The sequence below is a fragment of the Solea senegalensis genome, linkage group LG17 (genome assembly GCF_019176455.1).
Source record: "Solea senegalensis isolate Sse05_10M linkage group LG17, IFAPA_SoseM_1, whole genome shotgun sequence".
NCBI lineage: Eukaryota > Metazoa > Chordata > Actinopteri > Pleuronectiformes > Soleidae > Solea > Solea senegalensis.
The window spans coordinates 17,021,912-17,156,521 of record NC_058037.1 but is presented as its reverse complement, the minus strand read 5'-3'; the positions used below and the strand labels follow the sequence as shown (position 1 = coordinate 17,156,521).

Genomic DNA, 134,610 nt, shown 5'->3' with positions numbered 1-134,610 from the left:
TCATGGATATTAGTTCTGGTGAGTTATGTGGCTGATATGAGCACATGGGGAGAAGATGATGAAAAGGGAAAGTCATTAGTAGGAGCCAATTGCTGGTAATTGTGAGGGACTTTCTCATTCTGTCCATTTTTTTTATCATTCTTAGGGCCGGAGTACTGGAAAGGCCCCATTGTTATGACTTGGATTATTATTTAATGATTTACGGCTTGGAGATAGTGACACTGTCTGAAAGACAGGTGGCAGAGCTGAATATGCTGAGGTTTTAGTTGGGCCTGGATGGACAGGATTAGAAATGAGCATATTCAAGGGTTGGCTCAGGTTGGACGGTTTATATTGGACAAAGTATGTTAACGATGGAGGGCCAGAGGAAGTGAAGGTTCACGGATGTTGGGAAGGAGGACGTGAGGATAATTGGTGTAACACAAGAGGACACAAGGGAGAGGATGGAGGCAGATGATCTGCTGGGTTGAAAGAAGATTATTACTTTACTGGGGCTTGATCAAGCATAAAAAATTTATGGGCAACAAGAACATGGGCCTCACGAAATGATTCAACAGTGCCCCCAAAATTCAGCCTCTGGAATCATTGAGGTACCAAAATTTGGAGGCATATGTCAGTACGAGCAAAAATGTTTCTTGGAACCCAAGTCTAAGTCATCCATTTAAATTCCCTACCACAGTAGCCATGGCAACCCTTGTCCGTCCAAATTCCTGTCTCGTGTAGAGCATGAACTCCCGCCACAAAGCGGGTGTTAGTCCTAGACATACCAAATACAGTTGGCCATTTTGAATTATATGGTCATTTTTTGGCAATTTTACGATAAAGTTCCCTACCACTGTAGCCACAGTAATCATGACTATGGTCTTCCCCCTTCATCCAGTTTTCTCAATTAGCATTTACACACAGCAGCCTTAGCCACCTTCAATTCAGAACCCAGTCCATGCTGCGTTTTCTGGGCGGGTATTTTTGTATTGGATTTGTAGCCATGTTTCTACGAAGTGAAACGGTTTGGTACGTAATTTTTTGGGAATAGTACGAAAGTAACTGCAACTCCAACTGTTCCAGTTTTGGTACTCTTCCCTTGGGGAACCAGAATAAAATAGTGCGGTATGGTCTGTCAGCACACCTCGACTAACAAGTAAATGTATTGTTTTCAATCGAAGCTCAAGCCTGACCCAGGACTTTACCGTTCTAAAATGTAACATACTGTATCAAACCGAACTGTACCATGATGGAAACACGACATATTGTGTCACTGAAAGTCTCAACAGCTCAATCGAATGTCAGCCCCTGGAATCTGTAAGTCTTAAGGCCCTAGTGTACACCCTGACCTTCCTGCCCGAAGGGCCTTTCATCTGTGGACCAGACGTGTCAGAGGCTGCTTTAGCATTGTACTCTTCTTCTTTGGTAGGAATGCGTCCTATTCCCTGCATCCAGACTTATACCGCCACCCGATGGTGAAGTGAGATACTACAGGACCTTGACACGCGAGTAGACCAGGGCCTTTAGACGAAGTTGATAGGACACAAGTATATGGTCAATACAAGAACAGAATAATTCAAAAGCCATTTGGAGCGATTTTCTGAAGCCAACAGGAAGTTGCCCATTTTACATTTTGTGTTCATTCTCTGCAATTTTACTCCTCAGATGAAATTGCCCTACCATTATAACATCATGGCAACCCAGTTTGAAAATAGATGAGGAGTAAATGTCCTCCTGATCTGTCCAGTTTCCTGAGTTAGCGGCAGTGCAGAGCAGCATTGGCCACCTCCCAGCATGCACCCTCGACGGGAAGTCAGCCACTTTTAATTTGTGGTCCATTTTTGGCCATTTTTATATCCCAGATGAAAATCCCTGCTACGGCAACGCCATGGCAACCCACATTAAAGGCAGACAAGGAGAAAATTATTATGTCTTCCTCATCCGTCCAGTCTCCCGAGTTAGCGGCAGAGCACAGCTGTGGTGGCCGGCGTCCAGTGTTCACCCCTTGACAGGATGTCAGCCATTTTGAGTTTTGTGGTCATTTCTGGCACAATTTTTTTCCACTTCAGAGTAAATTCCCCGCACGTTGCGGCCACAGTGACTGCGTAACGTCTTCCTCGTCTGTCCAGTTTTCCTGAGTTAGCAGCAGCACACAGATGCTTTGGCGTGAGGACCGTGCAAACACTGCTTACAGCTCTAATTTCGACTCTTCTCACTTGTGCTTTTGTCATTTTCACGAGGACAAACACATTCCCTCGTCTATCTTCTCTTGTCTGCTCGCAATGTTTCTCATTATCGCCTGTCTCCACACATATTGTCATACTGGGCAGTCAACCATGATGATTATCATAAGGTACTGGTGGGACATTGTGTGTGTGTGTGTGTGTGTTCCTGTGTGTGGGAGAGTGTGTTCCAGTAGTTTTGAAGCACTGACTTTTCTCATATGTGTTTTCCCACACACTGACACAGAAGTCAGGAAGTCCGATTTGCTTCCCGAGTCCTTATTTCTTCCTGGTGGGCGTCGAGAGTCTCCCATTGTCGTGAATTGAATGGGACCTGTCTCTGGACGTACGAATCCTATTATGAAGGAAGTGAAAAGAGGGCAAGAAGGAAGACGGCCGGATTTAAAAATGGAGACGAAACATGTGTCAAACCACCGGACTGGTCATTTGTCAACTGACAAAGAAATACAATGTCATATTTAAACAACGTGGAGTGTGTCATTATTTTTAAATTTTGTACATGTTTTTTTGTGTGTTTGAATTGCCACATATTATGATTGTATGCTGTTGTTTCCTGAAAAGCCTTGTGCTATTCCTTTAGTGCTACACAAATAACGTTTTATTACTATATTATTAGGATGGTGTTCTGTGCTACAGAACGGTACTTTCAATACAGAACATTTGCATTTTATTTTTTTTAAATATGCAACAAAAACATTATTATTCTTATGACTTCAGTGTTTTGAATCTACTAAACCCGAACTGTTGTGTTGTTTTACTAACACACAACATGTTCTTTTATTTTTTTTAAAAGTTCTATGTGAATATTTTTCTTTATTCTCTCCCCAAAAACAATATTATGTTATTCATATATAGTTTCTAAACTTTGTGATACTTCGGACACCAAAGCCACACTGTTTAATTATTCAAGACTCACAAAAAAACACCTCTGTGTTGAATATTTATATTTAAAATAAAGACTGGAAATATTCAAAGATAAAATTTATAAGGAACAATCTACATATTGTTTCTCTTAAAAATGTCAAGGTTAATGGATCTGTTTAGTTCAGGTAAACATACCATCCATCCAGCTTTAATCTGATCCTTAACCCAATTCTAACCCTAAAGGTCCTCACTTTCCTAAAATGTCCTCACTCTATATGTTAGTTTGTTTTTTCAATTGTTGGTCCTCACAAAGCTACACATGCAAGAACACACACACACAGAGAGACGGAGGTCAGATTGTTTCAGTGGTGTTGATTTGTTCGACTTCTTTCAGAATCCAACTTCCTCTGCTCCCGATCCAGATCTCATTTCCTGAAACTTAACCCCCGAGGAACATGGTCTATATATGAGTGTGTGTGTTTGTTTGTTTGTTTGAGCGTGTGTGTGTGTGTGTGTGTGTGTGTGCGTGTCTGTGTATAGGCAACAAACAAGTGTAAATTAAATGACGTGCACACTTAGTAATTGCTTCCTAACATTGTAATAGTACCATTCCCGTGACTGTGGGAGTGAAACGCACTGACTGACAAAAAATAAATAAAAATGTTTTTTCTTCATTTTAGATTGTTAATACCGTGCAGTAACGTGCAGTAAATTGTAATTACCTGCCAGATTTTGAAAGTTATTCCGGAAAAATGGGCAAAAGCATTTCATTTTTTGATAATAATAATCGCCGTCATCGCCGTCCACTGAGGACAGTCTGACGCGTCTCGACATGAATCCTCATTAGAAACAGATCGACTGCAGAAAAAAAGCTGGTTTTAGTGGGTGTTAGCTTCAATTCCCGCTCTCCGAGTTTGACGAGTAGCTCTCCGGTGACAGTCAGCTGACAGCGACCGTGTAAAAAACACTTCTGTTTGTAATAAACCAGATATCCACAGGCTTACAGTTTATTCATGTTTGTGAATTTTTCACTTTCACTCTACAATCCACCAAATAACAGAGTCGAAGAAATTCTCTGTTTATCTCAGGTTTGTGAAGGTTTTCAAAAGGTTTTGAGATGGCAGGGGATCAGTGGAGTAGACTTTGGAAGGACCATTTTTAATGACATACATTCTTGGAACTTTGTCCTTTCTGTCGTCCATTGTTTTCCTTTCACCCCAACCTGTCTAGGCAGATGGCTCCACATCTTTGAGTCTGGTTCTGTCAGAGATTTCTTCCCTTCACTGATGCCTAGATAGTGTTTGCTCGTTGTGTGAACTGCTGGGTTTCTCTGCTCTCGATGATGCAGTGCCTTGAGATTTTGTATGTTGTGATTTGGCGCTATACAAATCAAATTGAATTGAATTGAAATTTGGAAATATGTCACAGTTCAAAGTTCACTTGGCTCGTTTCTATGAACAAAAAGAGAAGAAAGACAGTCTATTTTATGACTTCTGCACAATTATAGCTACTTTACATCACGACTGAAAATGCGATTTAAATTAATCATAAATTTGACTGAACAACACATAAGAAAGACAGGAAAAAATTTGCATTTTTTAAAGCCTGAATATGTGACCTATAAACTCGGGATGGGAATCAGTATCGGTATCGGTCCGATATTGGTCAAAATAACTGGATCAGATATCGGACCCATTAAAAAAGTAAAATCCAATACAATCGAAAAAATCTTATATATCGCACACTTCACTCTGCACATATAGTAAAAATGTAAATAAAAATCAGCAAAATAATTTTAGCTGAGTCATGTTTGGGCTTTTCTAAGTATTTGTTACACACTTGGAGAATTATGTCTTTGAAATGACTCAGCAAAAATGTGTCGTTAACAGCTTCATACGTTCATAAATGGTCTAAAATAACTATACCGGAAAATATTATCGGTATTGTAGATACTGCAGTTTTTGACATCGGTATCGGACACAAACACACACACCCAGGATGTCCATATAAGGAGTTGTGTATTATTCCCCACTGCAAATTAAGGGTCTCATCTGGTCTGTGAAAGCACGTTGTAAAAAAAAAAGAAAGGTGCTATATAAATAGAAATAAAAGTTATCATTACGTAACGTCTGAGACAAATATAAAAACTCTGACTTGGCAGATTTTTCCTGTCACGCAGAGGAAAAAGCAGCTTTCTGTCTGCGAGTAAAACTCCAATCTGTCACAGAGAGAGAGACGGAAAAGAGACGAAGCAGGGATGATAAATACGTCTCTTGCGGGGAAATTTGTCTTAAATGTCCCCTGTCTTTTGTCGTTGTTTGGAAACTTGTGCACCGTGGAGCAGAGAGAAAGAGCGAGGCAGCAGAGAAGCGACAGAACAAAAGATAAGAGTCATTGTCGGGTTTTTTTGACAAAATAAAGCTACTTAAACTTCAGAGAGAGAGAGGAGCCTCCTTTTTATCTGGGATTTCCTTGATCTGCCAGGAAAATATTCACTCTCAGTTAAGTTGTTTACTGTTTTCAGATATTATTTTGTACAGCACTGTGGTCATTATGGCTTCATCACAGTCTTTTTTTTTTAAAAGTGCTAACTGACTGATGCAACTTTCTTTGAAAAAAGGAAAACAATTTTTTTTTTTTAGAAATATAAAACCCTAAGAATTTGAAAGAAGTTGTGAGGTTCATTATTTAAGTTTCTAGAGTAAAAACCCAGTGGAAGATTCTCTGACACCTGAACAGCTTTTTTTTTTTTTTAAAAAAAAGAAAGAAAGAAAGTTCATACTTGACCTTAGAAACAGTAGCTGTCATTTTATTATCTATTTTTTGCTGCTTTCCCATTTCCTTATCTAATGTCTATTTAAACTCCATGGTAACGGCATCATCAGCAGACTGTGGCTGAATGTTATGAAACCCTGTCTGCTGCCAAAGATCGGTTATTGTTTAACTTTATATATAAACTATAGGACTTTTAGACGTGAAAACTTGACTTGTTATTCAGAGGACATTTCAGTGTAAAAAAAAAAGCTAATTTATAGCATAAAATTGCAAACGATTGCATATTTGTAGTGTTATTTGTTTTGAATGAACTTATACACTTGTTAATTAAAGGTGAATTATTTTTATTTTATTGTATGATGACGATTGATTTGATAAAGTCGACATTTATCTGAAATTATTTTTTTATTACAAGTCATCGTAAATGTACAGTACTTTTAAGGTAAAATAGATTGATGTAGTTGTTTTTGTTTCAATTTGATGTATGATTTTGACTTGTTTTTATGTTTATTTTGTGAAATGATGATAATTTATTGCTTTTAAAGTCAGTTTATTGTGTTGAATTTATCAAATTGACTCTTATTAATACAAGTCAGGTCATATACGTTATATAGGTGTTATTATTATTATTTATATTATTTTATAAAGGTGAATAAATCGTATGTTTGATTTTGACTTTTTTATGTTTATTTTTTATTAAAATGACAATATATGATAAAGATGGAATTTAACTATAAAATAATGATCATATACAGTTTTTCTGTCACATTTCACTGTTTTTAATGGTGAAAAATGCTTTGTTATATTTTACATTATTTTCAAGAAAAAATAAAACGTTTCTTAGTCAGCCCATAAACTTTACTTGTGAAGGTTATAGTCACTTCTGCTTCCACCTGTGGCTCCTGTGTGTGTGTGTGTGTGTGTGTGTGTGTGTGTGAAAAGCATAAAAACAAAAAAACGATACGTGAATGAAATATGAACATGACAAGAAATGAAACACTGGTATTTAAACAGAGGCTGATACACAATTAATTCACACACACACAGAAGATACATGGTGTGTGACAACAAGAAGCAACAGGAGAATTTAATCAGCATTTAAATTGAAAAGAATTGGACTGTCATGACAGTATGATGTGCATGTAAACTGTGTTTGTTTAAGTGTGTGACTGTGGTAACAGTGTAGTCTCTCCACTGTTGTGCCGCAGTCTTCAATTTGAGGGTCATTTGTTTGCATTATCCGCTCTGTGACAGGTGAGGGAAGGAGGGAGGGAGGGAGGACGCTACCGTTGTATCTGATTCTAATTATTTAGCAGCTGTAAAACACTTGTCGCTGCCTCTCCTGTTTGCCTCCACCTCATTTGTCTCCTGTCGTGTCCTTTTTCTGCCCCCCCTCCCACACACACACACACACACACCTTATTTTCTCAGCAGCGGTGGACAGCAGTCATTTAAAAGGGTGTTGCAGTTTACATATGACTGACGCAGAATTTGGAGCAGGAACATTTATGTAAACATCCGGGCGGTGGGACGGCACTCGCTCACTGGGTGTCAAACATAGGGCCCGCGGCCCAGAACTGTGGGCACCAGTGAGTCCAATCCGGCCCCCAAATTTTTGTTCAAATGTACACGACACAAACTATGATATTTTTCAGTTCCTCATACCTGTGACTAAATGGTTTGTGCCTATAAATCCACTGTGACGTGTAAGTTGAAATTGCACTTGTTTTTAAAAAAATCAGGTTGTTTATTTGATTAGTTTTGTAAAAAGGTACATCATTGAAATGCAAAACAAAGGGAAAAACTTGGGGTTCCTGTTATTTATAGGTAATTATGCTATTATACCAAGTACCACCTGAGAAAATATAGAGTTGTTGAAGTTAACACCATTATCACCAACAACCAAGAAGGCAAATTTATTCCCAAAAAGATAATTAGCTCTCTCATCATCCTCCTCTTCCTCACATATACTTCCCACACAGGTATAGTGAAATTAAAGTGGCAATTCTGATACCACATACCCAAGTATATAGAGTAGAACTGTATTTCTGATTGTCCTCCAAGTACCACAAGAGGAAGCTTGCGTACCTCCAGTGGTACACGTACCACAGTTTGAGAACCATGAGTCTAGACTAGATTAAACAAAGTGAAAAATTCTTATTGCATTACTTTTTACAAAATAGCCTCCTTTAATGTCAGTGCACGTGGTCCACAAACGTCCGCAGTCCCTTCCTGGAAGAAGGTCACATCCTGCGTGTCCAGATTCTGCTTCGAGAGCATGACTCAGCATTATTGTAGGAAAATGGCGAGCTCACAAGTTCAGAGTTCAGTTTTTAGAAACGGAGGGCGGCAGCAGGTCGTGTGAGTGAGGGTTCATGGGGCGACAGTTCAGAGCCACATTTGGCTGCTTCTGCTCTACTGTCACCTCCTTGTCCATTATTTGGTTTCCTTCCCACCAAGAGAGCAAACACCGGAGTTTTTGTGCACAGTGATAAGATGTGAGCTACGCCTGTAATTAAGTTCTACTTTTTAAAGGAAGAACCTCTTTGTGGATCAGAGGTGTGGAGGTGTGGAGGTGTTCATTAGCCACATTGAGTCACACTTTTGCTGACGATGGACAGTTGTTCATGTACATTTTTGAAGCTGTTGACTACAACAGTTTAAAGGTGACATTGAATGCTTGTCTCGCACATATATGTTAGTTATGGAGGTCTACTTACATATATTAACTTGTTTTCATGGTTAAAAACCTCCTAATCGCTGCAAACGAGCCGATCAAAATATCTCCTCACTGACGCTCTCGTCAGCCGTGCTGTTTCAGACCAAAACCACACCCCCAGAACGTGGACTGTGTTGTGATTGGCCAGCCAACGAGAGCTTTCCTACTGTCCTGTGATTGGCCAGGTACCTGGAAGTGACGTAATAGATAGGCCAGCTCTCAGATACACAGCTCCCCCTCTGGCACGGTGGATGCTCTGCATCTCAGCAGCTACAATGAGAGTAGTTCTTCTTCTTCTGCGGTTGAATGTACGCAACCGGATGTGCCCGGACTAGTGCCCGCACCGGGAGGCGCTACGGTGGTGAGAGGAGTGGTGAGGATTTCTGATGACATCATCAAATTAAGGAAGTGCCGATCCACTTCGCAGAGCCCAGGAAAACAATTCAACACTATTTTCTCAGCAGTGGCTGAACTGTTTGTTCTGAAACTTTAGGGTTTCATAAACGAGGTAATGACGCAGATACACACACAAACGCAGCGTTAATTGGAGCTTCCGGTCTATGTGGCCTTTAAGTGAAAGCTATGAGTGCATTCATGTTTAGAACTCAATCACGTACTTGTACGTTGGGGGAACTGCTTTCTGGTCGCGACGTCGCTTCTTCGCCCTTTTGCAGATGACGCGCTGTTGTTGATCTCGCTTCATTGTACTTTGTGAACGCAGTGCTTTGATTACAAAGTGGTTGGTGTGCGATTCTGCAGTTCTAATTATCCCTCGGAAGACTGTGAATTATTACTATCACAAAAAAGCGGTGGTTCAACAACTTTAAGACATAAAAACTTTAGAAATGATGATGGAAACTGGATAAAAATGCAACAACTGCACCTTCCTGTGGAGTTCAGAGACTCCTGGAATCAATTTGAAGGTGAATGTAAAGTATTGTGATGGCACTTGTTGGCCCAATACCTTACTAAAACACTAAAAAATACTGTTTAATTTGTCACTCATCTGTGTCAAGAAACCAGTAACTATTTGATGTCCTGTGAATGGTTTCTTGGAGACAACAGATTCCTAGACTGATGAAGAATTCATATTGGTACAGCTCATTAGGTCTGGAATGACCCCGGCTTTGCAGAGTTGGAGCAGGAGGAAGCTGACAAAGCAGAAGCTTGTCGTGGATTGTATCATGTCGCTGGCACTTGTGTGGTTTTATCTCCACGGACAGGTTCGGCCACCTTGATCCATCCCTGGGACACAACCACGTCACCGTCACTTCATGCCAGAGTACGACCTCCGACAGATTTCCAGGACAGATGGCGTGTCTCTCTCTCTCTCTCTGTCTGTCTCGCCATCTCTCGTCTCTCTCTCCCCTGCTTTTCCCCCCTTTTCAGAAATTAATCAGGCGACGTGTTCTTGGGAAATGAGGTGACATTTTCCCATAATGAGAGCGATGGGTGGACGGGAAGGAATCACCGCGTTTGCAGGGTCTGCCATCGACAGAGATTGACATTTTCCATTACAGAGTCAAAATGTACATGTGTTCCTCTTTCTGTGTGTGTGTGTGTGTGTGTGTGTGTGTTTGGGTTCATTTTGGCAGCATGCAGCACGGAGGTTATCCATCTTGTTTCAGCCATATCCCAAAGTCCATGCGGGTACCCGTCTGTGTGTACAGGTGTGTGCGTTGCGAGTGTGTGTGTGTGTGTGAGCGCGTGCACGTGTGCGTGTGTGTGATGATTTATGGAAGGGAGTGGTGCTGGAAAGCTCTGGGTACAGCAACTCCTGTAAATCCTGATAAAAAACCTGGATAGAAGCAATTTAATGCCATCAATCTTCCTACCTAGGGGCTGTGATATATTGGCAGGTAGAAAGGAGTGTGCGTGTGTGTGTGTGTGTGTGTGTGCACATGTGTATGAAGGAATTAAATTGTTGAGCTAAAGACAAATATGGTTTTAATTAGTTCAAATGTTGCCAGCTTTGAGGATTTCGTTTCCACCGAGCGAGGCCGTAATGATATGAACGTACACACAGTTTTAAATCAAGAGAATTTTTTGTTTTGTTTTATAGCAAAGTAGACGTTTGCCTCAAGGCCCCAAACAATATGCTAAGCTTTAAAACATCATCTTTTCCTCAGACTTGGATACGTACAAAAGTTCTTCTCCTTGCAGCAAACCTCAGGGAGAGGAACAGAGGAGAGCATCCGTCATCCGAGATGGATCGACATGCAACAGATGCCGGAGAAGATTAATGGAAGGCCAATCAGTATGAAAATATGATTTTGTAGGATAATCAGGAACATGATCTGGGAGGATGTCGAGCAACATCCAGATGTCGTCGGCATACACAACCTGAGCCAAAACGTCCGGGATGATTGAACGGAAGGAAAAGAGAAATAATTACAGAGTCTCTAAGCTGTTTCACAAAGCTCTTCTCAACTGTCTGAAGTTTATGGTTTTGAATATTTAGCCTAAACTAAACTAAACTAAACTGAACAGTATTTTCAGGATGTTAATGCTGCATTCAGACAGACGTAAATGGCTAGTTCTACTCTCTCAGGTTGCACAATTTATAAATCAATGCTTTAATGCAGATTCAGGGTCCAGACACTGATAAACAATTGTCTTTTTTTATCATTTTTGGCAATAAAATCTAGATTCGATTGAAGTAAAATTCTCAAATTTAACGCTGAATTCTGAAGATTGGAAAATTACTCCTTCTGATAATTTCCAGCACGCTGTACACACTTAGAGGTTTATATATATATGTATATACATATATATATATATACATATATATATATAATAGGTCGCCTGTCTGTGTCCATAAATCAATATCGTATTGTGATTATTAGACACAATGTACAGAATTTATAAGCACTAAAAACATGCTACGTTCTTGTTTAATCTCCATGGATCACGACCATAAAAACGAGAATCATTGTTGTCCAGACTGGATTGTTTTGGGTCCATGTGGGAATTATGGGCTATAATATAAGCAGCAGCTGTATATTTTATCGTTATGGCCTGGTGATATCGTAAAAAACAAATTGCTCATATTTGCATAAATGTATAAAAACAGTTTTTTATACACGCACACGCAAACACTGTAGGTCCAAGGCTGATTCTGTCCACGACGGCAGACTGAAGGCTAAAAGAAAACAAGCCAAGTATAAACAGCCTGGTGTTGCAGGTTCCCCAGAGGCTGATGTGACTTTACATTCACTTGCCCAAGGGTTAATAAGAGTATGATTTATAGCACGACAGGGCTCCATCCATCTCAGCGCCGCCGGCATCAGCGCCCGCTCGGCTCCGCTCTTCTCCAAATGCTGCTAAACACTTCAGCAGCATCTCAAATAAAACGCCCCGTACAGAGTTATGGTGTTAGTGTTAGTGCGGCAGGTGAACAACAGCACAAATGAAGCGTTTCATCACTGTGAACATCAGCCGGACGGATCGTCTCTGGATTCGTTCATTAATAATTGTTGTACATGTGCATGGATTTATTCTTTTTTTGTGGAAACGACTCGGGAAACACTAAAAGTGAATTGTTGATAGAAATTTGTCGTCCGATGTCCATATTTTGGTGTCTCATCTTTTACCTCTTTTAAACAATGTAGCTGTCAGTTGTGTGAATCATCTTTGGATTCATTCGTTACAATTAGGTTCCGAGCACAAGGTGCGTAGGACCCTGTTAAAATGAAGTCATTTTTTAAATGTTTCACAGGGTGGTCCAAAAAGTCAATAAGGACTTTGCTGTAAGTCCTACAGGAAGGCCGCCATCTTGAGTTGAACAGCAATTTTATTGGGCGATTTTGTCGATTTCGCACCAATGATATTTGAACAAACTTTTCCTAGCGCTTTAGTGCGATCACCTTCAAACTAGCTTTATATTTATTACTTTTATCCTTGGACTGGATTTAGATTTTTGACATGGAAAAAAAATGGATTATAAATGAATAGTTACACAAATAAAATACATGCTATACCATAAACAATACCTGGACCTAATGTACGCATAAATTAGTCAAGCTACTAATTAGTGACTTTTTCCATCTGGCATCTGGATACAAATAACAACATTTTTGTGTCTGATACCAAATACTAAAATCATAACCAATATTTAATTCCAGTTTATAGCCATATCAGTTTGATAGCATTTTATATATTTTTTAATAAATAGCATTTTCGGCCTCCAAACACCCCAGTTCCATGTGGACAAAAAGCCGATACAATACCAAACTTTTGCAAACTTGTTCTTGTGTATGTGACATGAATATGTCTGGTTTTGTTTCAGTTTATTTCTGAACATAATTTGGTTCTTAAAATCAGATTTCCTCTGCAGTTACACTCTTATTGCTAATTTGCTACATGCAAAATGTTCAATCTTGCATTTTATCTGAGGTTCTGCTTGACAAACACCAAACTACAAATCAGAAACATTTTATAAAGGATGTGTGATAGTAATATATAACTCGAGAAATATTAAACCTGACTAAGCTCCAACTGAATTATTTACACATTGTGTTGAATTATTATTTTTCATTTCATTTTTTAAATGTCAGACTGGTTTATTCTTCCCCGCTCTGTGGTGACGATGAGTTTTTTTGTGTGACAGACTTGAGTGGAGAAGCCTTGGGGGAATGATTGAATTTGCCCCTGCAGGCCTTAAATCACATCCAGCATCCACTACTTCACACACATATAAGTCGATTTAGACACACACACACACACAAGAAATCAAGCGCACCCACAGGTGAACTTTCCACGCTATCATAAACACCTGACACACACCCCATGACAAGACAGTCCATCAAAAGTAGCAGCGTCTCCTACTTTCACTCCAACTTTCTTTTTCTCTCACATCAGATTTTGTAACACGTGTAAACGTCTTAAAATAAAGTGACAATGTCAAGTTGGACGAATGTCACACATGCGCGACTGAGCGACTGCTGCTCCAGCCTGTGATTTAAAACACACCAGTTCCACGCAGAGGTTTGATTGATTTGAAAATCACCAGCAGCGAGTTTGGTGGAAATTTTGTCTCACTGTTGGCGACAGAGAAAACTCTGTGTTCACGTCTTGCTGGAGTCATGGCAACTGGCTTTTGTTCTTATCAACATCATGACTATTACTTTTTTTTTCTATCACTGACTCTGTGTCGGATTATGGAGGAGGATTAGGGCCACATGTGAAAGTGTTTTCAGAAACAAAATTCAAAAATATATGAAAAAATGCCAGAATTTTGAGATTAGTATTGAGGTTGAGTTTCTTTCCAAAAAATTCTGACTTCAATATGAGAAAAAAGCCAAGCACTACATGGAATAAACTTGGAACTGTGTTAAAGAAGCTTAGTCCTACGTTGAAGGAACTTTGAACCGTGTGAATGAATTTGGGACTACATCGAAGGAACTTGAAACTGCGTTGAAGGAACTTGAAACTACGTTGAAGGAATTTGGGACTACAGTGAAGGAACTTGGAACTGCATTGAAGGAACTTTGAACTTTGTGAAGGAACTTGAAACTACTTTGAAGGAACTTGGGACCACATTGAAGGAACTTGGAACTGCAATGAAGGAACTTTGAACCTTGTGAAGGAACTTGGGACTACATTGAAGGAACTTGAAACTGCAGTGAAGGATCTTGGGACTACATTGAAGGAACTTGAAACTGCATTTAAGGAACTTGATACTGCATAGAAGGAACTTGGAGCTGCGTTGAAGGAACTTGAGACTATGTTCAAGGAACTTGAAGTGCATTGAAGGAACTTGGGACTACATTGAAGGAACTTGGAACTGCATTGAAGGAACTGTGAACCTTTTGAAGGAACTTGAAACTATTTTGAAGGAACTTGAGACCACATTGAAGGAACTTGGAACTGCAATAAAGGAACTTTGAACCTTGTGAAGGAACTTGGGACTACATTGAAGGAACTTGAAACTGCATTGAAGGATCTTGGGACTACATTGAAGGAACTTGAAACTGCATTGAAGGAACTTGGGACAACATTGAAGGAACTTGAAACTGCATTGAAGGAACTTGGGACTGCATTGAAGGAACTTGGGACTGCATTGAAGGAACTTGGGATTACATTGAAGGAACTTGAAACTGCATTGAAGGAACTTGGGACTGCATTGAAGGAACTTGGGACTGCATTGAAGGAACTTGGGACTACATTGGAAGAATTTGGAACTATGTTGAAGAAACGTGGAACTGCTTTGAAGGAACTTGAAAAAAATATAAACAATATTCACACATCTGTAACTAATACTGTATAACAGCGAAGAGCCTATCAAATGTGAACATGCAACCAATACATAGTTGTCAGTGCATGATATCTTTAATCTGTTACCTTATAGTTTGAAGTCATTAAAGAAGTTAGCTACATTTTTCTTTGAGGATAAATCAAGCAATTTAGTATCATACCCATAATCACTGTCACTCTTTGAGAATTTGAAGTATTTGATTCATTCTGTTTAATGGTCCATTTGCACAGTTACCCCAGGTAAAATTACATCATATCTGTGTTCACCAATGCATTAACAGACATTTCCTCTCTGATCGATGAAGCTGAGAAGAAAGTGTCAGCTGGAAATGTCTTGTGATGGACACCGGTTGTCCACATACGACATCGGTCCAACTTTAAGCCCAGCGTCCACACACCTCATGACAGATAGATTAACTTTTTGACAGCCTTAAGCCTTCAAAGCTCACGACTCGACACATTCGTCTTTGAACTTTTTACTTTTCTGCTCTCTCTCTCTCTCTCTCTCCCTCCCAACCACTGCTCGCTGTCTCACTGACAGTGACAGACGTGTGTGGCGAGGGAGTGACAGTCAGATAGACACGACATGGTGAAATGATTCAATTGCATCACAGTGATAAAATATTATGTCCATAGTGTTGCATGAGTGGGTTGTGAATTGTATATGGACATTTTAGTCTTGAGGGTTTTTGTGGGTCAGGATTCACAGATTGGTCAGATGAGAGAATGTTTTTTGGATTGACAAATACCGGATATTTAATGAACACATGCATAATATTAAGACCTATTGGAAATTCAAAATAATACTAGGTGTTACAGAAATGGCTGTACAAGTTACTCAGGGATGTTTCACAAATTTTCTTTTTTCGTCATGATTTATGTTGTGAAGTGGTTTGCAATGTTTTGTTATGTTTAAAAAGTAGTAAGAACCAAGTAGTAGTAGTAGTTTGGGAAACACTGCTATATTGGACTTTCTTGGATCCATGTGTTGAAGGAACTTGGTACTACGTTGAAGGGACTGCGTTGAATGAACTTGGGACTACATTGAAGGGACTTGGGACTACCTTGAAGGGACTGAGTTGAAGGAACTTGAAATTACGTTTAAGGAACATGGAACTGCGTTGAAGGAACTTGGGACTACATTGAAGGAACTTGGAACTGCATTGAAGGAACTTTGGACTACATTGAAGGACCTTGACTCTTATAGTGTCCATCAACTCCAGAGAAGGAGACAAGTATCATCATGTTTCCAACAATAATTAAGTTTCCCCTTGTGTGTCTCAGGAACGTTTCCTCTCCTCTCCTCCACAGTAAAAGAGGGCAAACAGCCTTGTGATAACCTTGCCCTGTCATTGCGTCTTTAGAACAAATCTGCTCTTATCGGGATCTTGTAGCAGCCACCAAATGCAATTTCCCCGGCTACACTGGTAGGCGCCTGCCTCAAATCCCTCCACGGGCAATCTGCCTGTGTGATCTGACGTCTTTAAGAGGGACTTGAACTCAGGTAGCATTAACCCATCTGACAACGAGCTCTTTCTCTGACAGAGTGTCACCCTCGCCCGCTGCGCTTCCCTCACTCCCGCTCTTGTGTTGTCACGCCGATTGCCTTCTATCTCTTTCATGCTTGCTGAGTATTAGCATCTCTCCTCCTCTGCCTCTACTGACTGTTATTTTCTCTGCGAAGCCACAGATCACAGTGATGTAGCAGCGGCTTCTCTCATCTGTCTCTCGCTCTCTTCACACCGGGTCGCAGACCACTACTTTATCCTCGCATGGAGTCCCATTTTTCCACAACTTCTGTCTGAGTGCAGCTAGTTTCATGGTGTGCGACATTTACTTAAAATAAACTACCTGTATATCTACTCACAGATGAGATGTGAACATGTTGCTGCGTTGTTTGTATGTGCAAAATATTGTGAAAAATGCAATATGGTCATAGTTCTCAGACCTGTGCAGGGGCCCAGGGCTTTATAGCGCACCTAAGGTCAAACGCAGACAGAGCAAGCCAAAACTAAGTTGCACAGAATTTCATAAAACTTGGTGGGAACATGTTACAGCCCAAGACGAACAAAAAAGTCAATTGGAACCATGACTTCAACGCAACAGGGCGTCATCCATTTTTAAATGTTGCATCCATCTTAGTGATTTGCGCGCTTCGTAAATGAACAGACCCGGCTGAGTGCGTTTATATAAAAAAAAAAGAAACACGTCAATTTGTACATGTCAAGGCACATCAAATATGAAAAGTTATCAATAGGTTGTGTGGCTTCGAATGGGTGCGGCCATGGCAACCATCGGAATTTCCCTCGAAACTTCATACACGAGACAAGAAACTGACCCTGGTCTACAAACATGATCTCAACCCAACAGGAAGTCTAGAAACATGAACTTAACCCAACAGGAAGTCTACGAACACAAACATAACCCAACAGGAAGTCTACAAACACAAACATAACCCAGGAAACAGGACAGGAAGTCGGTCATTTTGCCACAAAACAGAAAGTGCCCTGTAACTTGTCCGTATTTTAACCGATCTGCTCGAAACATATTATGCGAGTCCAGGGACCTGCCCCAGGAAGGTTGTGTACCACTGGTACACACATGTACCACAATTTGAGAACCATGGCTCCACACAAAATGAAGATGAATTTTTTTGGCAGAGAATTATGACACATTATTGCAAGCTTCATATCACTGTTGGAGATTTATTGTACTGTACGTACAAACCACTAAAGCGTGATGTGAAGACACGTGATTCAGTCCACGGGAACAAAAGCAAACTAATCATGTCTTAACTCTCTGGTTGTGGCAGTGGTATCACTGCAGGAGCCCGACAGCAGCCAGATGAAAGTGTGTGTGTGTGTGTGTGTGTGATTCTCAGTCAGAGAAATCATGCGGCGCTTTTGATGAGGTGCCACTCCATCACTGTTTCTCCCTCGGTGGTAAAAAAATGCATACTCTGAAATGGAGCCAAGAAAAGAAAACTGCAAAATAAGAGTTACATTTATGTGTTTTATGTTTGTCCAGTTTTTCCACTTCACTACACAACTGGTTGTTCTTGGAAAACGAGTCTTTGTGTGAGTTAATTAAGCGCTTTAAAGGTACAGTGTGTAAACTTTAGTGGTGGAGTTGTATGTTGCAGCTAAATGTTCCTCATTCTGCTTGACGTTTCATAATTTACTGTTAAATCGACAGATACACACACCTCAAAAAACCTTAAATAAAACAACACATTATAACACAATATCATGTCATGATATCGCAATAAAGATATTTGTGATGATATTACACAGATTTTCAAAGTAAAAGTGCTTGTTTGGATATGGAATGTTGTATCCTTCACAATAAACTCAAAGAGATGATGCAAAAAAAACTATTAAAACAGAAAACAGAGAAATAAAAGACATGTATATATATTGGTATCAGTTATCGGCCCTAGCATTAATGATATATCGGCATATCAGAACCATGTGTCGGACAAAAAGTCCAATATCCCTAATATTCTGTCCATATTCTATTATCTTGCTGTGTCTCTGCCACACACGCTGTGTTGAAAGGCCATCGTTTCATTATTACATGAGATTAAGTGGTGGGGGGCCCGCATGTAATCCATCAGGGGGGGCCTCATGTCAGTTTGACACCTCTGCTTACAAAGTTTACGATCACTCTCCTTGTACTATAGTGAAACGTCTGGACAAATGTCTAATGTTAGGGTTGGAGGACTTTAGTTAGAATAACTTCATTTCACCCCCGTGTATATTTCAGCCATAGGGATCAGTTGTGGCACTCAGTAAATTAACTGCTATTGTCCATACAATGGTTCAGCCCGTGTGTGTGCGTGTGTGTGTGTGTGAATGTACTGTATATGGAGCTGATGGTAGGGGGAAAATGTGTAGAGCTAATTGGTACAAATGTGCGCTGATTGGCTGAAATGATTAAAAGTGTCTGGTCTCTTGCAGCTGCAGTCACGACTGACTGTGAGCCTCCCGTTGTGAGACAAAGCTGGTAATGAGGGGAAAAAAGAGAGAATTATTAAAATTTGGGGAGTCCGTGTATCGGCATGTGTTGACGAGCGCTCTCTGCGAATACAGTCACAGGTAAGGTTTTGTGACCAAATGTGCAAATGAAAGGTGTTCGAGAAACTGCTATCAGCGCAGCCGCTTCGTGTTTCGTGTCGCACCATCGAAAATAGGCTAGAAGACAAGAACATGTGGACAAAGTTCCCTCAGTAGTACAATATCATGCCTGAAATGTATCGTTTGATTATCAGAAAGGGTAAAAAAAAATTGATTCAATCAAGAGGATAGAGCAAATTTAATAAGAAATTTGAAATTTCAAATAAACAGAGAAAATCTTCCTTAGAATTCCTTTGCAATTTTACCACATGAATGAGCTCAAAGTTGAATTATTGTGTGGACAAATGTACATTTTGTACTTTGTATCCTATTAAATAGTCTTAAATAATCACACGTTTTCGTTATATATAAGCCGGGTTTTTAAATGTTACCACATGAGCATCAAATCCAAGACATAAAAGGTTTTCACGATGGAAAAAAAAACAACTACCAATCCCTGACTTAACAAACTTGATATTTGAGTTTGAAGCTTCCTTGATGAATATCATGGATTAAATATGATGTCATAATTTATGGTTTCTCAGTCTTTAAACGGATTTCTAGTTGAATTTGCTGGGCCTCATTCTCAAAGTTTGTATCATTAAGGCAGGACACGACACACTTTCTGTCACATCTGTACCAGGTTCATCTCGGATTCTGATTCCCGGCCACGCCCATTGATTACACCTGCTTCTAATTGTCTCATCAGCTCAGCTGTATAAAGGCTCAGCCCAGTGTTGTCTCCCTGCCACATGGTCGTGGTAGTTTTCCTGCAATGTTCCCTGTTGTTGTCGCTAGTGTTTGACTCTTTTTAAAGGAGAGACTTTCAACACACTGTTTTTCCATCTTTTAAGTCAATGTAGCATTGAAATGTTTTCAAATATGTTATTTTTAAGGTTATAAAGTAAATCCTTAAACTGATTTGTGGCTGTCGTTTCTTTTTACCGTTTACTTAAACAGTTTTGGACCAAAGTGATTAGTTTGCTGTCTGCCTGATGAAAATGTCCCATATTCATTCTCTTTCTGCTCTGTTTTTTTTGTCTACAGCAACGTTATACGTCCTTTTGAGGCTTTAATTTTAAAGTGTTGACAGTACTGGATCTTCGCGAGGACAATGTCCAAGATATTTCAGTCTGGACCAAAAAGATTGTCCAAATTTTAACCAGAATAGAACTTTTAAACACACAATAAAACACCTGTGCTGAGTAAACCTGAGGATTCCACAAGTAAAATGACCTTTCCACTCATGAATACATTTGAGTGAACTGGGTTTTTTTTTCCTCCGTCATGTTTTTAAATTTGTTCTTGCGACCTCTCGTCGCCTCTGTTTTCAGGTTGTGGGTATTTTTGAGTCAACTGGACAAAAACACACGCTTCCCAAAATTGACAAATTAACAAAATAAATAACCACTTGCACCTGTGACACCTCAGCGGTGATTTGTGTGGTTTCAGGTCACAAGGAAACTTGTTAATTTCAAGTCTTTTTAAACATGTTCTCTGCCGCATGTGAAGGAAAAAAACCCAGCAATGTTCAGAAACTGCTCTCGACTCTCACAACTGTTGCAGTCAAACGATCAATTCATTCCTAATTATGAAAGTTATTTTGGCCCCGGAGAGCGGAGAGAGGACATTTACCCGTCCTGTCATTTTAATTAGATCCAGATTTACCTCTCGCTATCTTAAAGGGCCCCGTGGAGAACGGCACAAGTTCAAATGACTTGTGTGTCTGCATAAGCCTCAGCCACAGTTTGCTTATAGGAGAGACGGGAGGAACGCAGCTCAACGGGATTTACTCACGTATGCCTGTGAGCTTTTCTAGCGTCTGCTGTAGATTTAAATCACAGTCTATTATCAACAGTTTGTGATACCACAACGTGTTATTGTTTAAATCAGTATAGCGCTGGACAGAAGGTCTTTGCTCACTTTAACATCTTTTTTTTTTTTTATATAATTTTCCTTGATTGACTATGATAAAATCAGACGTTTTTAAAAAGTGAGAATGCAGTTCACATATTCATGTCAAGAAAGTCTTCATTTAGGGGGATTAAAATCAGAAGGATCAACATAAAAAAACCCGATAATTCACATTATAATGTTGCCAGAAAAGTTATATACGTTTACAGAATTTAACAGATGTTCCCATGTGTTTTACAGTGACTCACAACAGCATGAAACGGCTCATTACTGTCACGACAGAGGAAAATGGCCGCCGTGTAAACATGGCTAATGCTAAAGGATTGATCTCGACCAACTTTTGTGTTTTTTGGGTCTTAACTTACAAACTGTGAAATCATATTTACAACAGTTCAAGAGTCCAACAGCTAGAGGAAAATAATTCACAATGATTTTTACTCCTATTCTTTCATTTTCTTACCAAATCCTGGATGTGAACGTTGATACAGGTTAGGCTATGCTAAGCTAATCACCAGCTGAAATAGACAACTTTTAGGCTCAATTATTTCTCTATAATGTTAAAACTGACAGGGTGTAATTCTTAGTTTGTCACTGTTATGTTATTATCTTACAGTATGTTGTTATCTTTGTCATTAGGATGCAGTTTTTAACCAAAATAAATAATAATTTACAAAGGAAAGATTTAAGAGAAGCTAATCTTCTACCAGTCACATGATGCAGGGTTATAGCAGATTATTATAAACTTTTTTATAAAATAATAAATAGAATGTAAATAATCAACAACATGGACATTATTTACATGCTATCCATGCATTTACGGAGGTGTTTTTCATGAAGGGCTGCTTTTTATGACACAAAACATTGGCTTTGGAGAAAAGTATCTGTATTTATACTGGTATCTTTCGACTGTTGTGTCTTTTTCACAGTGACCAAACATCAGGAACACCAGTGTCACCTCATCATTTTGCTGCAACAAAGCTTGTACGTGTATTTCTTCTCCATTTAAAAAAAATGTCCCAAATGTATTCAGTGACGAACGTTTGGAATTGTGGGTTTGTTTTTAGTTTTTTTTTTTTAATTTCATCTACATTCTGCCGTCTTTTGCCAAACACTGTGTCGTATCAAAAGCTGGCGGTAAACACGCGCGGGGCGTCCACTGAATAGTAAGTTGTTTGAAGAATGTCGTGCAGATGGGAAAAACAGACAGATTTGTTTACTGAACCTGCTCTCCGCGTGTGTTCCAGAATCTCGATTCAAATAAACTTTGATCTATACGGAACGGAGGATCCACAACAAACAACCACGTTTTTTTATTAAATCTGGAGCTATTCACTTCACGGCAGCCTCCGTCAGAGGTTCATTATTTATCTTGTCAGGAATCAGTTTGTGTGTGTGTGTATATATGATTTTTTTGTACTACATACACACACATATATATGTATATGTGTATATATATGCGTGTATATATGTGTGTGTATATATGTGTGTGTGTGTGTGTATGTATATATATGTGTGTGTGTGTGTGTGTGTGTGTGTGTGTATATATATATATATATATATATTTGTGTATATATGTATATGTGTGTGTGTATATATATATATATATATATTTGTGTATATGTGTGTGTGTATATATATATTTGTATATATGTATGTATGTGTGTGTGTGTATATGTATGTATGTGTATATATTTGTATGTATGTATGTGTGTATATATATGTATGTATGTATGTGTATATATACGTATGTATATATATATGTTTCTATATATGTAGTGTCTCGTGTTTAAATGTAAAGCAAACGCACGTCTCAGTGTGTGGAGCCATTTTCTGGCTAATTGCAGACATTAGCTCGGTATATTACGATCCCTGCATGTGTGTATTATGCAAATATAGTTAAAAATGCAAATGTTTTCATTCAGCACACTAATTGCCGATCTCAGAAGAGCTTAGGTTTGATGAATTGTACAAGTCAAAAAAAAAAAAAAGAGATGACTGCATTAACAATAATTAGTATGGCGGGAAAGAAAAAAAAACCCACACTGTAATTCCATTACACTTATTGTTTGGCGTCCACTGTCTCATCTGTGACCACGATCTTATAGACAAGCTCATGCTGAATTATATTACATATGTAAATGACCACATTACAGGACAGATGTTGCATTCAGATATGTTTTTAATACTCCTAATTATTTAAGGTGTTAAAGTGAAAACAGTCTGACGTGTGTTTTTATGTTGGTCATTTCCCCCGAAAATCAAAGATGTAAAATATCAACCTGTTTCAATAAAACACAGCAGGAGTTTTATTCATCGGTGTGTGTTTTATGCGTGTCACTATAAACCCAAAAATAACTAAACATGAGGATCAATTAACACTAATTATGTAAATGTGACCTAATAACCAAACATTAAAAGCCATGTCTAATAATACAGCTCAATAATTAAACATAGTGACACTTTTTTTTTTTTTTAAAGACTTTAATAGTAAATTAATCATCATATTTTGTAGATGACAATTTCAACTTTCTATAAATATCTTGGGAACTGCCACTTTCACATTATTAAACTATGATTATGTTTTATAAACCATTTTAATAAAAGCGTATCCATTACAAGTAAGTAATAATAGTCAGCCCTTTAAAGGTACAGTATGTAAAGTTTGTAACACTTAATAGATGAGTAGTTTGTCCTTTTGTGGCTCTCCTGTAAAAACATGGTGGTCCAAAATGGCTGCCGTGGTCCAGGCTCATTCTGTGTTTATTAAAAAACAACAACACACACACAGTACACGTGTACATGCAACAGTATCATTTTATCGGCACTTTCTGCCAAATTAACACATTTCACCTTTTAAACACCTGTAACTTTTATGCTATGTTTACCCAGCATGAAATAACATGCAGTTAAACTGACCCGCGGGTAAACCGTGGGTTGTTTAAGTGAAATGATCTTCCTCCTCCTGGGTTTTCTTTAAAAGATATTCCGGTACATAAGACTGTAATTTCCCACAAACTGCTAGAAATGGCTGTAGAACATTTGTGCACCTCCACGGATCATTTCTGATTCTAGTTCCTGCGGCGTGAAAATTGTATTTTTTTCTATGCTCTCGGAACACCACTTTCTTTCTTTCTCCCTCTTAAATTGTCAATAAAGAAAGAAAAGAGTGGTTTAACGGCGAGAATATTGAAGCTGAGCTGAGATGTTTTTTTTACAAAAACTCAGAAACCCTTCTCAGATACACTCTTTTTGTTACCCATTCATTCACACATTGATACAGCGCGTCTATGTCTCACACCTCTCTCATCATCCATTCACACGCTGCCAACACAGCTGTCGCGAACAATGTGGGACCGAGTGTCATGTAGACGACCATTACACACGCTCAGGAATCGAACCCCCAACGTTCAGGTTGGAAGACAACTTACTCCCCCCCGACGCCCAACACCCGCCACTTTATCAGATACAACTGAACCGACTATAAACTGCACATAAAACAACGGTCAGCCACTGCAGGTTACTAACCAGTTTATAAGGGTGTTGCCCTCTCACACACACACACACACACTTGATACAGCTTGTCATAATGTAGCGGATAAAGTGCTGATATGGCGGCAGCTGACACTATTATACACCCCCACCAGGGAGACATGTATGGATGGAGAGCAGGAGAAAGCAGGGATGGGGGCGGGGGTAGGTGGGTGGGTGGGTGGATGGATGGATGAAAGGATGGATGGATGGACTGAGTGTGTGTATATAAGCAATTTGGTGCGGTATCTTTAGATGAACCTATTATTTGTCAGTGAGTGAGTGAGTGTGAGAGAAAGGGCAGTATGGATGGAAAGTGGCGGATTCGCTGGCAGCAGTCTCTTAGTCAGCAACAGAGACACAAAATATGATGAAAAATGCTGCTGCTGTGAGTGAGTGTGTGTGTGTGTGTGTGTCTGTGTGTGTTACATCTAACGCCACACACTGTGCGCTCACAGAGAGTCAAGTCTGACACCTGGAGGATGATCGCGTGTACTGTCATGTGACCCCGTCATTGCACTGCCACGTACACCTAACATGACAGCAACATAATGTCTTCATTATTTTTCAGTCATTTCAGTTCGGTATCGCACAATGACGTGTAAGTGAAAGTTGGATTTTAATTGGATTTTGTTTCTGGTTAAATAAAGATTGAATTAAAAACATAAAAAATAATTACAGTGGCTCTATTCTGTGCAAGTCGACGGTGAGCCAGCATATGCACCCTGAAACCACGGAAACCATATAAGCTCAGCTGATAAGGCCTAATCAATATTGTATGGAATCATTTCACAATAATTTGACTGTAACAGGCCTTCGTTTATGTTTAAATGATACACACTACAGCTTTAAATTCAAATATCTGTGTTTTTTTTTTATTCTAGGGGGCGCTGAGTAATATTTCCACTTGGACACTGTAATTGTGGGACTATCATCAAAGATAGCACGTTCCATTCAGACTGGACCTTCTATAGTGGAGTTAATGGGGTTTTGTGTTTTTTGCCACAAACTTCCTGCCCCCTAGCACCTATACCGTGTGACGCTAAATGAAGCTTTTAGTAACTTTTAACTCTTATGTTGTCCAGAGTGACTTGACTAAATTTGAAGTTGATCGCATTAAACCTCTTTGTTTAAATACCATGTGTGAAATTGCTAATTTCGCCACAAATTGACTTTTGTTCCAAAATGGCTGCCGTCCTGTTAAGTGTGGGTCATGGCACGCGTTGACCTTTTTTGTTCATCCTGACCTGATGCACGTGTGTACTGATCTCCGTCAATGTACGTGAAACTTTCATCTCTGTTTAGACCAGGGGTGTCAAACATACGGCCCGGGGGCCAGAACCGGCCCGCCAGAGGGTCCAATCCGGCCCACAGGATGAATTTGTTAAAATTTCACACTAATCTAAACGTAATGTCAAATGCTCCAGATACCCGTGACTAAATGTTTGTGCCTTTATAGATCCAGTGTGCTGTGTAAATAGTAAATTTAGGCATGATATTGTTGAAATTGCACTTATATTTCTCAAGAAATTTCATGTTTTGTAAAATTATCCTTCAGTAAATGTAAAACAAAGGAGTTCTTGTTGTTCATAGGTTATTATTCTATTATTTTGCTATTTTTACTGGTCCGGCCCCCTTGAGATCAAATTGTGCTGTATGTGGCCCCTGAACAAAAATGAGTTTGACACCCCAGGTTTAGACCCACAGACATGCAATTCATTAGGACAATAAAAAACTGTCCAGAGACAATCATGACAGTCCCATAGTATCTAATTTTCTCTGTTAATGTGTGAAAATGTAAGTGGGACTACATCAGATCAATTTTTTCAATGAATTGGCATCATTTTAATTCATAGGACAAAATCTTGCGTTTTTGAGCTTCATCACTAAAAACAAAGACAATCTGGTCCATGATTTTTATGTCAAGTCACTTTATTTACAAGCTCGTTTTATTAAACTGCCCGTACATTTGGTGCTGAAAACCCACCAAACTCACACTCCCTTCAATAACTGAAAGCGTACATACACACACACACACACAGACAAAGACACAAAGGAGTCAAATATTAGGACATTATATAAACAGCTGACAACGTTTGGACGACGTGTTGCGAGGCAGATCATCGACATACAAAGGTTTGTCAAACACAGAGCTGCTCCGTGGTCAACTCAATGTTTCACGTTTTCAAACATTACGAGTTTGCGTATCTCATGAACATGGCAACCAAAGATGGAGTTAGAATTTTAGGACTTTGGAGTGAGTTTGTTATGGTGAAGTTTGGCTTGTATCAAAACTGAAGATAAGCTAAGGTTGCTTGGTAACAGATAACGTCCTTGTATTTCAGTGGTGATTTCACCAAGTGTGTGAAAGGAATAAAACGCAGTCCCTCAGATGCTCTACTCTTTTTTAATTAGAACAGTCCGGTAGTGAAAAATAAACTTTTTCGTGCAACTGCTTTATGTAGAGACAAATTTCAAAAGGCTGCATTTATGAAATGTGGCTTATTTCGTTGGCAGATTTCTTAGAGGCTTGTGTTTATAATCCTGTATAATTCTGTTTTGTTTTGGCATGTGAATATTTTCTGCTTTCTTTGAAAGAACTCGTTGTGGACAAAACGACATTTGAGAAAATCGGGATACGATACGTATCACGATACAGGATCCACAATATGATTATTGCGATTTACGCGTTGATCTTTAACAAAATGTACTCGCACAGTTGCTTGGATGTGTTTGCCATGATAAACGGTGCATCATCTGACCTCTGCTGCCACCCACTGGCTTTATTCTGGTTGATGTTAGCGTCTCAAAACTACCGTCACAGCATTTGCTGCCACATCACTTTTTTCCAGTGAAATTTAAAATAAATACACGCATCGGCAAGGCGTACCTCACAACATTCAGACGTAACAATTTATTTCAGTACAGACCAAAATCCAACCTTTTTGTTTCTAGTTAACAAACGCCTCTGACTTTTACCCGTTTATGAACAGTCATATGAGCCACTTTCAAAGTAACATGTACTGCACTGCTTACAAACCAAATAAATAGCTTCAATATAAGTTTTTTATTTAAGTTTTACTTTGAACATTTTGACTAAAAATTGCAAATGTCTTAATGCTGTTTATTCCTGAGTCGGGAAAGAGACACATTGTCTCAGTAGTTGTCAAATTCATTGTACATTACGTCCCGACGTGTTATCGTTTTCTGCTTCGGTGACATTTTATGATCATTATTGTTCCTCCGAGTCTCCGCTCCGCAGTTACTGCTCCTGTCTTCATTTATTCTGTCTCGCCTTCCTCCCTTATTTACTTCCTTCCCTTGTAACAAATTACATGAAGCCCATTTTGCTTCTTTGAGCATAAATAAAAGGTTTCGGTATTAAGCGACGTTTCAGTTTTATTGTGTGGCTTTAAACAGGAACTCAGTAACTATGAAGCAACTTCAGTGGTTCGAGAAAACTGGTAACTTACGATTACTCGATTATTAATCGAGTACGAAACTAATCTGATGAGCAATGAATTGGTTTTAGTGTTTTTCTTAAAGTTCTCTTAAATGTGAATATTTTCTGGTTTCTTTGCTCTTCCGTATAACAAAGAAATCATTCAAACGAATCGCTGTGGACAAAACCAACACATTTTGAGAACATCATCATTTGGAAACACCGATTAACATTTTCAGACATAATCGACAGCTCAATCGATTATGAAAATAAGCTAATTATGAGTAACGTTGATTCAACAGAAGCATATTCCTTTGGTGTAGCTGGTAGTGCTTCAGTGTAACTAAAGCCGTGTTTTCCAATACGGTTTGGTTTGGTACAGTAGGGTACGTATTTTTTGGGGGTTCCATTAAAAATAAGCAGCCCCAACCTGTTCCATTCTTTGGCACCCTACCCCTTGACATACCAGAGTAAAATGGTACGGTCAGGGCGGAGCTAGACCTGGATGGTCCCAATCGGTGCAACTATCCCATCGAAGTCGAGGTTACTGGTACTGGTAAAGGTGCTGATCACGCAAGCCTGACGCCAGGACTTTACCATTCCAAACTGTACCAAACTGAACCGCACCATCATGGAAACACAGCACACTGCAATTTCATCTGGAGTTTGACATAAATCTGGCAAGAAATATCAAGAATTGTAAACAGAAACAAACCTAAAGCTCCGTCTGTGTCGCCCGTAGTTTTGGCAAAAGGCCCGCGACAGAGATATCAAGTTTATCTTCTTCCATTTTAACACCTTTGATCAAACTATATTAAGAAGAAGACGGAATAAAAGAGGAAACTGTGCCAAAATACTAATCACATAAAAGGTCCACACCACATTGCATTTAAACTCAATAAAGTGCTTAAAAAAAATAAAACAGTTGGGGGGGTGGGGTTAAAGGATGAGAGAGGACAAGAAAACCCACAAAGCCACACTGATTATAAGAGGATAAATTCTGTACCAAATGCATTAATGGAAAATGGCCACGATCCTGAGTGGAGATGGCACTTTCTTTTTTTCCTCGCACAAATGCAAAGGCTGGTTAGTTACTCAAAAAAAACAAAAAAAACTAAAAGCAATACAACCTCAAAGGCCTTACTCATCATCTGGTTTTATGTACGTGTATAAAAGACATTTCAATAGAAGAGTCTCAGGGAGGGGGAAAAATAAGGCATTCTGAAAAGAGAGGTGAGGAGGTGATTTGAGAAATTAAAGGAGGAAGAAAATAAAAAAGACGACGTCGAGCTGTCTCCAGATGGCTTTTGTTCACCTCTCATAGAAAAGCAGTTGGGCTAGACTTTCTTTGTGAAAAGCGGCGCCTCCTTGTACCGCAGCGCGCCGCTTATGAGCCGAGACGTCATGAGCCGAGACGTCATCGACAAGAGGATTTGACCTTCTGAGTCTCCTTTGGAATCAAAGGCGAGCGACGGCGGCTTTCTGAGTTGGAAGTTTTCCACCTGGACGATCAGACAAATGAGGGATGATCTTAAAAAAAACCAAAACCCTGCAAAGTTATTCTCCTGTGTGCGTTCATGGAGCTCTTTTCTTACCTAAAGTGTCCTCCAACGAGTTCACCATCACCTTGTTGACTTTTAAAGTTCCCTGCTGCGCTCTGAGGTTGAAAACAACAAAGTGCACCTTTACTTTCAGCCCCAAGTATTATATAAAAATTAAGAAAAACTGCTCAAATTTCAAGACTTAATGTCTGTTCAGTATTGGAGGAAATAGTTTATATTCATTATCTAAGACCATACTAATAGAATCAACAATTTAGTGCAGAATGACCATAAAAAATCATTTTCATCTTTCTAATATACTGCATCTCATGTGTGTCTGTTCAGTTCATCGATTTACCACATGGGGGCAGTGTAACGTAAGCTGCAGATAGTGTCAAGCACTCAAAACCAATATCCGATAATTCCCAGTTACTTTCAAATGTTGTATTTCTTTTTTATTTGCAGGAAAATGACCATAGTTGTTTAGTTGTTAGTTAAACCTGCAATCAGTAATGTTTTGCTAACATTTGGCTAACTTCCTGTCTATTTTTGGGTTGTTAGCATTCCCCGCCTCCAAACATCACCTCATGAACGAGTTGGAAATTCATAACTAGACATGTGATTAGTTTCACATAAAGTGCAGCTAATTCTGGTAGTTACTCTTGTAAAATAAATATATATTAAGGTTGGGATTTCTTCTCTTCTCTTGTTTTAGGACAGGAAGCAAACACAACTGACGTAAAAACAATAGCGGCAACAGGAAGTAGCCACGCTTTGTGGGATTCTCCTAAATTCACTGTCCGAACTCTCTGAGCTGAGCAAACACTGACAGCAGCTTTAGTATTTCAAAAAACAACGTCACGTACAAAATCCTTCCAAAGTCCGAGTCACTACATCATGTTTTTTGCTGCATAAATATCACTGGAGTGCCGCCGTGTTTGATCAGCGAAACGAGGGAGATCGAAACCAAACGTACCCTTTCATTTTCTGCACAGCTCCAAGTCTTAGCAGAGCAGCCAGAGCGTTCTTCTGGAGGTCAGACGACAACACCTCAGAGTATCTGAGTCGACCTTGATAAAACCACAAACACAGTACGTGTGTTTATCTCGTCTTAAAGCTGCAGTGGAGTCACGGTAAAACACGAAGAAGCAGAGCAAACCTGCGAGAAGATGTTTGATGATGAACTTCCGCACGTCAGGAATAAACTGCTTCTCTGTCAACGCCTCGCTCGCCTCCTCACACAGGAACCTGCACACCACCTAACACACACGCAGCTGTAAAGTTAATGCTGAGTTCACAGCGCCCTCTAGTGGGAATCAGCAGTTGGCACAAGCAAAAAAGAATACAGGATTTAATGAGCATAATAACACTGTGTGTTTGTTTCAATCACCTGGTATCCTTGTAAGAAGGGGTCGAGCATATTGGTGAGGAAACCCAGAGTTCTCTGTCCTCTTTCTGTCACCAGAACCTCGTGCTCTGTGACCTGCAGCTCTCCGGTCTTCATCAGCAGGAAACAGGCCTCCTCAAAGTCCTGCAGGACACATGACGACACATGAGACATTCACAATCACATTGAAGGAACATTAAAGGGTAGAAACGATGCTCCTCACCTGCACTGTGGCTCCGGGACAGAGGATGAACTCGTTGGAGAACATGTTTCGGAGGAAGCTGAAGCTGTTGAAGACTTCCTCTGGAGATATATTTAATATTTATTGTACTTATTTCATGTTTGAAGAGGTGTACATGGACGAGTGTCTGCAAGCCAAATCTTACGTTTGTGGTTGGAGGAGGCAGCGTGCAGGGCTGAGGCCAGCAGTGCCGGCCGGAGGAAGACGTGCAGTGCTTGGTTCCTGTAGGAGGCGCAGGAGAGGATGACGACTGCCCGGTTCAGGAGCTCCTCTTCTGGGGTAACAGCTGTGCGAGGCTCCCCGGGGTTCACCTGTCCTCCTGCTTCAAGACATAAACGTTCAGTAACAGTTGCTGCTGTGGTGACTTCACATTTGTTTGTTAATCATCGAAATACACCTTAGATGTCTCACAAATGGAGTGACAACAAAAGTTTGAGTGGTCAAAGTTAATATCCATGCTAATATAGAACTTATCATCATTATAAAAATCATAAAATACTGCCACTGTCTTAATTTTACAGCCTTATCTATGAATCGCTCAGTAACTATTTCTACTATATAACTATTATTTTCAGCTGAAGGTACATTTAGGAGTTTGCTTTCAATTTAATTTGAGGTTTTTGCCATTTCTAAACCTTGTTGCTGTTGGAGAAAACTTTCCTGTGACAATTACTCTTCATTCCTGTCTATGATCTCGAGTAAAAACAAGTAAAAAAAAAAAGTAATGTGCCATGTCGCTCAACTTTGTTGGATTATAACAAAATTTTGAAGGATAATATTTTTTTTTTAGAGAAACACAGGCTAGTAAACACAAACCTTGTTCTACTGCCAGCTGGATTCTTCCCTCCGACATCTTCACCAGACCTCGGTGGAGGGAGAGGCTGGAGGAGACGACCTCGGATGGAGACGCGTGGTCTGAAAGAAGAAGGAAAGAAGAGTCCGAACAGAGAGAGGTGGAGAAGAAAGAAGAAGGAGGTGAAGTTCAAGGACACAGAACCTTTTCCTGGGTGTATCGCACACAGAAAAGTGTCAGCTGTATGTTAAACAATAATATACTTGTGTCATAGCTTTATTTATCAGAGCTTTTAAAGAAACTGTTAACAAATGTCTTTATTGTGTTTAAACATCTACGTATTCTCATTCTTTTGATTCTTTCTTTTAATAAGAGACTAAACAGGAACAGAAATACATGTTTTACATCCTCTGTATTTATCCATGTTGTATTTGTGTTTGAAACGGTCATGAGATACTTTCAAGACAAAATAAAGATTAGCAGCCACATCAGTGTCCTGAAACAACACGTTTAATTTCGAAACAGGGGTCTTTTGTTCGACTACACAGAGTGTTCAGTCTGACTGTGGTGAGGGGGAGGTTTTGTCAGGGTCATACTGTACCAGGCCAGTGGAGGAAGGCTCCGTACTGTCGAGACAGATCCCTGAGCCACGCTGCTTGTTGAGTCAGCTCGTCCCGCGTGAGACCCGGTCTCTGCCCGGACGCTTGGCTCTGGTGGTGGTTCTGGAGCAGCAGCGAGGCCAGGAGAACCCACGGCTTCAGGACCATGTTCTCCTCCTGGGCTCGGACCAGCCTGTAGGCCGAGTCGTTGACAAAACCTTGGATCTCCTCAGTGGGTTTCTTGGGGATGTGTCTGAAAAATGGGAAGTTCACAGTTCCCAAATCTATACTTATTTAAAAAATAACAGCTGCTTTTTAATAATGAAATCCAAAGAACAGAACTCTTTACAAGTTAATAAATTAAATTAGTGATGGAAATAACAATGTTTTTTTTGATTAATTGATTCTGGGTTTTTTTTAATCATTATTATGATTCATTTTTAATGAGAAACCAGAAAATATTCATATTTAGGAAGCTGAATAATCCGAGAGCTTGGTTGGATGATGATCAATTCATCATAGCACCCCACAATTAAATCACAAAGTAATGTCAAAGACTGAAGTAATTCACTTTATAAACAGCAGCCAAAACAATATATTTCGAATTAATTAAGCTCCAATTCTTCCTCCTGACTCAATTTTGCCAATAATAAACATTTGACAGCTTTACTACTGAAGCACTTCAATAGCATATTCAATGTAGAGAGTTTATTGGCAAGTATGTATCGATAATTGTAAAAAACATTTATAAACAAAAATGTGTTTTTTTATATATATTCTTTAAGCTTTAATTCTTTAAAAAAAAATCTTTAAAATTCTTTCATTTCTACAGTTGCCCAAATAATAAGAAAAACAAGTTCATACACTTTTAGTTTAGTAAGAACAGACGGTGTGTGACATAGTTTTAGTATCTGGTTGAAATCTGTTAAATCTCACCTTGGAATGAGGTTGAACTGGCAACGGTCGATTTTACCCTGAGATAAACTTCTGACAGACACCGGTTGACCAAAGTAAATATGGATGCTGCCGTAGTCTTCACTGAGGACCTTTCTGGCTTTAAAAAGACCCTGTGATAGAGAGAGGACACAAATGCAATAGGCATGTTACTTACAGGCAACAAAATACTACTTTCATTTCACCACTTTTTGCTCCGATTTTCCATTCATGCTCGTTGTTTTGGTGACTCACTGAGGTGGACTCTTTGGGTTTGGGCACACCCAGCAGCTCTCTGGCATAAAGCGACTCCTCCAAGATCCTCTCATAGCTGATGCTGACCGGGACCAAGTTAACGTCAAACACTTCCCCTTTAAAGAAGGGATCCATCACTATATTCAGCAGACCTGCAGGAGGACAGAATAACAAATATTAATTTACTCAGTCTCCACAATCCCGTCATTGACTTATAATGTCTTTTGAACCAGAACCTCTTACTAACTCTTACCTAACTTTGGAGTCAAAGACTTGGCTGTTCGGCTTCTGGTCCCTTCTAAGAAAAATTCAAGGGGGGCAAATCCGTTCTGGAATATAAGAAGTAAAGAAAAACCTGTATTAATTATGTTCCTCCAGATATTGATGAGTTTTGTGTAATATATTGAGGGTTATGGGGAGCTTTTTTCTGACCTTAAGAATGGTCTTGACGTATTCTGAGAAGACGGCCCAGTACAGCTTGTCTCCACCAAACGAGCGTCGAATGAAGAAGGCCCCAGACATCCGCAGCATCTCCCCAACAACCTTCATTCCCATGAAATCTGCAGGGAAACGATCACTTTTACTCAACCTACGAATAGTACAGCATTGTAAAAATTGTAAATAAATAATAATAATGATATCGATGACAAAACTCATTAGATTTGAACAAAATTGTAAACAAAAATAAACTAACTTTTGATATGTGTATGCAGGATCAGACACGCTACCATCAGACTAAGATCTGAATCATGAATTTGGTGGCAAGTTACATTTGACATGGAAAGTCTTTTAACAAGTTCAGACTCGTATATCTACAAAACATCTTGGCAGATCAGGATGAAATTTGTCTTGATTATGCAAGATGGTAATAGATATGAGCAGGTTTAAGTCCTACACAGATCCATATACAGGTTTTTCTGGATCCAGTGTTTCAAAATGTAAAAAATCCCAGGTAACACTATGTAAAACACAGGTGATAAAGTGTTTTAAGTAGAGGTCTATACTCTCTGAGTGAATATAAATCTGTGCGGATAAACACAATGTGACTCCTATTTTCAACCTCAGCATGTACACACCTCCCCGAGTTAAAAAAAACCCCCAAACTTCTCATTAACACTGTTGTGTACAATGTTTACCCATGCCAGCAGCAATGACAGGAAGAGCCAGGTCGTATGTGTACAGGATGTATGACATCAGCAGGAAGTCCATGTAACTACGGTGACTGGGTAGCAGGACTACCGGGTGCTCCTGAATGGCCTGTTGGAGCTAACAACAACAACGCAAGTTCAAGTTTGCCATTTGTGTTGCGATTGTGTGTGTGTGTGTGTGTGGAGGGCACTCACTCTCTGGATTCCCTCTTCATTAACACAGATGCTCCTGAACAGGTTTTTGAAGACTTTGGTGAGTGTATAGGCGAAGAAGCGAATGGTGCTGAGCTGCAGGCGATGAGCCATCTCCTCCAAGATGGCCGACGCCTCCTCCTGGATGTCATCGACAGCCTTGCCCGTCTCCGTGGAAACCTTGACAATTCAAAAAATAATCCTTTCTTCAGTGTATAATAGTTTCTGCTATTAATCGAATGACATAGCAGCAGAAGACCACAGCGGACACTTTATGAGGTACAGATGCCAGTGATGGACGTTCTACCTGTTTCATGACAAAGTGCAGCTGATCGGACTGGAGCACCATGCTCTTCAGCATGCTGGCTTTGCTTGGAGTCATTCCTTTGTACAGGACAGGTGTGTAACACCTGAGAGCGTATCGCAGGTCGCTGGAGCTCCTCCTCTCCTCCAAGACGTCCTCAAAGTCATCTCTTTTCTTCAGCATGGGATTTCTGTGCAGCTGTGTAAAACCACGTTACAGCAAGATGAAATTTAAAACAACACAATGAACACATTTCAAAGGCTGCAATACAATAAAAACTCTTATATTTCGTTCACTTTTCACAGTGCTTTTCACAATTGTATTACAGTAGATAATAATTTGATGGTATATCATGTGTTACCGTTGTGTACATTTTAAATGTGAGCAAAGAATATTACACTGCAAACTGACTTAAACGTGCAGTGCAAATCATAATATTACAATTGTATTACAGTGCAATTGTAATATTACCAAAATGTACTGGAAAATTGCATTTCTTAAAGCCAACATGTGTGTCAAATTACCAGTTTTGATCACATATTCTGCAGACTGAGGAAAGCATCTGTTTCTAACATTTTAAATGTTATTCAAATGAAAATGGGAATAATGTAAACACCCCCTCATATTGCGAATTCCATGACGCAATTTCAGTCAAAAATAATCGCAATTAGATATGTATATAAATGTCATGAAAATGGGTACTCATCATTCAGCCCAACGCTGCGTTATTAAAACGCATACAACCACTATAATCTTAAAATACTGAAACTGGATGAAATATATTCTACAGTGTATGTCTAATGCTGAAAAGTTGAGATTATGCTGGTGTAAAAACAACGTGTGACCTTCCGGTTCCTTGTTGTAACACCTGCATGAACGTGTAGTAGGCTACACCTGTTTGAATGAAATGTCAAATGGTGGGAAGAGGAGCGCAGGGCTAAGTTAGCTTAGTCAACTAGCAAAATTAGAGCATACATACCGAGTAAACAGGCTTTGACGCCATAGTTTGTCACTCTTTATATGCGCACATGTACACGCTGCATCCGGTGAAGTTAAACCTACGCTGCACACAGATATATAACACTTCTTGGTTGATATCCTGAAGCAGCAGAAGTTTACATGGGCGTGTAAAGTCATGGGTGGTGCCATCTCAATGGCATTTCCGTAGCCCTATTTTGTATCTACGGTGGCCACGAAGGCTCAACCCTGGACCCTGCCTCCCATGTGCTTCCGCGGTTTGTTGTCATTCATCCCGCTGTTAGAGACCGCATTGAATGTAGTTTTTTAGCTGCGGTATTTACTTTTTTTTTGTCGTGAAGTTGCTCTTTATATTTAGCTTGAAATGAGCTCAAAGGTAAACGGTGCGAAGGACGAAGATTCGTTGTTTATTGAACAATTGCTGGACACGTTTTACGAATATGGTGAGTGTAGTGTGTGTTAGCTCGGTGGCTAGCATGCTAGCTGCTGCTCCTTCTTTCTAGTTGAATTCAACACCACTGCCTGAACTGTGTAACATTAATAGTATATTTATTGTGTTTCCTAACTTGTGTTTAGCTCAGATAAATGGCTAAACTGTTATATATTATTCACATTATTAGTTTACTAGAAGTGGGAATCACAGGGTACTCCACGATACGATACATGGTCCAGTTCAGGAGAACTCTAAGGGCTTTTCTACAAATTCATGCACAAGTGAACAAACTGCTTTGGTATGACTTTATTACTAAGTTGTGTAACACAAGTATATTATGATGTAGGTGTCCCTAATAAAAGTGTTTTCTGAATGTGTTGAATTGCTTAGAATGTATGTGCTAAATTATGTGTATAGTACAGAGGCAAACTTGTCTGAAATTTGTCACGCCACTTCTTTGGGGTCTGGAGATTTATTTTAATGCTGCTGTTGTTGACTTTTGGTGCAGATAATGGACCAGCATCAAAGTTTAAGAAGCTCAAGTCACAGAAGAGGAGAAAACGAAAACATCAAGAGGAAGAGGAGGAAGAGTTTAGTACGGTTAAGGATATTTGCAATGACACTGATGACCAGAGAGAAGAATCTACAGGCACTGAACAGCATCAACATCCAAAGACTGAGCAAACAGGTAGGCTGCATTGTAACAATGCACACGTTTGTACTCCCCACTAAACAGTTTTGCTTTTCGGAATTGTAACCAAGGTTACTGTGATATTATGACACATATTTAAGCCTCCCATCCTCCGCTGTCCTTTAATTACTTTAATTTCTCACTCAGGTTCAACCACCCAGCAGGTGAATCAGGTGGAAGTAGTGACATTTCAGGATCCCAGAAAGATACTGAAAGCCAAGCGGACTCCAGTTGCCAACACGATACCCGTAAGTTAGTGGTACTCAGGCTTAGATGAGCAAAGTCTGAGGAATCAGTTGCCACACTCGTAGTACATATATTAGATAATACTCCTTTATTATTACATGTTTTGCTCTGTCTTGCTGCACACATTTGTTACTTTTTTATCATTGTTATCATTATTATTATTATTATTGTTGTTATTTACACTTTCAATGTTAAAATGTGTACTTGGTTGTTGCCATGTCATGCGCATCAGTGTAGAGTTACCACATCTGCAAATTGTGATGATACTCAGCCGAAGGACAATCTCAAATATATCAGTTTATTTGCAGACTTGAAATGTCAAATTTGAATTTTCTGAACCTAAAACCACTCATTCATTTATCTTTTTCTTTTTGTTTTGTTTTGTTTGGTTCCTTGTGCTGTCTTCACTTCAAGGCCGCTCAGACTACAGAAACGATGAAGAATAGCGATCAGCTGGAGGGAATCAGTTTGGAAAAGGTAATTTTTAAGTACAACATTCATATTTATGATGTGTATAAGCTCATTCGATTTTACGGGTTTATTGTTGAACATGGGTTTGATGGTAATCCTTCAGTCTTGCTGTGTAAAATTGTTTTGTTTTATTATCTTTCTATATGATGTCACCATGGAGTGTTTCTCAATAATTATAGCCCACTTTACCTGTTAAAATATCTGTCAAGGGCCAATGCAACCCATCACACTTTACAAAAAGTGATTGTATCTCCTACTCTGTGACTGAAAATAAGATGTAACCTTTAAAATCCCTTGATTTTAACAGATTGCAATCCATTCAGTCTGTTTTTTTATCTATTAAAACAACTGTAAAGAGGCTGTACAACCGTTTTTTTCCACTTGTACACTGATTGTTTGTGTGTGTCTGCATCAGGCTCGTCTGGAAGTCCATCGGTTTGGAATCACAGGCTACAAGAAGGAGCAGCAGCGAGTCTTCGAGCAGGACAGAGCGATCATGCTGGGAGCCAGAGTAAGAAAAACTCATGGCTGTAATTCTACCACTCGAAGTCCATTGGTTTCATTGATTTTTTTATGGATTATTGTCTTGTTATTCAGCCTCCCAAGAAGGAATACGTCAACTACAAGATGCTGCAGCAGCAGATCAAAGAAAAGAAGCAGAAAGTAAAGGAGGAGGTTGACCCGGTGAGAATGTTAGCTCATTAGTTAACAGGTTATAGGAACTATAATGTCAAAACCATTTTGATAAATGTATGTTTTTTTCCACCCGCCCTGTAGGAGTTGAAGAAAAAGAAGAAGAAGCCAAATAATCAAAAGTGAGTGGACTTCAAATATTCCTTAGTATCAAAAAATATCAGATGATTATCATTATTTAAGTTTCTGTTAGTGTTTCATCTGCACATCCTCAACGATTCCCAGTCGATTCATTTTCATACAGTCTCTTTTTCTGTGTCTCGACGGCTGAAACCCATTTCTCCCTGTGCTTCTGTTTCCACCAGAGACAAGAAGAAGGTGTCGTCAGGTTCTGGCGCAGGCCCCTCGGGTCAGGTGGGGCGCTTCAAGAATGGCATGTTGGTCCTGAGCTCCAAGGAGATCCAAAAAATCAAAGGCAGGAGGAAATAGGTAAATATTCATGTTGACTGATTTCCCAAAACTTTAAATCTGATTCACAAGATCTAAATTCTATTTCTAAGTAAATGTGTCACTGATGCATTTATACTTGGTGCCAATTATGCTTGGATATGACTTTATAGTTTTTAAATCCAATCTGAAACCAGACATTTGCCTTCAGGTTTGCGGTGGTTTTATGTTTGCGACAGTGATGGATAAACACTAGGACACCAGAGGAAGGACCTTACAGCTCACTGCAGGACAGATTTGAAGAGGAAATGAACGATCAAGCTGATTTCCTGACCACAGTGAAATATGACGCGGTGTTAGCGGGTGACAGACTGCAGAGTCAGTATATTGATCTGCACATTGGGGTCCCCGGGCGTCCACTGCGGCAGCACACATGAAACCTGGAGACTTTGTTGAATCATATTCCATCACAATTTATTTATTTTGTCTTTTTATAAATGACCACAAAAAAGAAGACATTTTGCGTTTCTGCTGCTTTTGAAAAGTAGATACAATGCATTTCTCATATACAAACCATGTAGTCGTACAAAACATTTACAGAGAGAGAGAGGATCATAGCAAGACGGATGGAGGTATTTTTTTTTTCTTTTCTTAAAGAAATGTACACACAAGTCCTGGCAGACATTTTCATGAAGAGACACACACACACACAAAGCAGTTTTTCTTAAATAACCTTTGTTTACACAGTTTCCTGAAGCTGTGTCTTCGTTGTAAACATTAAAATCTCCACAGAAACCTTTTGTTGTTGTTGTTGTTGTTGTTGTTGTATGTATGGCGTTGACAACAAAACCAAGACCTGTGATCCGACAGTGTTGAGCGGCTGACTGAGGTCACAAATCCTCACTCCGTCTCCGTGAAGCAGCTTTGTTGTTGTTATACATTTAAAAAAAGAAAGAAGAAGAATGTGAGGAGATTCTGAGGCTCATCCGCAGCACACCACACATTAATATGTGGTCAAACCAATTTTATTTTCTAAATATGTGGTATTTAGAACCTTTTGCTGTTCTGAAATAACTAAGACGACATTGTATAAAAAGTAAAATTAATATGTAATTAAATACATTTACATACTTTTGAAGTAAGTGTGATTTCTTCTTCTGCTGTTTTGTTTTTTACACAAATTATAATGACATGCATTCCTTTTTTCAGCACCAAGTTAAATTAGTAAAATATGTCACATTCATGGGAGGTAAAGGTAAAGGGACATGCTATATAATATCACAGGAGTGACAACGGTGTAAATTTTGTGTTTCTATAGCTTTCAGAGAGGAAAACGAATACGATTTGACTTGGTAAACACTTATTTTCTTAATTAAACCTCTGCTGCAACTGTAAGATTCTCTACATACCAGTTTGATATCAACACAGTCTGCAGACACGTAGAAGCAAAACGATCCAGACTTATGGATTTCTTTTTGCTTATAGGTCTGTAAATCTATTTATGGCCACGAGGCCTGTTTCTCCTCTGGTGGGAGGACAGTCAGAGGGCAGTGCTGAGAACATCCAATAATACTCGCTGAACAACCAGAAAGCCCTCAAATGATCTAAGTGTAGCCCTCGGGATGGCACAACAAAAAAAGTCCCTTCGGCAAAAGGTCAGTCATAAAACTGTTTTATGTTTTTGACCAAAAATACACCAAGCCGATAAGTGGCGTCATTATTATATACGGGTTGTCTAATTTTTGTCAGTTTACTCTAACTTTAACTCCGTTTTTGGTCCTGAGGGACCATAAACTTGACTCTTTAGCTATTTGCTAACTGGCTAACAGTAGCAGAACGGTGTTTACTTATGGAAAAGTTGCATTCATTGTAATTTTCTAGTGTATCTCGCAAAAACAATGAGCTAAAATACGCACAAAGGCTAAAAAAACAGAAAAATGAATAACCATTTAGGATACACAACAATCCCACTTAACAAGAATGTAGCACCAGATGCTAAAAGCTAACGAGGCCTGTTGCGTATTCATAATGACATAATAATGGAATTAACATTCTGGTAAACTATGATAAACTATGATACATATTTAAATAAATATAATCCCATTCATCATCTCCTGAAAAAGGCTAATTTATTATTCTTTAGTACTTTTATTAAATAGAAGAAACCATCTGTAAAACCAAGATTTACAGATTTACCTCTCTCGAAGTTTACTAATATCTAAATTATTTTTAAAATAGGTGATTGTTGTATTGAAAAATAGATATCATTAATTCCTGTAAAAAAAAAAGAAAAGGAAAGAAAAGAAAATTTTAATTTTCTGTTGTATTTATGTTCAGTGGTATAATTACAATTAGTTTTGAATTTCACAGAAAAATGTGTGATAAGATACTATGTTGATTTTATTTAACATAAACCTATACAACAAATGCTATATTTTTGACTAAATATTTGAATGTTATGATGGCTATTTTTTGTTAGTAAGGAACAAGAGGATAGGGAGCTGTTGTTGCCACTGTTGAGCAGCAGGGGGCGGTCTGTCGCAGCAGTTGGCTTATTCAAAATGCAGTAATAATAAATAATGATAATTGTAATAATACAGTTGACTATTTACAGTCCAGCTTCAGATATGTTGTAAACATGGTCTATGTTTGATTCATGCGTCACGTTTCATGTCATAATCATGACCCACATCATCATTATTTACACTTTTTGTGAATTCACACACACACACACACACACACACACATTTTATGTGTATGATGACTCATATTCTCACACACACACTCATGACTATCAGGAATATAAATATTTCAACATTAATACGTTGTAAATTATAATTATTAGTAATAAAATCCAGGATAAAACGTCTTAAAATTTAAAAAGGAACCGTTTTTTTTCCCTCCCTCTCAGTCTCTGCTGCTTTAAGAGAAATGATAGATTATTTACAGATGGTGTGATTACAGTGGTTTGGTTGGACAGTGAAGCAGCGAATGAAGACTTTTCGACATCATTTTCAGCTCCGACTGTCTACACAGAGACTTCGAGATGAACACAGAATGAATTAAATCACAATTTTGTCTACAGAGCCGAGAAGTGAAGTGCTGCAGGAAATGTTCCTTCAGGCCACTAACGATTTTTGGTCCTTTGAATAATTCAGCGGGTGAAAAAGGTGGAAATTATTTGCATATCAGAATAACACATGAAAGTGAAATGGATAAATGTGATTTACGGGCATGATTTTAACCTCTCACGTCACTGCAGTCATCGCAGACTCATGATGTGCAACTAAACATTCAACGACGTAAAATTCGATAAATGCCAGATATATTATGTTGGATTAAGGGCTAATGTGCTGCATAAACAACAGTATTTCTGTTTATTGCAACGGAACCGCCATAAACTTCATCATACACTTTTCATGGCTACGCTTTAGGCCCTCTTCACTAAATGCAGCTTTAATCAAAAGTTAACGTACTGCGTGGACATTTTAGCAAGCGAGGTTTTTTTGTGTTAGATGTGTGGGTAGGTGAGGTTGTTCCAGGTGGCGCCACCTCTGACTTTCCGAGTTATGACTACAAATGGAACACACCTTTAGATTTAGCACCTTGAACTTACCATGATTAATGTATGACATAGTTTATGCATAGCTAAACTAACAAGCAGCATCACAGGGGCATTTCAAGAGACTTTGATGGGCCCCAGGGGCCCAACACTGACCAAAACAACTTCAGTAGATCATTCTTACAGTTTGTTTTTGCACCTTTCCACTATACAGTTTCAGCACAGCTTGCCTCGGCACGGCCTGGTACTTATTTTGGTACCTGCGCTGGCTGAAAACATGCGTTAATCTCCTACATTTAGCAAAGGAAATGTCTGAAATCTCAATATTTAACAGAGGAGTCTGGTGTATTTCTGCCTAAAGACGGCGATCGCGAGCCGAATCCCAACCCGTTCAGTCATATTTCAGCTCAGCTCATGTTGCAGGAAGTACTGAACTGATTCTAATGATTCAGTTACACCAAAAACAACTGCTTTACAAGTCACTCGTTTGTGTTTTTGTTTCGTCACGGCAGCCGTGCTATGACACCCACATTGAGGGAGTTTTCATGACGTAATGGAAAACAACGTGACTGATACCAAACTGAGTCGAGTCGAATAATGCTGTATTATGGAAAAGCGCCATTTGAGTATATGGTGGAACACTACAGCTTTAAGACGTAACTGTCAGAAAAAATGGTTTGGTCCGAGTCACTCCCAGGCTCTGTAGATCGCTCACATGCTGAAAAATGAAATGAAATGAAAGCCCAACTTTCCCTTCTTCCCTAGACCTCACCGACTCCTCTGTAGGGAGAGGTGGTTTTTTTTCCCCCTTCTTTTTAATGTCGTACATGTTCTACCCTCAGGTCAGAAATCATTTCTCCATTAAAAACTCAAACCAAGGATGAAAAAAAATCCTCCAAACAGACAGAAGGCAGCACAGCTGAGATTAAGCTGTGCGGTCAAGGGAAAGATTCTTAATATTTCATGAGGGGGAAAAAAAAAAACTACCGACAATGCTACTACAACTCCAACAGAACATCATGTAATTTGATCTTGCAGGCTGTAAACACACCCGAGAGAAATCATTTCTCTCTCGTTTTTGTCCCATGAATGCAACTTGTTGCTGTGGAGTAGAGGTTTCTTTTTGTTTGTTTTTTTAAATGACGGTGTCACTCTGATCTGATTGTATATCTGTTGTCACGGCACAGTGTAGAAGTCTATGTCGTTGTTTCGGTTGTTCATAAGTTTGGTCTCAGGCCTCGTGGAGGAACGTTTTTTTCCCCATCACGCTGACGAATACCAGCGACGGCAGCAGCTGCAACATTAACGCACGAGTAATTAGAAGTACCGTAACTCCACGGGTACTCGCAAGCGCGTCCGCAAGCTCCGCTCGTATTTACAGCCGACGATAACTCAGATTTATGCGTTTGTCCCAAATTACCAGACATAAACGTCCGACATGAAGGACACCTTGAGAAGGATGAGAGCAGAGGAGGAGGAAGTTCCGCCTCACGTTACTGGGAAACATCCACGTGGGAGGATGAAGTGAGGCTGAATAAAAATGAGTGTGTTTGTATCCAGAACACGCTCAGAGAGAGAGCATCAGAGGAGCTACTACTGTCTGATGTTCTTCGGCACCTCCAGACCGGTCAGTAAGGTCACCTGAAACACACAGACGCTCGGTGAGTAGGACGTGGTAGTTTATTTCAGGGATGACACACACACACACACACACATGCACATGATGAGCTGGATTTACGTAACATTCACTCAGCAGCCAGCTGGATTAAAGTTTTTGGAGAAAATAATCCACTGCAATGTTTGGATTAAGAAAAGAGGGACAGAAGAGATTTTAGTCACTTAACTTGAACCTCGCCCAAATAAACTCTGTGATATCCTGAGAATATCTTCATCTGTCAGCAGTTAATTCATCAAAGTATTACTTTAACTTTACTCGTAACGTTCATTTATGGTCATAATAAAGGAAAATAAACACCGACCTGAACGTTCCTGTTGAGGCTGACGGCCGGCACAAAGACCCCGTCCAGGTTGGCGAAGGCCGTCGGTCCGTGCTGCTCCTTGTTGATGAAGAAGGTCAGAGTGTGTTTGTTCAGATCCAGCAGGACGCCCACCGTCGAGCCTTTACTGATGCCGCCCTCCGCCCTGCAGAGACAGTGATAATGCAGATAAAATACAGCAAATCCAGCTCATGCCAATCATTGACCCACAGACTGGAATTTCACCTTGTGTGGGCTTTGGTCCACACTAAAGCGTATGAACATAACACACCAAAGCAGAGAGTGAACAGAGAGTTTGATACTTGTGCATTTACAGTATTATGATATTTGCAGACGTCAGTCTCCACTAACGTGTATAAACCAGTATGAGTGTGTACGTCTGTGTGTTTGTGGCAGTTTTACATGATTTAAAAACTCATTTTTGTAATCATTCAAATTTAGTAAGTAACAAAAATGAGTTAATGAGTGTCTGGTCTGGTCAAGACGGGACCGGTCTCGAGAAAAAGACCCAAAAAGTTCAATAAGACGTGTCCAATATGAGCTTATAAATGTTCCATCATGAAATGCCTATAATGATTTCACGGAAATTCAAAGTAAAGTGGGTTTTTTTATGTGGAATGATGAATAGATATTATGTGTTTAAATCCATCTCAGATTAAATCCATCTCAGATTCCACCTGTGATCGTCTGCTTCGCCCTGATTGAGTGGAATAACTTTCACCTGTGTCTCGTTCGTTAGTTTCTCTTTATCTTCCAGCTCCCCGTGGCTCATCGTCAGTGTCTCTTGTTTCCACGTTGCTGTTGTTGTCACTGTGTTTTGAACCTGGTTCAGTTTGTGGGCGTTTTGTTGCTGTTTTGGGGGATTTTCTTCCTCGTGCCACAAGTTATTTAAAGAGCGTTTGTATTATTACAGCCCTGTGTTTAGTTACTCGGCATTTCAGCTTAAATTGCCGTGCCTGAACATTTAATCAAAGGTTTTTTTTCCACCTGTGAAAGAAATGTGATGATTTGTTGCTCCTGAGGTTTTTTTCAACAGTAAAATCTGTATTTATTTATTTGTTATTTAAAAACAAGGCCCGTGAAACACAGTTCTGTGAGCACAAACAGAAAATGGCTGCCTCGGGAGGAGAAACTGGATAATCAATAGCAGTTAAATAACAGGAAACGCACACAGAGGAGATGATTAACGGCATGAAAGTAAATGCCTATAAATCTGCGGACGGATCTGTGAAGAACTGCAGGGAAATAAAGTTCACATTTTTCCCGTCAAGAGCCGACTCTTCCTCTTGTAAGAAGAGAACCATTTTCTCGTAAATAAATGTTTGATGAGAGCTTGATGGCTCCGCCGTGACACGCAGAGACGGTGCCGGGGGGGATGTTTTCATGTCTTCAGTAGCCTGCGGTCCTCTTCCACTGCTGCTCCCCGGTGGCTTTGTTAGTTGGTATTGTACGAGCCCTGCAGGTCCCCCTGCCACCCTGTGCATATATATCATCATTCTGTGTGTGTGTCTTAGCTGTGTGAGTGTGTGAGTGTGGACTGCATCAAACACGAGTGCCACCTCACAAAGTCTCCGTTTTGCAAGTCGACAGTGAATTGTTAGAGATGGCAAATGCGTAAATAAAGGTTTTCCGAAGATCTCCAAATCATAATAACGGACAAACAGATTTCTTCCAACTATTCATTCTGTATTAATTAGATGATCCTGACACACATTTTCTGTTGTTTGTCAACTTTAGGACAGTTTACGTTTTTGTCAACTAATCTATGATTTGATATTTACTCAGTCAAGAGATCTTTATTGTCCCCGGAGGGCAATTTGTAGTGCAGCCAGCAGCATAAGACAACAGTAAAAACCGAGTACAACAGTGACACAACATACGCTAATAATAGAAATAGCAATAAAATACATACACAGGACAACAGTTAACAATAGTTAATAAAATAGGTAAAATAGATAAAACATATATATATATATACATATATATATATATATATATATATATATGTATATATATATATATATATATATTATATATATTATAGTTCATTAGTCACTATCCAGTTGAATAAGTGACAACTGTTTGTTGACATGACACCAAATACCTGTTTATTAGAGAGTCAACAAAGGACTGTCAAAATAAGTTAACGTTATAAATCAAGTGAGAAGTAGAACTTCATTTTCCCGGAGACTTCCAAAGTCCACTTCAAATAGCAACAAGCAGAGTTGCCCCCTGGTGGCGAACCACTACTCATACCGCACAATTTGATCTGAAGCCTATGAACAACAAGAACTTCAAATGTACTACTATACCACATTCGATGAAGTGTGTTTTTACAACACATGACATTCCTTGAGAAAAACAAGTACAATTTCAACAATATTATGCCTAAGTTTACCATTTACGCATCACAGTGGACCTGATAAAGGCACAGACATTTAGTCACAGGTATCTGAGTGACAAAAAATAAAAAATATAGTATATTTCATGTGATAATTAGATTCTAATTCATAACAAATTCATCCTGTGGTGCCGGATTGGACCTTCAGGTGGGCCGGTTCTGGCCCGCGGGCCGTACGTCTGACACCCCTGCTTTATAGGCTCCACATTTCAAACGTGTGGACTGTGTCCATTTTTGTCAAGACTGTCAATGAGACTAACACTAAATACCATCAGCTGTTTTGAGCTGAGACCGCAGGTGCGTTTTTAAAACAGGCGCCCCCTAGTGGCAGTTAAAATAACAGCAAACTGGTACTTTTGGTGTGTCGTCATCAAGTAGCTTCGATAACTGGCAGTTCCCTGAGTGGTAAAAGCACTTTACTTTGGTGTGATCGACACGGGTTCAACTGCCACGTTAGACTTTTACACATACGACATGCTAACGTTTTTTTAGCGAGTTGAAAAATACTGGTACGCTAAAAAAGTATGTGTCGCATTCAAGGGTCGGCCAAAACGTCCCACAGTTTCACATTTCACTTGGAGGACACAGAAGTGAACACTCACCTGTTTGTGTGGGAGTTGTTGTGCATGAACCACGAGCGGTTGTTGTCCACGTACATGGCCCAGGCTTTGTCGTCCTTCCCCAGCATCATGTCCTTCATGGTGTTGATCCTCGCCACACCAAACGCCGGGTCCGGGTGGTTGTCGTAGCGATCGATGCAGACCTCCCAATAGTGGACGCCCTGGAAATTCCAATCGGGGGTGGAATGAATGAATGAATGAATGTGATTAATTCGTCCTACTTTGAAAAGAGATCCACTTCAGAAACAAGGCCAGGTGCTCACTAATGTGACCTTTTAAGTTTAAAAGTCAATGAAAAGTGTAACACACGAGACGAGGAAATCTAACGTTTACCTTCGAGAAAGCGGCCGTTCCCAGCACCACGCGGTCGTCGTAGCTGTTACAGCTCACAGTCTGGTTTTCGTTGGACAGAACCATGTCCCGATGAGCCGAGGTGGGGTCAAAGGTGAACCAGGCCACTGTAATTTAAAAAAAAAAGACATTTATTACAGGGACACGCGACAACGTTACAACAAATGAACATCTTTGTTGTTGAAAAGTAGGATTTTTTTCTGTGTGAAGCTGCACGAAAGCTGCAACCTTGGGGGAGAGGAAGAAAGGAGAATGACATAAAGAGGGACGGATGAGCAGTTATCAGACTGAAAACAGACTGTGATGCACATTGTTCCTCAGACTCAGACTCAGTGTGTTTGAGGCTGGTGGTCACTCACTCTGTCTCCTCTTCATCCCCACTGTCCCCTAATTCCTATTCTCTCCCTTCCTTCCCTTATCTGCATTCCGACCCCATCTCTTTCTTTCCTGTATCTCTTCCTCTACCAGTCTTAATTTATGCACCTGTTTCTTTTCTCTTTCCGTCCCTTCCCATTGTTTTTCCCAGACTGTTTGTCTTTTCCTTTCATTACCCACCGCTGTCCCATCTTTCATGTCCCCCTTTCCCTTTTTGTACCCTTCTCTTTGCCTCTTTATGTCCCCTTTGTCCTTTACATTCCTCGTGTCTATTCCAGTTCTTCTTTCCCAGAATATAAAGCACTCACTATAATATCTCAACGCAGAAAGAACCCTGACGAAAGACCTGTTTTATTAAAAATCATCACAAAGAGAAATATGTACTGCGGAGAAACAAGACGAGCCGAATGAGACGTGATGAAAATCAAATACTATCTTCTTGGCACTCAAGAGCAGAGACATACACACTCAACCGCAACCATCGTAACTCAACGTCTAACCCCACCCTGAACCCTAATTCTAACCCTAACCCTAAATCCAAGTCTTAACCCCTTGGAACTGAGGGGACCTGCTAAAATGTCCCCAAAATGTCAACGTGTCCTCATTACAAAGGTGTTTCATCAAAAATGTGTCCCCACAATCACAAGACAAGACACTTTGGTTTGGCTTGTTAAATATCAACAACCAAATCTCTGTTTTATCTTCTTTAAATATCATGGTTTTCACTTGACTTTTCCTCTAGATGTTATCAGTCATGTTCTGGGACATTTACTTTAACCAGTGTACACACACACTCACACACACACACACACACACACACCGTACCATCTGAGGTCTTGAGAATGACTGTCTTGCTGTACGGCCCCACACCAACGGCATTATAGGCTTTCACCCTGGCGTTGTAGGAGCTGTTAAAATGGAGGCCGTCCACTGTGCACACCGTCTCCTTCCCCACGTACACTTCCTGAAAGGACACACACACACACACACACACACACATTTTAGTATCATTTCATATGCAGGTTAAGTTCAGTGTACCATAAAATCATCTCCTGAATTCTACCATCTATATACACTGTCAAGTATCAACACTTCTAATAATAATTGCATTTATATAACGTGTTCTATGTATAAAATGCAGTATAAGTACATAGATAGATCACTACGTGTGTAGTAAAGGGAGATACTTCTGTATGGTTTTAAGGAAAACATGGGAAAATAACTATATTCCAAAGTTTTAGCTTTAAAAGCACTCCTTTCTCTGGTCTTGTTTTGGTTACTATGGGAACAGTTACAAAAAAAAGAAAAAATCAGCATGAGCAAGACCTGGAGGTTCTTTCTTTTTGTTTTCTTTAAATATTAAAATCAATTCTAAAAGAAATGGGAAGCGACTGCGGGGGGATGCTACTGACAGGAGCTGCATGTGAATTACAAATGTAGGTCGAGTCAAATACTTAAAATGTTTGACGAGGCCTGATGTTCCAGACACACACACACACACACACACACACACACACACACTCACATTCACATCACCATCTGGGCTTTTGTGAGAGTTGAGCAGCCAAGTTGGATTATTAATAACACGGAGTGCAGTACCTGTTTTTTTTGGACACATTTCTACTGATATCTCTTGCATTTCTTATTCAAACAGCATCAAAGTCGGCACTTCACACGCCGGTTCTCTAAGTAAGGCGCCTACCAAGTTTGACGCCTGTCAAGGGAACCGTTGGACAGTTACGCGATTGACAGACACACGTTCCTTGCATTTACAGATAGATAAAGTCAAAGAGATGAAGCCTGGATGCTCATCAGATCATCATCATCCTAACAGTGTTTCTGTGTACTGACCCTGTACTGTCCTCCGTTGCCGTCGTCCAACTCCAGGATGTAGCCCTCGACGGGGTTCCCGGGGAGCGCCGCCACCCTCCAGGCCAGAGTGGCGCTGTTGTTCCTGGTGCAGCACTTCTCCAGCTGCAGGAGCGGAGCCGGCGGCACTGCGGGACCCGCCTCCACTGCTGAGGACACATGGACGGATGCGAGAGACGTGAAGATTGTGACGGAGAGGGGGAATGAGAGGAGGATGACGAGACGAGGGGAGACAAAACAGAGGGATGACGTACAGAGCGGCTGGTGTTTAACTGAAAAGCCTCTGGGTTGGTTCACAGAGCAACAGCTGGGAAAGTAGGCCATGTGAGGTAGCAGTGATGATGGTGCAGTGTTTCTTTACAGACCAGTCAGTGTTTCATAATTAAAGCTTCCAGCAGCAATTATTTTGATGCCGCTTGACACGAAAACCTCTAAAAAACGGGAGATTTAAAGTACAGTGCGTTTGGTCTTCGTGGTTTGTGGCTCCCTTTATTTGGCTCTGTCAGGCAAAACTATCAGACCTGACTGAGAAAGCTTTAGCGCTGTGACACTCGCACCATTCGAGCCTCGGGATCGTGTCACGCAAATGGCGCAAATTGACAGACGTCCGCCCATTTTGGCCGCCAGGTGTCGTGCAGTTCAATGTAGATTGGTTTTCGCATCACCTGAGCTACAAACTTTCAGCGCTAGCAAATGGAGTTCACGCTAATAGCGCAACATTTGCGTCCAAGCTAAGTCTAAAGTAATATGCACAGCATTCATATTTTTTGTTATAAGACTGTTATTATTACTTAAATTCTGGTTCTGACAAAGATAGATGTACCTCAGACTAAAAATTCCATGACTATGTATTTATTTTTTTGTGTTGAGGACAAAACTTTTTTTTTTCTCGTAGAGGTGTCGTTCACTGGGGACGAGCTGGAAGACAGTAACCATGCATGCAGGATAAAGAGACCGGGAAGACGCTCTGGGACGAGGAGAGACGAGATGGGTTTGCATCCAGGATTTCTGTGAGGGACTACGGGGACCGAGGGAGCAGGAGTGGGAGTAAGAAAAATAACTTCAGGGAGGGGGGAAAACAGAGGTTTACTTTTAAAAGAAAGTAGATTCTCTGAAAATACCTCCTGGACTCTCTGTCTCCATCTCAGTCTCACCACTGTCTGTGGCCTGCATTTGTTTCAAAAACGGATTCTCCTGCACATCTGGAAGTACGAGCTTGGTTTGAGTGTTGTGATGGACAGAACTCATGAAGTTACAATACATGGAGCCCGGGACGTCATGCGACTTTGTTGATGCCGCCATGTTGACAGGAAAAGCTTCTGCTACAATGAACAGTGACAGTGAAACTTTAGAGCCATCAGAGTCCACGTTGGACATTAAATCGATGCTTTTCTGACCCTTAAAATGCCCACATGTGTCCCGAAACAGCCGCAGTGGACATCATTTCGGATCTGCAGTATTCCCAACATTCATTCTTAGAGAATTTCGCCATAAAAGCAGGTAAAATAAACGAGATACAAAAGTTAGTTAGCAGTGAATTGTGTACCTGATATGAAGAGATCACTACATAGACGTAAGTCATAACTTTACGCAATAAACCACCTCTAATGTCTCTCAGGAGCTAAAGTGCCCTCCTGTTTGGTGGTCAGTGTACTTGACCGCCAACGGATTTTCATTTTAAGAAAATACCACCAAAGAAAATTGGAAAACGAGCCGATTCCCGCTTGCCATTTACAAATAGGGAAATTAAAAATGATTACATTGGAAAATAGTTTTTCGACTTTGCACAGCTCATTTTATTGTGACCTAGGAAACTTTTATTATGGCGCTGGAACCCGTAAGTCTGAAGCACTGCGCTGAATGGACATTTGCCTGCAGTCTAAACATGTCTTTACATGGATTTACTAGTTTTATAGCAGAAAACAGACTGAATGGAAAGTCCTCTGGTGAAACCTAACCGCGGCTGGACCAACTTTGTTTGTACACGAACCCCCGTTTGCTTATCTAAGACTATTTTGGTATCTTGGTATATCGGAGCGCAACATCTATCTGTCCACACCACATTTAATTGTGCAAATAGATGATTTCTACCACCTTTAGTACATACATTTATATCGCCTGGTATATACATATATATCGTTGAATTAGAAAAGCGCAGCTTCCTGCCAACATGGTGGCGTTTTGGTTCCAAGGGTTGCAAGACGTCGGCGTCCACGTCAGGACTAAAAACGCACCTCATGTTTACTGCCTCACTGAAGCATCACCGGAATCATACATGCAGAGTGCTGATTGCATATTTAATGTACATTAACTATACATCTGGGTTATTTCTGGGAGAGTAGCCGAATGAAAACGGCGAATGCCGCGTTTAGTCATGCACGCAAGCGGGTTGCTGGGCAGCAGCGGCGGCGGCAGCCAATGAATAGCTAATCAGCTGTGTACGTCTTGAGGAAAGTGGGAGTTAATGAGGGTATTTTTCATCCTCTAATGTTTGGGATGTTTATGTAGACTGGGTATTCTTGAGTCCTATCTGCCATTTGAGAGCAATTTTTTCTTATTTTCTTTGAAAAATCACTGGCATTTCCACTTATTTCACAAGTTTTAGCTTTTAAATTTTAAAACCCCCAACAAATTGGTGGCATGAAATTTGAAAATTATTTGCATTTTTATGGTAAGGTTGCTTCTAACTGTGCATTTGTGCAAAGTTGGCACAATTAAAACACTACAATAAAATACTATACTATACTATATACACTACTGTAAAATAAAACAAATATTTTTTTAATTTATTCAAATGTTCTTGTTTTAATTGCCTTAAAATTAGGAAAAACAGGCCAAAATATAGACAAAGCAGGCCAAGCTGTAACAAAGTTGTACTTACTACATGTAATAAATGTTTTTTAAATTTAAAATTAAAATTACTTTTCCTTTGCTGAATTTGAGAATTTATAGCATTGAATTTCGTATTAGCTTGTTTTCTTAGCTTCTTACAGGTAAATAAAGCTTTAAGTAAGCTGTATTATCTTATAACGACAGAGTTTGAAGAATAGAATAGAATTATAGTATGTTTCCACGACGGTTGACACAATGTTATCTGTGGTGCAAGAGAAACCACAGAGAAGTAAACTGGCCGTGGAGCCATGGACCATTTACTGCACATTGATTAACCCTATTGAGTTGCATTATGGGAAATGAAGGTCAGACTATCTTGGGGCTTCGGTTGCATTGATTTTCACTTTTTCTGTGCGTTTTCTGAGACACAACGGCGTCAAAAAACCCCGGGAGAAAAAGAAAACAGTACGATATAAAATATAATATAAACTATCCTGTAGTATATATAATAACAATATATATTATTGTGTGAGTGTTTATAGATTGCACACACATGCTTGGTATTGGTTTATCCCATAAAATAATTAGTAATGTTTGTGAAATACTTTTTTTATTATTATTATTATTTGCTGTTTTCTGCCCATAAAAATTTGAAAATCCACACCTTTAGGAATCAATAATTATTGACAATCAGCTGATATATGAGGTATTTTTGTTCATTTGTTACCTTTGCCTTGGCAGAAGTCCAGCTGCAGGATGGTCTGGAGCAGCAGGTCGGTGTTGAGTGTGAGGTCAAAGTCGGGGCCGACCTTTGGCTCCAGGGCGCCTTTCACCCACTGGTCCTGAGACGACGTCACCCGCTTGATCAGAGCATCTGAGATCTACACACACACACACACAGAGTAAAATTAGAGCACATGCATTCAGCCGCTGCATTTAAATCTGCTCTCCGCGGCTCCGTTACAGGGTTTCTGACAAGTGAAATGAGGCGCACATTAGTGCAGTTCAAATATTTAAGGATCGGAATTAAGATACCATCGGAAGAGCTTCACTGCCTCGGGAAAAATAAATGAATACATTACATTAAAATGCATTTAAAGGCAGAGAGAGAGAAAAAAAAAGGCAGATTGCCGTTTTATTAAAGGTCAAAAACATGAGCTGGAAATTCAGCCTCGAGCTGAACACGGATGATTTAATTTAGCTTCATCTTCTCCTGTTTTAATTCACAATGTTCTCTGAATTAACATTTAATATACACCGTCTCACATAATGTAACTATATAATCAATACACGATTAAAAATTCAGACGAAATAGAATAGGGTGTGTGTGTGTGTGTCCCTCAGGAGTTTCTAGTTTCTCTAATTTCATCTGACTCTACAGGAGCAGAAAACGTTCATAAGCAGGAGCAAAAAACATTAAAACGATCACATGTGAGATTTGTTTTATTTAGGAGCAACTTGTTAATTGTAAAATTTACTTTTTTCTTTCCGTTAACGTCAGTATTTCCCACAACTCACAATATAATAATTTACAGCCATTTTTGTGACACGTGATGTCATTTTCAATTAGTAAACAAAAGAATTCCGAAAAGTTAAATAGAACTTCATTTTATGCATGGTATTCAAAACATATACACACAAATATTCACTAAAGGTTTGAAAATATGTGTTTTGAGGACCCAAAAATATTCTCCCATGACCCATCTGTGGGTCCCGACCCAGTGTTTGGTAATTACTGCTAGTCAATTTCTAGTCGATCTGGACTGAATAATTTCCTCCTCTTTTATCCAGTAACCATTCAGTACTCAAGTTCAACCCACACACAGAATGAGACATTCGTACCTGGAGGAACCCGCTGGGGTCGTTCTCTTTGAGGACTTCCAGACAGAACTCCATCATCCCTGTGGTCTGACGCAGCTTCATGGTGCAGTGGGTGATCTGGTCGCGCACCACCTGACACACACACGCACAAAGAGTATTATTCTACTTAAATGAATCAGTGTATGTACCAAAAAAAAAAACAAATCTGCAACAAGGTGTGTAATTACAACAGCGCATGTTCCAATAACCAATAGCAATGTTCACTGGACTAAAAACATGTTACTCCAAATACAAACAATCAAGGATTGAGGGATTTCTCAGATTATTTTGTCATATGTACATTTTCTTGCCCTTCATTCCACTGTTTTTAAGGCTTAAGCAGATAAATCTTCACCTTTTACATTTCCGTGTGTTAATATTCCTTTGCAGACGAGACGAACACACACACATTCACACGTCACATGTCACATATCATCTGCAGGCTAAAGAGGGGAATGAGATTTGGACGCGTGTCACCGCCAGTTGTTTCCAGACTAATTGAAAGGCAGCGAAGTGTCACCACATTATTAGCCTCTTTGTTTACATTCGTCTTAAATCACCAGCGAGAGGTGATACATGTCTGTGATATGTAGCTTGTGCACATGTGTACATGTACATGATGGAAATAAAGAAACAACAACTTTTAAAAAAGTAGAATTAAAGAGATTATAAACATTTCTGTGATGTTGGAGAAATCTAAAGGTAATTGATTACAGCGTTAAACAGCGCTCTGTGGAGATAACGAATGGGTTTGTTAATCAGACGGAGTCTAATTAGATCCTTCATTTATGAGGCGGTTAATGAGATCACAGATAATTATCCACCTGTCAAGTGCTTTCGAAAGTGAAGGATGAGGACCCTGAAGAGTCATCTGTCTGTCTGTCCATCGATCTGTCTGTCTGTCTATCTATCTATCTATCTATCTATCTATCTATCTATCGTCAAGCAGCAAGCTGGAAATCAATTTAGCTAGCAAGATGTCAAGCTAGTGGGCAATTTATCTATCTATCTATCGTCAAGTAGCAAGCTAGCAATCAATTTAGCTAGCAAGATGTCAAGCTAGCGGAAAATTTAGCTAGCAAGATGTCAAGCTACCGGGCAATTTAGCTAGCAAGATGTCAAGCTAGCAGGCAATTTATCTATCTATCGTCAAGTAGCAAGCTAGCAATTAATTTAGCTAGCAAGATGTCAAGCTCGCGGGAAATTTAGCCAGCAAGATGTCAAGCTAGTGGGCAATTTATCTATCTATCTATCTCCTGTTTTCTCTGCTTTGTTGCAGACGTCCAGGCTCTTTGTCGTCTCCGTCTCACTCCTCAGCCTGTGGATAATCACAACAGCTGTCCTTGGGGCATGGTACCAAAAAAATCCACACATCCCCCCCCCACTCCCACTCCCACACCCGCCCCTCTCCCCTCCCCCACCCTCCTCCAGACGGCCAGCCTGTCGGCGGGCATGTTGAGACCTCAGCAGTGCACACACACAGAAAGGAAAGAAACAATTTCTCTGCTGAACAGGACAAAAAAAAAAGATGTTTTATTTCACACTAATCTTTCAATTAGCTGTAACATATTTAAAGTATTGTCGTATATTTTGTGCACCAATCTGAACATAACATTCCCTTAGCCCCTTACACTTACCTTAACCATCACGATTAAATGCCTAACCCTAAACTTTACACTAATCTTAACCCAACCCTACAACCATGTCTTAACCCCTCAAAATGTCCTCACTTTAGGTCCCAACAAAGAATTGTGTACCTGAATTGTCTTTCATTTATTTGGACAACCCAAACAAAGCCTTGTCCCCCTAACCTTAACCATAACCACACTTCAAATCTAAGCCCTAAACTTCACCAGTTCCTTCAAAAATGAGGTTCTGCCTCATTAGTGTGAGAGTACATCTTAATCATCAGCCAACTTTAAGTTGAATTACTCACATATTCTTATAACCAGAGCCGGGTGTTCACTATAAACAGCCATAATTTACAATAAGACACAAACTAGGCGCCTTTCAAGGCTCTAACCCTAGAAACCAAGGCACCACAATGATGCCTTACTGTTCAGATGTCAGGCTTTGTCTCAGTTCTCCTCGCATGAATGAAGACAGCTCAGATCTGAATATCACTGACTCCAGAGGTTCCATCTTCTGGTCATCAAGATCTCCACAAGTTCTCCATGAGGACTACTGGTCCTGACGAGGTTGGTGTTTATGTGAGGAAAATGGCCCATAGAGGTAATAAATACAAAGAAGACACACACTCACCTTGAGTTTGTACTCCTTCTCCTTGGTGACCTTGGTGAGCAGTTTGGCTTTCTGTCTGGTCAGCGCTTCGATCAGCGAGTCGCACTGAGCCACGAGGCAAGCTTCAAACTCGACGCCGCTCTCCTGAGGTAACGCACACACACAAAAAAAAGAAGCATTATATACAGTATATACTGTACATGTTAGAGATGATTCACTCTAATGACTGCAGTTATATTTTAAATTATAGCCCCTTTAAATATGGATAAGAAGAAGAAACTGTTTTCCTCTCTGACTGTCAGACATTACATTGTAAGCGACACTTTCAGTTTACTAAAAAAGATTATTTTAACTGATGTTTGCTTTGCCATCTTTTTTTTTTTATTTATATGTTCATTTATGTGACAGACCGTCCTCATTATTTTTGTCCCAACTGCACAAACATTAGAATTAATGTGAGACAGATTTAAGATTAAAAGTATTTGCTTGGTCCATAAAAATGTCAGAAAATGTTTAACAAATGTTGATCAGTGTTTCCCAAACCTGGGAAATCATCATGTCTCTCAAAAATCTTTCACTTTTAATGATTTTTCTGTAAAATGGAGCAAAGAAAACCAGAAAATATTCACAATTAAGAAGCTTTAATTTTAAAAAATTAGCTAAAACCAAATAATCGATTATAAAAATACATGAAGATAAATTTAGTAAGCGATCAATAATCGATTAATTGAATAATTGCCAAATCAGGGTTGACCGCTTCAAACCGTACCATGGTGAGCTGGTCCCAGTGGGTGAAAACACTGCTTTAAGCACCAGACAGTAATATGCCAGATTACAGTCATGGGCTAAATTACATTTGTAGTCCCCATGGGCAGGTTGATTAAATAAGACGAAACACTCAAGTTCATACGCTAAAATGTGACAGAAGTATGGAAGTGTATTAGTAAAAAAAAGAATATTAAAACAATGTGAATTCTGAGATTAAATGCAGAAATCTGAGATTAAAGTCAGAAAGTCAGAATTCTGAGATTAAAGTCAGAAAAAAAGTTGTAATTCTGAGAAAAAAAGCATTTTTTCCATGCGGCCCTAATACTGAGGAATAAAAACAAAACAAAAAAAGTATCTAAACAAGGAAAAAGGATGATAATCTCAGTGTTGTGTGGATTTTTTTGTGCAGCAGCTGCTGAAACTGAATAAACTACAGTGTTGACAGAATGAAAAGATGAGATCTTAGACGGCAGCAGATTTCCAATCAAGCTTCGTCCACAGTGAGACGACTCTCTAAGAGGATGAGTGCTCAACATTTTTATTTATTCCTCACTCTCACTCTCTCTTCATCCGCCCTCTCCCTCCTTTCTCTCTCTCTCCTATTAGTCTGCACAATCCTCCTCTTCATTTTACAATCACACTCTAAATGCCTGCTCATGGCTGAGAGGATATGACTGTGCAGCCAGCTTGTGTGTGTGTGTGTGTGTGTGTGTGTGAGACTGGCAGATGCTGTGAGAGAGATCAGCCGCACAGTAATTCTGTCCACAGGGAAACACTCACACAAATATTCTAAACACACACACACACACACACAGTAGTTTGTTTTGGTTTGGGGTGGATTAACATCCCTGCTGCACAGGAGTCAGGAGTCCACACTGATTTATTTATACGACACAAAAGCAGCTTCTTCAGCAGGTAAATTAGGCAAAATTGCAAGGGAAACATGAATCCCACACGTGTTTGGTGAGAACGTTTACTGTACCTGGATCTGCTGAAGCATGTTCTTGAGCTGAACCAGAAACTCCTTGGCGTCTTTGGCTTTGTCCGAGACGCCGTTCAGGGCCTGGGAGATCTGACACTGCAGCAACATCAACAGGAAGAACAACAAAGAGAATTAACGACATTTATAGGAGACGATTCCACCACTAACGCATCACTGAATAAGGAACACTGACGTCTCTCCGTTGCTGAATCACTGCTCGTCGGCGAATCCAGTGAAACGCCGGAGGCTTTTTACTGAGTCGACAGTTACGTCATCGCTGACCTCAACACGCCGCTGGAATCTTCCTGCATGCTCAGATTACGCAGGCAGAAAGCAAATTATTAACTACCGCACCCTCCCATCTGCTCGGTAGGCGCTGTATTGTTTTAATAATCAGGATGAAGCGTATAATCTAGATTAGAGACGACAAAAACCATGCTGATTTCTGCTGTTGATCTTAATTTTTAGGATGTTTTGTTTTTACTCTTATGCCTGCCCCTTTAAACTGATCCTGTCCACTTTATTAGGTACACCTGTTCGAGTCTTTATTAACACAAATATCTCATTAGCTTCACTGCATGAGGCATGTTTTTATGTCTTTTAATTTATCCTAGTTGTCTTATATATATCTTATTGCCTCGTGTGAGCTTCTATGCCTTTTATTTATAGTGTCTTTTATTAAAAACGTCATTAAAACCCCACGCACACAAAGGAAGAACTTCCAAACCCCGCGTATAAAGGCCCCCAGTCCAAACTGGTGACATTCTTGATGTTTTTTAGGTGTATTTTGTCAGCGAGCTCTTAACTTGTTTACAAAATGTAATTTTAATTTCCATACAATAGCATTCACTGTGGAGCAAATGTAATAGAAAATATTAAATGTCTCTTCTGATGTTAGCAAGGAAAATATACAACATGGAGGAATAAACCAATCTGAGGTGAGCTTTAACATCTACAATCCCCCAATCCAATGTTTCTCAAACGCTCTGCAGTCCAGATTATTTTTTCCATACATGAATAATGTGACGGGTTTGTGTGTTTGTGAGGGCGAGTGAGCGAGTGAGGCGGCGTCTGCTGATGTTTGACTTTATCTCCGTCCTGCAGCTGCGAGACGGGACGAAAAAAACGTGACGCCGCCATCAGTTACAGCCGTGCAACAAAAACAAAGGTTAATGAACGCGTTTAACCTTCAGGCGCCGCTTTTTCAACACACAACCTTAAACATCCAATAATGTCCTGTCCCTCTCCCCCACTTCCGCTCCCCCGTCCCTCATTTTTCCTTTCACCACAACCTGTCTAGGCAGATGGCCGCACATCATTGAGTCTGGTTCTGTCAGAGATTTCTTCCTCCACTGATGCCTTAGTGCTTGCTCATTGTGTGAACTGTTGGGTTTCTCTTCTCTCTATAATAGTGTAAAGGTTTTTTATTACAATGTACAGTGCCTTGAGATAATGTTTGATGTGATTTGGCACTATACAAATACAATTGAATTGAATTGAATTAATTGAATGCTACATTTGTGCTAATGTACAAATTTAGACGTTGGATTTTCGAGGTGAATCTAAAACTTCTAAGATTGTCTTGCAGTATTTTTTTTGGTAGTTATTATTTTATTTATGAGAATTTTACCACCTCTTTATTTCGTTATTACTAAGTGAACTTATATCCTATAGAGTGTGGAAATGACACATTCAGCTTAAGCTAAAAACGGACACCCTTTTTTGTGGAGTGGAGCGTGTGTGTGTGTGTGTGATAAACAAGAAAAGACAGGACAAAGGAGACACACACTGTTACACACACACGCATGCCAAGCTGTGATGAATCTGTTCTGTTGTCGCCGCACACACACACACACGCACACACACACACGCAGTCATTCATAGTGAGGACCGTCATAGACGTAATGCACTCCCTAGTCCCTTATCCTAACCTTAACCATTGCAACTAAGTGCCTAACCTTAAACTTTAACCTTAAAACCAGGTCTTAACCCCCAAAAACTCCCTTAAAGATGTGAGAACCAGCCAAAATGTCCTTACTCTATGTATATGATGGTCCTCACAAAGCCACAAATACAAGAACACACACACACGAGAGGGAGAGAACCAGGAGATGACATAAAGGCGGACATTTCTCCTTTTTTGTTTCTAGAAATCGTAAATAACAAGGGTCAAGGGTCAGATTCTTTTTGGTTTTGAAACTCACACGTGACGTTGAAAAGCATCAACACAGACTCAGGAAAAGCGTCTCAAGTTTATTTTTAATCGTCTATTATTGGATGTTCATCTCCCCCGAGGAAGGATCAGTCACTCTCTGTGAAGTTACCTTCTTTCATTTCACTTCACTGAGGTTTTTTAAAAGGAGGTTTTCTCGAGGCTGAGTGTAGATGACATCACACACGACATAGATGTTTCACACAAGGAAGTAACACAGTGTAGTAAGTTTTTTGGTGGATATTTCAATGTACAACAATGAAGAAATCATAATTATGTGAACGCAATCAAAGTTGGAAAATATGAAACAAGGCAATTAACGTAATATGTTTTGCATTTTGGAAACAATTAATACCACGCATCAAAGTGTAGGTCAATATTTGGATGGTATTTATGAAGCAGTGACCATTCACTGGTACACATTTTACCAGTTAAATTGTGAGTAGATCATGATTAATAAGCCTTCAGTGATCTTCAATTCCACATATAGTGGTTGAGAAAATTCCAATTTCCACGTAATCTCCGTTCCACATCTCCACAATAACCACACCCTCTCAATCTCACACACACACACGTACACTGATCTTATCCGTGCCCACACGTGCTGACCACCAGAGTCAGCAGGGAGGGACATGTGGAGGTCATGGTTCACAAATCAACCCAACCCTTGTGTGGATCTTCTCACTGCTCCTCACCAACAGGCCATCTGGCCCAGCAAGCTGTGCTAACATGTGTGATTGTGTGTGTGTGTGTGTGTGTGTGTGTGTGCTAACAAGGGGATGACGGATGTGTCGCACATCCATGTGCTGTCTCCTCCCTCCGGTCTTCCTCCTCATTCGGATTCTTCGTGGATTGAATTCATCGGGTCAAAGTTCTGAACCACATCCACCCATCTGTTTTGTCTGCCGCTTCATTTACACCTCGGCAAACCCCCTTTTAATTCATTCATTGATTTTCCTTTAACCACCACTGCTTATTCTTCAGAGGGGTGTGAAGACGAAGCATGTCCCAGCATGCTTTGTGCTGCGGGTGAAAAGGCACAAACAGGAGGTTGTTTCCTTTGGTTCCAGGGTTGCGGTTCTCCGAGGTTTGATTAGACGACATCAGAGGAAAGTTAATTGACTTAACAACCCAGAAGATGAGCAACACAATGAAAGATGTAAAATATTATAGTAAGAGTAAGAAATTATGTAGTATAATAATCAAGTAGTTTTCTCTATTTTTGCATAAAGTGTGAAAAATAGGCAAGAGAGTCAATATCCAGTTTTATTATTGTTACGCCAATGTATTTGAAATATTTAAGAGTGTTAGTGTTTGGGTTCTCACAGAAACCACGACCGTACAATGAAAACAAACATGGAGGTGGACTATTGTTGCCACTAGCTTGTAGCTGTTGTGTTTGTGCTATGTTTTGCAATGGAAAAAAACACAAACAAAAGATAGAAAAATGTGGAGGAAGTCATGACTAAGAAGATGAAGATTGGAATTGACATGGTTTATAGATGCTACAGTGTGAGCTGGAGCTAAGTTAATAAAGGCGAGTCTCAAACAGGGTTAGTACCAGAAACTGCTAAACGCTAACAGGGACAACATCAGATATTGTGAAGCTAACTGCTCATCTTACTCTCCTTAATTACTGCTTTATGATCATTTGCCCGATCACTATTTCATTTTCATTCACAAATTTGATTAAACATCAGGAAAACTAATACAGAGGTGGACTGTCGTTGCTGTTAGCTAGTAGCTGGTGTGTTTGTGCTATGTTTTTGTTTATGTTATGTTTTAACATAAAAAGGGGAAAGAAATGTGCATAAAATCTTGGCTGAGAAGATGGAATTAACATGGTTTGTAGATGCTACAGTGTGAGCTGGAGCTAAGTTGGCAAATAACTAGCTACGGCTAAATGCTGATCAGGTTTTCGAAGCTAACTGCTCAGCTGACTCTCCGTTATTACTGCTTTATGCTCATTTTTCCAACCACTCTTTCTCCCATTTTCATTCATAAATATGATTCTGGCCTAATTTGACACCAGCACAGATAACTGTAGACACCTGTGGTCAAATATGGATGTTTAGAAGGGATTGATGAGTATTAATGAGGAGGGTTTTTTAGACATTTTAACCTTTTGGCTACTTTTACATTACATTACATGTCATTTATCAGACGCTTTTATCCAAAGCGACTTACAATACTTAAAACAAATGCAGAATGACTATAGTTGAGTTGTGGGATGCTAGTTTTAAATGTAAATTAACATGATTTCATGTTTACAGTTTGTTTTAGTGTGATAAGTCTTTCAGGAGGTTTCTTCCACCTGGAACCTGATGGGAGGAGTTGAGTCGTCAGGAAAACTCACTTCACCTGAGTCTGACTGCATCTGCAGTATATAAGCTGATGACAGTCAGTGTCACTCTGTTTGTCACTAACCTCCTGGTATCCACTGTGTTTGTTTGTGTGTTTTTATTGTTGGGTTTGCTTTGAATTTCTCTTAACAGAAACCTACTTTCAGTGAAACTCGTACATGATCTTTGCTCCTTTGCCAAAATGTGACATAAACTTCTAAAAGAAGGATTATAAGTCAAGCCTATAGGAGTTTTTTCCCCCTTTATTTAAACAGTGAGATTCTTTTCAAAGGGACCATGGAAAAAAGGTGAAATAAAACACTGTCACAACGATAAACACAACAGAACCGGAAGAAAAACAGTCCTAAACCAAATACAGACACACCAATATTTCCTCTTGTTGTTTTTTAAGGGCCAAACAGCAAATGAACGTATAGATCACAAATTGATTCCCTTGCTTTGTCATAAATCCATTAGGCAATGCTGTAATTACTGAAAATGGATTTTTATGTTGTTTTAGTAAATTCAGTGTACCCTGTTGTGGCCTACATGTATTAGGTTTTCATAAAAGCCCCTATCCTTTGTCCTCAAAACAAACATAAAATAAAAAAGAATCATGATTTAGAAGTTTAAAAATACCCTTTTTTTTTGGAAAGCCTTATTCACACTCTACACTCTACCCACTCGCTGCCTTCAGAGAATCCACGTCTAAATTTGGCTGCAGTCGTGACGCCGTGTCGTCCTACAGTGAATATAACGGTGTCCAAGTGTGACACGTCTGCCCTGAGGGAAAACGACCAGTGTGTGACAAACCAGGGAGTATATTTGGAACAAAAGAGAAACACCATGTAGAGAATAAAAGGAAAGACAAGATAAGACAAGAACGAGAATTAATCTCAAATGGCATTGACGCTGAAACTGATTGAGAAAACTGAATTTCCTGCCTCCTTTTGTTTCTTTTCTTCTCCCCTTGACCTGTTTTTTTTTTTATTATTATTTCTCCTTTTATCACTCGCACAAACCGGAGTGTCATTTTTCTTTTTGGGCCACTGTCAGGGGGCCTCAGCACACCTTCTCACGGTCAAGTGCCATTATCTCGTTATCTTATTACGAGACCATTTATTCAGTCTGTGACATTCAGAGAGACCAGTGACATTCATGGAGGCTGAGCTGCTGCGCTCATACGACGCAGCTTCAATGTGGAAAACAATATGAGGGAGAGGAGGGAGAAACCTAAAACTCAAATATTATTATAATAATAATAATAATAATAGTACAGATTTTTGTCTTTTTCAATATAAAAATCATAAAAATGTAAATTTTAACAAACAAAACAAATGTTATGTCGGAAAAAGCAAGGTTTTTGCTTCAAATTATAATGACTTCAAACAGAACCAGTGAAAAATCACGCAAGTTAAAAAACATTTATTTTTTGAAGGGTCGCGGAAGTCCATTCCTGCGTATTTCTCTTCACTTTCTATCAATGTTAAAATAATCATTATCACACATCCTTATTTCAGGACATCAGAGCCACAGTGAACTGTAGATCCATTCACTTATGTACTTAATATACTCATAAATTTCAGTTGTTCTGGCCTTATGAGGTGTCAGTTTCTGTCTATGAAAACTAAATAGAAACACATACAGGTCATGGTTCTTTACCAGAACTCATGCCAGAAATATTTCCATTGCATTTTGAGATCATTTTCAACACTCATATCACAAAATTTATAATCCAGACAGCCTCCAAAACCTCATCTATATTTAGGTCAGTGTTGGAAAGACCTCCAGGTTAAAGTTCCAGTGGTTTAAAGCGAGAATCTACTGATGTACTATCTAAAAAAAAATATCTTTTAGATATTTGCTCTAACATGAATCAGAGACTTAACATTCCCAAAAGTAAGCTTTTAAAATGTTGATCAGTGTCGTAGAGAAACGGTGTTTTGTGGCGTTTAGTTGCTGCAGACAGTGGTTCCTCTGTTGCTGTGGACAACAGAAGAACAATAGGTGCCTCTTATGTGTTTGGCTGACACCCTGAAATGGCTGACGGCGGCATTGACCTTGTCAAAATTATACCCACGGGACACGGAGAGGAGCAGGGGGAGGAGCCGAGCCTGAATCCCCACTTTTACTTCCATCCTCCCCATTTCATTTCTTCTCATTTGCATTTATAAGCCATTCTCTGTTATCATTCACCCTGTACTCTAACATTTTCCACCTCTTTTGTTCCTCAGAAGTGGTTTTGAATGGGATCTGCCATTAAAATAAACATGTGTACTGCTGGAATCAGTGCTGAGCCATCGCATAATCTTGTTTTTCCTGTAAAAAAAAAAAAATCATGTCTAAATCGCATGTTGCCTTTGGCTGCAACCCAGAGCCACTTCCTGACGCTGCCACCTCCACAAAATCTACACTGTCTGTGCCTCATCGTGCAAACACACTCACTATATATGTGTTAAAATACAGCTTTTGATTTCCTCCTCTGTGCATGCAGTGAAGGAAAAAAAAGCTAATTCTGCTTCTTGTGATGGCAAAACTCCACCGAAATATATACGGAAAGCACATTGATGCATTATTGTGATTTATGTGAGAATAAATAATCATCACAGGCCTTAAATTTCTAAAATAAAGACTTTAAAAATGTACAATTGAAATTTTTACAGTGTTACAGTATAATACAGCAAAGCTACAGCAAAACAATCTGTTTCTCAGTCTGGTCATCCAGCTGTGTTACATTGATATTCGTGCTTCACATCTGGTGGAGGTCAAGTCTCTGGTCACTCTCCTCATCCTCTCACCCACCATCACCCTCCACTGCCAAAAACAGCCTGGGTTAAAGCTCGAGTTGCACAATTCTAAGACGATGAAAATGTTTTCAAAATGTTTACAGCCAACAATTTATCTTGTGATTTAACATAAAATAAATCTATTTTTTGTTTAAAACAATTCATCTTCTCTCTCACACACACAACAAACAGATATCACAAATATCATAGGTTTGCGATTGTAATTTGAAGCTAACATTAGCATGTGTCCATAAACCTATGGCTGTATTATAGTTTCAAGCTTATTGATGTGCAACATGTTTTATCTTTAGCAATTTGAAGCTAACTTTATGTGGCTATAAACTTATGACTGTGTTAAATTTCAAGCTAATGTGGTACACAGGTTTGCTAGTTTAACATTAGCATGTGGCTATGACTTTATGGCTGTCCTTTAAGCTAATTTGGCACATTGTTTTTCTAGTTTAACGTTAGCATGTGGCTATAAACATGTGACTGGATTATAAGTTTCAAGCTAATGTGGAACATGGTTCTTCTCGTGAAATTTGAAAAAGATCAACATTAGCATGTGGCTATAAACGTATGGGTGTATTAGTTTAAAGCTAATTAATGTGGAACATGTTTTTTCTTGAATAATTTGAAGCTAACGTTATGTGGCTATAAACTTATGACTGTGTTAAATGTCAAACTAATGTGGTACACAGGTTTTGTAGTGTAATTTGAAGCTAATGTTAGCGTGTGGCTATGAATTTATGGTTGTAGCTCAAGCTAAGGATGTGGCACATTGTTTTTGTACTTTAGAATTAGCATAGCTATAAAGGTATGGCTGTATTTTGTTTAAGTTAATGTGGTTAATGTTAAGGTTTTTCGAACAAAATTTGAAGTCGTTAAACATTAGCATGCGGCTCTAAATTTATAGTAATTTGAAGCTAATAGTATGTGGCAATGAATTTATAACGTCACTGTATATTTTAAGCTAAGGAACACAGACCTAATGCAATGAATGTAACCTGCATTAAGTTTGAGTTACCCTGTCCATTAAATACAATTATTATCATGGTTTACTTCTTGTCTAACCCAATAAATAGATATATATATGTACCATATAAATGCTGTTTAAACACTTACATCAGGTAAATAACTTGCCAGGCCGATCTAAACCATGCTCCACAATGTGGAGCAGACGTTGCAGAGCATTTAAACACCACTGAAAATGCTGTATAAGCTTTTTAGGCCTCTATATGTATAAAACAAATCAATATTTATGGCATAAGGGTCAATGCCCAAACATGCCCGCTGCAAATGTGCAAAAAAAAAAAAGGAAGTGCTTGTTTCCACTGCTGTGATTGGACATTGATTTGCAACATCTATTTCATGTCCGGCACATGTTTCATATTCATAAACACTTGAGCTGAGTGTTTCCTGTGGCTTTTATCGACCATAAAATATTTGAAAATTATATGAGTGAGTGAGTGAGTGAGACATAAAGTTTTACCACTCAAGCGGAGGCAAAAATCTTCAAAGCTACATTTAAAGTGCTTTTTTTTTTTAGCTCTGGTGAGATGTTTCACAGTTTGCTCAACACTTTTATCCCCACAGGAAGAAAAATTCCCCCTCGGTCATCGTGTATAATAATAATAAACCATAGCTGGCATCAGTGGTTACGGCCAGAGAGGCCGGACTGAGCTCCCGGAGGAGAAAGTGAGCATCTTTTTTTATCACCCTGACTTTTCCTCACAGGGGAGGGAAAGAAAGAAAGTGCCACGGCAACAAAAAGAGCGGCGGAGCAAAAGAATTAAGAGCATGCAGTTGTCGTCGTCCTCCCCCTGATCAATAATTGATCAGGGCATCTTCCACATTAATAAATGTATTAGAGGAGTAAACTGCCAGGGGCGTAATTGTCACAAAGCAAGTGCAAATTATGTTTGTAAAGGTTGATGTATCTGTTATGGGATTATCATAGCGGCTGCTGTGCAAATGTACCATGTTGAGGTTTCTTTGCTGCTGCTGCGTGACAGAAAATGTTACAGACGCTGACAAATGTGTATAGATGCTGGCATTTCACATCCTAATGAATGAGCAGCCACTTGTAACCATGGCTACGATGCTCATTCTTCCACAATACATCCTCACTCTTCGCGGTGGTCTGGCATTAGCACCGACTGGCTACCAGGAATAGAGCACAAATACTCCCACACTCACATTTGGACTATATTTGACAACACACACACACACACACACTGCCTGAGTCTATTCTGAATAGACTGGGTTACACAGTCAGAGGAGATGAAGTGTGCATTAACCTACATTCAGCGTCCAGCAGCACAGCCTTTAGTTACTTCATGTCGTGCTGTGTTTGTGTGTTTTCCTCATGACACTGCGAGGAGAGAACCTTTCAAAACAACATGGGCCTAAGTGGTCTTTTTTTGTTCCAGGCTTCTTGTTAACCAAAATCTGGCGACTAAAAGAAATAACGGCAAGCTCACAAACCCACCGACATAAGATTCCAAACACTGCACTACTATCTTATTTGTTTCACAGAAAAATCTCTGTTCATCCGGACGACTTTGTGTCCTCTCAAAGCTCCTCTCTCTTTCCTGTGGGGTGCCACAAGGCTCAATCCTCGGGCCTCTTCTGTTCTCACTGTATTTACTGTAGAGGCTGTAGAGGTTGATGAGGATGAGGAATCATCATAAGGAAGAGTGACATGTCGTGTCCCTGCTGTACAGATGACTGCCGATCATTATATATATGTATGTATGTATAAAATACTAAACTTGTACTCAACTAAAGAACACTGCCAAAGCCACTCAGTTTTCAGACGTGTCCTCCCTTATCTCGCATGATTTACACGTGAAATTACGACATCTGGATCTGGATCATGACCAAAATCTAATCGTTTCTTGCTTGAACCATAACCGACATCGCTGGAAAGTTGAATCCTTTTACTTTTTCAGTCATTTTGCTCAAAGTCAGACGAAACAAACGCAGCCAAAAAGAAAATACAACCTGTGAAATATGTCATCCAAGTGCTTCCAGTCTGTTTTTTTTATTAACAATCTGGCAAAATAATCAATAAATCCGTGCAGAGTGACTGTTTTCAATCCACATAAAAGCTTCACGAACAGAAATAGTCTGCACCACGGGATCACAACAACAACAACAACAACAACACAAAAACACGCTTGTCAGAAACGTTTATCACAGCAGCCACAAAAGAGACAAAAGTGTTCACTGTCAATATTAGATGAAGGAACAAGAGATGGAAAGTGAATGATTCATATTTTAAACTCTTAACACGTGCACTGTGCATGCCGAAAGGGCCAGGAGCGACGCGGCAAAATAAAAAATAAAAAAAAGGCTAGCTAATCACATGACACGCGACGAGCGGTGATAATAAATAATATTCTGAGTTTTCCTTAGTTTCCTTAGTTACTGCACCAGAATGAATCTACATCATGACTGTGAGCCCACACATCCACTGGCCATCTGCTCGTCTGCGCCGCTCACTCATCATTTTCACTTTGCGTTAAACAGCCATAAAGTCATAATTTACCACATACATGAATGAATTCTTTGCTCCTCTTTGCTTCATCTATTTAAAATTCTCTTGCTGTACATCTACTCTGCTGCTGCAAATGTGCTGTATACATTTATTATTTTTCTATTTTCTTTCTTAACTTAATCTGCATTCATGTGTATTGATCCCGGGCCTTGTCACATTGTTTGTTCTGCACAAAAGCTGGAACAACAAAATGTGTTTTTCCTCAGTGGCAACATAATAAAACGTCAATATACTCTACTGTATGTTGTGCAAACACATTTTGAGGTATGGGACCTACTATTGCTTACAATATTGTGTCAAATGTTTCTTTAATAGGTCATTTAATGTGACATATTTATTACAATATGTCCAAATGTAGTTATTGCTCGAAGTTTCCCTAAATTGAGAAGCCACTAGAATAGAATAGAATAGAATAGAATGCCTTTATTGTCATTATACAAGTTGTACAACGAGATTTACTTGACTTCACCTTGAAAGTGCATACAGCTAACAACGAAGAACAATAACAACAACAACAACAACAACCAGTGTATGGATCAAGGACATTAAAAAGAAAAGAAACACTAGCAGCACTACAGCGCTGCCTTCAGCAGCCTCCGCAGAAAGAGTCACAGCAAGAGCGAGCAGAGTTTGGATGGATAAAAAAAACGTCCTAAGAATTAAATAAGCGGCCAGTAAACAGCGGGCGGTGGTTCAGATCCCCAAACCCCCAGGCTGTGTATTAACTGTGTTCAAAGGGAGAGGAGAGGAGACAAAAACTGCAGGGGTGTATATTTGTCTCACTCTCCTACAAAACTGTGTGTATTTTCTCCTGTGTTTCTCGCCGATAACATTCAACATTTACCTCCCGCCTCTGCCTGTCCCTATTTTGTTTAAAAAAACACATGAAATGATGATTTGGCACATTTAAATTGGCAAAAAATCTGAGGGACCTCCATGATTTCACTCCAGAGGGCAATAAAATAAGGTTTCCATAAAATATTCAACATGTACCACTGTCTGTGCATGAAAAGCACAACCAAATGAATCCCTAAACTTGTTAAAAACACCTGTATTTATGCCATTAATTGATTATTTACCATATGAAAGACTAGATTTATGTTAAAGTGACACTCGGATGCAGAATCATGTCTTTTTTTATTCAATATTTAACACAGAGTGATGCCAGATCTAACTGAGCCAGGTCACATGGTTTTATATGCATGTGTGAACATGAGCGTGTGCGTGTGTATGTGTGTGTGTGTGCGTGCTTTAAATAGACCATGTGTCTTCTGCTCGGCTGATTTGTAGGAAACTGGATCAGTGGGTCTTTCCTCTTCCTCCCCTCAGTGAAAGTTCATCCACAGCCTCCGTGTCATGACAACAACACTACACCACTGTAGTGCAGTATTATACCAGCAAATACAGCATAAAATATTCATATTTTACGATTGTTTTTTTATACTTGACACATGCACGGCACACGGTGATCTCGCCCTTTTTCATGGCAGCCATTTCTCATTTTTAGGGGGCGCGTGCTAGTTTACTTAAGGAACTTGACTTAATAGATCTTTTATTTACTTATAAATGTTAGTTTATTCCCTGTAACTGCTGCCAGCCGTCTAAACTCGTGGCTCCAGGGCCATATGCGGCCCTCCAATCACTTTCATGCAGCCCACCACCTAATATTAAGTTATAATAATTACTTATTTCTGTATGTTTTGGTTAATTGTGCATCATAAAAACATTTCTAAACAGGTTTTATTGTTGATATTTTTCTATAGTGTACTTTTCAGGGGCCAGTTCTGGCCTTGTGGGCCGTACATTTGACACCCCGATCTACAGCAGGTCGAGATGCATTCAAGAAATCTTGTAAATTTCATTTCCACTAACTGGATACTTGTTGCTGCTGCTGCGACCTACAGGTCGTCACTGTAGTAGAAGGATTTGTCACTTTGTCACAATCACTGACAAATAAATAAGTCTTTTATCTATTTAATATATTACAAATAGTCGCAGTAAGTGATTGACTTTTTATAATCAAGCGAATAATTGAAAAAAGGTGTGATGACGATGATGATGAAGACCTTATTAAACAGGTTATGGTTAATTATGTAATATCACACAAACTGCACATGCAGCTTCTCGTCGTATTCACTTACATTTGAACCTTTTTATCGTTTGCCTCCAGGACCATGTTAATATGTTGACAAAGGTAACGTAGTGTAAAAAATACTGTAAATCAACCTTGTTTAATCAAATCTGGGGTGTTTTTTAGAATAAAAGTGTAAAAAAAAGTCCTTATTTCATCAACAGTGTAAACAGAATTTAAGGACAAAAGCGCCGTGCTTTCAATTTTCACAGCAAATTAGGTCACAATGAAAAGCGTGAACTTAAATTGACCCCACCTCGAGCTCATTAATCTTTGAAATTAATGAAAGACTCGTTAAAACGTGAATTAAATCATAAAACTCACTTTAATCACCCTTTAATGAAATAGCAGGGTGATATATTTGGCAGGCTGGGGGCGGGGGAAGAAGAATCAAAGCTAGTGGAGGGTAAAGCTGTGTTTTAGCCCTCATGTAGTTCCAACAAACTAGATTATTAGAATTATTATTCGAGAATATAAATTGGGTTTCTTGGTTTTAGACCTTCATATCAATTGTTTACAAATATAAATGTGTTGCATGTGTTAAAAATACAATAAATACAATTAAAATGTCCCAAACATGGAGATTTAGACACAATACAATTAAAGGACCACTTCTTGTTTGTCTTATTTAGGGATTGGCTGAGCTGTTTCTGGGCAAATTAACTTTTAAGAGTTAAATTAAATTAAAACAAACGCAGATTTTAATTTAGGAAATCATGGCAAATGCAGCTCTTTATTTAGTCAATCAGGGCAATGGTATACAATAATGGAAAACAATTATAATAAACTCATATTTAACATACACTACTAATACACTTGGTGGTGTTAACTACAAGTTATTTCTGTATTTATTGTAATTTTGCATCATAAATCCGTCTATTTACCGTTCCATATCCAAGCAACCACTTTTATTTTGAAATTATGTGAACTATCACCATAAATGTTGGAGTTTTTTTCGCTAGGACGGCCCCCTACTGACACTCGAGGTGACCCCTGATGTAAACAATACAATATTCATGCTAAGAGAGTAAAACAAAAAGGGAAAAGGAAAGTGTCATGTCATGGAAAAAGTACCTTTTAAATTGAAGATAAATACATTATAATTACAGTAGGGTGTTTTATCCCGGCTATCGTTCTACACGCGTATGTTTCAGTTGTGTTTACCCACAATGCCCTGCGTTCTAGTCCTCTACCAACGGTTTTTTGGTGGGCAAACGGACTGGGGTTTGATGAAGAAGGGCTGGTGTGAATGCACTCTTTTATTCGTGTTACGATGTGTTGCCATTACAGTACACAGCACACTTCAGTGTGTCCTGCTCCTGCCTGAGGAACAACACTGACCTCCTCTTCATAAGTGGGCCAGTAAAACATGAAACAGCTGCGGCACGGTGACCTCCACTCAAGTCATGACACATATTTTAGCGCCGACAGTTATTAACTTGTTCTGCATAAACTCTCATTAATCACACTGTGGTTTTTTTCTCTTCATTTTTGGTACAAATTCCCCTCACATACGACACACAAAGAGGGTGTTGCACCCCGCGACGTGCTTCCCCCTCTTCCCTGTGATTAATAGTTTGACCTCAGCCTTGCTCCACTTTCAAATTCACCAGAGACACACAGCACCACCGACTGTGAATCATTTATTTACATCCACTCGCACGCACAGTGGCGTCAGGGAAACGCGGGAGATTCTGCAGGATTTGGTGTGAAAACACATTTGATTGATTTATGCGACTATAATAACATGGCATGAATCTGCATTCTGGGCTCATAGGGTGTGGTTTTCAGGTCAGAATTATAGGTTGTGATTAAGATTAAGAGGAAAGACGTGATGGTTAAAGGAACAGTGTGTCGGATTTTAGCGGCATCTGTGGGTGAAGTTGCAAACTGCATCCATCTGACGACCTTTAGCCCCCTCTATGTGTATGTGAAATACTGTATGTCTCCATGACAACAAGGCAAACGAGTCCAGGGCTAATCTGTGTCGCATTTTAAGTGATTCTCACAACTTTAAAGGGCTTTTTGGGGGGGTTAAGACCTGGTTTCATTGGGGTTTAAGTTAAGGGTAAGGGTTAAGGCATTAAGTTGTGAGGGTTAAGGTTAAGACCTGGTGTTAGGTTAGGTTTAAGTTAAGGGTTAAGGTACTTAGTTGTGATTGTTAAGGTTAGGGTAAGGGGTTAGGGAATGTATTATGTCCCTGTGAAGTCCTCACTAAGATATAAAAACAAGTTTGTGTGTGTGTTCTTGTATGTGTACATTTGTGAGGACCAAAAAGAATTATATACCATGGGGAGTGAGGACATTTTAAGTGAATCTTTATAACTTTAAAGGGCTTTTTGGGGGGTCTTATTAGGATTTACGGTTAGGTTTAAGTTAAGAGTAAGGGTAAGGGAATACATTATGTCAATGGTGTGTCCTCAGTAAGAATGCTGTACAAGAACGTGTGTGTAAACAGACTCATTAGAGTTAATTAGATGATTAATATCAATTAAAGGCGTCTTTGACTCTCACCTTGTGTTGTTTCCACATCACTGCCAGAGGCGTGACGTCATGCTTGGCGTGTTTTCCCTCCTCCAGACACTTCATACACACCGGGGCTCTGCAGCTGCAGCAGAACATGCTGAAGTTCTCCGCTTCATGGTCCACGCAGGTCGCCGGTTTTCGCGCCGTGGCAGGCGGCTGATGCGGCTGCTGCTGCCCGGTCCCTCCCGATCCTGCTCCTCCACCTCCACCTGCAGCCGCCTGGTTCGGCGGCACCAGCCGGTGTTTGGCGAGCGGACCGCGGGACGGGTGGCACCGCTGCTGGCAGGCGTTGCAGTAGTAGACGTCGCACTGCTCGCACATCACCGCCGCGTCCACCGGGTTGCGGTCACACAGCTGGCACTTCACCGCTGCTGAGGAAGAGGAGGAGGATGAAGATGAGGATGAAGAGGACGCGGAGGCGGCGCGGTTCTGCTGGTACCGCGTCACGATGGCCTCCAGCAGCCGGTTCCGAGGGAAACCCCGGAGCCCCCGCTCGTCCAGGGAGACGCTCCGGTGACACAGCGGGCAGGTGAGCGAGCAGTGTCGGTGAGCCATGGCTGGCGGAAACACCCGAACCCCGTTCGGCGACTTGAGCTGGCACGTCGGCGTGTAGGAGCCGTATCCGCTGTCCGTCTCACTGTACAGACTCATCTTGTCCATGTCCAGGTAGTCGTAGTCCGAGCTGCCGCCCGACGCGCGGCTCTGCACCGCGGTGTCGCCGTCCGGCGTCTGCACGGTGATGTTCCGCGCGCAGGCCAGACACACGTTGTGGGAGCAGGGCAGCAGCACCGGGTCCTTGAAGAGGGAACCGCACACGGGACATTTTAACTCTTCCTCCATCCTGGCTGCGGAGGAAGAAGAGGACGAGGACGATGGTGGCGACGATGCTTCTGCGAGGAGACTTCAGCACCGACTGACGCGGACAGCTCCCTGCGCTGCACCGCGCATGTGCAGGCGAGGAGGAGGAGGGGCGTGTGGTCTGAGGGTTTGAGTCAATGATGGTTTGATTTTAATAAGGCTCTGACGTCACAGTGATGACAGTTTGTCATCGTTCGTTAACAGGACTGAAGATAAGTTTTAAGATAAGGTATAATAAGATAAGATAAGGTAAGATCAACGGAATATGGTAAGATGAGGAAATAAGGCAAGTGAAAAAATGAGAAAAGAGAAATGAAGATAAACTTAAAATAAGATGAGATAAGATAAGATAATGAAATAAGGCCAGTGAGAAAAAGATAAATTAAGATAAAAATTAAAAGAGATAAGTGAAATAAGATACAATAGGATAAGCGAAACAGGTAAGAGAAGATAAAATAAGTGAGAAGAGTGAAATAACGAAAGTTAAATAATATAAGTATGATTATGAAGGAAAGATAAGTGCGATAAGATAAGGTAATATAAACGTAAGATGAGGAAATAAGGAGAAAAGGAGATAAGATAAAAAAAACAAGACAAGTGATATAAGATAAGTGAGATGAGTGAAATTAAATAGTGGCGAAAAGAAAAGCAAATGAGATAAAAAATAAGTGAGATATGTGCATAACTCTCCTCTGGTTTAGACATTTTTAAGAGCAGGACTGAAGCTTTTTCCGTCTGCAATCGTGGGCGGAGCCAAAGACCAAAACATAAACAGAGACTGTGGCCCACAAATTTGACTACAATTTAACAGCAGTTTATTTCATCTCTCGTTTTATGCCTTATTATTATACATTTCTTACATACATCACCTTTTAAATATAGATTTTTACCCCTGACTGGTTTTTATGAGTTTCCTTTAAACTGCAAATATGTAAAAATTTATTAATTTAAAGCAAAAAAACTTGGGCTGAAAAGATGAATCTAAGTCATTGTAATCTGAAATGTTGCTGAGAAGCTTAGATACAGGAGCTAAAACTAACAGCCTAATGTTCCCTTTCCTTTTTTAAAAAAAAATAATAATACAATATTGACTCTCAATTTTCCTGGAGAGTTGAATTATTCCGGTGGAATAATCCTCTCATCCGCTCGCTCGCTCGCTCGCTGCAGCTCTGAGGTGATTCTCTGAGGATAAGCTGATAACTTCACCCGAGGCTTTTCCCCCAAAGCCCTCGATCACAGCCGTGATTATGACACGACGACGAGCCGTGAAGCGGAGAGAGAATGATCGCAGCAAAGATATTCACTGCACACACACACACACACACACACACACACACACACACACACACAGAGAGAGAAGCATTTGTTTCAGTAAAATCACACAGATGGTTTTTTATTGGATTTTACCACAGGGAAAACTGGAGGATGTGTTTGTGTCATTTGACCAAATTTAGAATCCTTTCACGTCTTTATTGTTATTGTTGTTGTACTGATTTTTTCTAGTTCATTAAAAAAAATATATACATATATAAATATGACTTTGAGGATGGTTAACACAAAACACAATAATCTGCATGAAAATTAGGTTTAAATGTGGGATTTATTTTGAAATATAGGAAAAGGTGGTTAAAAAAATCCCTTGAAGGTCACGATATGTTATATGTCAAAGGTCATCACTATAGAAACTGCTATTAATTGTTAATTATTAACATTTGCGTCCAAATTAACCATATTTTCCATAGTTTCTGCCACAACCACACACTAGTAAAATTGACAGTATGTCAATGAATTATTGTGATTTTATGTTGTAAAGATGTAATGATAATGTGCTTACGCAGGTGTTTTATTGTGAAAATAAAGCTGCCTTTCATCTGTTTTTGTGTCTCCAGTGCTTTTTACACAAGTGTCATTAATGTGACAACAAATCTGATTTTCAACAAGTAGCCTAAAGCAGCCTTTTCTGGGATTTAAATGATTATTTTTCAATATTTACAAGTAAATCTTGAATTGAAGTGTATATGATAACCCTCCTGCATCACATCTGTGGGTCCTGACCTTAGTCCTTTCATTCATATTGTTTAGCGTATGTTTGGTGTTGAGCTCCCCCTGGCGGTCAGTAAGATACCAGCAGACAATTTAGACCAATCCAGTATGTGTTCACTACTGCGTTTTCTCTCTTTTTGGAAACTATAATAAGCCAAATGAGTATTAGCAAACTTGTTTTATGTGAGAATTTAAAGTTATTATGTAGTTTAGTCAAATGTTGATGCTTTTTATGCCTTTAAATTCTGTATATTTTATTATTATTATTTAACTATTATCATTATTCATTCATGCTGATGATACAGCTGTGATAATGTGCAGAATCTTCATTAAAATGGACTATAAAAATACGAATATAGGACACTTTTGTCCATGTAAACAAGCCTGTGTTCACTTTATCTTTCACAAATTAAAAAACAAAACCGAGTTATGTGGTAGTGCATAGTGATGACATTTATTACATGTTATGTTACAATCAAACACAAGCGTGTACATTTTTCACTGTTGGAGTAAAACAGTGAACATTTACCAGTGCATTCTCTATTTCAGTCATCCCTTTTCATCAGTCCTCAGTTAACTTAGCGTGACTTTGGACCAAACATGATAACCAGTCACCTCCAAACCATTGGCAGTGTGATGAGAAAACAGATTAGGGCTGCAACTAAATACATTTTATGTTTTTTTCAGCTTCTTAAATGTGAATATTTTCTGGTTTCTTTGCTCCATTTAACAAATAAATCATTAAAAATGAATAATTTTGCTTTGAGGACAAAACAAGACATTTGAGAACATCATTATTTCAAGGTTTTCACCCATTTTTGACATTTTTAGACCAAACAACTGCGTGAATAAGGGTAAATAATCAACAGATGAATCAATTATGAAAGTCATTCATAGTTTCAGCCCTAATACAGATACTTTTTCATCTTTTTTTGCCAAAATGAAGAGGAACTTTAATAAAAGTCAGTGGTAAATCAGGTGCTATGTCCCACAGTCTCAAAAACAACCAATATCTGGCTGTTTTCTTCTGAAATCCACTCAGAGAATATGTGTTTTGTTCACTCACCTTTTTTATTTTTGTACAAATGTCAGTCTCAGACCAAAGACGTGGTGCTCTCTGGGTTGATTCGAACAGACCTGTTGCTCTTCCTCAGGTCCTGCAGCTGTTTGGCCGGTTTGCCCACGCCCTCCTCGAACCTGCGCTCCACCACGGGCAGCACCGTGTCGTGGAGGAACGTGGCGTTCTGCAGGATGAAGGCCTTCTTCTCGGGGTCCTGCTCGCAGCGCAGGCTGTAGTCCACGTGCTGCACGGCCACCAGGATGATCTCCCTCAGGCTCTCCAGCAGCACCATGTGCAGCTCGGGGAAGTAGAGCTTCAGGCCCTCGTCCAGGAAGTTCATCATCTGCTTGGTGAAGGCCACCATGGTGTAGCTCAGGTTCACCCAGCAGTCGTCGCCCGTGTACTGCTCGAAGCTGCCGATGCCACAGCTGCGCATCTCGTCCTGTGGAGAAGACGACGACAAATGTGACGCCAAAGAGTCCCCCAATTGAAAATGGAAACAGGACAATTAATACATATAAAATAAAATAATGGAAACAACCACAGAAGCTAAAAACGTACCTTGAGTTTGACCAGAGCCTCGGGCGTCATGAGGTTCATCCTCCTCCACATCTCCTCAGAGTTGCGGTGCTTGGTGGCTTCGATGATGATGTCCTTGTAGCTCTGCAGCGCCGCCTTGACGTCCTTGACCAGCAGGGACTGCAGCGTGAAGGTCAGGTCCAGGCCGATGTCCACCAGCTGCTGACAGTGTTCTTTCGCCACTTTGACGCACTCGGCCGCCGTCGACAGACTCTCCTTACTGTCAAACACCTGAGGAAGACAGAAAACCAACCTTAACTATCACTTTTTGTAAAACTTTTTTATACATTTATTCGCTGATATTTTCTATATTTTCTACCACAGACATCCTTGAAGAACCCACATTTAACAGATCCCCCTTGATCTTCTCCTCGTCTTCTTACCTGACTGCTGAAGGCGTCCACAAACATCCTCATGGCTGACTTGGACCAGACCACGAAGGCTGAGTAGCAGCCCGTGTTTCCCGCAAAGTCTGTTTCGAACTCCTTGGCCGTCTCCAGCAGGCTGGTGAAGAAGATGTTGCAGAGCTTGTGGATGTAGAGCAGCGTGGCTCCCTCGATGCGAAGCTGCCGTATGGCCGTATGGACCGCGGCGGCTCGGTTATTCAGGAACAGCTCGCAGGCTTTTGTGGACTGACCTGCAACGTAAAGAGGAAGTGAATGATGTGCACATGTGAGACCTGACTTTTATTGTTGATGTGTGCGATGTTTTAAAGATAAAGACCTAGTCTGATCAGCTGTAAAACAGCCCTCCTGGTAGCTTTAGGTCCTCCACGAAGTGACCGATCTGGAGATAACTCAAACACCAGGACCTCCGTCAGCTGCCGCACACGCTCGTCCACCGTCAACCGCAGCTCTCTGACCCTCTGGTTGACCGGCTGGTCTTTGAGGTACTCATTTAGCTTGTCTAGCAGGTCCACAGCGCCCTCAAAGTCTCTCTGGGCAATGCAGACGTCCAGATCCTCTGGAAGCTCCTGGATCCACTCGAGGCTGAGGTCCACGCCTTCTTCAGCATCCGCAGGGTCGTCGTCGTCCATGTCGAAAGGGTTGGTGGACACTTCAGCCCTCACAGGGGACGTCGGCGGCTCCTCCTCTTTCTTGTGCCTGTCCTTGGTGACTTTGTTCTTCTTGGTTTCATCCAGGATCTCAAGCCACTCCTTCTTGATCTTGCTGTTCTCTGCCTGGAAGATGCGACTGTCGGGGAACATGAGGATCTTGAACATGTCCTTCATGGGATGGTTGTCCTTCACGTTGACGACCGCAAAGCTCTCCAGGTCGTACAGGGCGTTGTACTTGTACTTCACCGTTCCTCTTCGGTTTGGCAGCCAGGTGGCGATCAACAGGCAGTCGTTCATGAGGAAAGCGTGCACCTTCTGGATGGGGGACATGTTGTCTACATCAAACTCAACAAGGTCACCATTGTAGACAAGGTGCCTCCCTGGGGTGTCCATGATGTTTTTACCGCCCTCCACCTTCTCCAGTAGGGAGGTGAGCGTCCTCTGCTTCACCTCCTCTGTTTCTTTGGGGAACGCAGCCTGCATCTCTTTGGAGGTCTCATCTTTATCCGCGGACCACAAGGCCTGGGTGATGCTCTCCATGATACTCTTCTGCTCCGTCAGGATGTGGCTCAGCTGGTACATCTCACTCTCCAGGTAGGAGATCTCCTTGGCCGTCTCGATGAACTGCCTGTAGTTCTTGTAGACATTCTTCTTCAGGTTTTGTGCCGTTTCGTCGGCCAAATTTTGGATTTTCTGACGATGCTCCTGCAAATCTCTGTCGCCGTCGGACTGCTGTGACAGCTGCTTCACGTAGTTCTGTGGGTCGAAATTGGGCGATTCGAGCAGTTTCCGTAATCGATTTCCAGTTTCTGCCATCCTGTGTCGCTTGCGTGTTTACTTAACAGAACAAAAGTGTTTGAAAATCACGGATTAATGTGCATATACGAGGAGTTTATCGAGGCTCCTCGGTTCATACCCGCTTACAACCCAAACAGGAAGCTGTTGACTCCCTGAAACGTCACGGGATTCTGGGGAAAAAAAAGATGGTCAACAAATCGCGGAGAACACAATAATTTCTCGAATATAAATTGGTCTACAAACATCCCGAGTTTATGATATTATGAAACAACTTTTTATAAAAACTATCAATGTTAAAATAGTTCGTAATTTGCGTATTTTAAACACTACACGCCAATACAAAAATGCCGGGTTAATTTTATATCGGCCCACTATTTAAAGTTAAGGAAGACTACGCATCCCAGCATTCAATTCTTTAGTTTGAAATTATTTTGTAAAGTTTACGACATTTACCCAACCTATATGCGGAAACTATGAGTTCACGTTTCAAAGCAAATGCACAACATCAAAGTGTGCCCCAATTTAACCTTTCAATGTTCGCTTTCTAACATGCTGTAGAGTCGAATCATATAATGGCAAACAAATACAGTATACGTAACTCAAAGTGACTTGAGTGTGAACCAGTTTCGTTCCAGACATTTTTTTTTCATTTGTTTTATTTTGAAATCCATAACGGAAATGAGTTCTGTTTTGACGAACGACACAGAAGACATGCTGTTGGCGGTTGTTACCAAACGTCCCTGTCATACAGAAGATGTGGACCATTTTTGTTGACAATTATGACATAAAAGTGTACAGAGAGTGTTTTTAAACGAAGCTAATTAAGCCGGGCTCACCCGGGTTACATATTCTACCCGTGTTAACCCCCCTCTGTTGTAATGGATGAAGATTTTCTGCTCGCTGTTCAGCTCCAGGAGCAGTTCGACGGTGAATACGTGTCGTCGTCGTCGTCGTTTCCGTCCAGCAATTTTGAAAACAACGACTTCGGACACAGCAGCAAAAAACGGAAAGTGGACGCTACTGATGGACGTGGTAACGATGTTGTCCCTTACTGGAAGCCGACTGCCCAGCCCGAGAGGCCGCTGTCCATCGTGGACCAGTCGTGGGAAACGCTGGACCCCAATCCCGACGTCAGAGCTATGTTTCTGGAATTCAATGACATGTTCTTCTGGAGTAAACTCAGCGGTGTTGAGGTGAAATGGAGCCCCCGAATGACCCTGTAAGTATGTCATGATAGTGTGGATTCATGTAGTAATAGTTTCGTTTGGCTAGAATCACAATAATTGTAAATACAGTACAATTGAATATTTTTTGAATGGGATTTGGTATAATGGCAGGAGAGTGGCTCGTCAGTATCAGCTTTAACAACCTAGTAATTAAATGCTGCTGATTTGTAAATAATATTATCAGTGGCATGTATGAAAGGGGTGTGTTTGCAGTATTTTAATGTCTCAAACGCTCATTATTGCACTCTTATAATCTGTTATGGATGATCTATGCTAGTATTGATGAAAGTTTAATATGAATTTTACTTTAGAAGACTCTAATGTAGGGGAAAATGTTTATTTATATCAGTGTCTGTATCAGTATTTGTTATCGGCCCAAGCATTGCTGATGTATCGGCACATTTGATATCGGCCAAAAGTCAAATATCATGCTTCCCTACTATGTTTCACATTAAAACAACATTATGCTTTGGCATTGTTATTGCCATATAAAGCAGTATGTGAGTCTCCTCTGTGAAGTGGTGTTTAAATAATCATCTCCCGTGTTTCTCTCGCAGTTGTGCTGGCGTTTGCTCATATGAGGGACGAGGCGGACTGTGCTCGATCCGACTCAGCGAGCCTCTCCTGAAGCTCAGGCCGAGAAAAGACCTGGTCGAGGTGAGATTTTCTCACTGGATTCATTACTAACAAACTTGCCACAGGAATAATTGCCCCACATGACACTGTCAACACTTGGTTTGCTGATGGTAGGAAAAGAGAAACAACCACATTATGTTATGAAAACAAAAGAAACCGGTCAACAATCACTGTAGGTTGTTGTGAGGAGACATTTTCCTTCCTGTGAATGTGTTTTAATCTTTTTTTGCAGACGTGAACACTGAGTAATGTCCAGAGGTTTCAGTCAAAACATTCACAGAAAGTCAGGCCAGCAGGTGGCGTCTGTCTTGAGTAGCTGTACATTCACCCTGTCATTCCCTGATTAATTTGAGTACCAGGTTTATTCTGGCTGATGGTTGTGCCATATTTTTAATAACTGGCATTGACTTATTGCTATTTATTGCTCGGTCAATTATTACAAATTGTGCATTTTTGTTCTCAGAAACCTCATAAATGTTAGTAAATCACTTAACTTTTTTATTCCATCCAAAAGTTAGTTTACTTTGGGTTTTGACAACCTGTTCTATGTATTTAATGTACAGTTTATATCATCAGCCATTGACTGCACTGATGTCAAAAAATGGGTTCATATCAGTCGTCTCCTAATCATCTCACGTGAGATTTTGAAACATTATCCAGAGATGATTATATTCGGAGGCAGCCGGTGGAAGAAAACATTAATATTTTCTTGTTTTCCTCAGACTCTCCTCCATGAAATGATCCACGCGCTCCTGTTTGTGACCCAGAACAACAGAGACAGAGACGGCCACGGACCAGAGTTCTGCAAACACATGAACCGCATCAACCAGGCCACGGGAACCAAGATCACTGTACGTGCTCTTTATTTTTTTTCTTGTACATTTAGCCTTTGCATATTCGATTACAGTCCTGTTCTCCCTCCGTCAGGTCTACCACAGCTTCCACGATGAGGTCGACGTGTACCGGCAGCATTGGTGGAAATGCAGCGGCCCCTGCCAGAGCCGCAAGCCCTACTTCGGCTTCGTGAAGCGAGCGATGAACCGCGCTCCGTCTTCTCTGGACCCTTGGTGGGCGGACCATCAGAGGACGTGCGGCGGGACTTACACCAAGGTCAAGGAGCCCGAAGGGTACGGCAAAAAAGGCAAGAAGGACAGCAAGAAGGAGGGAAAGACGGCGAGTACGGAAGCTTCGGGAAATGTGAAGCCTTCAACTTCCTCTGCAGGTAATTTGCTTTTTGTTGACAAATATTCATGTCCAACCCTAGTATTAAGCTGCAATAGATTGGTACTGTCTTTTATATGTTCTGTTAAGGACATGTGCCTTTTAAAAGAGGTTAATTGACTCAAATTTGCACCTTTTCTTCTTCATTAAGGATCTGGATTACAGGATATAAGGAATATAATCCCATTTAGTGGTAAAGGCTTCCTGCTCGGAGGCAAATCCCAGTCTTCCCCACCACCTGTCGCCGTAAAAACAAACTCTCCTCCCAAGAAACTTCCCCCGCCTTCGTCCCCTCTTCGCCCTGTCGTGGAGAACACAGGGACCTCCATCAGGCCGGGGGGACAGAAGCCGCCGATAAAAAGGTCCGTCAGCAACACGCGGGTTTTCGCCAACGTCAACGGGTCGCCGGTGCGAATCCCTAAACCGCACGGTAGCAGCAGCAGCCAAGGAGCAAAGAAAATAAGGCAGAAGTCCATTGCAGACCTCTTTGAGAGCGCAGGGGTCAGACAGTCAGCGGGACAATCGAATACAGCGACGTCGGCAAAGAAGAGTTCTACCTCGACCTCGTCCCTGGTTCCCGTGGTTCAGAACAAGGAGAGTCAAAATAAACCGTTAGAGTCGAAATATTTCAATCATTCCAGCAGCGCCGGTTCATCAGGAGCAGCAGGCGGAGGTCAAACCTCGAGGAAGAGGTCGTGGGACGAGCGCGCCGGCTCCTCGGGCATCTTTGACCTTTTCCGAAGCAGAACGGCGGCAGCGTCGCCAGCGAAGGAGTCGACAAAGACGAAGGTGCCTACGGTGCAGCAAAGAACTGCAACTGCTGCCACTGCTACTGTCACCTCCTCCTCCTCAACCTCATCGTCTTCCACATCTTCTGTCAGCGCTGCTGCTTCCTCCTCCTCCTCCTCCTCCTCCTCGATGGTCAGCTGTCCTGTGTGCCAAGTAAAAGTGCAGGAGTCAAAGATCAATGAGCATCTGGATTCCTGCCTCTCCTGAACGTAGCAGAGCAGATTTAAAGTAGGTAAGAAATGATGTCGCATTATCTTCCAAAAAGTTTTTAATCCCTTTTTAAAGGGTTTTCACTGTTACATCATTGTAATGATGATATTTATTTTAGTACGGGTGCCTGTGCAAGATTCAGTGCCTTAGTACGTCAGGGTTAGACTGATAATCCAACACTGTTCTGTTCAATAATTGGTAAAAGTGTTGATATTTACCAGAAACTAAAGCACTGGTGTTTTAACTGTCTTGGATTAAAGAGTTCACATCGTGTGAGAGTGAATTCAAACGTGACCTCACTGTGCTGTGAGTGAACAAGCCGCTGTGTCACTTGAGTAGAAAGGTTTTTTTTTTTTGCTCCCGGTTTGTGACGTGTTCCTTTCACCTCAGACGCGACGCGACTGACCCCGGCTGGTCTGCAGGAGTCAGATCTCACACTTTATTTCTGCTGAGTGTAAATTATCATTTATAAGCTGCGGAAACGCGTGGATTTTATACGTCTGTGTTCTTAAATGTGTCCGTTTTAAAGGAAATGTGTTTACAAATAAAAACGTTTTCACTGTTCTGTTAACTTGAGTGTTTGTGTATGGTCTGAACATTATATTATGATGCTAATGCACTTTTATGTATAAAAAACCTTTAAAAAACAACTTTTAGGCAATTTTTTTAGTAATACATAGTAACATTTTCATTCAGGGGGATTTTTTTAATATGAAAATCTGGATTTTTGTCACTTTTTGAAATCTGTGATCAAAGAAACTGACGTGGAAAATCTGAATTTCAAAAGAATTCAACGATAAACTGACAGATGGTGAGTTTCTATGACTGAAATAGGCTTTGTACGACATTTTTATGTTGTCCTCAACAAAGTCTAACTATGGTGAAAGACAGGGGACGTGCTGGAGACGGGGAGGCAGACAGATAGTGGGCGTGTATCAGAGCTGGTGGGTGCGTTGGAGGAGGGGAGAGGAGGAGGGGTCAGGAGGTCAGACGGCAGGAGTCCAGCTGCTGATCAGGACTGATGAGTCCTCCTGTCCCTGCAGGGTTGACTGGAGTGAGTCCAGGGGCAGTGACGCAGCACGCCGACGGTCTTTAGAGCCGCTGCTGCTGCTGCTGCTGCTGCTGCTGCTGCTGCTGCTGCTGCTGCTGCTGCTGCTGCTGCTGTACATCTTTGATTACCATCTGTCTGCACGAGCATCAAGTGACATCTGGGCCTGAAAGCTTAAAAGAATTTACATTAGACTGACAACCGCAGCCACAGTCTGGAAAAGACACATCATCTTTACATTGTTTATATTTTACATTGTACCTGTATGTAGTATTTTTTTTTTTAATCCTATATTTTGGCAATATTTCTATCACGATTTATCTCTCATTACACTTTGCTGCTATCATCTATTGTATCTCAACTTATTTGATCACATGGGATCATTTCATATCATATCTCATCTTTTATGATATCATATTCAATCGTGCTGCATCTCAACTTGTTTTATCTCATAGTATCATATCGTGGCTCATTTTATCCTATTATATCTCGTCTTTGAGCTTGAGTTGTGTTAATTCAGGCAGAAAAATACGTGTTTTTTTATTCCCATTGACATGTTTCGACCACTTCCTGTGGTCAAAGAAAAACGAAACTGAAGCTCATGGTTTTTGTGTAATATCGTGCCGTATTGTATCTATTATGTCATCGTATCGTAATTGTCATTTCTCGTTGCATCTCATCATGGTGTCTTGTATTACAGGAAGCACATGATGTTGTTTTTTTTGTATTCCACACATACATCCTTTTAAAGTCAACAGACAATATCACTTTACTCCCGCTGACCCCATAACTCCTAACACTGATCCCATTCTTGTTCGACTGAACGTCACCTTCATCCTCTCCAGAGGCCCCCGCGTGTTTGCAGCTGCTCTCAGCAGCAACACTACAGGAAGCGGACGACCTCCTCACTCCCTCCTCCCATTCACACCCTATTGTCTCCCTGTGACTGTGTTACATCCCAGACAAATGGCAAGTTCAACGCGATGACGCCGATGATTGGCTGCTGTGGCATCATGACACACTTTGGTGCTGTCATTTCAGGTATTAATTATCTCCCAGCGAAGATCACATGTTAGGAAATAGGTTTGTTTACATTTAAAAACACAGATATTTTAGATCGGCTGCAAAAAAATGTCATTTTAAGGACAAAATACACCATATAATGTGTGCAGCCCCTAGATAAATACATAATAACATATAGTACCAAGTGTATTCACTATAACATTATAGTCTTGAAAGATAAATTGATTCTTTTTCTTTATTCATGTCATAAAATGTCATACATAATATGTCTAATATCATACATTTTGGGGAAAATATCATAAAATGAAGTATAAGACACATTTTTCTTATTTTATTTTATTTTTTTGGATGGTTTGAGGTAAGATATCACATTTATTTTAGCCGTGTAGATTAACACCACACAGCCATGGTTGTTTTATGTTCAGTAATTTGCATTTGCTTTGTCTGTCGACAGTTTTTAAAGGTTCCATTAGTTATTATAATAATTATCTATAATTATCTACCTACAGTATTGCTTACATAATAGGCTCTTTTCTTCTTTTAAGCGTGATTACAGTATTATTAGCTCTTGGAAAGAAGTTAGTGTTTACGTTTCAACCTTTAGAGGGAAAGAAGTTGGAAATGATTTATTTTTACACGCAGTAATAAGGAAATACCATGCTTCAGGCCTCATCCATCTGCCTGTGTGTGTGTGTGGTATCACACATGCCTCTCTCATTCTAAAGAGCGCGTGTGATGCTTTTGTGTGTCGGTTTCAAGGTTATTGTTGAGTTATTGTTGTGTCGGGGGCTGCGGGAGGGAGGAGGAGGGAAGTGAAGCCCACCATCTGTCCTTTATACTCAGACTATTGTCTCACACACACACGACAGACACACACAAACAAACAAACACACACACAGTGCCAAGTCAGTCACTGTGTCGCAAATGGCAATTTCTCTATATCAATAATTCATTTAATTCAAGCTCAATGTATTTGAAACAATGGAAACTTTAAAATAAGTCTAATTTGTCATTAAGAGCATTTGTCTCGCCTTTTCATTTTAGTCTATGTTTAAAATTGATTGTGTTTTGTTTGTTTTTTTACTTTTGGGCTGTTGTGGTGTTTCAATCACCATGTGATCTGATAAAACTTATATGACATGACACATGAAAAAAACATGAAAATATGAATTATAAAGAGAAGTAAAAGCCCTTTTCCAATCTGTGTGTGCTGGCAGGGAGACGCCCAGCAGCCACTGTGATAAAAGGACCGGAAGCGGATTTGATACTGCTCACACAATCCACAAACATCAACTTTACAATAATCAGTCATTGAAAGAGCACGAGTTCAGTTTCAAAATAAAGGTAAATAAATGAAAAATAACATCACCCCAAAAAGTCCGTTGATTTATATAGTTATATTTAGTATAGTAAAACTCTTAATTCTTTATACAAATCAATCAGATTTAAAGTGTGTCACCAATTATGTTACTAAGTGTTTATTCGTGTAAACATTCAACATTTAACAAGCATTCAAATTCAATCAAAGGTATTGAAAAAAAAGTTTATATTATTTACATATAAAAAATCTGGAAGGCTATAAAATTAACTACAATTTCACCATTGAATTAATACAATCATAAATGTACCTCACATACGTGATTTTACGCTTGTTATGTATTTTGTCTAAACAAAAAAAAAACGAATTTAAAAGAAACGTGCTGATATTGCATAATTAAAACAAAAAGTATACGCGTCATACATTAGGTGTGGTTTTATTTTGTTGAACAACCGGAAACACGCTGACGACGTTACGTACAACTTGACGTGGCGTATTTGGCCGGCGGCCGCCTCGGGCAGAGAAAACCAGGCTGTTGCTCCGTGTGTTACTGTTTGGTGCTGCGGACTCTTCTGTCGTACGTTCCTAACTTGACAGGGAACTTACATTTGGGGGAAATAAATAACATTTTATTCGCTTATTAACACACAAGACGATGAATGGTAAGTCATCGAACGGTGCGGCTGGAGGAATGGCCTGTATCGAGGGTCTACCGCCGCTACCGAAGAGCCTGAGCGGCTTGCTGAACTCGAGCGGCGGCTCCTGGAGAGAAATGGAGAGGATGTACGTGAAGAAAACCATGATCCAGGACGACCTGAGCCGAGGCAGGAACACCGACAACCTCCTGGCCAACAAGCCGGCCAACCTCGACGCTGCCCTGGCTCTTCTGCGAAAAGAGATGGTAAGATTTTCCAGGGAGTGTCGACCAAAAAGTGCCCCGTTTTTTCACCTCTGTTTTCGTAGGGAGGCGTTTAATCCCAACGCGTGCTGTGCATTCCTCATTCAGCAAGATCTCGTGAAGAAATTGTGGAAGTTTGAACTTTTCGGGCTTTTAAGCAAACTAAACTGCATCCAAATGCTAAAGTTAGGGTTTTTTATAAATCTATAGAAACATACGACAGATTCGGCATACATAGTTTTCACCTTGCAGTGAACTGTACAAGCAAAATACCTATTGCCACGATGCACATTCCGATTCAGCCAAACCCCCCTAAGAAATTGTAGGAGTCTGAAGTCGCTTGGCTTTAACACACACTTAAATGCATCCTAGTGTGCAAGTTGAGGGTTCTTCCAAATCAGGCGAATCATCTGGCAAATTCGGCATTCATATAAGACATGAATACATGAAAGAAAAATGCTCGTTTTCACGTATGGATCTTTGGTTTTACACCAGTCCGTGTAGTTTCTCATAGACAACAATGCAACCAAAAAACACCACTTTAACGATCATTTTATGCATTGTCAATGCATTAGTAATGCATTTATGTGATTTATGTGCTACCCAGAGACAAAGTCGTTTGCATACACGAAAAGAAATGTGGTTTTCAAAAATGGAGTCTGGCATGAAGAGCAACTCCTGTATGTGAGAAAACAGCATCACAGGCACATTTTCATTGGGTTAAGCAACATAAAGCAATTCTAATTTCAATATAATATCTTAAATTATGAATTAAATCATGACACATGAGTAAACATACTGTAACACCGTGTAGCGAGCTCAAACATTAAACCAGATGGAGGCATTTTGAATATCAGAACCAGACTTCATTAAAAATTCAGGCATCTTTAATGGGATTTTGTTCAAAAACAGCAGTCTGTTTTCCATATTTCAAGTAATCTCGAGCAGGGAGTTGACCTCATTTCACAATATAAACCGTAAGAGAATTAAAAGTTGTGCCGAATATAAATGTTTCTGACAATTTTTGTTGCTAAATCTGTGCAAAGTGTGTTGTTTTTTTTCCCCCATATATGTGATTTACTATTGGTGCAGCATGTTGTCAAAATGGCTGGTTGCGGTTTAGTAGTTTAATTAAACAAGTTCCCATTTTCAGCTGCCCTTTGCACCATATGACAAAGAAATCAATAAAAACTGAATAGTTATGGTTTAAGAATATAATAGTTTTGAGGTTTGGGTAACCCCAATCAAAGTATTTCAACATTTTATGAACGTAATCATAAGTTGCCGCCCTAAAAACATCTATATCAGACTGATGTTGTTGTCGGATAAAAAAAAAAGAAGAAGGTTTTACAGCCATTAATCATTTTTAGAAAGCCTTTCATAGTCACAGCTAACTGCAGAGATAAATCTTTGAGGAAAAACCTTGTCGCATTTATGACTTGTTTTTTAGTGTACGTGCAGCAGGTCCCGAGCTTTGTTGCCGTTAATGTATAACTAGGATTGCTCAGTTGACCGTGTGCTGCAATTAAAAAAAAACAAAACAAAAAAAGAACTGTGTGCAATAAGAGCTGCTCCCCTGCTGTCACTACAGCACAGAGCTCAGTGTCACTGTCTCGGCTGTAATTTGTGTGGAAGACAATGCAGCAGTGACCCTCAGTGCTTCAGACTGCATCGTCAGCACAGTGGTATGCAGGAGAAATGACCTTTTCAACCCTGCCTGCCCGCCTGCTCGACGGTCATGTTTCAGCCTCGAGTGTTGTGCATCAGGTTCAGCTGCAGTCACAGTATTTTTTACCATGAGCTCGATGGAAATGTTCTTAAAATGACAGAAATATGCCGGAATCAAGTGTGGTTAAGCCACTTTAAGTAAAAAAAAATATTTCTTTTATGTGACCGTAAACAAAATGTATGGATATTTTGACTGTTTTCTAACTGTTCATAGACCACTGAATTACCAGGGAACCTAAATGCAACACCAGTTTGAAACTCAGGGAGCTACGGTGGCCTTTGCCTGCCACAAAATATGTTGTTTTTCTTCATTTCACATCGCAAGCTTCCACTTTAAAATACAAAATAACACGTTTCAGCTGTTGTTTTTCTGTTAAAACACAAAATCCTATCTCACAAATGTATATATTTATTTTAAGGGGAGGAAAATCAAGCGTTTTTATTTTATTTATCAGTTTCTCGATTAATCTATAAGTTGTTTGTGCCATAAAATGTCAGAAAATGTTCGTCAGTGTTTCCCAAACCTCAAAATGATGATGTATTGTTATTGTTTTTAATGATTTCTTTGTTATATGAATATAATATTCCAATTTAAGAAGCTGTAAAATCCAAAAAGGTTTTTTTTTAATGAATAAAAACAACACTCAAACTCTATGGATGATCAAAATAGCTGCTGATTAATTTATTAGTTGATTAATAATTGATTAACTGCTGCAACCCGAGTAGTTAAGTCAATTTCTGGCAATAAACCCTGACTATAAATGTTACACGCTGAGCCTGTGTGTGTATGTAGCGTGTAGTAATGATGGGATGGTGCGCGTTGCAGGTGGGTTTGCGTCAGCAGGACATGTCGCTGCTGTGCCAGCTGTGGTCGCTGCACGAGTCCATCCAGGAGTACAAGGGCAGCTGCCAGGACCTGAGCGCCGCCTCCAGCCTCAGCATGATGGAGAACGGCTACTTCGACGAGGACGACGAGTACTACACGGAGCCCGGCGCCACTCCCACCGGGGAGCAGCCGGACGGGGACGTTGGAGACGGCGCGGCGACAATGGGCAAGAACGGCGGCGGCCTGAGCAGCAGCAGCAGAGACGACAGCTGGGACTCTTTCCGCGTCAACATCTGACGCCTCGGTGTTTCTCTGCAGACGGAAGGACATTTGTTGGCACAAAGGGACCGAGTGAAAGCCGGAAACCCACTGGCCTTTTGAGAAGGCGGTGATTTGGTTGGAGACAGCAGCTCTTTAACCAGATTTAAGCACCAGCTTCAGCGTTAACCCTCGCTCCTCCTCCTCCTGCTCAGGTGAAACTTTGACCTGCTTGTGCTGCAGATGTTTCATCAGACTCTGGAGCTGAGCGCTTCCCGGGTGTCCTGACCCTCACAAACCCTCAGGATTGTATTCAAAGACTCCAGATTAAGCAAAATATACCTATCTATATATATATATATAATATACATTATAACTCTTTCTATAACCAGCTCTGCTGCTGCTGCTTCTGTATCGAGCAGTTTCAACAGCCAGTCTCACGTTTCGGCAAAACATCCTTTTCTTTCTTTCTCTGTCTTTTTGTTATTTACGTAATCAAGATATATGAACAAAGTTTTTATTATTTATTCTATAATATAAGTAGCGAGTTGTTTGCTTCACTGTTTTTCTCAGTAGAAGGCGCAGCATCTGCAGAACTATGGGCTTCAAACGGAAACGAAGAGGATGGGGATTTTCAAACGTTATAATCAGTGTTGATGCAAAAAAAAAGGGGAATTGACAAATCGATGGAAGTGGTAAACGTGTTTTGTTGTGTTTTTTTTTCCCCGGTGGTAAATCTGGAAGCGCTCTCACACCTGTGGTGTTTGTGTTCAGCGGTGAGCGAGGAGCAGACATCTGTTTTTGAAAAATGTGAAATGTTGGAGAGGGAAAAAAAAAAAAATGCTGGAAACTGTTTCAAACCACGAGAGGAAGCCTGGTGAACACAGGCTCACGGGGGTTTAAACACATTATGGATGTTATTTGTTTTGTGTTACTCATGTGAGTATCACTAATTATTGTCATTCTGCTTCATCAAAACTATATATTTGTTTTTTTGAGTTGTGGTAGTTTTTCCTCTATCAAATGTCACCAAGATTATAGCAGCATGGCCCAAAACTTAGCTAAATTTGGCAGTAAAGTTCATAGAAATGTCACTGAAAACTACAAAAACTGTCATTTAAAGATAATTATCCCTCAATACAGGTGGGAGGTGCTAACCAGTGTGTGGCAAATGAAAAAAGAGCCTAACCCTGAAGGTTAAAGGGCTAAAATGAACTGTCTACGTAATTTGTTTGATAAAATTCTGTCAAAAAATGTCGATAAACTCAGATTGGCTTTGGTCAACTTCTCGTATTATTTGCAAATGCTAGTTGTAACGGGGTTTCTTGAATTGTGGTATAGTCTCGCGTGACCACAGTAGTCTCACGTGACCTGGATAGTCTCAAGGGAATGCAGTAGTCTGGCTTCGGTAGTCTCACATGACCATGGTAGTCTTGCGTGACCTTGATAGTCTCACGTGACCACGGTAGTCTCACGTGACCACGGTAGTCTCACGTGACCACGGTAGTCTCACGTGAACTCGGTAGTCTCACGTGACCACTACGTCTCACGTGAACGGTGGTCTCACGTGAACTCGGTGGTCTCACGTGAACTCGGTGGTCTCACGTGAACTCGGTAGTCTCACGTGACCACTGTAGTCTCACGTGACCACGGTAGTCTCACGTGAACCTGGTAGTCTCACGAGACCACGGTAGTCTCACGAGACCACGGTAGTCTCACATGAACTCGGTAGTCTCACGTGACCACGGTGGTCTCACGTGAACTCGGTAGTCTCACGTGACCATGGTAGTCTCACGTGAACTCGGTAGTCTCATGTGACCACTGTAGTCTCACGTGACCACTTCACTTCATGTACTTCATTGTCGTGATTATTCACTCAGTGTAGGCCGAGGTCTCACTCACAGCACCCTCTGCTGGACAGATTTGTTAATTGCTTCTTTAAAATGTCTCGTGCACTTCTAGGCTTTGAATAATCATTCTGAAATGTAAACATTTATATTTTCATGATGTTCCAGACTGAAGTGCTGTGAAATTCTCTTGCATAACCCAGAAAATTTGAAAACAAAATTTTAATATCACTGAATGAGTCCACATTGAATCAAAAATGGATCGATTGTAGCGGATTGGAACAGTTCTCTTCATCTGTTCTCTTCAATGTTAAAAACAGTTTCCTTGATCTCTACACAAAAATAATACCTGCCTTATCTCTTTCATAATCCTTTTCTATTGAAGGAAAAAAAAACCCGCAGCAAAGATCTCGTAGCACGTAACAGCATCGTAGCGTCACCTCACAGTAGCTCACGGCTGTACAATAATATCATGTCGCGTAAACGTTAAAAAAAACACCAATTTAAGTTAATATTTGTGTGTATAGATCATGTGACGTCATCTGTAATCTGTACGTGTGTGGAACACAAACCAAAGAGAGCACAGCACTCGAAAAATGAAACGTGTTTGGTTCACGGTGCTAAAAACAAGACGACTAAAAATGAATGGTTGCTTTTTTTACTAAAAAAAAAGAAATGTACAGAACATAATCATATCTGAATGTCTTTACAAGTGATGAATACAGTTGGATAAAATGTTGAATTATTCCTTTGATGGTTTCATGATTTTATTTGAATTAAAATGGATGTAAAATGAGGGTTTTCCTGCTTTTAAATATGAAACATTTACCAGCTTCATATCATCTTCATTACATGTCTACAAATTCTTTTTTAAAACCAATAAGAAAACAAATCTAATCGATTGAATCTCTCCTGAATACTACCTATATTTCCAATCAATTTCTGATGTAATACTTTAAATAAGTTTCATTTGAACACGTACTGTGACTGTCGCTAAAAGCAAATCTAAATCAAGGCCTTTTTATTGGATGTCGACACATGTAGTGCCTTTAGAAACCTTCAGGGTCTATGTTCCCCTTAAATAAAACCCTTATTGTGCTGATGTTTGATGATGTCCTCATTACAGAAATGATGTCTGTGTAACCAAACCTGTTCATTTGTGTTGTGCTTTTTATTAAAAACCCAGAAAGTCTCGCTAAAGATAAGACACAACTTCGCGTCTAGGTTTCTGTCACTTTTTTCTTCTTAACTTGTTTTTTCATGTTTATTTGTTTCTCTTTATCTCTTTGTTGATAAAGAACCAGTTGTTGATTTAAGGGTCGACTGATATTGGTTTTTCATGAGTGATAATTGATTGAATTGGCCCCTATACTGTATTTAGACAATTTTCTTCTAAAATAAAATATAACTGTTTAATGATAAATAATACAACAAAATGTGCTTAACTCTACTCTTATCTGCACTGTAGTGCAATACAGTATTTCTAAATAAAATAATGTTTAAATTTAAAACGAGTCATCAAAAACAACACAAAAATCTACTTTTTGTGACAAAATGGAAGTTTAAGTAACATTTAACATTAATTAGCAAGTTTCTGTGAACAAAAATGTGTAATTTGTAATAACTTGCTGATTTAAAAGGAGGAATAAAAGCCAAATTTTGGTGATACTTGTTAGCATATTCCCTCAAAATGATGTCCACTTCGTCTGGGGCTTAGAATCTATGAAAATAATTACTTGCAAAAATAAGAATTGTTTTAAAATTCTACATATATATTTCCTGTATTTTCTGGTGAAATTCTAATATAGAAGTTGATTGACTGTAACTAAAATCCAGCACAAACACGTTTTTTAAACAGTGCACCAGCTAACTGGCCATTATTGTAACATGTTTTTATGTATGAGATTATTGGATTATGTGTAATGTGGTGTTGCCCTTTTAGGGTAAAATAAAAAAGGAAAGGAAAGGAAAAAAAAACTATATTTAAATGTGGTGAATATTGACTTGTTTTTATGTTAGAGGGACAAAACAACTTCAATGTGGTGTTTTTTTGTTATTCAGTTGTTGTTTTTTGTCCCGGTCCCTTAAAAGGTGTGGCCATATGCAGACGATATAATGATCTACTTGGCCAGTTTTTCTTGGTTTTAAGCAACATTACAGTCTAAAAGTGGCTAAATGTACAGGCTACTTTCAAGTTTTCGAGCCCAGCTAAATTTGCTAACCTTATTGGCAGATTTATTTTTTCTTAAAACAAGAATTTTTAAGATAAGAATATTTAGGTTATTTCCAACAAGGCTGTTTTTTACAGTGTAAAGTGGCCTCACAGCTGCACTTGAGTGGTCGTTTTGGAATCGTTCTGGGAAGTGTGTACAGGAAGACGGGCGTGGAAGTGGCTGAACTGAAAATAGCAACTTCCATTCACACAATAACCTGATCAGAGATGATGATGATATTTAACGAGTAGGTTTCGCCGAGGAGATTTAAGGTCACGTTTCAGCCGCCTAAATCTTTGTTTACCTCCCTATAAAAAGCCCTCAAATGTATGAAAACACATTTGGCTGCGTCTCTCCCGGTGACAAAAACAATCGTGTGTGTGGAGATTTAGAAATGAGCAGAATTTTCTTCAACCTTTTAAGTTAGGATTTGTGTGTATTTGGATTTAAGTAATTTACCGAATTGACTAAAAGTGGTTTGTTTACAGTTTTACAGATATGTCTGTGAATTAGTCGCTACAGTACGCACACGATTTATGTTGTGATTTGGGTCACGATAGTTTTAAAAAGTGGGTCCAAATATAGAAAGTTTGGGAAACACTGAGCCCTGAACAACCACACGACTGTTCCTTTTAATAATAGTCTCAATGCTTTTCTCTCATCGCTATTATTCTGATATTAATTTAATAAAAATGATTCCTTACTCTTAAGGTTTGCTGTTTGTTTTTGTGGGTTTTTTTTTTTGCACAGTAATAAAACTACTTCTCGAGATTATTTATGAGAGTTTGTCTTATTAATATTTTATTTTGTGGCTTTGTGAGGACCTAAAATTGAATAAACAACCAGGGGACTGGGGACATTTTGACAAAGTGAGGACATTTGGCTGGACCTCACATCTTTAAGGGGCTTTTTGGGGTTTGAAGACCTGGTTTTAGTAAATAAAACAATCTTTATATTGTAAACTTTATATATAGTCCATATGAACAAAGAAATACTCAAAAAAAACTTCACTCTTAAACATCCTAGACCCCTAGTGTCCACACTAGGTACTCACAGGCCCCCCAGGTCATTTGACTTTAGAGAGGGTTAGGTTTAGGCCCTGAGTTGTGATGGTTAAAGTTAAGTTTATATCTATTCAATTACAAACTAGTTTCAAATGTATGAAAGGCCTATAAAATAATAAAAGAACTGTAAGTGAATATAATCGGAGGTAGTAACAAAAAATGTGTCACAGTTGTTTCTCTTTAAAATTAATTAAAATAAATTAGTTTAAACTCAGGTGCAACTCAAGGTGCATGAAATCAAAAAGGTGCACAATATTAGCAACAGTACTAGTTTGTCTGAATTCAGTAAATAAATATTTGTCACATGTGACCGCATGCACGGTCAGTGCCACTGGAGGAATTTATGTGGGAATATTTGAGGGACAACTGGCTGTTGGGGCCACTGAGAGGTTGCTTTTGAGCCTGCGGGCCACCATTTGAATAGGCTGCGCCTAGGGAATGCAAACGTGTGTGTGATGTGTTGCAGGTGTGTATGTTTGATTAAATGACGTGGATCCTCAGAGCTGATTGGTCGTGCACAGGAGCTTCTAGTATAAGAAGCCTGATTCTTGCAGTTGCTGTGGAACTGGGACAAGTAGTTTGGGGGCCACGTGTATGAGTTTTATTGCATTATTTGAGCGAGTATATACTGTATATTCTCCAGGGTTTGTTTTATGTGTTATGCAGGTGGTCTCCTCACTCTCTTGTTGCCGTCATGTTTTCTCCCCTGAAGGCCTGAGGGGATTGAACCTCACTCGTCGTCGTTCTCTCTCCTGAATTCATGGGGCTCTGTCTGACCTGCATGTAAATGCATCCATCTGCATTCTGGTGTGGAGCGGCTGCCACGTCGGTGCAGTTCCGCTCTCACTGATTCCTTCCTGCAGCGGAATGAGACCGCTTTGATGTGGCAGTGATCCTCACATACTGAGAGCAGAGAAACGAAGTAAAGGACTGTTTATGTTTTTTAATGAGTGGAGAGACTCTGTTTAAGTTTTAACAAACCTCATGTGGGAGGGGAGAGGGAGGGAGGGAGGAAGAGAGTGAAAGTGGGTCACACACGTTTTCTGATGTTTTTCTCAATCAACTTTGAAAATGTGAGTGTGTGACGAGGGAGTCAGAACGTGATAAACCAGTTGAACAGTGTCACTGTTTGTTTTCACACCACGTTCAACTTCAACCACCAATATTACTTTTTAAATGTTTTAATTTACCTTTTATATCATATTTCAGGTGTTTGTCCCTGTTAACCACCCATTATTGCATAAAAAAACACTGTTATTTATATATTAATTATCCAGTGTTACCCTTGTTTACAATCTTAAAGTTTTTAATATTTTTGTTTTACCTAACCATCCAATATTCCCTTTTAAAACATTTTTTTTTTCACTTTTCACACCCTGTTGTACTTATTCATCAATTATTTCTTTTTTTTTCTTTATTTAATCTTACTTTGTTCTCAATTTGTAGAAAACCCAAGACATTTTGTCCTATATTTTCTTTTTAAAAAGATGTTTTTTCACATTTTACACCCTAATATATAGAAAACCAAGACAGTCGAACCATACAGTGACACAAATAACATTAGTTCTGAAATATCTTCTTGCATCATGCGCAGCCACGTGACACTGCTCTCTCTCTCAGTTCTCTGGACTCGTTTGCTGCCTATCTGTGCGTCTGTTGGCAGATTAGAGCAGATTAACATAATCTTGACCTCGCGAGCAAATCCAAGGTGCACATCACTCTCGCTCTCTGAACTGAGCTCAGTTATCAGAATAACATGAAAGCAGCTGTGAGAGACTTTGCTCTGACGTCAGAGGTTGTGAGATTTGAATCTAGACTCCGTAAAGGACTGTTGAGTGACCGTTTCTGTAAATCTGATTAGATTAAAACCCTGCATGCCACAGTAATTTGACCAAACGCTGTCACAGCACTGACATTTTGAATGAAACATTTACATTTACACCAATTTAAGCTTGAGATATCATCACTTTTCTTCATTTTTGTTTACTTTTTTTAAATGACATTTGTGCACGTAAACGCTCCACAGAGACTCCGGGACAGATCCACCCAGGGCGAGGACACATTCCACATCCATGTGCTGTCTCCTCAACTCTTCACAGACGTGTAATAACGTGTAGAAGACACAAAGACACACACGCGTACAGCATGTACAAAGTAAATAAACCACACACAAACCTGAACAACAGCTGTATGTTTAAATATAAACTTTTTATTCTCTCTTTTTTACCGCGTCAATCTGGCAACTCGCTCGACAACAAGTCTGTCGCACATAATTCATCAGTGTCCTACACCCTTTTTAAATATTTGACCTCTTTCGACGTTCATAAAAATGACAAAATACTCTTAGTCTCTGCGATACAAAACTTTTTTTTTTTTCAAGTATGACCTTTTATAAATAATTTGTGATCATTCATAATTGCATAATATCATAAACGAATGAATATTTTTACAATGGAGTAACCGTTTGATCCATAAAATGTCAGAAATTAGGTTCTCAAATGTCTTGTTTTGTCCACAAGCCTCAAATAATTCAGTTTTAATGTTTTTTTCTCTGTGATACGGAGCAAAGAAAGCAGAAAACATTCACTTTTAAAAGGGCCACTTGTCATTCCCACAACAACAAGTTGGGATTGAAAGAAAATAATAAACGAAACGGCCAAAAAAACCCTGAGAAAACTCAACAGCTCCTCACTGTGTTTCTATCATTTATGACTAGTTTTAGGAGTAAAAGTCAAATAAAAAACAACTGTAGATCAGTTACAAAGATTTGTAAAACATGCGTTAATCTCCAACATTTAGCAAAGGAATCGTGAGCCGAATCAGGACCCGTTCAGTTCAGTCGCTCATGCAGGAAGTACTGACCGATTCTGTAAAGAAATCTTTTTGAAATCAACAGATTCTAATGATTCAGTTACACTGAAAAACAACTGCTTTACAAGTCGCTTAGTTGGTGTGTTTGTGTCGCGTATATAAAACCACGTGACGGCAGTTTCGGAACGACGAAGTAAAGGAAATCGACGTGACTGTCGGGCCGAGTCGTGCTAGAACAGAACAGAAGTTACACACTAGTGCTTTAAACCCATTTTCAATCCAAAATGAAAACAAGTAATTACCAACGTCTTTTACTTCCGTATCGTCTCTCCTTCAGTTAACACTGTTTTTCAGCCCAGCATTGGTTAGTGTCCTCGCTCACGTGTCCGTGTCTCGTGTCCGTGTCCTCATTTTAACCGTAGCGTTACGGCGGAGCAGAGGTTAACGTCAGCGTGTCCTGGATGCTCCACGGAAGCTTTTTACACAGCTGAGCGACGCACGTCTCCGACAGCAGACCCAGACCCACGGCCATCAGCGACACACGGCGACTGCTGTTCAGGATCACTGCGCGACACCCACGCAGAGAGAGGAGAGAAGAGAAGGAAGATAAACACATTAAAGAAGCTTTTATCCTTTTTGAACGTACAAGTGTTTTACGGTGCTTTTAAAGACGGTGTTTTGACATTTGGGAACAAAGCAGCTGTGATGTGATTTAAGACAAATAAATGGCCTACTTTTGTCTTAAAACCTTGTTGTTTTTTACCTTAATTCAAGCTTTTAGAAATATTTGCTTTGCACCTATTTTTTTAGACTTTGTTGTCATTCTTATTTGTTCCTCGTGTATTTTAAGGTGTTTTTTGAATTTTTACTAATTTTAAGGCTTTTATTTTGAGTCACAACTTGGGAAAGTACTGAGTATTGACCTTACTTGATGTCCATTTTTTAAGCTTTTTTTTGGACCATTCATTGAATATTTATTCAAATAAACAAAGAAAAAAAAGTCAAAATGACGCGTTCACTTTCTAAAATCACACTGAAACACATGACGTTGCGCTAAAAGCAACCACATTTGTAGTTTGTAACAGCAGATGGAAGAAATTAAAAGAAAAGACTAAGAGACACTTTAAAGGGACAGACACTAAATCTGTGGTTTTAGGACATATTTGCCTGTTCACTGCACTTGGCATCAGTTCTACTCTCATTAGTTCTTCATTAATATGAAACAGAGCAGCAGACCATAAATCACTCAGCAGCATCTCGTTGTTTGTTGTTCACGGACGAGCTGCCAAGAACAATGAGCAGACTATTGTTGCCAATGCTGCTGCTGCTGCTGCTGCAGCGGGAGAAATAAAGAAACATATTTTTCCTGTGCTGTAACACATTTATCTTCAAAGTTAGGGTCTCTGTGGTCTGCAGCACAGAAGCAGGAGGAATTTCAAACAAAAGCAGGACTTAGTTTTCCAGGACCAGTAACGTCCCCGGTGACTCACAAGGTCCAAGCTGTTCTGTGACTTTGCGACAGAGGCCGTGTGACATGTTCTCTTACCTCTGATCGCCTGTGAGTTTGAGGTGAGCACAAACAGTTTGATGAGGCCCAGACACAGCGGGGAGTAGTCGTGCTCCCAGATGACGGCGGGGATGAGGAGGCATTTCCCGTAGCAGGAGAGCAGCAGCGCTCTGACGAGGAGGCTGAACTCCAGGGTGCCGCCCCGCAGACGAGCTACTGCCACCCAGAGGAAGAAAAGGACACTGCCGCAGAATGCTAACAGCTCTGCAGGCGCAACAACAACAACAACAACAACACAGAATCAAAGTCTGACTTCACAAAACAACACAGACACATGATTGATCTCTGGTTGTATCGGTATCTCAGTATCGGTCTGATACAATATTGTACCGGTCCAATATTAGGATACAGATACTCAGTATCAATATTTGTTCAATACAATATTCCGTATCGGTCCGATATGAGGATACAGATACTCAGTATCAATATTGGTTCAATACAATATTCCTCGGTCCAATATGAGGGATACAGATACTCAGAATCAATATTGGTTCAATGCAATATTCTGTATCGGTCCAATATGAGGATACAGATACTCAGTATCAATATTGGTTCAATACAATATTCCGTATCGGTCCAATATGAGGATACAGATACTCAGAATCAATATTGGTTCAATGCAATATTCTGTATCGGTCCAATATGAGGATACAGATACTCAGAATCAATATTGGTTTAATGCAATGTTCTGATATAAGGATATGGTTGCTAAGTTTCAATATTGGTCGATACAATAGTCAGTATCGGTCTGGTACAATACTCCCTATCGGTCCAATGAGGACACAATACTCAGTATCGGTCCAAAAATAGCCAAAATTACTCGATCTGATATTGTAAATTTAAAAAAGTAAAATCCGATATGATTATACACATAAATGCTTCACTTTACAAAGACAAAACAGTGTAAAGAGAGACATCCGTCACGCACAAGATGTGATATTTACAGCTAATTCAGCTTAAAAGAGGTAAAAGACTGTATCGTATCGGACACAAAACAACATTATCTATCTTTTACCGAGGGCGGCCAGTCCAAACATGCCGTAGAACTCCCACTCCTTGGTGTATCTGATGATGTCAGCGGGGTCAGTGCTTTGCTCGGAGCCGGGGAGCAGAGACCAGCGGAGATAAGCCTCGCACAGCAGGCAGAACACACACAACTTCCAGTGGATCTGCAAGGAGGTGGAGAACAATGTCTTAAAATGTGCCCCATGTGATGATATGTCAACATACCTGAAGTAATACTTACATTTAAGCTTGTGTTGAAGAGAATGTGCCTAAAAGCCTGGGTCTTACACAAAAGGGCATCGATGAGGATGATGACAGGATCGTACTCGATGTATTTGTCCACAGGCTTTTGACAGGACTGCTGCAGAGACACACACACACACACACACACACACACAGGTGGAGAGGACATCCTTTAAACCTACATCTATATAACACGTGTGGTTGCTAGGGGTGATACTGACAAGGTAGATTAAAGGGATCATCCAAATAATTCCTAGTTATCTAATGCTACATGTCTATGGGAACAACATATTACACGTTAACTGACCAATGATCTTCATATAGTTACACAAATAATTTAGTTTCACAAAACAGCAGTGAGCCTCCTTAGCTAGCACTCTCATTCGAGCCGGAAACGTTGAACTAAAGACGTAAAAAAACAGTTACAACTTACGCATATAGTTATCTTTAAAATCCCGTTGCTGTAATCTCGGTGCAGCTCCGGTGCGTTCTCGCTGCATTCAACACACCTAAAGCCGCCCTTATCCATTATTTGCTCAAGTCTGGGAAGGTAAACAAACACGAAGAGAAACGAGGAAACTACTACTACCATGTGAGACCATCTAACCGGAAGTATTACGGTTTCTTAAAATTAGCCCTTCAAAATAAAAGTCAAGATGTGTTCTTTGATGAGAAGTTGTGAAAATAATGTTCCGTTTGCGACGTATGTGATGAACAGCAAAGAGTTCTTCCACAATTAAATTTAGAGGTACAATTTACTACACATCCACCAACCCAAAAATATTTCAATTTCATAAATCTAACACTTGTTATTCCAAAACCTACTGCATGGACGACAAGGAGAAGATAAGATAATCCTTTATTAGTCCCGCAATGGAGAAATTGACAATGTCCACAACATCAAAGACAGTAAAGACAAAGGTAATACATAATAAACATGCATTTTCACATCTGTTAATGTAAAATATATGAAACAATAATAATACATAATATAATAACGAGCACTTCTAAAGGCAGTACCTATAATTACCTTTATAAAAACTAATATATGATACTAACGAAAAAAGACGTTAAATGAATAACTGTATAAATATTTTTAAAAATAATCATAATATTGAGTAATTAAAAAGCACTGATGACTAAAGGAAAGAGAAGAAGGGGGCTGTGATGCAATCAGGCAGTAGTCTAAGATTTTAATATGAAAGGACAAACGGAAACGCTGTCTCCTTCTATTGTCTGATCTGGAAAACGTGACGTCGGAAGGACCGGTTTGACAGCCGTAGTGCATGCCGGGTCTTGTAGTGTCTTCTAGTGTTCCGGTCTGGTTTGAATGGTAATCGCTGGCTCGTGCGCAGCTCGCCCTCGTCTGTTCAGTTTTGCAGGAGCAGCAGCTTCCGTGCTCTGTGGCCGGCGTGACGTCACCCACGTAGAGCAACAACATGGCCCCTGTTAGCCGGGCTGTGGTTGTTGCGGCGCTCTCGCTGCTCTGCCTGAGCCGAGTCGCCCTCTCCACCGAGTTCTTCTCCACGCTGACGCTGTTCAACAGCGACCTCCACAAGCAGGGATGCAGCTCGCTGTCCGAGTGGGAAGAGTACGCGGCCGACTGCGGTAAAGTGTCCTCGTCTCTCCGCTGTTACGTTTGCCACGTCCTCCTCCCCCTGCTACAACTGTCACTACCCGGCGGCTACTAGCTTCACCGTGTGAAAGCTAGCGCGTACAGAAGCTAATAATAACAAAGTCATTCCTGCTAATGTCAACAAGCTCTGACAGCCCAGAGGAGATTATCGCCTTAATCTGAAGCTCTCGTGGAGGTTAAATTGGATTTAAAAGTAAAAGGTTGTACAATGAGAATATTATAATATGTGTATATACTCGAAATGAATGTTTCTATACCTGTGTATTTAGAGTGAGACTGGACGATGTGGCCAAAAAAGAAAATATCACGATAAACCGTTTTTGTTTTTTTAATCAGTCGGTATTGATAATTACCACATTAAATGTCACACAATTAATGATAGAAATTAGTTAATTGCACAATTTCTTGGCAAAATATTGCTGTTTTATTTAAAAATTTTATGAGATATACATATGTAATAGTGTGAAGCTATCGGCTTGAGGAACGAGGGCTCTGTTTGCGTCCTGTGAATAACGCTTCAACACTTTTGTCTTTTCAGAGTCTTCAATTCTACAGTTAGAAGATCCAGACTGCGAGGAGGGAAGTAACCCGCCCTGTGAGTCGGTCTTCTCGCTGAACGCAGAGAAAATCCTGGTGAGGTCCTCTCTTATTGCATGTACACGTAAACATTAAGATGATGAAATCATTGATCCTCACAGGAAATTGGGTTTCATTTCAGCTCCTCCGACTTAGAATAACAAAATTCACTGAACTACAAAAAGCTAAAGCATTAGAAGAGAAGAATAAAATTTATAGTCGAGTATATCTACTACTTACTATCTGTGTTACAGTATGTTAATAAGAATCTGAATCAAATTTAAATACCAGTATTCTTTCATATTGTCACTTGATTCACACGTTGTTTTGGAGTTTCCTCTCTGGTGCATGTTTCTCAATTTTTATCTGACTGAGGTGTTGTTGTGGTTTTTTTTTCTCTGTATCTTTTACAGAATCAGGCCAAGTTGTTTATAGAACAGAAAAAAATCCCCTTCCCCGTAGTCAACCACAACACAAACGAAGAACTCGGTAAGTTAAGGAGATCAGTTTATTACACGGTGAGTTATGTCATTTTGGGTAAAGGTTCTCTGTCCCTCTTTTGCAGCTATAGGCTACGTTCTGATAGGTAACGGCCTTTATGATGAGGCCATCAAACACTTCTCGCTCTTACTGCAAGTGAGTCCTCAAAATATTCACTATGTCACGTAGGTTGAATGTCGCTATTTTCCCTAGAAATAAAACCCTATCTTGTCTTTGCAGGGAGACCCAGAGCTGGTCAGTGCCATTTATGGGAGAGGGATAGCCTACGGGAAGAAAAGTCTTCAGGTGAGTGATTGTATTCAGTATAACACAAGTATAATTCAAACTGCAGGGTTTAGCTTAAATGATATTGATTTGGCAAATATCAATATTTAACAAATGAAGGTGCTGTAAATTAAACAGTCCCTGCCAGTTTCACTCGCCATGCGTTGCTACTTCATGTCTCCTCACAGCGACGCTGCTCTAAAGAATGAGGGCAATTCAGGGTGGAAGTTACCTGGCTGAAAAAGAGGGATATCCTAACACTTCTCTTTTGTTTTTTGTGTCTTATATCTTTGAATAAATATTGCGTGGCTGAACACGCAGCTACACAACCACAGAGTCAGCCATGGTTCGTTTAAATAGTCTAAATTCTGTCCGTGTTGAACTTTGTGTTTTACAAATATCGTTAAATCTGAACGCCCCACTCGCCTTTTATTACGTTAAGAGATGCTCCACCCACGTTCAATACATAGACTTTATACACTTTGTTCTCTATGTTGTGAATAAATTGAGAAATCCTGCACGTATAAGTTTTCGTTAACGTGTTGTTTTCTTCAGTTAGACATCGTGTACATGATTGTCTCGCAATATGTTGATTATCGCGGAGTCGTCATATTGCGATATTATTGGTATCGTGGACCATGTGTCGCGTATCGTATCATATCATATCGAGAGGTTCCCTGTGATTCCCACCACTAGTTTGTACACACAATACGTTTAGGCCTCTTTCACACCTCTGTGTGTAGTTGCTGCATTCCATCATGTTTTCAATTTCCTTCGGTTTCATTTGTTTTGGGTATCTTTGTTTTCGTTTTTCCTTGTCATTTGAAAACGGAACAAAAACGATGGCATAGTGAGAGTTACAGTATCTCACCATGCAGACTTACTGTCTTCTCAGCAAGCTTGATGAAAAACACTTGCCGTCCTTGTCAACATGCCTTTCTCGTTGGTTCATGAGGTCATAAGAGCATCGGCAGTGTCCTGAAAACAGAGTGATTCTGACAAAAGTATTTTTAGACTTCTTCCTAGAAGTGCACTTCATTATGATGATAAAAATGTCTCTGTTGGGCGATGTCTCAGAAACAAATCATGTGTTGAAGGCACTGAAGTGTTGCCTCTGTCTTTATTTATTTATTTATTGATTGATTGATTTTTATTTGTAAACAAAAAAACAGTATTTTACAGTTTTTGATCCCAGAAAGAAGATAATGGAAGATAAATGTAAAAAGGTAATAAATAATAAAGTATTTCTGACGTTTAAGTGTCAGCCACAGTGACTCAGTCAGGAATCTGCAGTGACAGCAGTGTTTCTTCCAGTAAGAAAGTTAGATGGAGGCATTTTTGCTGCTGCTGACTTGGATGTCAACAACATTTTGTAACTGCTTCCCTCTTCTCTGTCTTCTGCCAGGATATAAAGAACGCTGACTTGGCTTTGTACGAGCTGAACAGAGTCATCACGCTGGAGCCAAACTGGCCCGAGGTTTACGAACAGAGAGCAGAGGTGAGTTCTTCTGACCCTCTGTGAAATTCTTCTAATATCATATAAAACCCTTTTAATGCCCCAGTCTAACTTTTTAATAAACAATCGTCTCTGTATGGTCTCCAGTTCTTGGCACCCGCAGTGGATCTAGATGAGCCAATAAAACCATCAGATTGATTTGATTTTCCAAATTTCTCTCATTTGCGATCATTGATTATGAGTGGAAGTGATCGAGTTTATGTTTAGAGCGTTACTAAACATCTTGATAACGTCATTTGTCACAGTTGAATGGTGTAAATGGAGGTCGTAATGTTGTAAAGAGTAAGAAATATGAAGAGAGAGACCCTATTTTTGGCTAGAGTTCAGGGTTTAAATTCACAGATGGTTCATTTGCATGTTGTTATGAAACAACCAACCTCTTCCTGACCACTGGATAAGTTAAAGCATCCAGTTAAGTTAGTAAGTTAAAATAAGTTTTTAAGATTTAAATCCATCCTAAATGTTTTTCTTAAAGGTTTTATTTCTTTAACACCTCCTCCGCCCTTTTCCTGTTGAAAGAATATTCACCCGTCTCTGAAAGGAAATGCTGCACAATTGAGCATCGCTCGGGGAGGGGAAATGAAATATAAACCTGAAACTTGAGCAAGAGGAACATTATTGTGAAGGCAGCACTAATTAATTCTCAGGTTACAGGGAGAAAAACTGTGAAACAATAGGAAAGACAGGATTTCATTTAATATGAGTAAATAATTGTAAATGATCGTATATTAAGGCTGAAACTAACTATTACTCCATTACTTAATTAACCGTCAACTATTTAGATTTAAGTTTAAGTGATTTTTTTGAAGGATTTAAACCACTTTCTCGGATTTTTCAGCTTCTTAAATGTGAATATTTTCCTAGTTTCTTTGCTCCATAGAACAAAGAAATCATTCAAACTGAGTCATTATGGTTTGAGGACTAAACAAGACGTTTGAGAACATCATTATTACCAAGTTTGAGAAACAGTTATCAACATTTTTACTCGGATAATTGAGAAAATAATCGTCAGATTAATCGATTATAAAAAATAATCATTAGCTCACCAAAAATCTCACCAAAATGTAATTAAAGCAAGAACGTTTTTAGTCAGTTTAAGAGATGTCATGTGTCTCACCGTGTCCTCGCTGTCGAGGAAATTCCTGATCGTTGTTAAAAATCCTGTGATTTTGTGGGGTGATAAGACGTAGCAGCTGTGCTAAATTCAAGGCTGGCAGCAAGAAACAGGTAGTGAGTATCCTTTCCAGTAAAGAACCAATCAGGAACTCGCCACATTCCGTCCTTGGATGGTGATTGAACAAAGACAGAGGTTATTCAAGAGAGCAGGGGAACTCCACGGAGAAAGTCACTTAAAATGGAAGCAATAGCCAAACGAAAGACTTGCTGCTCTTTGGTAGCCGCCAAGTTGAACTCATCGCTCCAGCGCTTTTCTTCTCTGTTCTCCAGAACCTTGGTTGGTGATCATTTTAGGTATGCACGGATTTGGGTTCCTTTAATGGCGGAAAAAAGAAAGAGTTCCCTATTTAGGAAAATAAGACAAACATAAAGCACACAAATAATGACAGTAATAGGAAAGTTTCAAGTTTGGTTTAGCGAGTAAAACATCACCCATTCATCATCTTTTCTTGTCCAAACAAAGTCAAAGTAGACACAAAGAACATTGAAGGTGAGGGTGGTGTCTGAGCGCGGTATATTCAGCTCTGAGACGAGGTGGAAGCAGCTCTTCTGAGCGACATATCTCTCCCATTTCTACCGATATCTCCTTGCATTTCTCGTCCAAACGCGATCCGAGTCAAGCAAACGGCTCTGTTTGAATCTGTGTGTTGCAGATCCTGTCTCCTCTGGGTCGTATCAGCGAGGCTCTGGGCGATCTGACCAAAGCCATCCAGCTGCAGCCGTCGGCTCGACTCTACAGACACAGAGGAACGCTGCTTTTCATCTCCGAGGTTTGTTGATGCGGCGTATACAGTGTATGTGGAGTGAATGCGCTGTTATCTGTCTGCATGCGTGTGCTGTGACCGAGCTCTGTGTCACACCTCCCGCCAGGACTACGTGGCAGCTATGGAAGACTTTCAGCAGTCTTTGGAGCTGAAGAAGAATCAGCCCATCGCCATGCTGTACAAGGGCCTCACCTTCTTCCACAGAGGAATGCTCAAGGTGGGATTTCATATCAAAGTCAAGGGATTTAAAGGTCCAGTGTGGACTCCTTCATTTTCATCTTCATTTTCATCTTCACACACTTCATTTCAAGTGTGTTAGGGAACTGTGGCAGCACTCGCAGACCAGGAAACTTCCTCCTCAACACGTGACACGCAATGCTGTCGAAAAGGCAGACACAGTGGTTTATTCCAAGCCCACAAACACCATAATAAAACAACATAATGATTTTATTAAAGGATTATACACTTCTGCACACATACGTGTTGGTAGTTTATTCAATCACTGCCTATAAACACACGTAATTACACAGTGGGTCTTTAACAATTCATGTTTCAATTATTAGAAGACTAAGTTTACTACTTAGTAACTTTTGTGTTTTTGTTTTTTTTTTTGCCACCAGGAAGCCATCGAGACGTTCAAAGAAGCGTTAAAGTTGAAGGCTGACTTCATAGATGCGTATAAGAGCCTCGGACAAGCTTACAGGTACAGGGTAGTCTTGTTCCTTTGACTTGATTCCTCTTTTTATTTTGCGTATATCTCCATCAGTAAAACGGCGATCTTTGGCTGTCTTTTGTCTTCTCCCACGCAGAGAGTTGGGGGATTTTGAGTCAGCAATGGACAGCTTCCAGAAAGCCCTCCTGTTGAACCAGAACCACATCCAGTCTCTCCAGCTGCGAGGCATGATGCTCTACCACCACGGCTCGCTGCAGGCGGCCATCGGCAGCTTCAAGGTAGGAGGAGAATACAGTAAATATGGTTCATCCACCACATCCTTATGAATGTCCATGGAAATCCTCACTCTCCTCTGGCCGTCGTGCCCTTCTTTCTTCTCCCTTCTTCAGAGGTGTCTTCAGCTGGAGCCCTATAACGAGGTGTGTCAGTACATGAAGGGGCTGAGTCACGTGGCCATGGGGCAGTTCTACGAGGGCATCAAAGCTCAGACTAAAGTCATGCTCAACGATCCGCTGCTGGGACAGAAGGCCAGCTCCGAATACCTCAAAGTGAAATACCTCCGAGGTTGGTAATAATAATAATAATAAACTTTCACGCATTTGAATTACATTGAACGCCATCGTGTTGCTTCTTTTTGGTAGGAAAACATAGTGTAATTCATCAGAGGTAATGCTGTAGCCACTTATTATGCCTTATTCTGCTGTTTCATTTTAACTGTAGACATGTTGCTACGCTGTTTGTGTTTACAAAATACCACGTGGCGCTGTAATTGTAATCATGCTCATATAAATTACCAAAAATATTCAACAGTTATTTGAAATGACGGCATGATCCCCAGGATAAACTAAAATGATGTCTTACCTTCCGCACTACATGTTTCTAAGTGTCAGTTAAAATAGAGAAATACAAACTTTGAAAATGGTGGTTGTTTATTATTATTATTATTATTATTATTATTACCGCTTGTATCTCCTTATATTTGTCTCCCAGAATACTCTCGCTACCTGCACTCCCACCTGGACATCGCTGTGGCCGAGTACAACGTGGACCAGGATTTACCGGGCAACTTCAAGAACCACTGGGCCAAGAACCTGCCTTTCCTCATTGAAGACTACGAGGAGCAGCCCGGCCTGCAGCCACATATCAAGTACGTCTAATCTTTGTTATATATATATATATAAATACATATATAAAAAACTACAGTGCCGGCGTTGTGTCCTACACTTCACCCCAAGTGTCACCACCAGCCTCATTTCCTGAGCTACAGTTGGTGGCTGATTTTATGAGCTCATAGTTGAGGCAGACTGTGTTTTGTGGTTGAAAGCAAACCCCTGTGGTCTTTTCTGTACGGCACTTTTTCCCCCAGGATCTGTTTTTATTCTTCTGTCAGAACTCTTTTAAAACAGTGTTTCAGAGGTTTGACATGTCGACTCTTCCTCTTCTCTCCCTCTCTCTCTGTCTGTGTGGTTCTCAGGGACGTGCTGCCTCAGATCTTTGACAGCTACAGCAGCGAGGTGCAGAAACTGATATGCACAGCCGACCACCTGGGGGCGCTGATGCAGTACGACACTCCCGGGTTCCTGCCCAACAAGAGAATACACAGAGGTTTACCGCTGACAAATCCTGTAGTCCTGTATACAAGAATCATTCATGTATTTATAAACATAAATAAGAGTGTTTTTTTTTCCCCATGTATTTAGCAATGGGTTTAGCAACTCTGGAGGTCATGCAGGCTATGCATCGAACGTGGAGCAACTCCAAAGTGCGAGTGAACGGCAAGACGCGGCAAATGCAGTGGAGGGACATGTTTGACATAGCTGTTAAATGGAGGAGGTGAGATTCTTTTGTGTCCCTTTTTCCTGCCCAAAAAAAGACACCATAAATGTCACATATTCACAATATGCAACAGTTTGATGGGCTAAGATCTTTTATTTCATCTTTATTTAACCAGGGAAGTCCTGTTGACATAATAAAAGTTGTTACAGATAACAGCAGTAAAAGCACTTGAACCCAGACAATGACGTGTGTGCAGAAAACTCTTTAGAATCATAGAGGAAGGAAACTAATCTGGGAAGATAATTACAAGGAGTAGTGGAGAGAAAAAGTTAAATAACTAAACTTAGGCTGCGTTTTTAATAAAGATAATATTTACTGACTCATAAAATCCAGTCTAGAGTTTCCCTGACTATAACTTTGGCTTGGCTGAATGAGAACAATAATTACCAAAAAATGAAAATACATGAACATTAGTGTCTCTCCATCATCCAAGACACGTTCCAGGGCAGCCACGGAATCGTGATCATCTCCTGGAAATAACCAAAAACATGAGGGTTTTGAAAGGAATAAAGAGAAGACAGATGTTTGTATCTGATAATTATCAGTTCGCCATGCTGCAGCAGCCTTAGGAATTATAAATTAAAGCTGATATTGAAGCCATTTCTATTCTGTTTTCCTATGGGAAAGCCAATAAGAGAAAGGTAAATTAGTCACTACACGGTCTCTTTTGTCGTTATTGTGTTCTGAATGAAATCAACAGACAAAAATATAACAAAGTAAATGTTGCGTAGGATCGCAGATCCAGATCAGCCGGTCCTCTGGTTAGACCAGATGCCTGCCAGGAGTCTCAGTCGTGGCTTCAACAATCATATCAATCTCATCAGGTAAGACGATGGTGGCAGACACTCTCCCGAGTCCCTTAAGGCGTCTTGAATTTCCATGTTCCCTTGATTCTGTGCAAGTTTCTTCAGGTTCTTTCTCTCTCTGTCTCTCTCTGTTTCCTCAGGGGACAGATTATAAACATCAGATACCTGGCGTACTTTGACAACATCCTCGACTTTATCAAAGACAGAATACTGGTGTACCATGGGTAACGTACTCTCGCTTACTTTCCCCCTCACTAACATGGATTTAGAGAAGAAATCCTGAAATCACCTCAAGTACTGTGACAAATCAGCGTGGCACACCTGAGCCGACATTTCCAAAAATGCACGACCTGAAAAACTTGTCCGCTCAGGTTTAGCTGAGTTTTATCATCCATTTTCACATTAAAATGACATAAACTCGTTGTCCTATTATTCTGATGGGCCCACAAACATGTTCAAAATGGATTTAAAGGGCCACTTCAACCAAAAACATACAGTTTCCAGGGATAAATGTTATTCGATCATCAGACAGTGGATCTGAGACACAGGTCTCAAGCCCATAACAACCTTCAAAGAAAATAAAGCCATTCACTGTCACGTTTTATGAGTAAAAGCTCCGGAAAAAATCTAATAAATAAATAAAACAAATTGGTCTTATATGTGTATATATATGTGTGTGTGTGTATGTATACACACAAATGAATGCACAGTTTAATCAACACACAGATCTTTTTGTGCTTGTTATAACTCCTTTGCCTCCCATAGACCCTTTTTCCTTGGGCCTTTATTTATTGTCTATGAAAGTGTTGAGCAAGTATCTTACTGTTACTGTATATGTTGATATTTCTTTCTCTGTGTAATGTTTTCTTCTTCTTTAACAAACGCGGCGTTTCCCTCCAATCTCCGACAGAGCCTACAACCCCAGAGGTTTACTCGAGGTCCGCCAGGCTCTCGAGAACGTCAACAAAGTAGAAGACCTTTTGCCGATAATGAAGGTAAATGGCTTATATTTAAGGTTATGAGAAGCAAAATATTTTTATTTTAAAAATAGTGCCGACCTTACAGTAAACTTTCTTAATCATGACGCTCTGGACCTTTCAAACAAAATTGTCTATACACACACGCACGCCCCTTGATGTTGTTTGTGTGCGTGTCTGTTTATTTCTTGAAGCAGTTCAACAGTAAAACCAGAGATGGCTTCACGGTCAACTCCAAGGTGCCGAGCATGAAGGATCATGGGAAAGAGTACGACGGCTTCACCATCACCATCACTGGAGACAGGCAAGAAGAATCACTTTTATGTCTGTTATGTTCTTTTTCCAGCCGGTGATCAATTATTTTCTGCGTTAAAATGTCAAATTTAGTTCAGTTGATTTTCGTGCTCGAAGATCATGGTCATGTTTGATTTTGTGACGGCAATGTCTCCGCACCACCTTCACGAGAAGTTCTTAATACTTTGCTCCAAACCTTCACGGGGACTTGAAGCTGCAGTGATGGTAGTGCAAGCAAAACTGTCGAACCTTGACAGCGGGAGCGTTTATGTGTATACAGAGGCAGCACAGGGGTGGGCGGGGTCAAGAAGCGTTTATCATTTTAGCATCTGTGGGTGCTGGTTTTGTGTTTTCACGGGTTGATACAGTGAAATATTGCGATATTTTGTGTGGCGATTTTGTTAGCATGTCATTTTGTTTTTTGCTGAAGTTACAAATAAACATTTAACTTAAGAAGAAAAACAAGTACATTGCAATAGGTGATTTTGCAGTATCAAATAATATCGCAACGATTTCCACCCCTTAGTTTTCACTCATACTCGTTTTGCCGTCTTGCTTTACTCGCTCAATGTGGCTGTTTTTAAAAAAAACAAACAAGACAAATCACTTCCTGTGTGCAGCAAGGGAACGACACTGGGGCGACACAAGGTCTAAACAACACAATACCGCGAAAGACGAAGAGAGTTGTGTTTATAATGGTTTCGATGTAAGGGACATTTCTTGATATTTATAATTCATGCACTACAGCTTTAAGGATGCACTGAAGAGACATTGTTGCTCAAAGGCACTACGATGTTAGAAGTAAATGTGTAATTCCTTGAGATAGCCATTTCCAAATTGTCTTTTACATTTAGTGTTGTGTGTTGTGTGTCACAGGGTGGGCAACATGCTGTTCTCCGTGGAGACTCAGACGACAGAAGAGCGCACGCAGCAGTACCAGTCAGAGATAGAGTCCATTTACAAAGACATCACCGCCAAAGGAAAAGCTTTAATGCTGTCCACTGAACTCGGGGTAAGACGTCTTGAAAAAAAGAAAATTAACGGTATTTTCTCTGGTTTCCAGTTCGTAAAATATCAGGATAGACTGTTTTTCCACTGTTGAGCTTCAAATATCTTTGAGAAATTGGGTTTTTATGAAGAAACAATTTTGAGATTCTTCTCTGTTTTATAACATTTCTATAAAAGTTGAAGTCAGACTCCTGAATCCTACGATAGCTGCCGCTGTACAAACGCTGCCACGTTTACCTTTATCTGTCCTATAGGTTTCAGAGATGGCTTATGCTTTATGATCAGATAGGTGTCTATAGTCTAAATACACAATGAATCAGGGATGATAAAGTACATTTTTTACTAGTATTATGGGGAAATTTGCAGTGTTATGACAGTTTTTACACATAAAAAATGCCCATATTTGGGCTTCCTACGATGGCCGCCGTACAAACGCTGCCACTTTTACCGTTTATAGCATTTCTGTCGTGTTTGGTTCACAGTAAATCATTGTTCTGTTTCACTTTCTAATTATTAAATAAAGATTAACACAATTCCGAGTTTCAATGGACCTGGAACGCAGCATAACAAATGGGGACAATTGTTCTATTTTTAACATGTGACAACAGTAAAATAACATATCATTTTGCACCTGAAATCCTTTTTTCTCTTCTTTCTGGTTCCAGTTTCATAGAGGGTGGAACGTAATCTCTGGAAGCGGTTTCAAATATTTGTATAAGATGAGATTTTCTAGCTGCTTTTATGATTGTTTCTTGTGCTGGCAACTGTCCAGCCCTTGTTGATCTCAGAGATACTGAAACCCAACATTTTCTTTCATCTTTTGTCATTAAAAGGACGAGGTGATCCCCTGTCAGGTGAAACGCATCCCTGGAACACGTTCTTCTTACTCTAGACACAGTTTCATTATGTCTGCCGCCCTCGATGCCTTTTCACCCCGTCTGAGCGAACATGTAACCCAAGCCTGTCGTTGACCGCTGACTGTCTCTCCTCTTTCCTCCCGCCAGGATGCAGACGCCTTGTGCAACCTCGTCCTCTCCTTGATTTATTATTTCTGCAACCTCATGCCTCTCTCCAGAGGATCCAGGTACAGTACACACACAGTGTCGCGTTACACATTTACCTCTCTCTTGATTCAACAACGAGAGACACAAAGGCAAATATGTTACAGAGATAGCATATGCTATATGATCAGATAGGTAACTGTAGTCTAAATACACCATGAAACAGGGATGATAAAATACATTTTTTATTAGTAGGATGGGGACATTTGCAGTGTTACGACGAAAAATATAAAATAACCCAGATTTGACAGTTTTCTTTTTTTAAATTGGCATCTTATTTATCTGTTTTTAATCTTTTATAATATATAGACATTGGTTTAGACCAGTGTGTCACAAACGTACACTTTTTTAAGATGGTAAATAGACTTCTTATACCCCTGTATAATTTGTTTGTGTAGAGTTTTATGACTAAAATAACGGCAAATCTTCATATTTCATATTTATTTTTTGAATAAAAATTCAATAAAAATAAAAATGATTTTCTTTACTTGAAATGTTTCTGTATTGTACATCACTCAAACTTTCAACTTTATTTTAGCTGTACTTAACTGTGTTGTACTATACCTAAACGTTTACTGTATCTTACTTAAGTTTTAGCCTTTGCAATATTGTATTTAAAATTGTGCACATCTAAGTGTCACTCACAAAACCAACACTTTGTACCACAAGTGTAACATTAGGACGCTAAAGTGCTCTTTATGGTGTGTTTCTCCTCAGTGTGGTGGCTTACTCGGTTGTGATGGGCGCACTGATGGCCAGTGGCAAAGAGGTCGTCGGCAGGATTCCTAAAGGAAAGGTAAAAGATTTCAAACATGCTGTAAATTCCACGTTCTCCCCATGCTGGTGTTTTAGTGCTACTTTAATCGGTGAGCCTTAATTTTTACTACGTTTTCATGTGGACGTGATGTTTTACGTGTGTTTTAAAAGTCTGGATTTAGTCAGACTAACAAAATATTTTTTCCCCAGCTGGTGGATTTTGAAGCCATGACCACGCCCAGTCCTGACAGCTTCAGTAAAACAGCAAAGGGCTGGATGAATCTTAAAAGGTTGGTTCACTTTACTTTACTTTACTTAAATTTAACTTGAACTGTACTTAAACATTGCTGTACTGGACTTAAACTTGAATTTTCTGGTACTTTAAAATTAACTGTACTTCACTTAAACTTTAATTGTACCAACGTTTACCTGAACTTCACTTATATTGGTAGCGTACTGTTTCTACTTAAAGTTTAATAATCTCTTACTGTACTTTGCTTTAAACTTTCTCCTTTTAAATTTACTTTTTTTTTACTCTTACTGTACTGAAAATTACACTTTTACTATAGCGTCTTAAGTTAAACTGCACTTTAACTCTTACCGTACTGTAATTTACATCACTTTTGCATGTGCTTTACTTTAACTTTACTCTAATATCACTGAAATACTTTACTATATTTTAACTGTACTTGAACCTTTTAAACCTATTGTACTTCACCTAAACTTTAACATAACTTTAACTTTTACTGTACTTAAGTTCTAACCTTTGCAATATTCTACTTAACATGTTACACCGCTAGCTTACTGTTTTGCACTTAACTTAAACTCTAGTTACACTTTTACTGTACTTAATCTTTTACTATATTAAACAAAACTCTACTGTGTATTTCACGTTATACTTTAGTTGAACTTTTACTTTATGTACTACGCTCGTCACCCCAGCCCTCCCCACGCTGCCTTACCTCACTCAACCCCGACTTAATTTTCACCTTACCTTACCTTACCTTAACTCTTCTTTGTCCTGTGCAGTTTACCGAGCTGGTACCAGAGTCTTCCGTCTGTAGCAGAGACTTTCCCGTCGACCAGGACGATGATCGAGGTTCTCAATACAGACTCATTCTCACACTGTCCAAAGAAATCTTAACAAAACTTCCACATGTGAGACACGTTCAGGGAAGTCTTAAAAAATAATAATAATAATAATAATTTTCTCCACTGGACAGAACTACAGGACTGTCTTCTTCTTCTTCTTCGGTAACCCCCCAAACAAAGCTGGTCTCATCTCATCTTTAATGTTCTTTGTTTTAATGTTAACTTAAAGAAAATCCTCAAATAAAACTTAAAGACAGAAGAGGCCTTTGCTCTTAATAATAAGCATTATTTGGTTTCAAAAAAACACTTCCTGTTTTCTTCTCTGTCATCTCTCAATTAAAATTAAAATAGTTTTAAGTATATTTTTTTTCCCCGTAAAGTACAACAAAAAAGCTGCAGTTGGCGAGACATTTCTTTCTAAAGTTGATATTTAATGCAGTCTATGAATGCACTGAAGACTAGGACATAAATGCTGTGTTTTATTTGACCATAACTACTCAAATACACAGTCCATACAGTATACACATGACTAAAAAAACATCAGATTATTTTTAAGTGAAAACTAATCCGGACGTTTTGATGCTGTGTGGACACTCACTTTTTAAAGATGGCAAACTATCGTGACCCAAATCGCCACAAAAACTGTGAGAAGAGTCACTTTTTGCCAAATATAGTGACTCATTTACACCCATATCTGTCAAAAGCTAATATCATTTTGCTTTTTTTACATGTAATTTAAAGTTTATACACAGAAATCTTAAAGAAAAGGTTGGAAAAAAAATAAGTTTGGGGACCCGAAAGGACTCTCCTGTGGCCCGTCTGTAGGCCCCTACCCTCTGTTTGGCTCCTCACGCTGCCTGCCACTGCAATAACTGAGCTCATATTCTTTTATTTTCCGATTCTTAATAAACAAAACTACGTAAACAGAGCTGAAAATTGAATCTGTGAGGTATTGTTTTGGGGCAGCTTTGACGTGAAATCTTTGTTTTTCCACAGCTCTTTTTGAAAGATGACAGAGAAGATTAAAGCAGGTTTTTTTTGGGCTGCAGACCTGGTTCTGTCCTCCCTCTCTCTGTCTCTCTCTGCTTCATCGTCCTCAAACACACAAAGCACAAAGATTAATCTCACGAGCCGTCGGCATGAACAATCCCAGACGAGACACAATCCCTTTTAGTTTGAATGTCGCGCCTTCATTTCTTAACATGAGGTTTTTATTTGATTTTTTTTAAATTGACCACTGTTGTGCTCACTCACACACACACACAGTCCAGATTATCATCAGAGAGAGACAGTTCAGGGATTATTAAAATATATGAAACTAAACCTTCAGGGCTTTTTTTTTTCTTTTCTTTTTTTTATTCCTCAAGGGAAACTTGAAGCTGTCTCTTTTTTGGTTATTTTGTTTCGTCAGCGCTCACATGAGGTAATGACTTCTCTTTTAAAGGTCACTGAACCCTGTTTATTTTAACGTGACCAATGATTGGCTCGCTATAAACGATGTTAAACTTTAAAGCGGCTGTAAGAGATTTTAGAGAACAATCGGGAGATTTATTTGTTGCTTCTTTACTTGAAAGATCAAAAAACAAGTAATAAATCCACAAAAAAAAACATATGCAACATTATCCTGGCAGATTAAATTGTTAACTTTAAAACGGAGCTATACTTACGTAGAGTTTATGAAAAGAAAGAGGTAAAGGAGCAGTAACAGATAAAAAAAAAACAACTAATCATTTTATGCTCATTTACACACAAACCTTTCACTTTTATTAAAATAGTTTGTTTTTAAATAAAGAAATTACTGCGATTCCCACATTTTAAACTTTAAAATTCGAACATTTTATTTCAAGAAAGAAGCCACAGAATTAAATGTCCTGATTCTTCTCTGTTTGTTTGTACAAGCAATATTTTTGGGAGAAAAACATTTTTTCTGAACCCGATTCCTTCATCTGAGGCCGAGTCAGTGTCGTAAAAATACCAATATGGAGCAGAAATCGTATGAAGAAGCGTTGAAAATGCTCACGGAGACTTTTCATTTTGCAATTTAACACAATTTGAATGTATACAAAATATTCCCGATACTGTTGTTTGAATCTGGCCTGGTGGAATTATCTATTTGTAACGTTTACATGCTCGTAAAAGTGTCCGATATTGAAGCTACGCTGGTGCAAACTAACGAGTCGGCAGGTAAAGATTAAAAAAAAAAAACAACTGCTGAGTCACTTGAACAAAATATTTTTTGGGGGAGATTTTTTGGCTGCCTTTAAAATAAATCTTCATCACTGAATGTCCCGATATCGCTCATTGTTTTTTCGCTGTGTCACTTTTTCCTTTCCGTCATATCGCTGAGTCACCGTTTGACTCTTGATCTTAAAGCTTGAAACTTGAAGGAGGGGTTGTTGGGTTTTTTTATTTGTTTTTTTTATTATTTTATTTTAAATGAATAAGTGATTCAATGTTCAGCAGTCAATAAAACTGGTTAATGATTAAATCAAACTGTCAAACTTGTTTTGTTTTCTTTTGGAAACTTGTTTTTGTCAGGAAAGTCTACGGAGGACGAATTCCACCAAGAAAAACATCAAGTAAGTTGTGAGTAAATAAAAATGCTTGTGTTTGTTTTTCTTCTGTGAGAGGAAAATATATTAAATTAAGATTTCAGCAACACTATGTATGTTTTATTATACAAAACATGATGTTTTATTACTGTAGTATTAATTGTTTTGTTCACAAACCTAATTTAGTCAGTTTTCATGTTTTTTCTTGTTATGTGGAGCAAAGAAACCAGAATATATTCACATTTAAGAAGCTAAAAGGGCAGAAAAAAGGCACATTAATTACAAAATATTTTAATATAACAAATAAAAATGGATGGAAAATGAATTCTACTCCTAAAATATGAGTATTTATTGGTTTCTTTGCTGCTTTATGACAGTATTGTATTATTAAATACAGTAAATGTATTTTTTGTTGTGGGGAAACATTAAACTCAGTTTTCTGCTTTGTAAGGATAACACTGCTCACTGTTAATTTTGTTAATGGCAAAAAGTCTATAGCTTAATCAATAATGAAAGTAAACTTTAGTTAGGTCATTCTCAACCTCTTCACATAGTTAATAAAATATTTCTATATTTTTTATTTTAAAAACAATATTTAGTTAGTTAAAAATTACGTTCTATTAATTAAATTGTCTTATTTTAAATGAATCAAAAACGTAAAATATAAAATATCTGTTGTAGCGAAGATGAACGGGGAGAGAAAATGGGAGGAGCCAGATTTAAATATCTGTTCCGGTTGGTCAATCGACAGACGCGCATGCGCAACACCACCGAGTGCCCGACACTATTTCCGTCTAAATACGAGTTTTGCCAACTCCAGCATGTGACGGTTTCATCCGTGTGGTTCTTCTCCGGAGACCGGACGGAACCGGTGACTATGGCCGCGGATGTGACTGTGTCCCGGGAGACACTAACAGGTGCTCTGACCCGGCTCGTCAACCAGAGCAAGGCTCTGCTACAGAAGGCCAAGCAGGACGCAGAAGGTACTGTAGAACAAACCAGACCCCCTGTTAAATTCTGAGCTTTTAGCGCATGATTCCTCATTTTTTCAATGAAAGTTCACGCAACGACAACACCTTATATGCTCAGTGATTTCAACTTGATCGTGTGAATAATTCGGCATAGAGCGCATTCAAATGAGTGCGTACATTCATGAAATTCCAACTTTAATATTGTTTATTTGACTTGTACACGTGACGTTAACGGTGACGCGGGGTGAAGGAGTCAGCGCCGAATTGATCACGGCTTAAAACATGATGTTGAAATGATGTTAAGATTTGTTGTATAAGCATAATAATTTCCCCCGTGATGTACAGTAGTTTTAAAATACGAGAAACCTGAATGGAGTCCAGGGCTACATCCCGGTTTTATATTCCCAAAAATGGTAGACATCACTTACTGACACCAATGCCGAATTGAAGGGGACATCATATTAATTCAGAATAAATATGTCATTTTTGCAATGTAACCTTTGTCTCGTTTCCAGTAAGTATGTAAGTACCAAAATGATGGAAATCTGAATGGGGTCTGGGTTTATAAAAATAAAAAATGACTTCAAACCATGTTTGACCAATTTGCACTATTATACTTCATTCAGCAATGATTTCGTTATAGGCTTGATTTTCAAGGAGACGACACTTGCAACCAACAGTTACCATGTAATCCAAGTGTAATTTACTCATTTCCTTCTGCTATTTCACAATGTTTGTGCCTTTTGAAGTCGCTGGTTAATGACACCACTTTCAAGAAGGCGACGTGATCTAATCCACGTCGTGCTTTTTGGCATCGTAGTAGCGTTGCGCAAATCAGCTCGAGCAATAAAAGGTAATAAGGCAGCTCTTTGTTCTCACACAGTCTCCCTGGAGAAGCTGGTTCCATATGAAATCACCGCGTTATTTGGCCTCATGGCAGCTGGCACAGACTTCTATGACAGGTAGACGTTTCATAACCCAACTGTCACCAACGACACTGAGTAATGAGTCATAAACTGTTGTGATTTAGTGTTGTGTTCTTGTCTTTTAGCCTCGGCGTGAAGAAGAAGAGTGATGCAGAGGCCGTTTGGCGGAAGTTTTATAAGTAAGTATCAGGTCAACAAAATGATCTTGTCGTGAAAAAAATGTACCAAGAATTACGTTAGTGGTTCTAATCTGCTTCATACTAATCCCGTCCAAATAAGGCTTTACTGTAATTGACTGTTTCAATCTATAAAAAAAAATACTATAGCTATAAATGCTGCTGGTTTTATAGTCTATAGATCCAAACAGCGCGGTTTCCTGGCAAAATGGCCTTATTTTGGCAGTAAAAGACAACACACCTTCATCATCATCATCATCACTGTGGTTAATCTGGTTAATCCCGTCACACGCTGTCGTGTTTTTTACAGCCATGCAGCGGTGAGAGAGCTGGTGGACGAGTTTCTGGAGCTGGAGGTGTGTGTCTTTCACTTGTTTACTCTTAAGGCCCCGTGAGGTGATCGAAACAATCCTGTGTTTATTTGTCCTTTGTCTTTATTTTGAAACTCTGCGCACTCTTAAGACTCGCGTTTTTGCCCAACAACGATTGTTTTTTTTTTTAAATAAAAACACACCCAGATTCCAGTGCACATTTTATTGCCTTTTTTTTATTACATAAAATGTCAACATGACATATATACATAGGGGGGATAGCCATTAAAAAAAGAAAACAAACAAACTAAATAAATAAATAAAACTGCATCTTCAGTTTTCAGGTTCAGTGTCACAGCACCGTGGACAGCGCGCGCGCGCGCGTGTGTGTGTGTGTGTGTGTGTGCAGGTGCAGCGCGGTCGATAGACTGAGACCGTGTCACTCAGTTTAATCTTGTAAATAAAACTTTAGGCCCGAATTCAATTTCCCCTCGTATTGACGTAGTCGACGTAAACGTTCTCTGACCCGCCGCAATAGAACAGCAGTCCATCAAAATAGCCTATAGAGCATGAATTAGAAAACAAAGAAATTCTTTGTAAAATCAGATGTTCAGAAGCACGCCACCCCTATATAGTCAGAATTATATGATCTTATGTACAGTATTTATATATAATATATGTATGTATATACATATCTATACATAGATATGTTGTTGGTTGTAAATATGTTTTTAAACCAGTTCATTATTTCATTGAGAACATGATGATTTACTTCTACCCACTACTATAAATTCTCTGTGTGTGCAGAGCGAGTGGGACGCGTTCCTGGAGAACGTGGACAAAGGTTTGCAGGTCACCGACAGGAAGCTCGCAGGAGCCAAGATGGCCGACGGCGTGAGCCCCGACACGGCGTTCACCGACGCTCGCAGTGGAAAGTGAGTTCCCGCGCTCGACTGGTTTGGCGAGGGTTTTCTCGTGTCCTTGTTGTTTCTGAGGCTTTTGTCGTGTGTGTTGTGTGTTAAAGGAACGTGACTCTGGCTGAATATCTGGGTCGAGGTCAGAAGCTGCTGCTGGTTCTCCTCAGACATTTTGGATGACTACCGTGACGAGACCACTTGGCTGAGCTGGAGGCCAGTAAGGTCAGTTTGCCGGCGACTGTCGTTCATTATAACAACAAAGAAAACGTTCACTTTTCTATCTATTTGTTGATTTTTTTTTGTTCTCTGCTCTGCAGGCTGACCTGGAAGCTCGGTCACTGCGGGTCTTAATGGTTGCTTTTGGGAAGAAGGAGGGAGCCGAGTTGTGGCTCCAGCAGACGGGGTGTACGTTTGACATGCTGCTGGATCCACAGAGGAAGGTCAGCAAGTGTTTCTATCGCCTAATAACCATTACCTTACTGTTACATTTCCATTTAAAGATAAAGAAAGAATGGAAATTCTATTTAAAAAAGGAAATAAGGAAATATGTAGAATTTACATTATTATATAAAAACCGTAGTGGAAACTAAATGCCTGACTGATAAGTCAAACGTGTCTCAAAAGTCCGGCAAAATGAGCCTCCAAAGCTTTTATTTTGAAAATTCAAGGGTCCAGCAAACTGAGCCTTCAAAGCTTTTATTTTGAAAAGTCAAAGGTGTCTCAAAGGTCCTGCAAACTGTGCGTCCAAAGCTTTTATTTTGAAAGGTCAAAGGTGTCTCAAAGTTCCAGCAAACTGAGCATCCAAAGCTTTTATTTTGAAAGGTCAAAGGTGTCTCAAAAGTCCAGCAAACTGAGCGTCCAAAGCTTTTATTTTGAAAGGTCAAAGGTGTCTCAAAGTTCCAGCAAACTGAGCCTCCAAAGCTTTTATTTTGAAGTCTCAAAAGTCCAGCATCACACATGTGCAGATGTGATGGAAAACAATCAGCCCAAAATAGAGACGGAAGATTTTCCACATGTTGTTGCAGCTGAATGATCTCATTCCTCATTTTTAGTCTATTCTTATTATTATTATTATTTAATAAATGCCAAAATAAATGTCTGCGTGTCCTCCCTGTGTCCACAGGTTTTCAGGAAGTTTGGCCTTGTCTCGTCCTACGCCAAAGTGATGAAGTTTGACTTTCTGCTGCATTACTCGGAGTACAAAACTGTGGGCATAGACTTTCCTGACATTCCCACTCACCTGCAGGAAGATCTCTACCAGGTAAGTTGACTCTGAGCAATGTGGGATTCCTCAAGGCTCTGTTCTTGGGCCGCTTTTGTTCTATATCTACATGCTCCAGTTAGCTCAGATTATCAGGTTTTTACTAACTTTAGCACTTTTAGCTGCTTCATGTATGAAAATTAACTTGTGAAAAAAGTAATTATTTCACCAAATACTAAAAACTACATCGGTAAATGTGTTATAATAAATAAAATACACGTGTGTTTTTTTACAGATGGGTGGAAACTTTCTGCTAGATGAAGCAGGACAGGTTCTTCTTTCTCATCCGTCTAAGACTCCGTTGGACAGGCCGTCCGTGAGGACGATTCTGGACGCAGTGGACGCCGCCAACTCCACGTCGTAACCATCTGACGCGAACGCAAACACGTCACTGACACCACGGGGGGAAGAGCGGCGCTCTTTGATGCACATATATGACGTCACATCTCGCACTCGTGACGCTGCGATGAGGTGTGACTGAGGAAAAAAACGTATGCAGGAGACGACCGATCTTCTCTTTTTTTGGTGTCAGTGTTTTGATGGCTACATTTTTAAAATCCTCACCACTTCATTACATTTCATCGCGACTGCAAATGAATTTAATAGAAATATGTTATTTAATGATAAAATGCATTGATTTGCTTGAGCAAATCCATAATATGAGAGAATATGGCGCTTATTAAGACATTATTAAGTGTTACAACGATTAATGGATTACTAAATGAGTCTTTTAGTAATGTCCGGCTATACGTTCAGTTTATTGTTTTTTAAAACGATTATAACAAGTTTTCGGATTTTTCAGCTTCTTAAATGTGAATATTTTCTGGTTTCTTTGCACCAAAAAAGAAAACAAGAAATCATTAAAACTGAATAATTTAGATTTTGTGGACAAAACAAGACATTTGAGAACATTAACATCAGTTTGGGAAACACTGATCAACATTTTTCAACCTTTTTTTGGACTTAACTGGGAAAATAAGGTCGATCGATTATGAAAAGAATAGTAAATTTCACCCCTAATTCAAATAAAACATGGAAACAGTTATTTTCTGCATTGCCTCAGGTCTGATCTTTCCTATCTAAAATAAAATAGTTATGAACTTTGAATAAAATCAGATTTTTTCTCATGTATATCAAAATATTTTCACATATTATTCAGACATATTTATTGTATTTACATGTTTTCAAGTATTTAAATATGATTTAGCTATATTTTAATGATAGATGATAATAACATTGCTATTATTATTTTTCAGATTTACTGGAAATATTACCATGAAACTGCCTTTCAGGGTCAAGCAGACAATTATGCTGTCATGTAAACCAGGTGAACCTTTAGCAAAGATTTATTAAAAACATTTACATTCAGATTTTATGTACATTACAACATTGTCATTGTTTATATTGCAGGACATACAGGTTAGTAATGTGTCGTTTCTTTGTGTGAAATGCATTTTGAGCTGCTCTAAATCAAACTCCCACACACAGCGATTGAAATCGTATGTGAGTCCAGTTTGTGCTGATTCTGGAAAGAAACATGACTGCAGCTTTTCATGGTTGGGGAAATTTGAGCAAATATTTAGGAATTTGAATTCTTAAACTCACAGCAGAACGTCTGACTCACTTACATTCATATCACTGCAGCTGCACCAATAATACAATATTTATAGTAGTTACATAATCTGAGTAAATCTCAGTCTGTGATATTAGACGTTCAAGAGCAAAACATTTGAGACACTGTGTGAAAAAAAGCCTTTGAATATTGTCAAATATTTGACTGTTGCTACTTGAAAAATGCGAATGGGTAGTTCACACACACACACACATGCAATTTTGCTTATTATCTACTTATCACTATGTCATTGGAGGTCCAGGTTTGCATACAGGAGCTGTGTTAGCCACCGAGTTCTTGCTAGGTAGGTAAATGTCCACTTTAGCTTCCTAGCTCATGCTAGGTGGGTAAATGTCCACTTTACCCACCTAGCAAGGAGCTGTGTTACGCTCCTCGTTCCTACTAGGTCAGTAAATGTCCACTTTAACCACCTAGCAAGGAGCTGTGTTAGCCAACTTGCCCACTAGGTCAGTAAATGTCCACTTTAGCCACCTAGCAAGGAGCTGTGTTAGGCTCCTCGTTCCTACTAGGTCAGTAAATGTCCACTTTAACCACCGAGTAAGGAGCTGTGTTAGCCAACTTGCCCATGAGGTCAGTAAATGTCCACTTTAGCCTCCTAGCTCCTGCCAGCACGGTGTATATGAGAATATGAATGTATTTCTAGCTAGGAGGCTAAAAACATGGTAAATTATGTCATTTGGAGTAAAATCTGTCTATCTAATGGGGGGCTTAAGACACATGGACGATACATGTAAAACATGGGTTGCGAGTTGCTGCTGTTTTTGACTCATTTGAAAGCTTATATGTCAGCCTGTGTCATGTAAACATAACACGAGTCATGCTAGGTGGCTAAAGTGAAAATAGGCTAAAATATGTGACGTGAATGATGCCATATTCTGTCAAATTTGAATGTTGGGGCTTTTGGACACTTGGTTGACACCACATGCTCGCATTTTTGAGCCAACTAAATCCAGCAGCTCTTTTTAATAGTGTGTAATTTTTGTCATTTTAAATACACATTTTTATTAGGTTAATAATGTGGACATTTAAGCTAAAAAAAAAGAACATAGTGTAAATGAACTTGTTTCGAAGCTTAATTTGAATGTCAAGGCTTTCAGACACTTGAGTGACATTTCAGGTTTACAAACAACAGGGTCTTGGTCACAGGTTTCTTTGCTAATCAGAAGCTATTGGATTCACCTGTGTTCTTCCACAGCTGAGGGTAATCAGCCTCACTGGGAGGTTATATATCCAGGTTGGAGACTTGTTTCTGTGTCTCAAGGGGGTTAACAACTTTACTTTAGCTGGGGTTTCTGTTGCTTGTGTTTTGAAAATATGTCGGTTAATTATTTTGTGTATAGTCTCTGCTCATTGACTTCTGTTACACTTTTAGTTTGGGGTCCAGTTTTCTTTAGGTTAATCTGTAATTTGCCAGATTTATTGGGTGACTGTGGGAAATGTGTTACTTGATCCCTCTGATGTCAGTGTTTGTGACCAGTGTATTTTAACTGATCTAACATAAACATAAAAACTTATCACTACATTTTGTTAATACCTTTTCTTAAACTATGAAATCATGTAGTGTACCACGTAGTGGTTAAAAATCTTTATCTATCTATATCCCATTAATTTCCTGTGGTGGTAATTTTTTTACTAGGATCAATTAAGCTGAATAAACCACTTATGTCAATAAAAGTGGTGATATGAGATATGAGAAAAACATTCTGAAGATAAACCTTCCCCACACCCCTCCACTGGCATAGTGGTGAGGAGATAATGAGCACATTTTCAGTTTAGCGAACTGTGCCTTTAACCCAAGTTTCCAAGGAAAGTCTAAAGGCTTCATCACTTGTGAAAACCAATCCAGGTTTTTTTTTAAAGGGGAAGAATAAGTTATCTGAAAATGAACTGGACCATTATTTTTGATAAACATTGATGTTTTTGTTAAAGTGCCACTCGATCATCAAACTCACAGACATAATTCATATTCCGGTCGCAGTAGTGGTCCCACCAGTCGCCGTCGTCCGACGACATGGCCACGCAGTTCTCCCGCCACCCTCCGTCCGGCTGAGTGGACAGGAAGTGCTTGCGCCACTGAAAGTACGACACCCGCGTCCCGTCATCAAACAAGTACAGGCCCTCGGAGCGGAGGTCGTTGATGCCCAGCCACACGGGCCAGTTCCCGGGGTGGAAGAAGGACTTGATGTAGTCGGCCAGGGCCTCCTGCTCTTTGCGGTCGCGGGGCATCGCCATGCGGCCGCCACGTTCCAGACACTTTCTGGACGCTCCTGCGTAATCCTCGTAGGTGTTGTACACCAGATAGCATTTGTATCCTAACCTGAGACCCTTGTGACAACCTTAGAACAACAAAATGGACACTTTTATCACATGTTCAGACCTGAAAATCTATCATTCAATTACAGCAGCTCGATTATGATAGATGCTATTAGTTGCTAGCTTTGTTTGCTAGCTTTGTCGGGTGTTTGGTGCTGAGCTACTTGTGGATAGTCTATTTATTGCCCTGTTTCTCTCATGGTACAGTACAGTATGGTTCGGAATCATAAAGCCCTGGTCAGGTTTGTGTGTGACTGAGAACAGTAGCATTTCTTGGTAGCGTGACCAACGCGACGACAACAAACGATGACTGGGAAAGGGTGCCCAAGAATGGGACAGTAGGGGCTGATTATTTTGGGTACTATTCCAAATGAAAATGCAAAAAATACTAACCGTACTGTAGCGAACCGAACTGAACCGTTCCACTCTGGAAACAGTGCTTATAAGAGCTCTTTGTCTCAAATCAGCTTCATTCTGTTGCTAAGCGTGATGCTAGGCTAGTTCAAAACCAAAACAAAGTTCTGAAAGACACAAATGCTCATTATGGCGGCAGGAAACTGCATTAATGTTGGCGATGAACCAGAAACCTTTCAATGGACTTTGAAGGCCCCTGGAAAAAGGGACACAGGGGCTCCAACATTAAAGATATCGCTAATTGGCAATAATTGGCAACCAACACATTTTTCTGCTGTTACAAATTAAATTAAACCCTTGATATGACTCTTTTTTCAGTGTAAGACAATCTCACCAACAACGGTTTTATTTAAAATTTTAAATTCTTATCTATATTGTAAAATATTATGTTAAGAAGACCAACAGTCTTTGATATTGTATATAATCACTCAAATCATCTTTGAGTATCACATCATTTTTTATTATTCTAGTCTAAGAAAATATCAAAAATCTCTTATAACGAATGTTTTTATTTTTTATGAGTTAAATGAATAGTCCTTTACCTTCCAGTCTTCCAATCTCCTTGCGGTTGTCCTTGCTGTGCTGATGGACCTCGCGGATGTTGTCCTCCAGCTCCCCGACCTTAGCTGCCATGGTAACGATGGAGAAACACAAAAACAAGAAAAGAAAGATAAGAAAGTAGATTTTTCTTCATCATAACAAGGCATCTTTTATAAGGCTTTATAAACATTCTTCCTTTTATTTTAATTAATTTTTTTTCTACCTCAGTCCAGGCTTCATTGATGCCATGACTGAAACTACAATATATCCTTTTTAGGTCTCAAGGTGGCGCCACAGTAACTCTTAATGAGTCCATTTGGGCTGTTGTTTTTGTTCACAAATCGAAACTAATCAGTTGAAATGATTTATTTTGTTAAGTAGAACAAAGAAACCAGAAAATATTCACATTTAAGAAGCTGAAAAGCCAGAAAACCTATCAAAGTCATGCCGTTTTAATGTAAGGAGCGAAATCACCATCGATCTTGGACAGACGGTCCATCAGCTGACTGACTTTGACGTCCAGCGTGTAGTGACCAACGTTGAGTTTGTGGATGGCCTGGTCCATGCCGGCCAGTCTGGACACTGAGCAACAAATGGTTCAAGAACAGGGGGGAAGAGAATGAGGAATAATGAGGAAATATCACCCTATTATCACTTCAGAGATTGAAAACTTGTGATTAGATTCAAGTGATAATACAAACATCTGATTTGTAAATGAGTAAAAGTGACGCACACACGTAGTTGTATGAGTTTTCAAAGTCCGACAGCTGGTTCGTAGGCTCGGGCTCTGGAAGAACGTCGGGAACATCGCCTCGTGTCTTCTTCACCTCTGTTGAAGACGCCTTAACGCGCACACACACACACGCAGGACAATCTATTATGATTATTTTACAATTAAAATAGATACATGGGTAATCCATTCATACATACGTGTTAAGTCTCATTTAGTTGAAAACATTCAGGAAAAGTCATTCATGATTCACTTTTAAAAGCAATAATCCGTTTTTAGGAAGAAGCATTGATTTAAATTTGCTGCCCTCTAGCTCGTCCGCCGTGTGACATTAACAAAAACCTTTGACAACTTTAGATCCTCAACTTGTCCAAAGTGACCTCACCAAGTTTGAAGATGATCGCAGGAAAGCTGTGGGACATGTTTGTTTAAATACCAGAGCTGCCAAATTGCCCAAAATTGCCCAAAATGGCGGCCTTCCTGTAGCACTTACGACAAAGTCGTCATTGACTTTTTTGACCGTCCTGACATGATTAACATGTGTACCAAGTTGCGTTCATGTACGTGGGAAAAAAAGAAATCACCTGATGAAAGCTGATTTTCGGTTCCGTTTGCCCCGCCCACTTCCACTTTACGAACTTTAAATTAAAATCAAATCCACTTTAAATTTATGCCAGGTCTGATGCAGTTGCAAAAATATGTTTCATCAAAGGAAGGAAAATCCAACACATAACAGTAAAGTCCTTTCAAAATAAAAGTTTGACACACACACACTGGTTTGCACAGCTTTTCTTCTTTAGGACATTGAATTCCATTCATTTGGACTAGAAGACTAAACAAGGCGTCCATGGCTGAGTTAGGGAACCAGGTTGTGGTCTCCATGTGGACTACTGGTCCTGACAAGGTCAGTGTTTATGCCATTAAAGGTCCTAAAAAGAGGCAACAAAATACAAGAAAACACACAAACAAACAGTCCTGACCTGTGTTGGTGCAGCGTTGCTTGTTCCTGTTGGGACACAAACACCCAGAGAACACAAACTCAGGAGAGCGAGTGAGGTGGCAGCCGGTCCCATTTTCTGCTTCCTAATAATGTTTTTTTTTTTTCCCTTCCTGCAGCTGTGTCTCTCTGTCTCCACGTCGCTGTCTGTCTGTCTGTCTGTCTGTCTCCTGAGCCTCACTGGTTTCCCCCGCAGTGATGTGATCCAGGGAGCAGAAAAGCAGCAAAGCAGCAGGAATCTCCCATTGGAAATGTGAATGGGAGCTGCTGTGCCCTCCCCCCTTTTTTTTTTTTTTAAAAAAGGAAAAAAAACCTGTAAATAAAAACAGATATAAAAATCAGAATGACACTTCCCACTGTCTCAGTCTCTGTCTCTGGTGTGGATGAAGACGTCTCCCTCTTTTCTTTTCCAAACAAACAGGAAAGGTCATTGTTTCTGTTCCCACCTCCAGTTTCCACTCTTTGTGTGAACAGTGCACATGTTCACAGACATCACAGCTCTAATTTAAGAAATGTAAGATTGCTTTTCTTCCATCTCAGCTGCAGAAGCATTTTCTTGACCCACAGAGGAAAAACAAACTAACAATAATAAACCATGTTCTCAGCTGGAAATATACACTTTGGTTTTTCTTTTGACTGGATTTTGACCTTTTGGTTTCATCTTAAAACGTTTCTGCAGCTTTCCAGTGCAAAAACCATATCTTCTTGCTCGGGGGTTCCCAAACACTGGGTCGGGGGCCCCCAGATGGGTCACAGGAGATGTTTTTGGGGTCCCCAAACAAATTTTCCAACCTTTTTATTTCAGATTTGGGTATATATTTTTACATTACATTACATTACATGTCATTTAGCAGACGCTTTTATCCAAAGCGACTTACAAAAGTGCATTTAAACATTTGGGTACAAATAAGAGCTAGAAGTAAGTAAGAGCATATTTAAAAACAATTTACATAAAACCTCATTTTATGTAGGTTATTAAAGATACCAGGTAAAAAAGAGTCTCTTTAGTGTCAATTAAAGTCACAATGCCACCAAAGAATACTATCTTGGAGCAGTTTAATGCCATTAGTGTGTATTTACAAAGCAATATAAATTAATCTTGTTTCTGAATGCTGAGATCTAAGGAGGAATTGAATCTCCAATTCAGTCTACCAACTTCAATTTTTTTCCCTATTGCTTTTAACTGTATTTAATGGTCTTTATCACCTACTAATGTAAATATACAGTGTCAACATTGTTTCTATGGTTGCAGAAAAATATGAAATAAATATAATATAACAGAATCCTTCATAAAACAGTCAAGCCTCATAATCAGTTTTTATTCATTTGCCTTTGTATATGTCACTTTTTTGACAACAACTATTATGATAAAACATGTGTTTAAAAGTCTGTTTTCTGTGCTGAATTTGCTGTTGTTTTTCTTTTATATTTATTCAGCTCATTAGGGTGTACTACACACACACACACACACACACATGCACGGACATATACAGTATACGTTTTATTCATTTGGCCCAACATCAGGTATCCTAGACTGCATTTCTACTATAATTAAATAAATCACTGGGGAACAAAATAAGCTTTTGTCAAGCTGTTCCAGGGAAATACAGAAAAGAAAGACCTTGTGTAATTGCCTGTGTGTGTGTGTGTGGGAGGTATGCCAGTTAAAATGCCACAAGAATTCTGCAGAATTTCCAGGGGGAAGCGACTGAGGCAGCGCTCGGGGAGCTGGAGACTGGGAGGAGCTCCGGCAGCGGCTGGGAATGCTCTCAAACACCGACGAGGGACAGATGTGTTTAGAGTCTGCACACACACACACACACACACACACATAGACATGCACAGATTCCAAAACTTCACACTTTTTTTTTCCAGACTCCATTTTTGGGCCTGGATTACTTGAGCATAGTCCTTCTGTGTGTGTGTGTGTGTGTGACCCCCCCCCCAAAAAAAGTTGTTTATTGAGGTAAATGACCCTCAAAACAATCAATTAATGCAAATGCATTCAAATTACTGGTTGATTAGTTGATGAACAGTGAAGATCCTAAATGTTTTTGTCTTCAAAGCCTGCTGTTTTTTTGTTTTTTTTTGGTGTATCTGACATTAAATTCATTATTTATGTGGGTTTTTTTTCCACGATACTTCAAACAATAAAGTAACTTTTTGGGAAAACTTCAGACTCATGATGAAAATTATAGTTGCAGCTGTTAATTTAAGCATGTAAAAGGCTCAACATTTAGCATTTTCCATATTAAAGCGCCATCCCAATTTCCCCTCATCGTCGTTACGTAATACGTAATAGAACAAAGATGCTAATTATTTGACTGTTTTCCATTTTCCATCGACCCTCTTCAGATTTATTGCGATAAAGTCTGAATCACGTCTGCTCCTCAGACGTGATTCAGACAGATGCGCCATATTTTCTTGAGTCGCCCCAACCACTTGTTGAAAAAGCAGCAGAGCAGCAACATAAAGCAGCCATTCAGGGTGTGGAGGTGCTGGGAGGTGGTGCAAAACTGGACAGAGGAGCCTTTAATTCAGCGCGAGCGATGATAATCACAAACATAACACTTTCAACACTTTCCCCCCCGAAGACCACCACTGATGGATAATATATATTTATTGTAGATATAAGCCGTGTTAGGACTCCACCTACACTGTAAAACACTGACCTGCCCATCAATCTTACTCATACGAGCATTTATACAGTAAAAGTCATAACAAGCTAGCGTGGACCCCCACACGGGCATGTTTGCTGGGTGTTAGCTTAACTTAATTTTTTGTAAATAAAAAAAAACAAAAACTATGAGGTGAATTAGTTTTTATTTTGAGAAAACCCCTTTATTTCCTCTCTTGCTGTCATGTAAATGCAGTAAATATAAGGCTAGTTGTAGCTAGCAAGTCAGTGGCATGATAGCTTAGCACAAATAGCTGTTGCAATTCAAAGAATATGCGATTTGTTATGTCACCGAACAACTTGAAAATTGGAAGTTAACACAACTAAAACAATGACTCATGGTGAACATACCATGATAGCATGATAGCATATATATTCGTTATA

General features: G+C 39.7%; 10 protein-coding genes across 16 annotated transcripts; 5 read left to right on the top strand and 5 right to left on the bottom strand.

Annotated features, from left to right (window-relative positions):
• Nucleotides 1-28,060: 28,060 nt before the first annotated feature.
• On the bottom strand, nucleotides 28,061-36,386 carry gnpat (glyceronephosphate O-acyltransferase). Of its 2 annotated transcripts, none has more exons than XM_044049151.1 (17): nucleotides 36,210-36,386; nucleotides 35,234-35,428; nucleotides 34,930-35,106; nucleotides 34,723-34,852; nucleotides 34,019-34,146; nucleotides 33,840-33,915; nucleotides 33,587-33,738; nucleotides 33,335-33,465; nucleotides 32,401-32,651; nucleotides 31,823-31,921; nucleotides 31,152-31,328; nucleotides 30,989-31,068; nucleotides 30,769-30,909; nucleotides 30,538-30,637; nucleotides 30,355-30,448; nucleotides 29,433-29,494; nucleotides 28,061-29,339 (listed from the first exon to the last, which is right to left on the bottom strand). In XM_044049151.1, the coding sequence occupies exons 1-17, from the start codon at nucleotides 36,231-36,233 to the stop codon at nucleotides 29,296-29,298; spliced, it is 2,061 nt and encodes a 686-aa protein (XP_043905086.1). In that variant the 5' UTR covers nucleotides 36,234-36,386; the 3' UTR covers nucleotides 28,061-29,295. The 2 variants fall into 2 exon arrangements, with proteins under 2 accessions (XP_043905086.1, XP_043905087.1); XM_044049152.1 differs by having other exon boundaries at nucleotides 31,152-31,325.
• A 44-nt stretch (nucleotides 36,387-36,430) lies between these two features.
• lg17h1orf131 (linkage group 17 C1orf131 homolog) lies at nucleotides 36,431-40,260 on the top strand. The gene is made up of 9 exons (XM_044049154.1): nucleotides 36,431-36,651; nucleotides 37,150-37,329; nucleotides 37,480-37,580; nucleotides 37,993-38,055; nucleotides 38,465-38,560; nucleotides 38,647-38,733; nucleotides 38,827-38,864; nucleotides 39,048-39,171; nucleotides 39,341-40,260. Exons 1-8 carry the CDS (start codon nucleotides 36,573-36,575, stop codon nucleotides 39,169-39,171), a joined length of 768 nt encoding a protein of 255 aa, XP_043905089.1. The 5' UTR covers nucleotides 36,431-36,572; the 3' UTR covers nucleotides 39,341-40,260.
• A 3,547-nt stretch (nucleotides 40,261-43,807) lies between these two features.
• LOC122784566 (tripartite motif-containing protein 67) lies at nucleotides 43,808-75,493 on the bottom strand. Of its 3 annotated transcripts, none has more exons than XM_044049882.1 (12): nucleotides 74,535-75,493; nucleotides 58,988-59,083; nucleotides 57,259-57,381; nucleotides 54,979-55,089; nucleotides 53,864-54,017; nucleotides 51,426-51,626; nucleotides 50,287-50,453; nucleotides 49,261-49,399; nucleotides 48,043-48,167; nucleotides 47,692-47,870; nucleotides 44,671-44,833; nucleotides 43,808-44,332 (listed from the first exon to the last, which is right to left on the bottom strand). In XM_044049882.1, the coding sequence occupies exons 1-12, from the start codon at nucleotides 75,384-75,386 to the stop codon at nucleotides 44,285-44,287; spliced, it is 2,358 nt and encodes a 785-aa protein (XP_043905817.1). In that variant the 5' UTR covers nucleotides 75,387-75,493; the 3' UTR covers nucleotides 43,808-44,284. The 3 variants fall into 3 exon arrangements, with proteins under 3 accessions (XP_043905817.1, XP_043905818.1, XP_043905819.1); XM_044049883.1 differs by having other exon boundaries at nucleotides 51,426-51,506; nucleotides 74,535-75,492; XM_044049884.1 differs by lacking the exon at nucleotides 51,426-51,626 and having other exon boundaries at nucleotides 74,535-75,491.
• A 703-nt stretch (nucleotides 75,494-76,196) lies between these two features.
• Nucleotides 76,197-81,110, bottom strand: exoc8 (exocyst complex component 8). Of its 2 annotated transcripts, XM_044048790.1 has the most exons (5): nucleotides 79,810-81,110; nucleotides 79,470-79,723; nucleotides 79,069-79,317; nucleotides 78,514-78,949; nucleotides 76,197-76,707 (listed from the first exon to the last, which is right to left on the bottom strand). In XM_044048790.1, exons 1-4 carry the CDS (start codon nucleotides 80,957-80,959, stop codon nucleotides 78,542-78,544), a joined length of 2,061 nt encoding a protein of 686 aa, XP_043904725.1. In that variant the 5' UTR covers nucleotides 80,960-81,110; the 3' UTR covers nucleotides 76,197-76,707; nucleotides 78,514-78,541. The 2 variants fall into 2 exon arrangements, with proteins under 2 accessions (XP_043904725.1, XP_043904724.1); XM_044048789.1 differs by lacking the exon at nucleotides 76,197-76,707 and having other exon boundaries at nucleotides 77,878-78,949.
• Nucleotides 81,111-81,641: 531 nt separating this feature from the next.
• On the top strand, nucleotides 81,642-85,594 carry sprtn (SprT-like N-terminal domain). Its single transcript, XM_044048791.1, has 5 exons — nucleotides 81,642-82,160; nucleotides 82,725-82,824; nucleotides 83,526-83,654; nucleotides 83,731-84,025; nucleotides 84,176-85,594. Exons 1-5 carry the CDS (start codon nucleotides 81,820-81,822, stop codon nucleotides 85,018-85,020), a joined length of 1,710 nt encoding a protein of 569 aa, XP_043904726.1. The 5' UTR covers nucleotides 81,642-81,819; the 3' UTR covers nucleotides 85,021-85,594.
• Nucleotides 85,595-88,899: 3,305 nt separating this feature from the next.
• fam89a (family with sequence similarity 89 member A) lies at nucleotides 88,900-92,931 on the top strand. The gene is made up of 2 exons (XM_044048792.1): nucleotides 88,900-89,313; nucleotides 91,865-92,931. The coding sequence occupies exons 1-2, from the start codon at nucleotides 89,068-89,070 to the stop codon at nucleotides 92,159-92,161; spliced, it is 543 nt and encodes a 180-aa protein (XP_043904727.1). The 5' UTR covers nucleotides 88,900-89,067; the 3' UTR covers nucleotides 92,162-92,931.
• Nucleotides 92,932-100,467: 7,536 nt separating this feature from the next.
• arv1 (ARV1 homolog, fatty acid homeostasis modulator) lies at nucleotides 100,468-103,466 on the bottom strand. 2 transcript variants are annotated; one of them, XM_044048514.1, is made up of 5 exons: nucleotides 103,306-103,466; nucleotides 102,871-102,990; nucleotides 102,640-102,793; nucleotides 101,604-101,828; nucleotides 100,468-100,621 (listed from the first exon to the last, which is right to left on the bottom strand). In XM_044048514.1, the coding sequence occupies exons 1-5, from the start codon at nucleotides 103,462-103,464 to the stop codon at nucleotides 100,482-100,484; spliced, it is 798 nt and encodes a 265-aa protein (XP_043904449.1). In that variant the 5' UTR covers nucleotides 103,465-103,466; the 3' UTR covers nucleotides 100,468-100,481. The 2 variants fall into 2 exon arrangements, with proteins under 2 accessions (XP_043904449.1, XP_043904450.1); XM_044048515.1 differs by having other exon boundaries at nucleotides 102,871-102,987.
• A 777-nt stretch (nucleotides 103,467-104,243) lies between these two features.
• Nucleotides 104,244-118,736, top strand: ttc13 (tetratricopeptide repeat domain 13). 2 transcript variants are annotated; one of them, XM_044049549.1, is made up of 23 exons: nucleotides 104,244-104,480; nucleotides 105,047-105,141; nucleotides 105,498-105,573; nucleotides 105,650-105,720; nucleotides 105,805-105,870; nucleotides 107,255-107,347; nucleotides 109,195-109,311; nucleotides 109,412-109,522; nucleotides 109,926-110,008; nucleotides 110,115-110,256; nucleotides 110,368-110,542; nucleotides 110,969-111,125; nucleotides 111,453-111,583; nucleotides 111,679-111,811; nucleotides 112,546-112,638; nucleotides 112,761-112,844; nucleotides 113,531-113,615; nucleotides 113,795-113,901; nucleotides 114,768-114,903; nucleotides 115,904-115,983; nucleotides 116,678-116,756; nucleotides 116,927-117,006; nucleotides 117,746-118,736. In XM_044049549.1, the coding sequence occupies exons 1-23, from the start codon at nucleotides 104,312-104,314 to the stop codon at nucleotides 117,858-117,860; spliced, it is 2,478 nt and encodes an 825-aa protein (XP_043905484.1). In that variant the 5' UTR covers nucleotides 104,244-104,311; the 3' UTR covers nucleotides 117,861-118,736. The 2 variants fall into 2 exon arrangements, with proteins under 2 accessions (XP_043905484.1, XP_043905483.1); XM_044049548.1 differs by having other exon boundaries at nucleotides 104,245-104,480; nucleotides 113,792-113,901.
• A 2,375-nt stretch (nucleotides 118,737-121,111) lies between these two features.
• Nucleotides 121,112-125,743, top strand: selenol (selenoprotein L). Its single transcript, XM_044049510.1, has 9 exons — nucleotides 121,112-121,343; nucleotides 122,215-122,293; nucleotides 122,383-122,436; nucleotides 122,744-122,789; nucleotides 123,552-123,679; nucleotides 123,769-123,883; nucleotides 123,979-124,101; nucleotides 124,785-124,922; nucleotides 125,158-125,743. Exons 1-9 carry the CDS (start codon nucleotides 121,118-121,120, stop codon nucleotides 125,284-125,286), a joined length of 1,038 nt encoding a protein of 345 aa, XP_043905445.1. The 5' UTR covers nucleotides 121,112-121,117; the 3' UTR covers nucleotides 125,287-125,743.
• Nucleotides 125,744-127,555: 1,812 nt separating this feature from the next.
• clec11a (C-type lectin domain containing 11A) lies at nucleotides 127,556-131,828 on the bottom strand. Its single transcript, XM_044049509.1, has 5 exons — nucleotides 131,533-131,828; nucleotides 130,556-130,664; nucleotides 130,297-130,404; nucleotides 129,825-129,908; nucleotides 127,556-128,891 (listed from the first exon to the last, which is right to left on the bottom strand). Exons 1-5 carry the CDS (start codon nucleotides 131,623-131,625, stop codon nucleotides 128,479-128,481), a joined length of 807 nt encoding a protein of 268 aa, XP_043905444.1. The 5' UTR covers nucleotides 131,626-131,828; the 3' UTR covers nucleotides 127,556-128,478.
• Nucleotides 131,829-134,610: the final 2,782 nt, after the last annotated feature.

What these genes read in the sequence shown, in the direction of transcription:
- gnpat (XM_044049151.1), bottom strand. Translation starts at nt 36,233, where the DNA reads ATGGCGTCAAAGCCTGTTTACTCG. An exon ending in GTCTTTGACTCCAAAGTTAG is followed by an intron (nt 33,739 to 33,839) that starts GTAAGAGTTAGT and finishes GTCCTCCTGCAG; the next exon opens with GTCTGCTGAATATAGTGATG. An exon ending in CCAGCTGGCAGTAGAACAAG is followed by an intron (nt 31,329 to 31,822) that starts GTTTGTGTTTAC and finishes TATGTCTTGAAG; the next exon opens with CAGGAGGACAGGTGAACCCC.
- lg17h1orf131 (XM_044049154.1), top strand. Translation starts at nt 36,573, where the DNA reads ATGAGCTCAAAGGTAAACGGTGCGAAGGACGAAGATTCGTTGTTTATT. An exon ending in TCCAAAGACTGAGCAAACAG is followed by an intron (nt 37,330 to 37,479) that starts GTAGGCTGCATT and finishes TTTCTCACTCAG; the next exon opens with GTTCAACCACCCAGCAGGTG. An exon ending in CGATCATGCTGGGAGCCAGA is followed by an intron (nt 38,561 to 38,646) that starts GTAAGAAAAACT and finishes CTTGTTATTCAG; the next exon opens with CCTCCCAAGAAGGAATACGT.
- LOC122784566 (XM_044049882.1), bottom strand. Translation starts at nt 75,386, where the DNA reads ATGGAGGAAGAGTTAAAATGTCCCGTGTGCGGTTCCCTCTTCAAGGAC. An exon ending in ACATGCTTCAGCAGATCCAG is followed by an intron (nt 57,382 to 58,987) that starts GTACAGTAAACG and finishes GCGTTACCTCAG; the next exon opens with GAGAGCGGCGTCGAGTTTGA. An exon ending in GGACTTCTGCCAAGGCAAAG is followed by an intron (nt 51,627 to 53,863) that starts GTAACAAATGAA and finishes TGTTCATTGTAG; the next exon opens with CAGAAGCTTTTCCTGTCAAC.
- exoc8 (XM_044048790.1), bottom strand. Translation starts at nt 80,959, where the DNA reads ATGGCAGAAACTGGAAATCGATTACGGAAACTGCTCGAATCGCCCAAT. An exon ending in TGGACGCCTTCAGCAGTCAG is followed by an intron (nt 79,318 to 79,469) that starts GTAAGAAGACGA and finishes TGTCTTCCTCAG; the next exon opens with GTGTTTGACAGTAAGGAGAG. An exon ending in AGGCTCTGGTCAAACTCAAG is followed by an intron (nt 78,950 to 79,068) that starts GTACGTTTTTAG and finishes TCTTCTCCACAG; the next exon opens with GACGAGATGCGCAGCTGTGG.
- sprtn (XM_044048791.1), top strand. Translation starts at nt 81,820, where the DNA reads ATGGATGAAGATTTTCTGCTCGCTGTTCAGCTCCAGGAGCAGTTCGAC. An exon ending in TGGAGCCCCCGAATGACCCT is followed by an intron (nt 82,161 to 82,724) that starts GTAAGTATGTCA and finishes TTTCTCTCGCAG; the next exon opens with TTGTGCTGGCGTTTGCTCAT. An exon ending in CGAGAAAAGACCTGGTCGAG is followed by an intron (nt 82,825 to 83,525) that starts GTGAGATTTTCT and finishes TGTTTTCCTCAG; the next exon opens with ACTCTCCTCCATGAAATGAT.
- fam89a (XM_044048792.1), top strand. Translation starts at nt 89,068, where the DNA reads ATGAATGGTAAGTCATCGAACGGTGCGGCTGGAGGAATGGCCTGTATC. An exon ending in CTCTTCTGCGAAAAGAGATG is followed by an intron (nt 89,314 to 91,864) that starts GTAAGATTTTCC and finishes TGCGCGTTGCAG; the next exon opens with GTGGGTTTGCGTCAGCAGGA.
- arv1 (XM_044048514.1), bottom strand. Translation starts at nt 103,464, where the DNA reads ATGGTAGTAGTAGTTTCCTCGTTTCTCTTCGTGTTTGTTTACCTTCCC. An exon ending in TTTTAAAGATAACTATATGC is followed by an intron (nt 102,991 to 103,305) that starts GTAAGTTGTAAC and finishes GTGTCTCTGCAG; the next exon opens with CAGTCCTGTCAAAAGCCTGT. An exon ending in TCTTCAACACAAGCTTAAAT is followed by an intron (nt 102,794 to 102,870) that starts GTAAGTATTACT and finishes ACCTCCTTGCAG; the next exon opens with ATCCACTGGAAGTTGTGTGT.
- ttc13 (XM_044049548.1), top strand. Translation starts at nt 104,312, where the DNA reads ATGGCCCCTGTTAGCCGGGCTGTGGTTGTTGCGGCGCTCTCGCTGCTC. An exon ending in ACGGGAAGAAAAGTCTTCAG is followed by an intron (nt 105,871 to 107,254) that starts GTGAGTGATTGT and finishes GTCTTCTGCCAG; the next exon opens with GATATAAAGAACGCTGACTT. An exon ending in GGCTGGATGAATCTTAAAAG is followed by an intron (nt 117,007 to 117,745) that starts GTTGGTTCACTT and finishes TGTCCTGTGCAG; the next exon opens with TTTACCGAGCTGGTACCAGA.
- clec11a (XM_044049509.1), bottom strand. Translation starts at nt 131,625, where the DNA reads ATGGGACCGGCTGCCACCTCACTCGCTCTCCTGAGTTTGTGTTCTCTG. An exon ending in CCGTCTGTCCAAGATCGATG is followed by an intron (nt 129,909 to 130,296) that starts GTGATTTCGCTC and finishes TTACCATGGCAG; the next exon opens with CTAAGGTCGGGGAGCTGGAG. An exon ending in GGAGATTGGAAGACTGGAAG is followed by an intron (nt 128,892 to 129,824) that starts GTAAAGGACTAT and finishes TGTTGTTCTAAG; the next exon opens with GTTGTCACAAGGGTCTCAGG.